This window comes from Eurypyga helias, unplaced genomic scaffold (genome assembly GCF_000690775.1).
Source record: "Eurypyga helias isolate BGI_N326 unplaced genomic scaffold, ASM69077v1 scaffold1542, whole genome shotgun sequence".
NCBI lineage: Eukaryota > Metazoa > Chordata > Aves > Eurypygiformes > Eurypygidae > Eurypyga > Eurypyga helias.
This window is the reverse complement of record NW_010236415.1, coordinates 14,486-130,991: the sequence shown is the minus strand read 5'-3', so window position 1 is coordinate 130,991 and position 116,506 is coordinate 14,486. Positions and strand designations below refer to the sequence as shown.

The following is a 116,506-nucleotide window of genomic DNA, read 5'->3' as shown; positions in this document are numbered from 1 at the left end:
TCCCTACATACTATTAAGTTTCCATTACATGTGATTTATATATTTAATTCCCTCTGGTCCTACTAATTATCACTGTATTGTCTTTTACTTAGATTTATTACATTTTTTCCTATTTTCTGGTAACATCAGTATATAATAATTAGTTCCAGTAAGTGAAGTTAATTGCCCCATGGAAAACCTGATGTTGGAAATCTCCCAGTCTCAAATAATTTGGAGTTGGAGACATCCCACCACGTACTTTTCCCACACAACTGATAGATGGAAAGATAGACAGCAACAGCAGAATCTTCTCTTCCCTGTCGTAATTTGTCCCTGGCACTGGAGTAACACCATGACAGATCCTGTCGTGGAGCCGTGCATGCGATGAGAAAAGTAGTTGTGGCCAAAGGGGTGGGGTAGGGATAAGTGTACATGTTACCTGCAAGATGCTGCCAGGTCAGAGCAAGCCGCAGAGAACCTCTGCTCAGCTTTTAGTTTTTCCTCTCCCATTCCAAAGCCATTCTCATTTTCTGTACAACTCAAAATATTTGTCTTGGTAAATTTGCCTATCCGACCTCCATCTTCTGCAGCACTGTCCCCACACACAGCGAGGTGCAACAATGACAACTGATCTGTATATTTTGGATTTGCTAATGCCTGTTCTTCCTCAACACATCCTAGGAACTGGGATTAGTGTGCTCTGCTGTATTCTCCCCCTTCCATGCCCAGCTCTCAAACTGTCACCAACACCCCAGGTACAAAGCTGAGACTCTCATTAGTAACTCTACATATTTTAGCATATTTTTAGCTGCACAGCAGGAAAAGACCTGGTCTCCTCAGCCTTAAGTAGTAATAATAATTAAAAAAAAAAAAATCAGACTATTTTCAACTGGAGAGGGATCACTCCTCAAAGAGGTTGCAAATACCATCATCAAGACTCGCTGGTCACAGAGCATTTGGCAGTGCTCATGCCATGCTACCCCAGCTGCCAGCACAAGTGCTTGCTGCCAAATAACCGCAGAGCAACGTAGCGCCCTGCCCCAACTCCTGCCTCCTGTTCTACATGAGAAAAACAAGACTGAGAAATAAAGGAACTGATGTAGAGAGCATCTTTAAAAATGGTGAAATGTGGTTTTGGGGGATGTTCCTCAGACAAACAAAATTCTGGATTTTCAAGATGTTGCCACAGGGCTGGAGAGAAACCCTCCAAGAACTTTGTATAATGGTCTGATTCTGCTCTGCGCCCACCTGCTTGACTGACCATTAAAATTCTTCATTACTATTATTCTCATTTTGAAGGCCTGGCTTCATAAATGGCAGGGTGTGGAATTTCTGTACTGTGGGAATAAATGAGATGTTGCAGATAAAATTGTCTTAGAAAACACTTATGAAGTATTCAGCCTAATTATCTGAAGTGGTACATGTGCAGTTCTAATATAAAACTACATTTCTCCTGCGGGTGCAAAACAGGCCCGAGGGAAGTCAGCATGAGCACAGGTGGATATCAGGTGCAGGTGTGGGGACCTATAAACACACAAAAGCTGCAGATAAGGTTTGGTTCCAGAAGTAGGGCAAAAATCTAACACTTCATTGAGCAAAATGAATGCAGTTTTGAAGGTACCACAGTAGGGAGGAAGGACAGCTAAGAAAACAGGGCTTTGGTGGCAGAGGTAGTTCAACGCTCACTCTTTTCCCAACTGGATATTTCTTTCCCATCTTCCTACCTTTATATTATGAAAAATCTGCTCTTATTTCATAAACATCTTAGGTTTGGATTCATTTTGCTATGAGGGCTCTACTAATCCATTCCAGACAATCAGAACTAGTAATAACAATTCTTCATTTGACCTTCCAGAAAAAAATGATGAGATTTTCTGGTGCAGGAGTCAGTATCTTGCTAGAGAGAGGTTTGGTTTGCAAATATATAATGTGTTATCATCATTAAGAGCATGAATACGTTTATCACAATTAATGTCTCTGAGATTCTTTGTAATATTGAGCCACAGATTCAGAAGCAGTGAATCAAGTCACGCTTTCTGTTTGGCACTGGAGCTCATGCTGCTAATCATCACAAATGATACTAGCTGGTGGAAGTTCCACCTAAACAAACTACCTCCCTCCTGCTAATGCTGCCTGGTTACTGCCAGAGGTAAAAATCTCTTTTACAGTCCCAGCTCATACTGTGTACCACCTTAATCCATGTCTGTTTAAAGCGACACAGGATTACTGGTGCTTTTTTAAAAAATTCCTGTTAAATATTTACTCTTGGTAACAAACCAGCTGTAGAGAAAACCAGCATCTGTGTCAGAGAAGCAATTACAGTTCAGGGTGGCACTAAGGTGCAGTACACCACAGCCACGGTTTTACTGGATAACTGAAGGAGTCAGAGCTGGATAGGAGAGAAGAGCAAACCTTCCCTTCAGTTTGTGTACCAGCTGGCACAGGGTTTGGTGGCTTCTGACTTTGCCTTCCCCTCTTTCCCCTTTTACACCAGTGTTTTAACTGGTGTAAAACACTGTTTTGTCTGTTGCGAAATCCTTTGAGACAGGATATAGCAAGAAACATGGAATTCTCCTGGCTGTAATACACAGGAAATTTTTTTTTAGCCTCCAAAATGAGTGAAATGATCTCATACAATTCACTACAAATGGGACCAAGAAGAGGTCCCAGAGGGTCCAAGTCCCATCAGAATATTTAGGGTGGAGATACCGCTATCACAAGTCCTGTCTTTTGAACCCTGAAGACAGTATTTTGATTGAAGGCAGGTTTCTTTTGGAAATATCTAATATAAAATTATGTCAGGCAAGATGATGTATGACTTTCCATCAGTGTGTGAAAAAAACATTGAATTAATGGACTGAAAATAGCTCGTCAATCTTGTATGTTAAATTTCACCTTTTTTGTTGTTTTTAATAAAACTTTGATAATGATGCAAAAAATCCCAATGCCAGCCCCCAGATACAGGCCCTGGAGGGCTGGGCTCTGGCTACATTAAGTCAAGAGAATTTTTAAACCTGCCGTGATGGAGCCTAGATTTTACCCTAGACCTTTTTCTTGCTTATAAAGAGCCCTGCACTGCAGTATACAAAGCCAAGATCACTTTAGATAAAGGTGACAGGACTTACAAATATATGATGTTAGAAAGCACTCAGTATGGGCGTTATTTTGGGTTTTTGTTTGTTTGTTTCCCTTAAGCCATAAGGTTGACAACTTCTGTTAGAGAAAATTAAATATGAAAACACATTACATTGTCCAAAACTCTGGTTTAGAAAACTCCATGTTTCTGAAGTCTTAGGCTACACTGCACTCCCAGATTACCAAAGGGGTCTGGTAGTAAATCAAAGGAATATGTTTCATCCAAACAAGAATTGGTGTTTAAAAATGACATCCTTTAAAGGACTGGTAATAGGTAAAAAACTAAACTAACTGCTATGAAAGAGTTAAAAATTTTTCTGTGAGCAGCATGTGGTAACAGCACAGCTTTTTTTTTTTTATTATTTTTTTCTTTGTTCCATCTACAGAAGTTTGCAAGTTATGAAGAAAATGTTCTGAACTGTTGATTTTCTGGAGAAACACCCACCCACACATTATGAGTACTTGCACATTGTAAATTTTATGATTTAATGAAAAATAGTCACTTAAATTCTGCCCACAGTAAGTAGTTATGGATTTTAGTAGTAAATCTGCATAAAAAGGCTACTATTTCAAATTTTTAGCATGGAAAATTATATACACATGGGATAAGTGCTGGAAGCTAGCAAAGTCCTATATGCACCACTGTTAAAGTCTACAGAAAAAAACACTTTTATAAAGAAATCAAACAACTTGCATCTTTTTATTCTGCTACTTTACAAAGGATCCCTCCATCCTCACCCAATGGCAAACTCAGTAAATTCTGTGCTAATCCTTACTAAAAGAAAGGGGTTTTTTTATTGCTGTCCAAATTCCCCAAGCTATAAGAACTCCAGTCAGATAAGAGGCTTAATTATGAACAGAATGAGCTGCAAACATTTCTGTGCAGTTGTCTCTATTATCTTTGATTAAATATTATGCTCCATGTCCAACTATTTCACTCCAATTCCTACTTACTACTTTGCAGAACCGCAGAATGTTTGAGGTTGGAAGACTCCTATACAGGTCACCTAGTCGACACACCACACCACACCCCCACCCCAGCTCATGCAGGGCCACCTAGAACAGTTTTCCCAGGACCATGACCAGATGGTTTTTGGGGCTATGTCCAAGGATGGAGAGTCCACAGCCTCTTGGCAACCTGTGCCAACACTTGGTCACCCCTCTCAGTAAAAAAAGTATTTCCTAATGGAAATACTTTGTGCTCATTAATCTTGTCCTGAACATTGGAGGATGAATTTCATGTATTTGACACAGTAGTTAGCTTGAAGTAACATTACTTTTATTGTCTTTTATTTACTCTTTTTATTGTATCCTTGTAAGACAAAGTAGGAATCTGGTCCTTAATTTAGTTTAACTTGTATTTGCAGATAATCAAAGGGGACCAAAGGGGAAGGGTGGGAAGACCTTGGAAATTACTTTCTGTGGCATCAACCAACGAAGAAAGGGTAGAAAACTAACCATATGGTCACATTTGGAAAGGCATGCTTCCCATGTTTATAGCCCTAACAATATTATTCCTTAGTAGAAAGCATCCTATCCAAGCATGGTGCTCAAGTGGAAAACGATCATTCTGCAGAATCAGTTATTACCATCCTCGTGAACATCAGAAGGGACATAATGAGCGAAAAACACGGGGGCTTTGCCAGTCTGCCCGGACGGGAGTGAAACGCTCGGAGGCAGGAGGGCAGGAAAAGGCAGCGAGGGACCAGTCCCGGCGCCGCTGTCCGCGGTGCTGTTTTTTTTCCGCCCGCCCCGCCGCTGTCCGTGCTGAAGAGCCCCCGCCGCCTCCCCCCAACCTCCCGGATGAGAGCAGACCCCAAGGGGACACGGGGAGGGGTGGGCGGCGACGTTTTGCCATTCTCTCCCTCTAAGCTATACCAGAGTGGGAGCTGGGAAACACATCCTGCTGGACACGTAATTTCAAATCATGCCCAGCAGAAGGCACTTCTGCCCAGAACAGAACAAATTCATTCTGTTCCCATGCCAATGTTTCAGATTAATGTAAAAAAGACAAAAAAAAAAAACCAAAAACCAAGATCCCACAGCAATTCTGTACAAACTCTGGATGCAGGTATGTCTTGTACCAGCTTTTACTTAGCCGTTGAGGATTATTTGGTTTTCTGGGTCTCAGACAGATGATGTCTCTGTGACTGAACCATTTAAAGAGAAACAATGATGTCATCACGAAAACAGGTCATAACCACAACCACACGCTAGTGGGACGTATCCAGCATCATCTTTTTTCTTAGTAACTATAGATACAGTTGCTCAGCAGAAACTCAGCCATGCGCCACACTGAAATGTGCCAAAACTCACCTTCCTACACAATAACAAGAAATAAAGAGTTTATAAAGAAGACCGTTATTTTCAAATCTATTATATGGCTTGCTTCTATTTTTTTAAATTAAAAATAAACATGGAAAAGGGAAACAAAAGCAACTAAAGATGGTACAGATACTGCTTGCGCGCTCCTAACACAATAAACTGATGAGTGATTGACAGTAGTTCTTTTCCAACAGTCAGGAATTGCCTGCATTACACACACAGAGCTGGCAAATCCTTTCTTCGCTAGCAGTAGCCAAACAAGAAAAGTCTGTCTCCCACCTCATCACACAAGCTACGTCCTTTCTCTGTCATTCTGCCCATTATATCAGTTTTCTACTGGGAGACAGGCCCAAAGGAACTTTGTACACTACAGCAAAAACAATCTGAGATAGCCTCATCACTTTTCCCCCACCCAGTGTCAAGAATGATTTATCTGTTTGTAAACAGAAAGCATAACCCATTACCTGACAACTTGATCTACCTGGAAGGTCCTTGGATTAAGAGGGTAGTAAGCATTCTGGCAGGAGCCGAGGGAACTAACAGTACTTTCACTGAGCGCACATACATGCCTAAAGACCTGGATAGTGGCAGCCTTTGTGAGAGTCCTTCTAGGACTGGCCAGTGTATGACAAGGAAGAAAGCCAAATGAAAAGCAAAGGGGATCTGTTCTTGTTTCAGGTGGGCCATTGTCCATATGTAACTGGTATAAATTGTGGATGAAATCAGTGCAGTCAAATCCACATAAGAACAGTGCAGCAGAGAAGACAGTTCGGCTTGACATTTTAAAGAAAATCAGTTTATTTAAAACATGAGATGAAGTCTCATGAACGTTCACAGATCATTATCCTCCTAAATTTACCTTCAAAATACTAAAAAGTGAAATCCTGGACTTCATCAACTCTACAATGTATATAATACTTTGGGGTTAGTATTGTTCTGTCTGGTTGTGAGATTGTTTGCTTCGTACACTGCTTTATTCCTTCCTTCTACATATGGGATAGGGAATTTTTATTGCTTTTCATTGTGGCCTATTTTATTCTGTGCCTTGTATTATGTCTCAGAGTCATGGCTGTTTTAACAGAAATCCATGTTGATTGGACGTGAATCTCAGAGAAGAGTATTTTCAGTGACAAATATTCAGATCAAACTGAGTGCACTTTATTAAGCATAAAAGTATGCCTAAAAACCAGAAAACTTTTCCAAGAGATGCATATGTTACTCCTTAAGTAATTTTCCAGAACAGTAATCATTCATCTTGCTATTTCAGTCACTTCATTCCAGAAAAGGCTTACTAATCTGTTTTTCTTAAACTATGTTGTCTGCAAATATGTTTATTTTGAATGTTTAGTAACAGAGCAGCTGATTTCCAACTACCTAAAAGCATTCAAATTACTTATGATCAATCACAAGTTTGAATCAGATTATCCATCTTCCTCAGTTGCCATTCTGACCAACCCTTGAGGCAGAAGGAGGAAGACAAAGGTGGGACCAAGTCAAAACAAACCAATTGTGACCTTGTTTACCACCTGGTACCTTTGCGCCAGCTAACAAAAGGACATGCACAACTGTCATGAAATGGTCTAGAGAGGAGAGGCTCAGGCTTCAAGGGCAAGAAGCATATAAGCAAAGCCTGAAAAAATCTTATCCTTTTAGTACCCACAAGGATTCAGTGTCTCACATTCCAGAAGACAGTGTTCCTCTGCCATAAAATTAAGACAAAACTTCACACAGGAGAGGTGCTGGAAATTATCAAGACCTGGAGGTAGCAGCAAAAATAAGGAATTGTTTCAATTGTGGGGTTTTTTTTTCCCCTTAATCTAGTAGTTCCTTTTCCATTTGACAAGTTTCTCATTAGTATTTCGAGAGCAACAGTTTTCTTTAGTCATGAAGACAGCTAGCTGATGCAAAACAAGTTCAAACACTTGATTCAAAGGTATCATAATTAATGATTTATCAAGCTTCTGAGTCTTAGAATCACACAATTAGGTTGTCTCTCTGAACTGAAATACGGTAACCACAGCCAGCAGGGCCAAGCTACAGCTTTTTGAAGCCAAATACATAAAAGACATGATCTTCAGCAAGTCAAGAACTCACACCACCTTTGATCAACAAACCAGTGATGAACTAATTGATTATACGGCCGACATCTCACACTGGCCAGAAGCAAAGCCCATTTGCCCAGCTAAACCCATCTCGTGAGAACCAAATGGCTTTTAAAAAGTCATATGAAGACTGCTAACCATGAAAGTTGTGGTAGAGCTGACCAGAAAGCAACCCTGCTGCTGCTGAGTGGAGTAAGAACTGTTCCTTCTCCTCACTTCTTTAAAGTTACTCTAAAATTGCTGCTTTGTGTTTCTGTATTTTCTTGGCTTGGACAACAAGAAAAGGTCCTAATTTGATGAATTTGTAAAGTTTTAATGGTTACAAATGAGTAAGTGTCTGCATATCAGAAATACACAGCTCCCACGCGCTACATCTAACAGGGCTCAGGCCCTCACTGCTACGTTCTCCCAAGGTTATTGCTTGTGCTGCTGCCCTGCCCTCCACCCTGCGCACAAGCTGTACAGGTGCGGACAAAAGGCCCCACCTTTGATTCTGAACATTTTTTACTTTGAACGTACAGGATTTTCCACTGGATTTCAGTTTCCTATGGGTTTAATGACTTTTTCTACTTCCCCTTTACACATTTTGTCTTAGTATTTAAGAATAGAAAAGTTTCAAGGGAAAGACAGGAAAAATGCTTTTGAAACTTTGCACTTTCCTCAGCTCTAACTCCCCCATCTTCCCTCATAAATCCTTTGGGAAGTTTGTAGTAATAGTGGAAATGAGATCAAAAACCTTCTCCTTCAGCTAGAAACGATCAAATGCTATTCCTCACTCTCCAGCTGCAGACCTGCACACGTTGACACTCTCTGTTGTCCTCCAACAGCCTGAATAAACCTTGGCTTTAGGTGTTATTCATCCAATGAAGAGTTTCAAAATTCTATTTCACCACAACTGCTGCTCCCACGTACTGGTGTAAGCAGATACTCAGCGTACACCATTTCAATGTCCATCCTGCTGCAATGGCAGCCATTTGTTACCCACAGGATCTCATTTACTTTTTGGGCATGAGATCTTTTCATTATTCAAGTAGCTAACTATATTTTTGCCCACAGGAGTGTGTAAGATCCAGCTGAGGATCCAGCAAAGCTGAACACTGTGAGGCTCATGCTGAGAAAGGAAATTGAAAACCAGGATTAGGTTTCAGCTGAATTAAGTGGCTGTGTTGTGACAGTGGTTTCTCAAAATACTCTATAAATTTCTCTTTCCCATCTGCATCAGGGCTTATTGCTAACATATTTTGACATGCTAGTTGCTTTCTACCTCTTTGAAAAAGAAACAGGAAAACCTTCAAAGAGTCCAAATTTCAGTCTTTCTCCTTCCTACAAATATTTCAGAGGACAACTGCCAGACAGCAAAAGAAATCTGGGAGACTCTTTTACGCAAAGTCTAGCAACAGACATATTTGTTAGGGCACCAGAAACACTGCTAATGTAAAAGAAATGGTGTTATAATGAATGTGTCCCATTTTTCAAAGTTCTTGTGGGCCATGGTCCAAATCAGCGACTTGGCAAATGGCTGTGTTTAACTGCTTGGTTATTCTCCAACTCCACTCCCTTGCTTCCAGCTTGGGTCTTATAAACATAAAACTTCATGAGGGTGTAAAATTACAGATGGGTCCCACAGCAGTTTCTCTGCTCTCATATGGTTTTTTTTCTCCTACATTTAATTTACCTAATACTACAGCAGAAGTCAAAACACTGCACTTAACTCTGCCCAAGTCTTTAGTCAAGACAATCAATTACTCTCTCATCCACATATCAACACTTCAAGGTTGATTGTCCACGTTTTTTTCTGGCCTCATCCTTGCCATGAACCTGACAGTTCTGGATATTTCCAGAGAAGGAGACTCCAGAACCCCTCTGGGCAACCGGTTCCAGTGCTCTGGCACCCTCAAAGCAAAGAAGTTTTTCCCTCATGTTAAGACACAACTTCCTGCGTTCCAGTTTGTGCCAAGGTCACACTAAGGAGATAGGAGTACCTTTGTCTTCAGAAACGTTCCCTGTTTTTTCAAAGGTCATTGACAGGCTTTGCACTAGAGAAGTCTAAGAAAACATTCCCATCTTCCTTTGCATTAAACAAATAGGATGCAGAGGAGAGATGCATGGGTGCTGCATTAATACAAACAAGCAGCAATTCTGGTGTCCAAGCTTCATTTTCCCACAAATATATAACTTCCAGACATACTCAGTTTACTCCAAAAGCACTGAAAAGGCATCGTTTCCGAACCAGGCTGCTGATGGAGAACCTGAGAGCAGGCAGGAGCCTCCCTGCGTGGGGTACGAGGGGCCTCTTGTGGCAGCCAGCTCAGCGCTCCCGTCCAGCAGGCGGATGAAAAATTTATATCCAAATTTTTCTCTCATTAGAGGAACCCAACTCGTTTAATACATGATACATTAGTGTATAACTCAATATTGCAACCCAGTTTATCATCCCAGTCTCCAGCTATGAACACAAGGCATCTAAAAATAGAACAGTGCGCTCTCAGTAATATTTTACTAAATGCTGTCAAATCTAATGCAGCCCACCTAACCACAGTGTCACAAAAATAGCAGGTACTAGAAACAGCTCACCTAGCTCCAGACTGAACCTGGTTCAATGGAGGGAAGAGTCAGATTGTCCCTGTAAGTCCAAGACGAGAGTTCTCAGCTCAGAGAAGCTACGTGGGACCTGTGAGCCTGCCTCGCGCGTTGCCCCAGCTGTGCAGTTGAAGGCAGAGTTAAACTCACAAACGTCACGTCCTTACACAGAGGCTCCATCCACTTTAAGAACCCCACTAGCAATGATTTCTAGATTTTTGTAGTGAAACCTGAAGCCACCAAGTGCTGTCCTGTGACTGGCAATAAAGCTTCACATAGCTGACCAACACACGCTACTAGCAAGGATCTGACCTGTTCCCTCCCATCCCACACACTTCAAACAGTGGGACACATCCTGCTTTTATTTAGCTGGACCGACACACGCTGTTGCAGCTTCTACCTCTCGTGTTGGTTCTTTTTTAAACTATTGAATTATTTCATACGCTCTAGTCTACAGTTTCCTCAAAACTGATGTATTCCGTCACAAAGATGAAAGTAATATTTAGAGGCCCTGTATCTATCTGCTGGTTTATTGACCTAAAAGACCCCACTCCAGAGACAGTCACAAAGCCATGTTTTCAAAAAAAAACACCAAAAAGAAAAAAGGGCTCTATGTTTGGCTTTCCAGCTTAGAGTCACTTTAGAAAGAGAACCACAGCCTCCAGCCACTCAGTCTGCAGGGTGGCATGAATATTTATTCCAAGAATTCAACTTTCATTTTTAATCCCTAGATCAACTTCTCTTTTAGGAGGGGGAAAAAAAACCAAAACAAAAAAAAAAAAACCCAAACCAAAATACCCTACAAACCACATTTATTTGTAGGAAAATCACCACCTTTTTTTTTTTTTTGAGAACACAGAGTGCTAAACACACATGAAGATCTCTGCTTTCTGCAGGAGAACACAACACCTTTTGGAAACACCTCTTCCCATCAAGAGCACTGTTATTACTTGCTGACATCCAGGTCCAACATGCACAGTCACACGTTCAACTCTACCTACAAGAAGCACAGCTGCTTGCAGGTTCCTTTGCAACACCACTACTCCCCTAAAAGTCCTTCTTTAATCATTAGCCCATAATTTATCTTTCATTTATCCGAAATCCTAGAAAGGCACCCAACAAAAAGCGGTAAGAAGGCAAATGGGCCCGATCGCCATACTCACGGGTGTGCTGCTGTCGGAAAAGGTGTTCATGCTGATGGACCTGCTCATCTTGTCCGAGGAGAGGGACGGCGGGGAGGGACTGCGCTTCTCCAGCTGCTCGTGGGGCAGCAGGTCCTGGCGCTGCTGGTACTCACGCCATGCTCGCTGGATGCTGCGGCGAACACCAAGGCACAGTGTTGGGGGGTTGCAGCAACAGAAAGTATTTAAAATGTATATTCTCAGATGAAGAGGTGGGATTTGGTGGTTTTCTATTTTTTTTGTGTGCTTTGTTTTCTCGTCTGGATAACGATCACACATAACTACGCTCTGTAGGTCTCGTCCACAACTAGAATAACTTGAGATATCTGTTACCTTGAAGCAATTCTTTAAATCAGATCCTTAAAACTTAGTGATTTAAATTTGAGACTGTACGTAACTCAGCAATTCTCTTATGTCTTGCAAACAAAGAATAAAAATTACAATTATCTGTTTAAAAAAATGAACAGCCCTCAAAACCTTATGTGGATAACCTACATGTGGTTGGAAGTTCAGAGCCAGACCAGTATCCTTTAAAATCTCCTCCACCCTGGGTAACTGGGGACCTAAACACTGCTCCAAAACAACGTGTAAGGATTGCAGTAGGAGCTCTGCTTCCAAACCCTAAACTCTGACCAAATTTCTACAATCTGATGTAAAATTTTGTTCTGCTGACTGTGCTGGTGGGTGCCCAGGGAGCTGGAGGCCAGGGGGGCTCTCACCAGGTGGCAGTGCCGGACCGCCTCTGCCTTTTCGAAGGTGGCAGGGAGAGATGCTGGGAATTAAAACTGCGTTTACAATAGCGGTGGCATTAACACAAAGCACGTGGCTGTTTGCACACAGGATAATCTGTGACCTCTACAGAAAAGCGGAGCTAAATTCTGAGCAGAGACTCAGCAGTGTTGCTGCAGTGCAATGAGCTCTTTTTAGGAATTTTAAGCGATCAGGATTTTATTCACTGGGATATGAAGTCAATAAAACCTTCAGTGCAGCTGTTCATCAGGCAGACTTCCCTGACCTTCGCTTAAGTTGTTCTCAGTGGAGCAAAGCTGTGTCCAGCTGTGCCGGGGTGAGGAGGGGGAGCTGGCACCCCTCCACCCTACCTGCTGCAGAAGGGTTTGACATGCTCAGCACCCAGCCTTGCTGCTGGGGTGCTCCCTGGGAAGGGTCCCACACCCAAATCCCACCCAGCCCTGCTCCTGCCAGCTGTGCCTGCACCACGGGACAGCATGGAATCCCATGCATCTTCCTGAAGGGACCTTACAGTGTGCTTTATGGCTCGAAACAAAGGGCCCAAGACTTTGGCATGGATTGACTTTGTCCTAGGAATACCAATTTTTTATTTTACATTGCCTATTTAACCATTAAGATGCCATTTCTGTTTCCACCTCCACAAGCCAGAAGAATATTTAGTGCCCAGACACCGCTGAAAAGGCATTTGATTACAGATTGGCACCTTCTTGGCTCTGCAGGAGGAGGACGAAGGTCAACACCAGGACACCTACAACTTCTCATTGACTGTCTACAGTGCTGGGAGCTCCAGAGAGTGGGAAGCACCTCTCTGTGTGTTTTTCCTGGTCAGGAAACAACGCTTCCTACACACATGGCATTTTGAACATCCAAGGATGATGAAATCAAGTATATGTGTATTTAGTTATTTTTTTAGAATACCAACAGGTCAGAAAGAAAACAGCATTCATTAGAGTCTCACCAGAACAGAGGCACTGTAGAGCTAGCCAGTTGGGTTAATTCCTGCGTTGTTCTCATACGGGAGCTTTAAAACGGGCAGCAAAGTTCCCAAACACAAGCGCCAACAGAGGAACTCTCAGTAAATGTATTTTGCTTTAAAAAAAAAAAAAATCCCCACATCTTCACACTTCAAGCATCTACACTTTGCATTGTTGCAGTTTCAAGATTCACTGCATAATATGTACAAGTGGTATTTGCATATTTACATTTACATGTACTTTCTGTCTTAAAGCTTGAGAATATACCAAGGTGAAGTCTTAACTACCCTTCTAGAAAGCTCTCCAAAAATTTATTCTTTCATCTGGCTTGTATTTGCATGACTAAAACATGCTGGCTGGATTTTAATTTGAAACTTCTTGTCCTCTTAATATTTTAATATAACATTAATATTTTAATGTCCTGCATAGCGAGTTAGCTGTAGCTTTTCAGCTGAAAGTGAAATTCAGTAGCAACACATACAACTCTGTGTAAAGCTGTGCCCAATGTCACAAAATTATGCCATGAAGTAGCTGGGGGCTTCAGCATAAAAACGTTCATATTTTTTGATGCAAGTGGAGCCCCATTAAACTCTCACTGTCTGCTGGGAAGTCCAGCGGCACCGTGTTAGAGCAGAGTTGGTTCCAGCTGGATGGAGCGAATGCCTGCACCAGGGCTGGAGGAACAACGCTGGAACAGGCACAAAGAGTCCACCGCTCTGATAGGCATGTGGGTGAGTTTTAAGTTATATCCCTGCTACTACCACATGTATTCCAGCACAGTCAAGCCTTTTAGAATAACTGACCCCACAGTAAACTATACAACATGTGGAAAATGTATTACAAAGGCTAAAATTGCTTTTGGAAGCTGGGGGGTTCATTACCAGAACATAGTGATGCTTATCTCTTCCTTCCAGGTGGTGCAGCTAGGTGTCATCTATGTGCCTTGGCTGAGTGCTAGCAACACCCTCGCTTTCCAACGAAAACAGTTTCCTTAGAGCCACAGAGCTGTGCTGCACCCCCCGCCCAGGCACCCCGGTCCCCTCAAACCCCGTGCAAAGCCAAGGACTGCTCCCTGCAGAGGAGACCCGTGAGCTTTAACCAAGCTTCACGTTAGATGTGAAAAATACCGCTGAAGAGAATTCTGCTTGCCCTGTACTATAGTTCACCCCACCAAGGTGTTCTCTGTATATATTGAAAATCTGGCAGATTTCACAGTTTCACAGAGGGAATGACAAAACCTGTGCAACATCAAAGTTTAACATGCAAAACTCATTTCAAAGAGAATGCTCACACATGAAGCTAGAGAAGAACTTAGCTATCTTGCAAAACTGAGGCTTTTTTGTACTTAAAGTTACACGGAAATCCACAATGGATACGGTCTGCGTTCTGCAGTTCAGGAATTGGAGAAACTCAGCTGCTTTTAAAGATAGAAAAAACATTTTTTTTACTTACATTTTCACTTTTGATTCCAAGGGCTGTAAGTTGATAGGATATTTTTCAATATTATTTTCTTCATCCATGGCAAGCTGATGGCTATGAAAAAGGAAAAATAATGTGTTTAAAGTGTCTCAGCATGACGTTTTTGCGATCAATTTCTCAATTAATTCATATTTTGACAGGAACGTAGAGGAGCTACTCATAATAAGGTATCACTGTCTTTGGAGGAAGGCACCCAGGTCTCCATCTCCAGCCCCATTTGACTGGCAATCAAAAGTACCAGTTTGGATCCAGTTTTCAGATTGGATCCTGTCTGAGTTCTTACACGAAATCTTCCAGATGCCACAGCTCCAGAGACAGGCACGCCCAGCAAAGAAGCCGCTTCAAATAAAAAAAAACCACTGGCAAATAAAATAGATGTTCTTGCTAAATTAACTTTCATCCCTGGGGCAACATTTGAGAAGCTGGAGAGGAAAATGGAAAGGAACAATGGGAATGCTGGTAGCAAATGAATTACATCAGCAAGAGCCATACAGGGATACGAAGAAAAAATTCTTGGCAATAAATGATGACCCAGGAATTGGTGCGGCAAACTGATTGCTTTGAGGAAGCAATTTGAAAACGCTAGAAGATAAAAACCAAACATCTCAGGATGCTGCTTTGGATGGGACTAGGAAGATGAATGAAACGTCTTTGCATGAAAGTTTGTAAGATTAGACCCCAACCTGTGGAGTTATTTTGAGACTTTACTGGCCACTTATTTCAATTCAGCAGCAGTTTTCAGAAATTATCCTCCTGTAACTAAAAATAAGAATAATTTATAGGAAAGATGCAAAAATCTTGAATATTTAGTATGTTACCAAGTGAGAAACAGTCTACAACAAGAAACTGTCCCTCAGAAAGGGCTTGTTGCCTTATAAAAGCTATTTCACTTTGTCACGTGTGAGATATCATGGAAATGGCACATTTACCTTTGAAGCAAATCTTTGCCATCATTGACCTGTTCCAAGGTGTGCTGGAGCCTTTTGAGTTCTTCCTACAAGAAGAGAAAAAACATTTCAATGTGCTTACGGGAAGCTCTTGGCTGACACTGCAGATTCCCCCTCAACCCCAAGACGTTGCGAGCCAACCACTAAACAAAGCAGTCCCTCAGAGAATATCTACGGGATTGCTTTCAAATTTAGATATAGATAAGAAACCAATATATTTATCAATATTAATCAATATTGATAAATTGTATATTTATCAATATGTCAGACCTTCAAAAATAATAGAACAAAAGAGTAAAGTATTCTTTAATGTCTTAGGTGTGTGGCTGCTTTGATTTCAGAGGAGAGGGTCTTGGTAAGAGGCAAGGGAGCATCAGCTCGTACTTTCAGGCACTTCTTTGTTCTGCAATCAAACAGTATTCAGTCTCATAATTAAGAGAATCACAAGCTGAGATTTACAGGCCAACGCCTTTAGCAGGATATTTGCATCAGATCCTTTTTCAATAGCAGAGATGTCACAAATTTAACTGCAGATGAATAGCTGGGGTGCCCTGCATCCATGCTAATGTCCTGGAAAAATCTACCCATGATGTTCAGCATAGAGATATGGCGTAAAATCCCAAATTGTATCTGGCTGGTGAGATCTATTGTTCAGAAGGGGTAGGAGTCACAGGGTGGAGGAAAACTTGGTTGCAATGAACCACATGCTCCAGGGGATGCAATTCCTGGCTGAAGTTTCCAACCCCTCGCAGGGCACATTTCCCCAAAGCACCCTGGCATTGATGGGACATGCACATGCAGAGGACACATGCCCAGTCTCCTTAAAAGCTGGGCTGCCAAGCAAATGCTGAACCCCCCCGACTGCATCCCTGTGATGCAATGGCAATAGCATCACCATCCTGAGATGCAGGGATATGCCTTCAGGTTTGTGTTTACACATCAACTGTTGGATAATTAAGCAACACCAGAGAATGAGAAGTCTATGCAAAACACAAAGATGTTAACTCATTACTTCTTTTAGCTCATTAAGTTGGGAACTAAATGTAAAAGCAAAAGCTACTCAGAGTAGGGGAGGAGGGTAATGTGCTTGGCACCCACCTTGCATACTGACACAGGATTCCCAGGAAGGCTGAGAACATTACAAATGTAAAACAAGGATATTTTCATCTTGAATATCTGACTTGGGGATGAATCAAAGATTTTTTGTTTCCAGTAAGACTGTTGCAATCTCCAGGAGCACAACAGATCAGCCAACTCTACCTCTGTTTCCTCAAATAAAGCCAATTTTGTGAAATAGAGAAATTTTACTTTTTAATCCTGTACAAGACTCTACCGTGTTTGACATGAACCAAGATCACAGTTGGTAGCTGATTTACTCCTAATACAGCTTTCATTTCCTCCCAGCCTTGGGAGGACTATTACTGCAAAGTATGTTTTATGCATAAACTAGGTTTGTCAAGACGACAAGTTAGATGGTTTCCCGTCTTTGCCCCTCTGGGTCTCTAATTGCAGCACCATTCTGTGGACACACTGCAGCTGATAAAGCACCATGCACGATTTGGGAGGCCTGGCTGCTGCCTCATCATCCACTGGAAATAATCCAGTTGTGATTGTGAAACTTCTTTTTATTTATTTTGCTTTATGGGTTTGGGTTTTTTGGGGTTTTGGTTTTTGGTTTTTTTTTTGGTTTGGGGTTTTGTTTTTTTTTTTGTCTGCTCTGAGGAACATCCTCTTCTGGCATATTAAAAACAATCAACTTTCAAAATTGTTTTCTTTGAAGCACAGTTCAGAAGATAACCTTTTCTTCTCCCATATTATTCCGCTGGTCATTTTTTTTCAGCGTATCCCAGAGCAATGTACAGTAATTTAGAATGGGAAAACAATTTGCAATTGACTTTATATATAGCTCTGGGTGACAAACCTGCATGACTTACATAAATCATTTCTTGTGTTTGACATCATTTTCTATTAACCTCAGGGTGAAGACTGAACAAAAAAAAAAAGTACAAACCAAAATTGGTTGTGACATTTTTGACTATTCAGTCTTTCAATTAAACATCACCGGACAGCCTTTATAAAAGCCGTAATACAAGGCAGCTACAGAAGGGGCATAGTAATGTTTGCATAATTGGGAAGAGGAGGAGACATAAAATCTATACTAATTTCAGTTTTGCGTCATTAACCATGAAATATTGATTATTGCTCCTTGCAACCAAATTTATGAAGCTAGCTACGCTGCTGCACCCACAGAAAGGGATTCGGATGCTCTGCCCTCAGCCCCCGGCGCGGTAACTGAGGGGTGGCAGTGACAGCCTTCCGACCCACAGCCTTAGGAGATGCATCTCCCAGATTACACCAGGAGCGACCCAGCTGCAGACTCAAACTTCAGAAAATTAAACTGGAAGAGATCCATACTTCTGTTGGAATACATGATGAATTACGATGCCTCTATAAACCTTGTTATAATGTAAACATATTGTAAAATTTACTGCTGTTTTCATCTTCCTACTTGAGTTGAATACAGACTTTAACAGCAATTGGGGAGCTACAGACACCAAAGGAAGAAAAAGCAATGAAAGCTTGGAGCACAAGATCGGTGTTAAGAGCAAACTAGAGAGTCTTTTTCTAGTGTTTATCATGTACATTCCATTTATGGATTAATTATTTTTCAGCCTGTAGACCTGCACTTTCAGGAAACCAGGCTATTGCAATGACTTAATTATTGCCAGGAAACGTGGTAACCTTGCAGGGCAGAAAAGTCCAAGAGGCTCAAGTCTATAGACTCTTGCCAGGGAGAGGCCTGTGTGTTTAAACTCCACTGAGATGGCTCCCAGGGCAATCCACACATTATGAAATCCTGATTTGGCTCTGCTGTTGGCATTTAGTTAGAGCAAAAAGATTCTGGGGTTCCTGTACCTTTTCCACTTGCAAATCAGCGGTGTTTGGCCCCAAGCAGCTCAAGGACAGGCTCTGTGTGTGCATGTCCAGTGCGAGGTTTTAGCAACCTCACCCAGCTGCCTTAAGCAGTTTTCACAGTCCTTTTTTAATGGAGGCATCCAGAGGTTGCCGTAGACTTTGGTCCTTGTTTGGGCATGCACAGAAATGTCACCTCTCGTTTGACCAGCCATGGAGATGGTGGCAGCCTGCCATGCAGGGCAGGTTCAGATGCAGAGGAGCAGAAATCCAAAACAGCCAAAATGAACCAATTATTGAATTACTTCTGACAAAGTCTGTTTCAAAAAACAGTTATTAGTGCAAATTCTAAGGAAAGAAAGCTGCGGACACTAAATCATGCCTAGATAAACATTTACCTCAACTATCAGGCAATGATTCTTTTTTGTGGCTATACCCAAAAATACCCATTCAGGTCAGCAGAGCTATTTATACCTGTGGGTTCAGACTAGCACAGAGAAATCCGGGCAGAGGCCACATATTAAAAATTAATTTTCAAAATCCTTTTTGGACAGGTGTACTGTTGTTTGAGTATCTCTGCCTAAGCGGTCTGTCGCTTGCTGCTGAATGAATGTACAGCAGTGCTCCCCGAAAGGTCAGAGATGGAGATGGGAAGAGAAAGCTTCTGTTTCAGTAGAACCACAGCCTAGAAATAGCAGTAAAAAAGGGTGTTTTTTTCCATTTTATAATGAAGACTGAGTATAGCAGTTATACAAACATGCCAGCTTTGGGTAGATCTCTATTTCATTGATGTTCTTCCAAGCTTCAATAGAAATTCTGTTGGATGGTAATTTTCTGTTATGCAGGAAGGCTTACGTGCCTTTCTTCCTCTCCTTACCTGCAAGGCACTTGATGAAAAACCACAGTGCCAGTTTGAGATTCTCCTGACACAGAAAGGCCACAGTGACCGGAGAAACCCTGCGTTGGAGTGGCACGGTTGCTCTTGCCCCGTTGGAGCGGGATGTGCCCTTTGTGTTGGGCTGAGGGGTGCTGGCGAGCACAGGGAGGATGCTGGAAAGGGGGCTGGAGCATCAGTGCTGCTCAGCAGCACCTTGGTGAAACTCAGCAGAGCACAGCCCAGCCACTGCCCCGATGGAGAACTACGTCTCATCAGGCTGCTGGTGCTACTCAGGGAGGAGTTAGTGCCAAGAGCTTTAATTTGGAAATATCAATAAAGTTCACTGGAGCTTTCACAGCTGCTCTTGCCAGCAAATGTGTTAACCCATCTTATCCTTCCAGAGCCGCTGCATTTAGAGACAAACAGATGAGTTCTTCTCCACAGCAGTGACATGGGTGTGTGCAAAACCGATCGTTCCTTTCCCAGCACCACCTCTGAAGCGATGGCACGGCGAGGGCAAGCACAGCTGAAGGCAGTCAGCGCCAGAAACACTGCAATGCCTGCTGCTGACAAGACCAGAAGCCATGCAGGATCCATCCTCTGATCAAAGCCACCTGATACCTCTTTCTGTCACCTATTAGGAAGCCAATTTATAGGCTTTAACATTCTCCCCTTCTGCTGTTTTTCAATCCTGTGGTCATGGGAGGTGGACACAAGATAATGAAATGCTCTCTGCTGCTGCTCACCTCTCCCAGTCTATCACACTGGTCTGGGGACAGCACGCACGGTGCTAAACCACCTTTTGCACCAGCTCTGATCCATGTCCATTTGTATTCCAGCACAGAAGCAGGAGCCTCAGCTGCTTTTCAAACACCCAGGCTGCTTTTGGTTCCTGAGAACAGTCCATTGCCAATGCTGTTCTGACCCAGGTCTGCTCTTATCCATGTTTTTAAGACTCTGGTTTCCATTTAACAAAGAATTCCCCCTCTGACTCTCTGTGTCCACAAAGTATCTTGTGTTTTATTAATTTTATATTTTTCCATTTTTCATGTTATTAATTTTTCATTTATATTTTGCCCAGTTTTGCTAGGGAAGATGACAGCCCCTGTATTAAATGGTGTAGAGTCCATGTTACAGCCTGACAAGGCCTGTCAAGCAGCGTGTTAATTAAGCTTCTTAGCAGGATACAATGAGTCTAAAGAGGATAGAAAGATCAGGATCCTTTGCAGTAAAGGCTTTTACTTGTTACTATTTTGGGCACCCATTCATGCTGGTGTGGAGGGGCTGCTCCCGTGGGAAACGTGCTGGATTACACAAGCAGCCCCCTAAAGCTGCTGTTCCCTCTTTGTAGGCAACAGGGAGGTTGTCCCCAAAGCAGCATCTCTGGCAGCACTGGTGTGCTTGGTATGGGGACATCCGTGACACAAGAAGCCCTGAAACCATCTGCATTAATTCCCATTTCGGAGATGCGTAGACCTTTCTGCATCCTATTTTGAGGGCTGGAACGCAAAAGCTGCTGCTAATCCCCAAATACGCTGAGCATCTGGTAACGTCGGTAATTAAATGTCAGATGGTGACAACTACTTCATATCTCAGAACAAAACCAGATCAGATGATAGTGGCTTTTGTATACAGGAGGTGGGAAGGGGAAGGTCCTATTTTATTTGCTCTGGCAATCCAACAGGGACCTGAAACACTTCAGCTATGAATGTTCAATAAAAATACGTTAACTGCACAAGATTAACATAGCTACAGGGGCTCTGCGATCCACAGCTGTCAGAACGATTTGCCAGACCAATTAAAAAAATTGTGCCATCAATAGAGTTACCTAAACCTACTTAAACAAGTTCCTCATTCAGATTTAGAAACAGAATATGAATTAGGCTCGCTGAAATGGGTTAGTTACTACAGGGAGACACAGCATGGATGTTCAGGACGGATCCTGTATTCCAGCCTGCCACTGGCCTCAAATCATAGAATGGTTTAGGTTGGAAGGGACCTTAAAATCCATCTCGCTCCAACCCCCCGGCCACGGGCAGGGACACCTTCCACCAGACCAGGTTGCTCCAAGCCTCATCCAGCCTGGCCTTGGGCACTCCCAGGGATGGGGCATCCACAACAACGGCACCGTAGGTTTTTCACCTCCTTTCTTGGGTGCATCTTGTCCATTTAGGTCACAATATCTTCAAGGAAGGGAACAGCTCTTGATTTCTGCTTGTGCATCAGGGCTCTGATCTTGATTAGTTAAAATAGAATATGGTTATCAATTACTAATTAACAGCAAACAATTTCAGACTCTTCCACCGCTCTTACATCAAATACTGCTTGTATTTTCCTTCCACGTCTCACCTTCACTGCAGAGGGACCCCAGCCCCCAACAAACCCCACAGACCACAACCCAACACACCCTGTGCTCACCTGGAGCAACATAAGTGTGTGCAGGCTCTGTCCGTGCACCCGTCTCTCCAAACACGCCGAAGAAGACGTCAACCAAAACCGGAGGACTGCTCAAGGAAAAGTGTCACACTGAACAGAAAATTAGGCCAAAAGTAGGAAACAAAGAGACAGCATCACTGAATTGGTTCAGGCTGGAAAGAGGTCACCACTATTTAGAGCGTCACTGGGATGAGCATTAAGCATCGCGGCTGTTCAGCACAAACGAGCATGTGCTGGTGCTGCAGCAAGTTTCCTGAGGATCTAGCTGAAAAATGGAACACATGGGGGAACAGTAGCCATTAGGAAATTAACTCCCACAGTTTCTTGCTTATGTTTGCATTATTCTAGATATTTAAGACATATTTTATTCAATCTGCATTTTCTTATTTTTTTGAGAATCAAGACATGCTTGTAGAGCCCAATTGCTACAGTTTAGGTTATGCTCCAGAAAGGACCACATTGCTTTCCACTGTTCTCCAGCACAGACCAACTATCAGGGAATTTTTTTCAAAAGCAAGTTTCCTGTAAGTTTACTAGCCAATATCTTTACAGAATATGGTCTCATTTTCCAAAGTTCCTCTTAGGTCCTCCTTACAACTTGACTTGGTTGACAAGTCTTTTGTGGCTTTTTACTTGCTCAGTTTGGTGTGTTTAGAAATCTGGTGTACTTGGCTGGTTTTTTGCTGTTGTACCATTGGGTTTTTCCCCCGGCCTTCACATGTAGTGCCCATCTATAATGTCCCCACGCATACAGCAGTGGAGCATTACCTACGATGCTAGCACTGAGAAGGGACTTGTGGCTAAGGTCTCTGAAATCTCTGTGCTGATTTGGGCTGCTTTCAGATTGACTTCTGAGATTTACCACGGGAGTTCAGGATGGAGCTAGGGGTCCAAGTTCAGGATCATTTGAATCAGGCTTTCCTGTATCACTGTCTCACAGAGAAAAAAAACATTGCAAGAGAAATACTCTAGCACTTCTGATTGCTTTCTGCTTTTTGCATCCTATCTAGAAACTGTGCTGTTCAGCACATGATGTGACCCAACACAACGACGGGAAGCTCAGTCCCGCACCCAGCTCCTGCCTGGCTGGCTTGGGTTTCAGAAGCTGGAACCCAGTGTTGGGTTGTAGGTACATCCCTCAGTCCCCTCACTGAAAACTTAATGAGCCAGAGAAGGAAAAGATTTATTAAAGGGACAAGTTTACTGTTCTGACAAAGGTAAACTTCTTGCTGCATCGCTGCTCAGTTTTACTCATTACAGTTTAAAATTCCCAGGGGATGCGTTTGCCTCCTATTTCAGAGGGCACTTTCATCACTTAATAGATGAATTGTTAATATTTTCATTTTCTTCATGTAAAGCCCTTCCTCCCTTTTTATACCCTATGGACATAATATCTAATTGTTTCTCTTCCCAGTCTTGTAAATTATGACATTGGTCTCTCCTCACTCATCATTTAATCAAAATAGGATTCAGTACAAAACTTATTGACTAAACACAGCATAACTAACAAACCCAGAAAGTCTTGCCCTTCACATATTTGAAGTGAGCTCGCATCTAATCCCTTTGCTACGATCTTGGCTACATAAGGATGCCCAGGACAGCTGATATATTAATTCCTCTCATAAGTGGGTGTAAACAGCCTGAAGGGAAATGCAGCAATGCTGGTGATATCTCTCAGGGGACGGGAGCACTCACAGGATGACCTGTTGAGCTCTTCTCCACTTCCCATGATATCAATAAATTTTTCTTCTCCTTCTTTCAGCTCTGCCCTCAGGAAGAGTAATCTATCGCACCATGGCTACAGAACATTATTTCATAGTTACAGCAGCTCTGGAAACCTTGCACAAGGATGAATACCATTAAAAAGCCAAGTTAGATTCCTTTTAAAAAGCCTCTTCTTTCTGATGCTGTCACTGTGGTCAGGGCTTTCAACAGCACCGCTCCTGCCTCAAAATACACAAGCTTTTAACTTTTGCCAAGGGAACCAACTAGAGAGAATGAAGCCTCTTGACATCTTGGCTTCTCTGTTGCCAAAGTGCTTCTGAAACTACAGCCAATCTGAACACCGAGGAAGAGGTCTGAAACAACATGAGTGCTACAGAAAACTCAGCAAAGAAAGCATTTCATAGATTACAGTTCAAGGGGAAAAGAAAAATCTATCTATCTATCTATCTATACACACACACTGGGATTCAAGCCCATGGCAAGAAAGCAAATTTCTCACTGAAGTCCAGAAATTTTTGGAGTCAGGTATGACAACCACCCTACAAATGGCAGCAGGCACTAAACGATTCACTTATGGGATGAGAAGATGCTCATGATGTAACCGTATCTAGGAATTTAATGACATTTGTATGGGTCCTGATATGACAGCGTAAAATGTGGTGCAAATCACCACAGCTCCACCAAAGCAGAGAATGTGTTCTACATGTTGTCTGCTATACGTTGTCTTTACTACCGCGACAACCTGCACCAGAGCTAGAGCTGGCCAAGACAGCAACCAACATGCTCTAAGAAAACACTGATTGTTTCAAAAGCAAGTTTCCATTTGGAACAAAACCCAACCATTTCAACATGCCAAATGCCACCACACTGACTTTTAGAGCAACCAGCCTTCCCTGCAAGTCCTGGATAGCAAGAGGCAGCCCCAAAATCCCAACAGGGCACATCCAGTGTTGGAAGAGCCACGGAGGCAACGGGGCCAAAGCTCACCAAGGCTGACCACCTACGAACACTGCTCTGCAGAGAGGGCAGCAAAGCCCAATAACACCGTGTTTCAGAAGAAATTAAGCTCTCCAAAGCAGTATTAGTTCATGTGGAATGGTGTTTTAATCTTTAAGAAATGAAAGTAAATGGCAACCCTAGTGTTGTATTTTGCTTTACAGCACAAAAGCTGCACCTCAGAGAGAACAGCACCAGACAGATTACGTGGGGAATGGTAGATGCATGTTTTTATGGGTATAGACATGTCCATCCTTAAGTGTCACCAACAGTCCAAATTTCTTTATTTCTTACCCTTTCTCTGAAGGGCTACAGAATTATGCCTGCTAAAAAGACACCAGTATTTTGGTCTAATGGTTACTTAATGAACAACACAAATCTGCACCCAACTCACTCTACTGGAAGAAACCCACACCATCCATCTCCCTCTAAGGTTTACATTGCAAATTACAGTTGAGTCCAGCTTAATTTTGAGAGAAATATGACAAGATTGCAACCATGCCAGGACGAGGAAGGCAGGGAGAAAATTTGACATGACAGATCCATCTTCTGAACGTCCAGTGGAGGTTTTTTTCCCCCCCAGAAAAAGTAAGCAGCTCTTTTTATAGCTCATGAGCCTATTACTTCTAATGACAACAACAGATGACTGTTTTAAAACTGAAAAGAAATATATTAATCCAATTTTCAGCTTTTCAGCATGTGGTACTGTCTACTAATTTTCACAAAAGAGAAGACTGATGAACTATTTTAGGAATCAGAAGGTTACTGTAAAAGAAAAATAACACATCTATTACAGCAACACTTTTCTACTCTTCTCATATTTCTGAAAACCCCATTTAGGCCAAGCAGTATGTATTTGGCCCATAACCTTTTAGAGTTGCTTTTCAGAAAGTGTGCACAGATATCTGTTACACTGCACTGTGCCAGCACTTACAAAACAGTCCCCAAGCCATCAACTTCACAGCAGCAGCCTTGGCTTAGACAATGGAAGGATTTAAGGCTGGGAAGCTTTGTCCTCCAACACCGCAGGCATGGGAACACCCATCCCTGGGCAGGGCAGGTGTCCCTCTGCCAGGACAGTGAGGAAAGAGGCGAGTCAGAAGCATTAAGCAGCTCAGAGCCACGAGGAGTGTGGATGGGCATGCATGGAGGGGGCTGCCAAGGAAGATTGCCCCAGCATGGCCTGGTCACGAAGCCTTTCCACACCATGTAGCACCTGTTTATATGGCAGGTTTGTTCTCAGCCACAGCATCAAGGAGCAACATTGGCTCTCAGAAGGGGCCAAGACTTTCCATCCAGCCCAAACACACAGACCACTGTGCTATGCACCTGATTTTGGGTGTTAGAGACAGTCACTAACACGGTCCCTCTCCCACAAAGCACACAAGTGAGAGATGCCAGCACAGTCTCCAGCCACCTGAAATCTCTAGCTGAGGACCCTAGAGAAGAGCAGTTCCATCTACAGACTTTAGATTCATGGAGAAATACGTGCATTCACAGAAATACTATTTTCTCCGTTATGACGAACCCCTTTTGATTAGGGTCTTAATCTTTACATATATTGTGATTTCCACCACACATTCTTGTGTTTGTCTTCAGCGTGAGAAATAGCTTTTCCATGCTGATGATAATGAAACTACTCACTCACTCTGATGCTTGGTATGCAAGCACACCAAGAAACCAGAAATCCACCTATTAATGTGCCAGCTGAGCCGTGCTTGCTGCAGTCAGTAAGCACAAGTTATTCCAGTCTCCATCCTTGTGCTACCTTCCTTTCCATCCTCATCCTCTCTGGATCGTACAATACAATGTTTTCTAATACAAGTGGAAAATATTTTATATTTAGCAGCCTGAAACCGCTCAGCCATAGAGATCATTACAGCTGCAGAAACAGAGAAGCAGCCCCCTAAAGATAAATCCCTACAGCAGGACAGCACCCTGTATCCAGCCCAGCCAATGTCCCTCATCATCCACTCCAGATGTTACATCCCAGGCATTAGGCAGTAACAAAAGACTTACAGTTAGATCTGTACAGAAAAAAGTAAGTTCCATAAAGCTTCCTCGTCACTCTCAAGAAGTAAATCTGCATCGTATCCGTTTTAAGGATGGGCATAATGCTGAGAGGCAGGCACAGGGCAATTAAATCAGCAGGGAGATGAGGAAAAGCACTACCTAGGGTAAAGCAAATGCCATGGTCCTCACTTGGATGCCAACACTGATCGCATTTTAGGGTGGAGATAAGAGCACCCTACACCCATATATCATTACCACCATGCCAGCACTGAGCTGTAAGCCAGAAGGCCAACACGGGATCCTGATCTGCTTCTGTTCTTTCACGAGCCAACGGCGCCAACTAATAATCTCTCACAAAACTCATTAGTTAAGCAGGGATTTTTTTTTTTTTTCTCTCTCTCTCTTCTCTTCAGTCTCCAGCTTGCTGTATGCAATCTGGATAACAGAATTATCAAGTTAGGTACCCTGTGCTGGCAGAATGTCACCACGTGTGTAAGACTTCATATACACAGGGCACGTTGCCAAGTGATTTTTTTTCAAGCTCCTTCAAAAAAGAGATTGTTTATGCTCCGGCATTTCACCCCAACGCAATTGGAAACAGCCACAGCGCAACTTAAGATGAGGATCACGGCAGAAATTCCTCTAACTTTTGTAGCACTGCTGGGGACCACTATAAAAATGGTACTGAGCTAATTAGACAAGTCATAAAGATGTTCCCCTGGCAATCTCACAGGTGAAATAATCTAATCTTCTACACCCTGCCTTCCTAGTTAATCTCTTGATAAGAGTCATTAACACAATTGTTCAGTCTACTGGAGTCCCTTTATAAAGTGCATATAATTTACAATCCCATTAAAAAGATGGCCACAGATTCGTCTCAGAGGCAAATTACAAAACTATTCAGTTGTGGTTTTAGCACATTAGCACTATGAATCCTGGAGAGAGGAAAAAAAAAACCCACACACATAGAACATAGCAGGTTTCAGAGCAAGTATACTCACCAAAACCCACCTAACTAATTTCCTGGATAAAAATTAAATATAATTTCAAATTGTGAGAGACTGTGTTTGGCAGCTGAGCAACCATGTGGACGTTTTCCTTTTTTTTAAGAAAAAAAACACAAGTGCAAAAAGAGCACAAAAGGTATATAAAGTTCTTTCATTAAAACAGCTAGGATTCAGTTATTTCACAGCTTATGCTAGATTTCTGCAGCTATTCAGTATTCAAGTTATTCCTGTGATGTAATTGAGGTGCTGGAACATTGGATGTTTCAAAAGAGTGGAAAAGGGGAAGGCACTGAACCTTGTAAAAATATAATGAAACAGATGTTTGCTGCTTTTCTGTATTTAGACTTTAAACGCACAAACACAGCGAAACATCTCCAAAAACAGAGCTGGGGCCCTGCCTGGGATCTTAGGACAGAACAGTTCAGGTGTGATTTTTTCATAGGATACAAGAAAAAGCACCCAGATCCTATTAATTGTCAACAAAATTTAGGCATCTGAGTACTTTAGATATTAGAAAGAAGGATTTTCAGCGTTTAACATCATTGAAACTTCCTAATGTAAAAGACCTTTCATTCTTATGTTTCCAGTCCCTCCTCATCCTTCAGCAGCACCTTACATCCCAAGTGCTCTCCATTTGGTGGTGGTTTTTTTTTTTTTTATTATTTTTTCACAAACCAGTCAGGGAATTTAGGACATCACAAAATCAGGCAGCAAATATTTCTAGTTTGTAAAAGAAACCCCCTCATATTTCTACTCCAGCTGTTGGGAGGCTTGAAAACAGCAGGCTAAAAAATGATAGCACTTCCAAATATCATTTTTCTGTTGCTTTTAGAAGGAAACCCGAGGAGCCTGTGACACGTAGGAAAAAGAGGCTGTGTTTCCAAGCTGTGCATCAGAGTCTGAACATGAAAACAGTCTGCCCATGCGGGAGTCCTTTGGAGCAAGAGGAAAGGACTAGCTATGAACTCCACGGAGCAGGGTAGATGAAGCAGAGGCAGGTGGCGGTGGTGGGCAGAGGTGGGAAAACTCCTTTCAAAATCTCAGCTTGAACCCATTTTAAAAACATTCATTTATTTAGAGCTTCTTTTAAAGGCGCACTTAGATCTGAGTTCTGGTTTGAGACTAACGTTGAGCCATTTTGAATTTCCACACTCCCCAAGCCACAAGTCCAAAATCCTAAGGTCAGAAGTTGGTTCAATCCTACCTCCCTCCTCAGAGTTGTCTGACAATAAGTATTTTTGGAGTTGCAGGCATCTTGCTAATGACAAGCAGATGCAGGAGACGTATCGCTATCCTGGAGAGAAAGAACCTTAACGCTCTCAAGCTTTATATTACAGGCAAAGTGACAGCAACCACTGATGTAAAGGAGGAGGGATCTATGGCAGTATCTTCTAGGTTCATAGGTTGCTCTTGTTTGAGCTCATGAGGAGTTAAATCTAATTTCTCGTATACTGCAGATATCTAAGAAGATGTTTTAATTGAAGGCGGTTGCTTAGCAACTGCATCCCGTGTGCTGCAGCGATGCTTTTCACCTGGAGCAGATAAACATCAGGATGGCACTTTACAAATCTGATTAGCAGCAATGAAATAGCTGGCTAAAACGAGCTGCAAGTGCTTTTCCAGAAGTTATGCTTCTAACCTGATACCCATCAGCAGGGAAAACCCAATGAAATTCATTTGCAAGTTAGAAGAGCTCTCTTCTCCTCTTGCCCAGCAAATGTTTCAGTCTGCTTCTCACAACCAGAGCTTATCAAGAGGGCGATAGCACTGGCAGGATTGTTAGTCGAAAGATTTTGCTGCAGTTGAACACATAATGATAAAATACAGACCACTCGCAACCATGCACAGATGTTTTTCTCAACAGGGCTATCATTCTTTGAAAAACATCAAAAAAGGGCACATATCCACACCACAGAGAAAAAGACATCCTCACAACTTTTGTAACTGGACATTACTGTTGAAGACTGCTCCTGTACTGGCCTTTACAAGCTGTTTAAGAGCTGGTTATTGGTGCTATTACTGCATTTCTAACAGACTATCAATTGCTTGAATAGCTCACTTTCAACATCTTTGCTTTTTAATATTAGTATAAATGTTAACATTTATACCTTACTTCTGTCCTGTGATCTGCCACGTCAGGGTCTGATACGCAGTGACCAATTAAGCGTTTAAGATTCAAAAAAGAATTGTATGCATTTTCCTCATCCACCACAAGTCAGGTGCATGTCCCAGCCATGACCGGAATGTGATTTGCCAAGTAAAGGCTGTTCTTGTTGCCTTTATTATGTTCCAAAAATCACCAAATGCAGAACAACAGGCTGTAAGTGCCCAGAGAACAGTCTGTTTGGATGCACAGGCACCCCTGAATGACACTCACTTCGCAGGTCTCCAGGTACCTTCAGAGGGTTGCTCACCAGCAGCACTCCAGCTTGTAAGGTGGGGAGCAGCCCGGTTTGGTACCACGGGGCCAAGAGATGGCAAAGGGGGCTTCGATGGAGTGCAAACATGTAATCCAGATGGCTGGTCCAGGGAGCGGGAGACGTTTTTCATCTGCCTTGACATGTCAAATACAAAACCAATTGCAGAAAGATCTCCCAGGGAGGTCAATGGTCCCTGGAAAGATAGAAAACTGTGCCCTGGGGAAGCTGCAGAAGAGGGTATGCTGGGAGCATTTTTAAGGCAAGTTTAACTTACCCAGCTTGGATCTGAACACCTAACAACCCCAGAGGTCCTAGTTCAACAAAAAACCTGCTGCTCCATCTGGCATTTGAGCATCGGCTTAGAATCTTGTGTTAAATAGGACTTGGAAAAACATATTTACTGTCCAGGATTAGGAGGAACTTCTGCATGTACTAGAAGTCCTTCTGTGTTACGTGCACCAAGCTTCAGCCTTCACCGTGAGAATTAGCCTTTGACATAGCGTCTCCATATCCCAGTGCATCTGTGAGGATACACAGCAGGTCTCTGTCACGTCTAATATCACTGCGAAGTGCCGAGCCAAGGACATCCCTATTGGAACTTGGCTGCAGTTACTGAGCTATTTGCTGAAGTCCAGATTCCGGAGGGCTGTTACTTTAATGAGATAAAGAACTAATTAGCCTGGACAAGAGAGAATTTTTCCCAAATGTATTCTTTATCTGCAGGATGAATCATGTTGAATCATTGGCTGTAAAACACACAAACTATAGGCAAGAGTTTATCTTTTCCATTTAATCTTCTGTAATCTTTTGGAGGTAGCTCTCCCATTCTTTGTATTATCCCTTGGTTTGCATCTTCATTCTCATCTCAACCACAGGCAGAGTTAGTAAACAGTTGAAATTAAAGACAGGACAATTTTCTATAAGCCTGACACCAGGCAAGTGAAGCACAGAAGAGTAGCTTAAGTTGGTTGCCAGTTTTGAATGCTGGTCGTTTCGTGACAATGCTTTCAATAAAGATGCTGCTACTCAATGGTTAAAAGGAAATTAAAGCAATATTTGGAAAATTCTCTCCTTGAGCTACTGAGGAGAAAAAAAAGCTAGCCAAAAGGAAATCCTTTCCCTCCTCAAAAATAAGATCTGCTTTCTTTTTGACCAAAATATTGCTAGCAAGATATTCAGACACTGACATTTTCAGTTTTATTTGGAAAACAAAACCGGAAGGAAGTCATCCGCCCAAGGTGAAAGCAAAATTTAAAGCCTTATATGGTCACCCAGCCCAGACAGCTACACCCAAAATATATCATTCTTGTTATAAAAAGAGCAATCAACACCTGTATTTCAGGATCCACAGCACTCCGACAGGGCCAAGATAACGGTCCTTTCCCTCTTTGCCATCTTCGGACTTGATTAGCCATGGCCAGGGGTAGGAAAGTTAAATCACTGCAGTTCATTGTAGCACCCCAGCTTTATTGTGTGGATGTTGAAGGAGTGGTGTCATGCTCTGGTTGGACTCATGGCAATGTCTATGTTAACAAGTAGTGGGATGGAAGAGGAGCAGATCTGCACGGCTAAACCAACGGTTGGATAAGAAGTTAGGGATATCAACAAGAAATAGGGGCAAAGACCCATCAGTAGCTCTCAGCTTAACTCCAGCCATGACAAATACAGTTTGTGCAATGCAAAGTGCGCTGTGTCCAAGTACAGTAAGGGAGGGAAACTGGGAAATTTGTTTCAAAGACACCCTCCTGATCTAAACTAAAATGCTAATATAGAGGCACTGGTGTCAATATAATGTCCTGCTAGTCTTACGTAGGCCTAGGGCATCAGGATGCAAAAGATTTGTAAAATCAACACATAGCATTTGGAGCTAAAAGAATAAATACTTTGGAGGATTACCACCAAGGAAAAAGTCAAAGCAGAATCACGATATTATTTCCAAGGTTTATTAGCTCTTAAAGTTCCCTTGTTTCCTTGGCTCACCCTCCCACCAGCTGCCTTATTTGCTGTGTGAAACCCTCAGTATTAACCACAAGACAGGTTCTTAATGTTTAATGTGTGGCTGATAGAATCCTGCAGCATCCAGCAGAGCCTTTGAATAAGGGGCACCCTATAAAAAAACCTTAAATGCAAACAAAAAAAGCAGCATGTGAAACCATATGATAGAAGCTGGTTGCATTCAATCTCTGAAAGCAAAGAGCTACAGTTTATATGAATAATTCAAAAACAGCCTCAGACAAATGATCCCAGGTCTATAAGGAAATGGCTAAAGCCTCTGGAGTCTGCAGCTCTTTTTATTACAGCCTGGTTCATGCTGAATGCTGTTTTCTCTGGGGTTATTTTTCACTCTTTTTTATATACATATATATATATATAAACAAACAGTCAGATAGCATGTTCAGATAACACATACAGCAGACCCCAGAGAAATATTTTAATTTTCTATTTGTTTCTGACTTGTAAATTATTCATTAACGTGGATCACGCAGTTGGGTAAAAATTAAAAAAATTGGCAAATTAGTTTTCATTTGTTTATGTTAATTATTTAGTGTTCTTCCTTTTTATTAGAAAAAACACAGAGGGAGATTAGTCTTGTTCTGACGATCTGTGCTCGCTCCCTAGACAACACATAAATTAGCATTGCTATGGCTACTTTTGTGCAATGTCTATAGAAATACAATTCCACTGCCCAGATCTGTTCCTGAAACGTTGTGGCATATGCTGGATTTCTAAATTGCAGATATGCCTTTGGATATTTTTCAACAACGCTTTGAAAAATAGGCTGTTGGGTCTTTATTTACAGACAAAGTCAATGGTTATTTCCATGACCCTTCCATGAATTCAGCTGCAGCTCCCCAGCCCTCACCAGCACCCGTAACCTCTTCCACTGCCCCAAGACAACTCCAGCCAGTGGGAGTTTCACCTCCAAATTAAGACACAGTCATTCCACTTTGATGCTAGGTTTCAAAGATAAGGGGTCATCTCCATTTAAATATCCACTGATGGATTTAACTACATAGAGAAAAACCTAAGCACTGAATGCCACCACAGCACACACAGTGGGAACCCACTGGATACGCTGCTGTGGGTTTCCTAGGCAATGCACATCAACGGTGTTTGTAGATGGAGAAACACTTATCCCTAATGTTTACAATGTTTGTTATTATTTTTTTTTCTTTAAGACATCTCTCCTTTGACAGCGAGGAGTGTGTCTACTCGCTACACAAGAGCGGTGGGATTGGTGTTTTGCACCTAGCTATGGGTCTGGCCCTGCTCAGGTTCAACTTCAGGTATCACTGCGACAAGGGGCTTGGGTTGCTCACCCCCCTCCATCCACAACCCCACACCACCATGGCTTGCCTTACCAAACAGGTTTATTGAGCCCATGAGCCACACTTGCCATCAATCCCACATCCTGGAGAAGAGAGCCAAGCACACTTTCCCCAAGACATTTTTCCACATTATGTTATTTACTCACACATGGGTGTGCTGAGGTTCATCATGCTCAGACACCACCTCCTCACTGGTGTCTCAGACACTTCCTACCCAACCCACAGAGCTTCCTACCACTGAACCCTTCGGCAGTTGCCAACCCGACTGCTCTGCTCAGCGCAGAGAGGGAGCACAAAGAGACAATGCATCTCCTTCAAAGCACTTTTGGATACCGAGGAACATCCTCCGTGGTCAGTCTTCAGCTTTGCTGTTTGCTGTATAGCAAGTTTTTTAACCACAGAGTTAAAACACCAAAAACATTAAAAACACCGTATCATCTGCCAAGGCAAGTGAGTAACCATGGACATGGTGCAATTCTGGTAGCTAAAAGGTCACAGAAGGAATCCAAAACATTCCAAAGCACATTCCTAATTACTCTGGATGTAAGAGGTCAGTGCTGTAGGCTGTATAACTACTACAGATGGCTGCAGATCAATTAATGACATCACCAAATTAAAAACAAAAAAATAGCAAATGGAAGTCCTGACATCTTTATAATGCCATTCTCTTCCCAATAGTCATAGCTCTTTGCAAGGTAGCTTTCTCCTGAAGACCTAGGATGAGAACAAATAAACAAGAGGAAAAAATCCCTAAGCCTAAAACACAACATGGAAAGTTACATCAAAAATCATCTCCAGCATTTAATTTAAACATGACATATTAGAATATCGATTTAAAAAAAAATTCTGAGCCTTTAATTCCATTATTTCTAGGAATTGTCCCTGACATCTGTACAAGCTCCATCTTAATCCAGTTACTGCGGGTGGAACCTCCAGGTAAACAACATTGCTGTTGCTTTTCAAAAGAAGAAATACAGCATGTTCCTTCCTCTGGCTGCATTAGCTGGGTTGGATTTGGAGAGAGGGTAAGGAAGACTACGTAAGTCACACAATAGCCCCTGCCACCTGAAGGGATGGGTTCCTGGGAGGAGAGGGCTCTGTGCTGCATGCATCATCGGAGGAGGCTTAGTAGAGCTGAGGTTCACTCCCCCAGGGTGAAAGAATTGGCCCTTGCATTAAGGATACTTAGGAGAAAATAAGACATTTAAATTTTGTCCATTTATCCCAGTTAGTTTTGCTGCATAGTAAGTATTAATATAAACAGCCCTGCAAAATGCGCTGCAATTCCAAATTAAACTTTTCTTCACAGTGAAAAGCAGGAGCCCATTTTTATTAAGCAATTCATTAAAAACAAGTTTCCTCCCCTGCCCTACACCTTACAAAAATACAGAAGATTTAAATTATCATCAGAAGCAACACTCGAACACAAGTTTAAACTAGTGATTTATGCTTCACTTTGCATAGAAAGTCAGAGTGATTAAGTTCTGCCTGTCCGTGGGACTCCAGGGCTCTCCTTGTGGCAAAAACTAGGGCTGCTCCTCATGCTCTCCCAAGAGGCTGGCAGTGCTCTGCCCAGAAGTAAATCCCAAATTTTACGTTATGCTTTCTATTATGAATTCTCCTCTGAACCCTTAAAGTGAAGGAAGAGTAAAGGGGTGGAAAAAAAACCCCATTCATTTTCAAGCACAGTTTTGTTGATAGCATGTATATATGTACAAATTCCATGTTTTTCTGTATGAAAAGCAACAGTTGTGCAATCCCTCATTTTAATGGAAATGCTAGCAGTCCTTCCAGGTCCTTCCTCCTGGTGGGGTGATAAAAGCAGTGGTTGCAGAGGAATTGGGATTTATATCAACCACACAGTAATTTTGTGTTGCACCAAGGCTTTGCACCAATTATCAACATAAAAGCTCTTTGAGGAGCAAAGTTGTTTTCATTATTTTAGTGATGTTCCCTAAAAAAAAATATCCTGTTGGCTATGTTGACGCACCCATGCATCAGCGCGCCCCACAGCCCCGAACCCCTGGGCCAAACACTAAGTGTTGGACTTGACGAAACTAGCAGCACTTCCAGACACAGCCCATCCCTGTCCTCTTTGAAACTAATCAAGTTCCAAGCCACTCCTAATAAAAAAAAAAAAAGGATTTCTCACGTACAACAAAAACAAACCCAGGAATATTTATGGCCAGGACACAGCAAAGGTCTTCAGAGCGGATATGAAAATAATTTGTCCTTCCCCTCCCTTTTTTGCACCATAATGAGGAAGGTGAACTTCAATCTAACTAGAAATATCTTTATACAAATTAAGTTTCATGCTAATTTAGATTGCTCCACCAGGAAGCAGATGCATTCAGAAGACAGACGGAACTTATGAACTCTAGCAGCCGTCATGCAAAGTGGAAAAAAAACCCCCAGATTTAAATACTTTCAAGCATCATTTTGGCAGTGCATGGCTTGCTTTCATTCTGGACCTGCCTGAATAGAATAGCTCACTGAAAATTAATGGGAAGGACTGTTCGCATGGACAAGAGTCCCAAATGCAGGTAACTTCTTAACAGACCTTCACCTTCAGAGAAATTAGTTAACCTCTGTTCTCTTTAATGCTATGGAAAAAGGAAGATTCCCCAACTGCTTTGTGGTTCTTGGATCAGATCTTTGCAAGTAAAATTTCTATTAATTGCACTAGCAATTTACCCTGCCAGGAGTGACACCTGGGCAATGCTAGCAGAAACCCCTCTCTTCGGCGAGGTGGCATTAACTTTGTAAGAACAAACAGCTTTAGCCTCATAACTCTGTAAAAACTATTTACATATTTAGGCCCCATACTCAAATTATTATAACCAACACTAATTCCCAAAATGAATTCACAGTTTCTTGTAACTCTAGAAACTGGGTTGTCATGGTGAATATTTATGAAGTTGATAAAACAACCTTATGGGATGTGTTCTCATTCAGATGCATATGATCCACGTTAGGAATTTCTGGGTTTTCATACAAACTGGTCTGTTGAAAAGAAAGGTTTCCCATAGGCCCAGCAGTTTCTGCACAGGTCGACACCCTCTATGTGTCCACAGCAAACATTCACCATAGTTTCAGCTCTTCTTTTCTGGGCATTGCTGCCTTTCCCAGAAGTCAGACCAGCTACTCACCCAGCTTCTTCCTTTAGGCTTATGCTCGAGGAGTGTCTGCACTCAGGAAGGATTAAATAAAGATATTCACAAGTATCTGCATACATCCCAGTAGTTAAATTCATTAACTGGGACGAGCACTCTCAGAGGGGACAGTTGCATATACCATGGCTTGTGAACTTAAAGGACCCTGGCTTCAAGAGTTTGGTTGACTTTACATATGCCTGAGACAGCATCACTGCAATGAAGGAGGTTTTACTAATGGATTTTCACCAGCACACTAGTATAACTCCAAATATTAGCTCGATGTTTTTAATGGGAATTTTAATAATTTATCATTTGGATTACCAGAGCTACCTTATCTATGCTTCCCTGTTAATAAGTCTTAATGCTGAGCAAACTGACACTGAACAGGTCATCTAAACAATTTAATTCTTTATATTTACAGTTATAATTGCCAACAGGAAAATCCTATTCTTAGAATGCTCTATTGAGTGACCTCACATATTTAAATTAACACTTTCACATGGACTCGGTGTCTCACCTATAAAAATCTGAACCTAATTCCTCGCCTAGAGAAGGAGTCATGTTGTGGTTATGGAACTGGCTGCCTCATTTCTTTAATTTCTAAGGCGAAATTAACCTAAAAAAAAATTATTCATATGCATACAATAACTTTGGTTGAAAACTATTCTTCATTAATTTGGAGGAATATTAATGTGCTTACCTTTACATTTTAAACACAGCTCTATCTGTACACATTCTGGTTTAATAACTCCATCTCTGACCCTTATGTTGAAAACTATTCTTCATTAATTTGAAGGAAGATTAATGTGCTTACCTTTATATTTTAAACACAGCTCTACCTGTACACATTCTGGTTTAATACCTCCATCTCTGACCCTCACTGGTTTCTGTTCCCTAAATGAGATGCCCAAGTTAACAACCAGATTTCAGAACAGAAAATATACAGTTTAAAAATATGCCCAGCTGATGGTCTGTGAGGCTGGTCCCTTCACATGGTTGTGAAACATCACCAGAAGCTGCTTGAGCCCAGCTTTATCTGAAGGGGAGATGGGCAGTTCTCCCTTGTGATCATTTGGACAAGTACAAACCAAAGGAAGAGCACCACCCATTCCTCATTTTCTACTGCCAGCTCCACTGGACATACCTTGAGTGTGTTAATGGAAGATGCAGTGAACAACTGATTCTGTTCAGCCCTTCCATTGCAATCATGGTTATAAATCATCTACCAAGCCCAGCCTCAGTTTGCTCCTTCTCAGGCTGAAGAGCCCTTGCTTATTCATCTCTGTACAGGGGCTGCTCTACAGCTGATTTTGTTTGCTGCCTTCCTTAGGAGGTTCCCAGCTCTGCTCTGTCCTGTTGAGATGCAGGGGTACCACTGCATAAAGTAACATCAGGACAACATCACGACATTCTCCTCTGTTATTTTCCTAATAATAACCAGGATTATATTTCCTTTTCTTACTCCTCCCAATCGTTGAGTTGACATTTTCATCAAGATATCTATTACAGTGTTAATACCTCATTCCCTTGTGACAACAATCTGCTCAGACCCATCATTTTATATGTGAAGTGCATATTTTCCTCCACATATGCATCAATTTACATTCCCTATAGTGAACTTCATGTACAAATGCCCGGTCACAGGCTCGTTCAGCCACTTGGTTCACTACCAACAATCTTCACTGACCCAAATAACGTAGCAGCCTCAGGAAACTCTGTCACTGCCCTAGTCACCTCTTTTTTCAGAAGGTCATGGAAGGACAAACATTTCAGACAAAATAAGCAGCACGTTGACAAGTGATTTGGCAGTAAATAGATCTTCAAATAACAGCAACTTAATTTTCAAAGCTTACTGCCACTGTATCACCCAAAGATGAAACTTCAAAGTGGTAATTAGGTGTACTTATTGACCTAATCTGGAAATAGAAGTCCTTTTCTCAGGATAGCTTGCAGAGAAATTAGATTCTAGAAAGATATCCACATTTTTATGAACATGGCTCAAAGGAAAGAAGAATATCTAGTTTGTCACTTAGTCCTTTTCATACACTGATACTTTCTAATGGCAAGCTTACAACTAAATAATCATGTTTATTCCAATTCCAAGCTCCAAAGGGAGAAAGGATATCTTGCTTCATTATTCATCAATTTGAGCAAAGGTATCTGTTTCACTCAGCATTTGAGAAAACTATTTTAATACTAATAAAAATGTAGACTTCAAACACCTGGCAAAAAGTATTTCTTAATCATCCAGACCTTAAACAGTAAACATATTCCAGTTCTCTATATTCCACTTCAAGCCTGGTAAAAAAACAAAAACAAACAAAAAAACAAAAAAAACCCCACCAACACACCACACCACCAAACAAACCTGTCACAACCTCCCCTGTTAGAATGGAGGGAATTTGATTTTCCTATGAAAACGGAAGTTCTGTGCAGTCAGAAGATGAGAGCTACGTAAAGCAAATGGAAAACCACACACTGGACCCCAGAATCCTAAATCAAGGTTTAAGACCAGTTTAAATGTGATGGGAAAATGCAGCCTGTCATTTATCACCAGATCTGTATCAATCTGGTTGACCCACTATCGCAATAAAATTCTTACTGGTATTATCCCCTAGTACTGCAGCGTTATTTTTCTCCCCTCCGAGAGGGAAAGGGTCCAATAAGAAATATTCTGTAATTGTCTTTTGATTCTTGGATTTTATGTCCAAAAGCAACACATTTGTACTTCATGTATGTATTGTGCATATACCCATAGTGCACACATGTCTACGTACAAGCCAAAAAGCTCACCAAAAATTCTTTGTTCAGGTCCGAATTCTCCTTTTTTCTACCCCACCTACAGATGAATTATTCCTTTTCATGTTGCAATAAACTATTCTAGAAACTTAAAAGCCTGTCTAAGGATTTGTATTTTTCTTTTAGTTCTACCATCAGAAATCAGATTTGCACCTACAGATTAGCCCCGGATGAAAGAAAGTAAGAACAAATATAGAGCTTAACCTTCCAGCTTGCTCGAGGCAGAAGTTGAAGTGCCATCAGAAGGTTTTGGCATCTTGCAGTGTGATTCTTCATCTTCCTCTTAATCTTTTATCCTGATTTATTAGGCCAACAATTATTTGTTTCACGTTCTTTATAACATCCTGCTTCACTACCGTGGTTACTGAGAGGAGTGGAGTAATAATATTGTAATATTCTGAATATTGCCAGAGAAATGGAGCCCGACCTCCCCGTGACCACATAAACAGAGCGGTCTCTGCGTGGCTCAGCTGGACAGGGACCAGTAAGAGGCACTGCAGGAGAGCTGGGGCAGAGACATAACCTTGGACATGGTGGGGACAGGCTAAGCCCAGGCACGGACTGAACGCGTAACTGCGTGGTCATGCTGGAGGATAAGCCAAGCTCAGAACGGGCTGCAGATGTTGTCATCCTCAGAGCTTGGAGAAATAAATCCACAGGCCACGTGCAATCATCCTGACTATGTTTTTTTATTATTATTTTCTACAGATATCTTCTTTTGTGCATTCCTACATCTCATTCTGGACAAGGCTCTCAAGATCTAAATAATCTAAAGCCCTGCATTGCTGAATCAGGGATGTGGCATGCAATTTATGCTCCATTACGTGTTTATTCCATATCGAATTGCAAGATGCTTTAAAGGTCCCTTCCAAACCAAATTATTCTATGATCCTACAATGCAGCATTTTACTTATTAAAACAGACAATTTACCATTTATTTGTCAACACATTTGGAAATAACAACAAAAGAGAACAAAACGGCTCAAGGAAGGCTACTATTTTTACTGCAATTACTTTTCTAGCTATATAGGTGCATACTACCAACAAAAAAAGTCCAGGTGAAATTTAACACATCTTGCATAAATCAACATGCTTAGACTAACCAGTACTAAGAACAGGGGAAAAAAAAAGTTCTCTTCTGTGATCTTCAAGTAAATCCACCCACACAGACCTCATTCGAGGTGAGAGCAACAGGCAGGAGGGGAAAAAAGCCCCTCCAGGACAAAGCAAGTCTGTAAACCCCCGTTTGGCAAGTGGAAGGCTTAGCACTCCTGCAGTGCTGAAATGCAGCTTGGGGGCCTGAAAAGCTGCAGGTGATGGAGCTATAGATATGTATGAGTTTAGACAATGTCAGTCAGGTAGAGCCACAGGGGGATTGTTGGTTTTGCTTTGCTTGATTAAAAAGAAAAACAGCAAAACACACTTGGCTTTCTGTTGCGCATTGTGCAAAGACATCTATTTTACCTCAGAGCTTCAGGTTTAAAAAAAAAAAGAAATTAAATAAGACTCACTAGGGCTGAGAAGACACCGAATCCTTTCTCAGTAGCCCTGACCAGCATGGGGCTCCAGCAGGTCCATCCCCCCTCAACCAAGCCTTCCCCCTCCACCACACACCCCAGTCTGCTGCAGGGCCTCCTCCCACAGCCTCCCGCCCTGCAGACTACTCCCTCCATGGTTTATTTTGGATAGGATCCACTGAGACTTTGGAATGACAGGGCTAGAGGTACTGTGGATTGACAAGGTTTGAAGAAGCCCCAGAACATCTCTTAAAGTCACACCAGTCACAGCATTAGTGCAAAGCTGATTCCTCTCAGGGGTGCAGTTCCCTAAAGCTCAGCCCCACACAAAGTGTTCACATCAGCCCTTAATTGTTAATGTGCTTTCAAGTAATAAGAAAATATATGTGTGCTGATGTTTAATGGACAGTGGAAATGGGATCGTCTCCAGAGCAATTTTGTTTTGATTTTTGACTTGCCGCTCTAAAGAACAAGTCAGGATAAGTTAATCACAAATGTTGTAGGCAGACTAAAATTGATCTTTTCTTCAAAAGTCTCTAGGTTCCCCTAACCCCGCTCCTCAGCTTGCAACAGTTTTATCTAGCTCGGCTGAGCTGACAGCAAAGCTTCTTCAACATCTCATAAAATTTTTGTTGCTTGTAATTTCTGTGGCTGCTCCATCCTGAAAAAGCTTTAAAAGCTCTTCCACCCAAGCAGACACACAACTCCCAGCCTCAACATTTCACAATACTGCGCAAGTGAAACCTGCCACAGGCCCACTCCTACACGTATATATTTGAGATACCAGTAGAGTCATGAACAAACCCCTTAACTTCGTGGGAGTCCCCAGACTGAGGAGACTATAACTATTTGTAGTTTTTAAACAGGGTACAGCTTTCCCAGAGAGATAAAAACTGCACTTGCTGCTGCTCAGCCGAGAACCGAATAGCAAATAATCCCAGCTGAGACATACCAGGGAAGTTTGACTCTGCAATCATGGAGCAAAAAGCCTGTTCTTCGGACCTGCTGGCTTTCTGCACCACCCTGCCTTGGCCCACTGAATTTTCTTACTGTGAAATCTAAAGGTGACTTCATGAACTGCAGCACCTTCAGCTAATTCAGTCAGATGCAGTCAGTCTGTAATGACTGCATTATACAGCATGGGTGTGATGTGGTTTGTTAATTCTGCCCTCGTTGTTTGAGTGAGATTTGCGACTGCATTGTTGGAAATGAAATGTGCAGAAAGGGCCTTTTCATACTTCCAATTTCCGGAAAGCATACGTTCATAGGAACCTTTAAAAGAAGGATCCAACAGGACAGGAAATTAAGGCCCTATCTCCCAAACATCACAAGATCAGATAAAAAAGGAAAAAAAAGAAACTGTAAAATCACAGCATTCACAAACAAAAGAACGACACGTACTGAGCAGCTCCAGACGGGTCAGTCAGGAAAGCCAAACCAGCCCATTCATTGTAATGCTGAGGTTTGTCACCATTTCAAGGATGTGGATTCAGACCTAACCCATAAGTCCCATTAAGATCCTGAGCAATGGCACAGGAGCTGGTATGGGAATAAAACTGCCCTGGACCACTCTTGATGTACCCACTGGAGCCATTGGTGGATGTGGAGGCCTCTCCTCTTTTCCCAAGCTACACCCCCCACTCCAAGCAATGTTTTCCTTGACAGGAAGCAGAAGACCACAGTGGACGTACAACGGCCAGAGCAGAGACAAAAACATGTCCCCAGTTTAATATATTCTTGTAAATACTTTCCACCTCTTTCTGCTGATCCCCATCACGTAGTGAAAGACACCTGAGGGTCATCAGTAAATCAGGCAGGCAGAACACGTAGCCTCCATTTCCACTAATGAGCCTATTAATTTGTGCTCTAAGAGCAGCAAGACTTAAGTCTTTGATACAGCGTGCAAAGCCAGATAGTCCGAGGGACATTTATGTGGACTTGCTTTGAGGAAGCCTGCGCAGCTGGGACCGTCGTTTCATTTGCTGCGCAAGATGTAACACGGCTGCAGCTTGCACACTGTGATAACGGTAATTTGAGGCTTTGGGTGGCTTCAGAGAAACAAACAAACAAGAGCAAACCCACACCACTCTTCACTCCCTGCAAACCCCCAGGGGTAGTTTCACCAATGCTGGCTCTTACTTAGCTGTACTAGAAAATGATAATGCAATCTTGTTCTGGAGCTCCGGCATCCGGCCTTTCTCCAAACTAAACAAAAACTCTGCAATAATTATTCCATGCAAAAGAAAACCCCGAATACACAGTGACAAGAAAACCTCTTTCCTCACTGTCCACTGTCGCTGCACAGGACTCTGCCATGAAGGACACGGTAGCCTCTACATCCGGTCCCCAAGAGCGAAACTGAGTATGACTGAACTCACCATCATGAAGTGCCAGAAAGAGCACAGCAAAACACCTTCTTTTAAAAGCCTGTGTCTATCCCTCATTTAAGTGGCAGAAAGGACAAAACCTCAATTCACCCGAAGTTTGAAATTTTCTGTCATCAAAAAGCAAGACAGAGCCCTTCGGTTCACACATGAAAGAACCTGCCTGATTATCTCTCTTCTTTTCAAGGTGCTTTTATAGTGCCTTCAATTTTTAAAGCTAGCCCATTACACCGGAGATCTTTCACAGCTGAGCTTACAAGTGAAACGTCCCGTTTTTGCCAAGTTTAATACTACAAGAATGTAAGAAATACCACTATCATAACACAGAACCACTGCCAAGCTACAATAAGGTCACAGGAGTGAACTTTATTGACTGAAAAGCTGAAGAAAAGGTCAAATGGTCACGAAGAGTCACATCCCTACAGACTCACTTTGTGTGTGCACATCTGGTGGGGTGAGGGTGGAAGCTATAGTGAAATGCTATATAAATGTTAGGCTGAAGATGCTGCCTTAATCTTATGGTTATATCTCTGGAAACTGCAGTATTAACAGGATATATCTGTCAAAATCTGGAGATTCAGGTTTAAAAAAAAGCAAATGTTGGCACTGGGTGTCCATCTGCTCCATTTATCATGGATTGCTGAAAGCGGTAAAGGTCAAATCACTACTTCTGCAGAAAACTCTTTACAAGTGGATAAAGTTTGGCCATGGGAAGGAAAGGTCAGATCAATAATGCTATGTAATCTCCCAGAGCCAGCCAATGCTCGTCATTTGAAAGATCGCAAAGATCGTTCCGCTGCTGGGGCAGTTTGGGGCATACCAGCAGCATCTCCTGAGCATCCAGGAATTACTGGGACTTGTGGTTTCTTAAGAGGTGAATAAGAATTGCTGTGCTCCTCTATGAGCACAGCCAAGCTCATCTCTGCACTAAAAAAAGCCAACCACAACTGTGATGAAATATTTTTCTAAATTTGCTTAGTGATAAAATACCATTTTAAGAGCAAACTACCAAAAGGAAGCCTTGCTCTCATCAGTCGAGTTCCAGTCCACATTTGTATGGATTCTTCATAATTTATTGCCTTCATAACAGAATAGAAGCTACACAAATATTGGAATCTCTGTTATAAGCAGAAGATTTTTCCTTTAGAGACTTCGAGGAAAATGAAGGTATTTTTCAAGGAGGTTTTCTTACCTATCCAAGGAACCCAAACCTTCTAACAGAGTGAAAGGTATTACTCAGATTGTTTCAGACTAACCCCTGTTCTACAATATAACGTGAACTATTGCTTGTTACAATGCTACTTGGTACTGGGAGACCCCTGTGTTCTGCAGAAGGATTGACCACTGGGAAAGAGCTACTGGGAGAAGGAAGCACATTGTTACAAGGGCAGAAAACTTAATTATCGCTAAATTTAGCACAGAGGCAGTAAAAGCTATTGAGAAAGTAAATGGATTTCTATTTAAATCTTATGTTTTCCCTTTCTAATTCCACCAGACAGAGAAGCAGCACAATACATTTGATCAATACTTATTGTCTCTATGGTAGAGTCATTACTTTTCTTGCCATCGCATATTAGGTTGCTGCACATTTTCAAAACCTGAATATTGGTAGTGTGGGCTTTGCGAGACACCCTGGAGTGACAGCCCTGTCTACAGCGCAGATGGAGCAGCTTTCTTTTGGGCCTGATCCTTCTCAAGGATAGAAGAAGCGTTTCTACTCTTATCCCATCAGATCCTTCTATTTCAATATTATAAAGTTTGAAAACATATTCAAAGCACATTAGAGACCATCGCCTGGCTAGAACCCAGAGACTGACCCACCTAGAAGAACTGGCTGCTCTTTCTTACACCAAGGCACCAAGCAGTTTCATACAATGGATTTTTAAGGACATAAAGCAGTTTTGATTTCCTAGCCTCATCTGCTGTTTGACACAGCACACAAAATTTCCCCTATCCATTCCAGCACTGAAGAACATAATCCCTGGCTGAGCAAAGATACCTCTGGTAAAAAACAGACCCCCAAACCTTAATGAGGTGATTCCAGGAAAGAGAGGACCCACCTCACCCATAGGTAGATGTCGCCGGTCACTGATTATCCTTACAGCTGACATTATTTTGGACTCATTTTCTATTTGCCTTCCTCTCTTTCTGGCAGCTGAGATGTAAGGGCTGTCTAGGTGAGCCAGAGCTGATGCTCTATGGGGAGACAGTGCAGAAAGCAAAGGGTGGTGAGCTGGGCTCGTGCACCCTGCAAAGGGGATGCGCTGCAGCAATTCCTCCCAGGTGATGTTTCCTAACGGAGCCTTGTGGCATCGAGAACGTGCAGAGTCACCCTTCCCCTAGGACTGTCTGCGAGGACTACAGATTTTATCCCTGTGAAGAAAGCTGGCTTTAAAAAAAAAAAAAAAAAATCAAAACAAACCCAAAACCCAGTAATCATGGAGAACAGAATGCATGCTCTGTGCTGCAGACAACAGCCCTGGCTGGGAAGAGCAGCTCCAGGACAGGATCCTGTAAGAAGCTACGAGCTATCACGGCATCTAATTAGCAGTGAAGTGCACTGCTGCTGGGCTTTTGAAAGCATCAAAGATGATGAACTGGGCAACCTAAGCTTGAATTACTACACAGACTCAGCCACAAGCACCAGTTTATTCCTTTAGTCCTCTCCTGCACGACTCCCACTGACCAGCTACGCTTTGCCCAGGCTCTTTGAGAAGGCAGGAGTGACTCGCAGCGTGCAGCACAGGGGTGATGTGTTTCCTCACTCATTATCCTTGCCACAACAGGCTTTACTGATACTCTCCTCAAAGCTTGCCACACATAGCCTGTCTCAAAAGAAAGACCAACTTTGCCACTCCATTAGCTGGGCAAAGCACAACCTAATCCTCAAAGAAGTGAGCGTGTGCTGTGAAGAACAAGCCTACTAAAGCACCAAGCTGAAGAGACTCTGCTCTTCAGAGCTCTGTAATCTTCAATTTAACCAGCATTATTGTCTCCAAACAAAAATGATGCTGCTCCTCCACTGTCCAGCAACTCGCTCACTGAAGCTATTAATACAGACTTTTCAGTCCAAGGTAAAAAGCTCAGTGTCTCAATATTGCCGACCCATTTCATTAAAGAGCAGTTTAATAAACAGTAATGGAAAGAGGCAAGGCACTCCGAGCTGCTCTGCAAGCTACGAGAGCGGTAGCAAAAAATAGCACTGTGAAGCGTTTATCCCTTCATCTCACAAATAATTAGAAATACATGAGATCGTGTTACGCTTTTTAAATAGGCTATAGTAATGGCTTGTGGGAATACAATTCAATGACAATAGTTTATCATGGTAAGTCAACTCTGTAGGGTTACAGTATGCCAAGTCTAAATGGGAACCATTTGTTTCCCTTCTGCATTGCAGCAGAAGCCGGCGTACTTTTTATGGGAGCATCATTGACAGTCTCCAACTGTTATTTTTTTAAATTAAACGCCATGCCTACCGAGTTAATAGGCGTGCAGTCAGGAAGGTTTCTCTATAAGTTCCTGTAATAGTGCACACAATACTTCGTAGTAACAGATAATAAAATCTGACAAAGCATTCTGTAATTACTGCTCTGCTTTACAGAATATTACTAATACACGTACTGTGCCGCCCTTGTAATGAATGACACCTCGCCGAGAGCCTGCTGCCTCCTTAAACCGAAGACACACACAAGTAGCAGAGTTGAAACCTGTAAGTGGGTTTGCTGAAATGCCAAGCGGCTTTGCTCTTTGCATGCATGTGAAGAATGAAATTCTGCCTTTCTAGACAGTCCTAAAATTCCTTATCCGCCTGTTAATACTGATTTCTGTAACATGCTCTGCAGAGGTTTTACCTTGGAAGCAGAAGGTAAGGCAACACCTGCTCATAAAAGAACATATTGCCCATATGTCATAGGGTGATGTAACTCCAAGTTGCACACTCCTCCAGCTCGCGGGAGCTCTTGCTCTGGGAGAGAAGAAAGCAGACATGCCTGCTCTGACCCAAGAGGCACCAGGACAGCTAACACTCTAGAGAGGCACTAAATAGCCTTCTACCCCTCTAATTCTCATTTACTGTGAGAAATGTTACACATGGGGTGGGTGCAGAGCTTATCCTCTGCCCCAGAATTTTCAAACCGGATCTCATCTCCTCTACACCTACCCTTACCTTGCTGACTGGTCCCAGCACACCTGCAGCTCCGGGCATACCAGCTTCCCCTCCTGCTCCTTCTTCACATCCAAACCAGCATTTATCTGGTCCCAATAACAAGAAGCCTTCAAACTCCAAAGTAGCTTTAAACAATTGTTTCAGTCCTACTAAATTAAACTGGCTGTTACAGAAGAGTAGCTTTACCACTGGACTGTAGCAGGTGAATAAATTTTCCCAGAGCAGGTTGGTTTTATTCCATCAACCCATCTCCCTTTTCAATGATGCTCTGTCCCTCGCATTGCCCCGACAGATTTTTGTATGCATAACTTTTTCCAGATGGCAGATTCAGTGCAGACAGTCATTTACATAATTTAAATCTGCTTACTAGCATAAATTATATCACAACACACCACGGGTTTTTCTTTCGGCTCCCTGTGCTGCTCTCAGCGAGGTCTCGGCAGTGCCCCTGCACCGTGATGGATCGCAGGTGGCCCCGGAGAGCCACAGGCTCAGCGATTGCACAGGGCAGCTCCGCAGGTGGAAGAGCTGAATCAGAAAGAGATTTCTTCATGGCCATAACTCATATCTGAATGTGCTCCAAACAGCAACATTACTGTATTAAAGTGAACTCCATTAGCAGACTTAGCTGGGCAGCTACTCTGGTGTGAGGAGGTCAAGGAGAGCTTCTGGCTACATGCTTAGATTTTCTCTCAAGGAAAAATACAAACCAGATTGTCTTTCAAGCAGGCTGAAATGAATACAGTCTCAGGGATTTTCTTCTTCCTTACCATCCCTATGCAAAATGTGTGTTCCATTCTTTAATTATTTTAAAAAAACCAGCTTTATTATTTAGCTAAATTTTCTTGGAATTTAACAAATTGAATATACATCCCTGCAAATATTTTGTCATTGAAACCCATTTATATCAAGTTTTGATTAGTGCATTGGTCTTAACTTGGCAAACCGTATTACTACAGCTGAAAATAAACATGAAGGAAAATCTCAGGATCTTCAAGAGATCTTCACAACCCCCATTGTGTCCCTGCCCATGGCAGGGGGGTTGGAACTAGATGACCTTTAAGGTCCCTTCCAACCCAAACCATTCTATGATTCTGTGATTGCAGACGGGGTTTGAAGGGGGATCTGTACGGAGACCAATGTATTTGTTCAGAATTGCCAATGCACCTGTATGTACGCACACAGGCACAGATGTGAAAGCACCCACATGATCAGCAAGTCAATACAATGAGAAAATCCCGGAGTCTTCCCATCCTTCTCTGCCCCACAGTGGCTTCCAGAGTGACTCAAAAGCAGAATAAATAAAAACAACACTATGTTTTGTTGAACAATAAAGAGGACCAGCCCAGCTCCAAGAAAACCCAGTTGCTGACTCTCCAAAAAACTGTGGACAAAGGCAATGCAATTATTCCCACTGAGCCTAAAACGAGCAGAAAGGAAGCGCTAAACACATAATTTAAGACTTTCAGTAAAAGCAACTCGAGCCGCCCAAGAACCAATATTAAACCAGTGTAGAGCAAAGTGGCTACGCTCTCACACCAGTGTGCTTTCCTTAAACTGTGGGTAGTAAAGAGGAGGAAACATTTTCAAAGAGCAGAGGCAGGGCTGTTTATAAGAAAATACAAACATCCAGTTTTCTACTGGTTTTACAAGGGAAGACCTTCATGTCATATGGTAGTCCCTACAGAAATTCTTCCTATATCTGGATATGGAAGAATTTATTTGCAATTTGATAGAGAAACTACTAAGAGCACACAGTTGAGAAAGCAAGGATAGAAAGTTATGCTGACCCCAAAAATCTGTCTGGTGCAATGCTTTCTTGACCCAGTGACCTCTGCCAACAAGGTTCGGAATAGACTGGGAATAAGCAGAGGTATCACCCCCGTGCCTACCTGGAAAGCTGGGACGAGCAAAAAGGTATTAAACCATGCATGTATAGCACAAAAAAATGAGGTCACATTAAATGTGATCACATTAAATGTCATTATTTAAGTTGCCAGAATTAAAGTAGCCTAACACAAACACTCAGCCCCCCTCATGCATTCCTGGTACTTTTTCTAACTATAAAACTCAACCCCAACTCCACCCTATTCCTTAGGGTGGAGCCTGTCAAAGTTAAAACTATTCCATAAAAAGCTGTTTCATTCTATAAATAATATTCTATTCTATATGGCTTGTTTTCTCCTCTCTGTTTGGTGAGGGAACAGATATCTTTGCACACACATTTCAAACCATGGTCTGAATCTCTACTTTTCTTTGTGGTCTGTCCTATAGAGTCATCACAATATCATCAGGGCATTTCATTATCCAGACCAGGGAAGAAATGGAAACACTTTCCATGTCACAGAGTGAATCAGAGGCACAGAGAAAACAAGAGCAAAGCTTTTCCTTCATTTTGGGTACACAGTCTGGAGTGGGGAGTTGGGAGGGAGAACTGGTAAATACGTGGATGCACTTCTAGACTTCAGATGTGGCTATGACTGCTCAGACCTCAAGGTCATTAGCTGAGCACCCAGAAGAGCAATGATCATGCCAGGATCTCTGAAACACGGCCTGAGTGACCCACATGAAAACGCTGTCATTAAGACAAGCTCAGAGCACAAAATACACGCCCAAGTATTCAAATCCATTAACTAGGATAATGCCCTTTATCTGTCTGCAGTCCTTTCCCCCAACTACACACTTTCCAAAACCCGCAACAAGCGACAGAGGGCTCGGCCAGCTATAACCTGCTGCATGCTAGAGCCATGCTTTATCCCCAGGACTCGTTCGTAGCCTGTCTCTCCAGTCACCAGAAGCCAGGCTGAGATCAGGGCAATCGCCTCTTTATGATTCAAAGCAACACACTGATCAGAAATGTGTGTCTGTGTGGCCAGTTGGGATGCAATCACTCAAAACAGAAACCTACTGCCAAGAATGAAGTTACTCGCTTTCTAGAGAGCTCCAGTTTATACTGAACATAAGTTTCTGTCCCGAAATATACCCAAGTAGCAACTGAAACATGAAAGCACTCACAACAGAAATGTGCTGGCAAACACGAAATGCAAATGTATTCATCTTCCAGAGAGACCCACTATGTGCAGAACATAAGTCTGAATCCCAAAATAATACCCAGTACCAACTAAAACACACACATTTCCCCACATCTTGTCTTGCTTCCATCAATTTAGCAGCACAATGAAGCAATTTCCATCGTTAACATATGCACCGTATTAAGGCTAGCCAAGATTTAACAATCTTTTGTTAATTTGGCGGAGGGGAAAGACACAATAGAAGAGCGCCCTACAATTTGCCGCCATCTGTGATACTGAAAACAGTAATAAACTTGAAAAGTGCTGTTGTTATACATGTTATCACTCCTAGCAAGCCAATGTCTTCAAACATTTATGCTTTTTATGTCTAAATTAATGCCTCTTAATTTCTGTATGAAGAAAGTGTTTTCAGACTTCTCTTCCCATTATATGACCATTAATCTTGCCCACTGGTTTGAGCTCCCCTCGTACAATACAATTTACACTGTCAGAGATCACTTGATAAGTCACACTCAATTACAAATGTAAGATGCTAAATTACTTAACGCTGTTATTTTTAGGGTTGTGACAGACACTGCTAGTACTCAGTGTCTTAGGCCACTTCCTCTTCACGCAGGGAAGACCACCTCCCAGCACATCCATCACCGAACTCATCGCTTTGCTTAACAAATGTAAGATGCTAAATTACTTAACGCTGTTATTTTTAGGGTTGTGACAGACACTGCTAGTACTCAGTGTCTTAGGCCACTTCCTCTTCACGCAGGGAAGACCACCTCCCAGTCTGATGGGGCACATCCATCACCAAACTCATCACTTTGCTTATGAAGTTCCCCAACAGACAATTAAACCAATATTTTAAATTAAAATTTGTGTAAGAATATTCATAGACTTCTCAGAGTGACAGGTCTGTATGTAACTGCTTCCCTCAACCCTGCTTGAGTATGTTTGCTGTCCTGATGATGAATCTCCCATTTACCTTCTGCTGGGGAAAAAAAAAATCACACAGCCTTCTCAGCGTGCGAGCGCCACGGGTCACATCCATCATCCTCAGGCCTCTGTTTTACTTTTAATTACAACACTTCACACGGGAATGTTACTTCAAATCATAAACCTAAGGAGAAAGTAGCTTTTAATTTGCAGAACAGCCATTAAATTCTCTGCTTCAGTGACATTAATTTGCTGGTGCTCTTTGTACGAAGGGGGAGATGATGTTACCTTCCTTTCAGACTTCATGAAAAGATAAGTTTGCCCAAAGTCACAATCACTTTAAAAGTAGTTGCACTTTGTGTCCACGTGCTTCCTGTGCCCTGCATTTAACTAAGCCTTCCACCAACAATCATTTTAAATTAGCTGCAGTGCTCTTAAACGATTAATTTCAGATCAAACCTTTTGCCTGGGACATATATTTTACTTTTAACACTCTGGCTTAATTTCACACAGCTTGTGTTTTTATTTTACAAGTAAGTGGATCCCATTTTTGCGAGACCATTGTGATGAAGAGTTTGGCACAACAATAGGTTGCTGAAACATTTACCGAAAACGGACCTGAGAGGGGTTTACACACACCCCCACCCACCCCCTTTGGCTCCCTGCTAGACTAAAACCCACCAGAGTTTCCAGCCAGCTTTTGCATCTCTTCCTTTGCGAGTGGACATTTTCCATCAGGATTTCCAAGCGAGCACGTCGCTGCCCATGTTTCAGATCAATAACCACCAGCACCACATTGCTCTTCAATGGAAAATGCCCCATCAGTCACTGCTGGCTTTATCGGGTTGCCTCTTGTGTTTCCCACAGAGAGGAGAAAAGAGAGGGGCCAGGAGCTTGAGACATTTTGACGAGTGGAAAAAGAACAAGGTAGACTATTTAAATATCACCCTACAATTTTAGGTACCTAGCTAAGAACTAACTTAGACAAACTGAATGCTACACTCTCTAGGTTTCCAATAGAATAGGAAGTTGTAGTCTCAAGGATCTTTTCTTTGTAAATTTAAAATAAAACAATAAAAATAATGAAAAAAAAGAAAAGTCCTCATTACAGCAGTGCCCGAAAGTACCCTCAGTGCTTAAAGTCTTGAAGACAGCATTTGCCCCAACCAACAATTTTCACCCAAGTCAAGAGAACAAAAATAAACACTGGAATAAAGTTGGATTGCTCTCTCCCAAGCAGAAGTGGGGAAACAAGAGTGATGGATGCACGATGGGAGGCCTGAAAGCCTTCCCCAGCCCAAGCAAGGGCTCCAAAGGTGCCCACTGATTCCAGAGGGTTGAGCTAAAAGGAAGACCCATTTCTCACCCAGCCAGGTTTTCCTCTCCATCACACCAAGAAAAGATGCAAAAACTACAACAAGCTCTCATCCAAACAAAGCAACACAGAAGATTATTATTTTTAACTACATATTTGGATTACATTTGAAAAATCACCTGCAGAACCTAAGGGAAAAATTCTACTCAGTCTACAAACACAGTAAGACCAACTTGTACATTTGGGAGACAAACCCAGCCAGCTGAAACACTTTCTACCTCCTCTTGGTAGTATGAAAACAGGTATGACATACCAGACTGACTCAATGTTGATATGTCTCTCTCAAAGTGAGACGATAACTCAGGTGCTGTGATTTATGACACTTTTTGTAGCAAATCTGAAATCCTAAGACCAAAAAAACCAAACTTCTTTGTGACACTAAGATCTTTCTCAGTACTATTTTAAATATACAGAAAGGAACTTTAAATAGTCTCAGCATTTGCCACAGCCTGTTCCTGGTACGGTTAACAGAAAAATCAGCATTACAGTTAATGAGAGTGTTACTTTGAAAGAGAACAGGCAGAACAAGCCTTTGGGTTTCTGCTGATCATTTGAGTTTTGAGTATTTTTTCCCTGCTCCCTCTCATACCGTGAAAAGATGGTGATATTCTTCATAACCTTGTGCCTCACGCATGTACATCACATCCAGATGAGCAACGTATGGACCCGACAGCAGCAACAACAATGCATTTCCCATGTGAAGCAAACCCAGCTCGAGCAAGTGAAACATTTGAGTTCAGTACAGATGCAGATACCATGGGACCAGCAACATGAAGGGGTTTGAGCACTTCAGTTTATGCAGTGTGAACCAGCAAGAGTGGACTTGTTCAGAATGTCAAGAGAACAGCAGGGGAGATGTTTCCTAAGGTCAGAAATACTATTGCTTTGCCACTTTTATTCCCAGAAAAATCAAAATTTGCCCATCTAGGAGCACTGCTGGGACCAAATTACCTTTGTGCAATGAGCTTTGGCTGAAGGAAAACAAATTCTTTAAGATATGCCTAAAATCCAGTAACCTTTTACCAGAATCAAGACTATTTGCCATGGAGCACAAATGCGGAGTCACCTAAAATGATTTTCAGCTGCAACGGTGCATTTCTACAGCAGATGTACAAGCTGCAGAAATGGTATCAAACAAAAGCTTGCTTAAAGAGCTGCTCATTTATTCAGTTATCAGCATCTAAAACACTTTAAGTACTTTAAAACAGGTCAGATTAAGTTGTTCACAGTATTAATAAGAAACTCATCTGAAGTGTCTGTGTATTTCTGAAAGCAGCTGGTTTTGACTGGGTTTTTTAAATCAACTCAGAAAAATATTGTTCAACTGTTTTTTAATAAATGTAAATAATATTCTGAAATGGGGACAAAATGGCAGGAGTTGAGGGGTAGCTGAGCTGTACATAGCATGCAAATGAATCCCCTGTTGGAACATCAGGACTTGCGTGTGCAGCATTCAGGAATACAACGAGCAAAACTTGCACAGTTTGAAAAGGCTTCACAGAGCTCCATTACTTTTTTTATTGATTCAGAAAATCAGATGAGCAGCAAGGGTGCAAGATTTGCAGATGCTACTAGCATTCAGTCAAACCTAACAAAGAGCATAAAGAACGCTAAAATTTGGTGAACTTGAGGGTGAATTAAAGTTACCATCAACAAGTAAAATGCAACAGACACCAAAGGATATAATTAGATTTACATGCAAACCTAAAGACAACATTCCTGCAGCTGGAATATTAGACCTTCATTGAGAAGCAGCAGCCTGTAGACAAGTCACCAGAGAAAGCTTCTCATTCCCAGAGAAAGCATTGGAGCTTCTCCTATCAGGAAGGGGATAGAGAGAAGCAGTTTCCATAAACCCTCCGGCACATCACAGGGACTGTGGGCCAGCAGCTCTCAGGACTGGATATTGGCATTCATTGGAAAATAATGGCCAGTACCTTCAGTAAAAGACAGTGTGTGTGGTTTGTTTGGTTTTTTTTAAAGGAAAAGGAAAAGAAGAACAGAAAGATATTTTGGTTTTCCTGCTTGAGACAGAACATTGCCAGAATAACACACATAATGGCTGGTAAATCTAGACAGTTAGACAATATAGGAATAGTTAAAAATAAGCCCACCATCCATTACCTTTTACACAAAGGACAAGGACTGCTGCCCTCAGTCACTGCTTGAAAGACTTGGAATGAGGAGGAGATAAAAAGTGAGGAGAAAGATAGAGAAAAACTGACATCAAAGTGTTCGATTTGACTTTCTATTTCTTCTTCCTTAAATAATTTCCAAGTAATTTGTGAGATGGGAGTAAATCTCTCATATAATTCTATGTTTAAAAAAAACCCAAGTTTTTCAAATGGCAGTTTATAACATTTATGATTAATTTACAATGTATGACACAGCTTTAGTAATGTACAAGATACTTCAAAACCAGTATATTATAATTCAAAAATCCATAAACCTAAACACCAAGTGTCATGAAACTTGGTTTAAAAAGAGTGACTTTAAACAGCTGTAAATATCGGTGCTTTATTTGCCTTCGGACTTCTCATCTGTAAGCCACCCTCTGCAAACACAGAAGGCCAGAAATATATTTTTCCATTGCAAAAGTGAAGCAAGAATATATCTGCGAAATGTAGAGCTGGAAAAACAAACAGCAAGCTCTTCTTAACACTGATGCATCAACAATACCTCATCCGACCCTGCCAACAGATCTGATGCAAAAAAAACCTCCAGGAATCTGCAAAGCGCAATTTTAGCCAATCTTCCCTCTTCAGGTTTGGCTCTTTCAGAACTTTTTTTGGTGGCAAGAAGCTATGCTAAAACTTGCCTTTGGGATTCACCCTAGAGTCTCAGAGGCAACCTACTGACTTGAAAACACAAGAGCTGAAGTCGCGTTTTTGACTGTAACATCTCCAAACTTGTTCAATTGCACTGTTCAGAGTTTTATTTTTATTGCTCATGGATGTTCTAACAGGAAGTGTCACAGGAAAGAAAGGGATGAATTAAGAATTTTGGGTCTGGCTTTAGAATATCCTGAAAGTACTCAGAAACAACACCAAACATTTATTGAGTTGTACCACTTCTGATAACAACAAAGCTTGTGCAAGAATTTATCTGGAGTGAGATAGGAACGGTTGAGAACATATGAAAGGGGAATGACCTGGTCACTCCTCCTCTTACAGGAGAAGATAAAAAAAGGCAATAAAACACAACCCACTGTCACCCCCCAAACAGACACCGATACAGCAGACAACTCCCCCAAACATCTCTGCTTCCCCACGGCTTCAAAGTGCATCCCAAAGGTTTTATTGCTCTCCACAAAGCTGACAAATGGAAGGGAGGATGCTTTGGCCAGCAGCTCACATGGGCTCACCCTTCCACAGCCGAGATGAAATCAGGAGCAGAGAGGAGCTCACCCTCCCAGGGATGGACGTCGGTAACTCTGAGCACTAACGGGCTACTGTGCAAACCTCCTTAGTGAAAGGCCAGATGAATGAGGACCAGATTTTTTTGTGGAAAGGTCATTCCTGTACAGCCATTATTCAACGACACTTAATTGTGTTTTAGGAAGTAGGTTAACTAAATCGCATTGCTCAAAAAGCCTTAGGAATGACTTTGCTTTCAAAGCTGTGCACTCCATGTTCCTAGAGAGCCCAGGTATGTAATTTTTCAGAGGAGAAATGCCATTTGGTAATTAGCTTAAGTGATGCAATTTTCTTCCAGGGATAACAACACTGACTTGCAGCATCTGACGTCTGGTGACCTTTGCAGCTGCAGCTTCATCCTGCAGAAGGATGGGAAAACAAGAAAGGAAAGAGAAGTCCTACAGCTGGTGACAGAGGCATGGCCACTGCGACCCACTCCTGTCGACAGTGTGTACCAAGAGGTCAGCAATGGGAGCCAAGGGCATCCTTGGTCGCTCTTGACTGTTTTACAGGTTGTGATGCCCTGCTGATTTCCACATGCCTTAAGCTTGCATTAAAGATATTTTTCTACTCCCTGTGCTTTCATAAGAGTAATTTATTTTCTAGTTTAAAATGAAAGTCTGCAATATCTTATGTTACATAAGCTGGGCTGTCAGCAGAGCAGGGCACATCACATCATACCAGGAGCAAAGGCCACCCGTGATCAGCCCTTGAGCTCCTCCAGTGACACCAGCATCTGACCAGAGCTCAAGTATCCACACCAAAATAGCTGTTTATTCAAAACTGGTCTACCAAGAGCAAGAAAACAGAATCTTAAGATGGGTCTAACAGGAAATACAAGGAGCTGTTGGGTTTGCTTTGCACTCATGAATAACCTGTTTCCAAATGGACATGAATTCAGCTCGTTAGGCCATTTGTTGAGGTGTGGACATTATTCATGCTGCTTCCTGGCAAGGGACACATTGGCAGGCAGCTAGCATAATCACCAGCCATTTCTGCTGAAAGATTTCCAAACCTAATATTTCTGGGATTCTGCCCAGGATGGCAAAAGAAAGATCAAGCTCAGCTACTTCCGGTGCTGCAGAACTGATGTGAGGATCTCTGCCAAGAGGCAATCTGAGACAGGACTGCAGTGGGTGTTAACAAGCCCTAATTTGTTCCATGCTTATCATATGCACCTATTTCCACACGAGGAAAGGCTGGGAGAGCTGGGGCTGTTCAGCTGGAGAAGAGGAGACTGAGGGGGGACCTCATCAAAGCTTATCAATACCTAAGGGATGGGTGTCAAGAAGACAGGGCCAGGCTCTTCTCGGGGTGCCCAGTGACGGGACGAGGGGCAGTGGCCATCAACCGGAAACAGAAGGTTCAGCCTGACCATGAGGACACCCTTCTTCCCTGTGAGGGTGACAGAGCCCTGAGCAGGCTGCCTGGAGAGGTGGGGAGCCTCCTTCCCTGGAGACTTCCCAAAGCCCCTGGACTTGTTCCTGTGGGATCTGCTCTAGGGGGTCCTGCTCTGGTGGGGGTTGGACTAGAGGATCTCTAGAGATCCCTTCCAACCTCTTCCACTTTGTGAATCGGTGAATAAGCAAGATGCACTAAATTAACAGTTAGGACTCGCTAACATGGATGAAGGTATGGTAGGATTTGTGATAAGGGGGGGAAAAAAAGTTCCTTCCAAAGGATTTTCCTCCTTTTTGATCATTCTCAAAGTGAGCAGAGTTATAAGTTGTAGGAAATCGTATTTTTTGATGTATTCTAGCATTGTAGAAAGATGTTTCTGTTCTAGTAAACAAAGCAAGTACAGAAAAGCATACAAAACAGCCTGTTGGTTTTTCTTAAAAAAAAAAAAAAAGTATCCAAGTTTCTTATGAATTGATTTACCTTTTCCTCAGGAGCTTCTCAAAACACTCCTATCAGTCTAGGAATGACTTATATTTTCTATAACCAAAAGCTTATGTCCTAAGCAGTTGCAGCCAGACATGCATCTGAATGGGAGACACACAGTCCTTGCCATTTCCTTCTGAACAAGTAGAAGTTGATTGTGAGTCCCTGGAAACAGGTATTTGCTACTGTACAATTTATCCAGCAGGAAAGCTGGAGCTTTGAAGGGCAGGGACTAATATCATATGGAGGGTTTCCACTGAAAGGGTATCTGAAGATTATTAAAAATTAATATCACGCTTTACAGTGCCATACCATATCACATCTCATGCAAGTGTTATTGTGGAGCAGCTTGCAAACAATATTTGTCTATCTGCAATTAAACTGGCTGCAAGCAACCCCTGCAACTCTCCCACCAGGCGCAGCGCTGCCCAACATCTCTTCTGTACAGGAAATGAAAAATATTTTGCCCTAAAAACTGCAGAGAGAGAGAGAAAAAAAATCACCTGTTTCAGCTTCCCAGTTTGTTTGTTTGTTTTCTGTCTTGTGAGTGAGAGCAGGTTTGTGGGCAGAGTTAATATCTTTCATTACACCAGCTGATGCCGCTGGAAACACTAGCCAAGATCCCCGACTCGGGAGCCATCTCCAGCACTGAGATAGCAAACAGCAGGTACGAGACAGCAAACTGAGATGTGAGACATGCTGCTGGGACTCTAGATATGCAAACCAAGATGATCATGGCTTGGAGCACAACACCACTAGATGGTAAAACAAGGACAGGAAGGACGCTATGACACTGCCAACAGGAGAGTTTGGCATGGCCAAAACCCACCCACGCATGGGTACACCCACCTTTCTCACCAAGAACTTTCTAGCCACAGCCCTACCCACATTAAAAGTTTCAACCGGCCTAGAGATGATGCACCCTCTCTCACTCATCTTTGACAGTGTATTCTGTAAAAGTATCAGTTTTCTGACTCTGCCCATCATTTGGAAATAGCAGTACCACAGATCTTTCACTACAGTAACACCAAGCAGGTTTGCGATGTCTCCAGGTACCAAAATGCTACACAGCTTCTAGAGAGAGGGGCAGGAACTTTCTGCCCCTTCCAGATCTGCCCGGCAAGACCTGGTGGGTCTTGCTCCACTGGGGAGCACCTGTGGGGGGACCTTCCTCAGCCCCACCTACGTGCAGGAGACCCTGGAAGGCTGCCTTCCAGATGCTGTAGCAGACAGAGAGCATGGCCACAGCAGCATTCCCAGCATCAGCACACACTAACAGAATAGCTTCTGTGTGTTTGGTACAGTTAAGAACAAAAGGCATTTTAATTTTTTAATTTTTTTCAGTTTGTGATCAGAGGAAAACTCTTTCCTCTCAAATCTGGAGTTCAGCAAATATCTATCCCCAAAGAAAATATTACACTGTGTTCTTCAGGGAGACAAATATACCACGTGCACATTACAAAGTACAGTCCGTTCCCTCATATAAAAATTTGATCAGATGCAGTCATTAAATTTGGAAGCTGTAATGCAAGCGAGGCCAGGTCAGGTACATCCCACCAACATCTAATCCAAGAAAATGCACTGCCTGTAGGGTCTGTAGAGATCATTCAGCTTTAGATCACAGTCACAAAATCCAGTACAGAGAGTCACAGAAGCTTTGCCTGAGACAATGAGGCTGTAACCTATTTGCTCAGAAAAGCAGGTTCTGGCCAACAGCATCTCAACAGACTTCCCCATTCCCACCTCCCCACAGCCCAGGGTGACCAGGGAGACACAGGATGAACGCAGTAGCACACCAGACCCATCTGGGACCTGTGCAAGCAGGGAGAGCCTAGGAAAAGCAGTTATCTCTCTCCAGAGTCTGCAAGATGTTTCTATATGGAAAGTTAGGCATTTTTCCGGCCCCACCATGCCTTAAGATTCCTTCTTTTAAGGAGCAAATATGAAACCATAGGAGATCCCTCTCCTGCAAGCAGGCGCAGCACTCGCATCCCCAGCCCTTCCAAGAAGGGAAGGGAAATAACTCTTACCTGTTTTCACCCACCACCCCTCAAGCGCAACAGCAAAATCCAAGGTAGATGGGTCTAACATCTGGCAATGGAAAAGCAAACCTGCCCTCTCCCTGCTCCAGTGGCACTGGCTCTTACCCAAGGGGCCAGGAAGGGAAGGGAACAGCACCGGCTCCCACCCCATGAGGGTAGAAGTGCTGGCACCTCAGTAATTGCCTTCCTACACCCTCAACCAGCCCAGCTGGGGCTAATTACAGGTATTTCAGGTGCATCAATAAGTAATTACAACAGCAAACCCTGCAGCTGAAGCCTCTCTCGGTTTCAGCTGGTTGCACTGAGCTAGTACTCAGTGCACTAAGATGAGAGCCCTTCATAAAACCCCAGAACCGCTGCAAAAAACTAAACCTCCCAGGAGAAAAACATGCTCACAGACCACCAACGCGTTTGACGACTTCTTGCTCTGGGTGGAGAAAGTTCAGCAAAATCTATTGTTGATGGAGCAGTGGGTTTGTGCCGCTGAGCATCATCCCAATGCTACAAAGTGTTTTGACAAATACTTTTGGGTAATTCCATAAAGTGACTGGCAGCCGTGCTGCCACTCCTCGGAGAGGCAAAGGGCTCAGGAGCACATTCCTGCAAACGCCTTTGCATTTAAGTAGCTTAGCTGGTTTGGGATATGTCAGTTAAAATTGGGCATGGTGGGCTGATTGCAACGATCTCGGCATCCTGCTGGCTCGCACAGAGCGTCAGATATAGTATTCTCAGTCCTGGGCAAGAATTATTGGAGAAGTTTACCATGTTCTCCTGGTTTTATTGTTCTAATTTCTTGCCAGAAAGGTTGAACGGTGTTGCGGATGTTGAAATGCACCTCAGCTACGCTTTGCATTTAATAGTCCTGTTGAACACCTACATTTTATAGGTGTTTTAAACACTTATAATTTAATAGTCCTATTTAAACACCTCATTGAATTCTGGAAATAAGTTCAGGTTTTACTACAAATTTCTTTTGCCACAGAATGGTAATAGAAATTTTTTTTTAAGTGAATCCAGTTGCCCGATCCAGTATGTGTCATATTCATTTGGGCACAAAGCTTGTCACACCTCTTTTTCAGAGCTTAAGTAATAAAATTTCATTTGGATCCCAGCAGAGGTTATAAAAATATATAAAAATGACTTTACAACAGGAAAATTTTCCTATTTTCAGCATAACTCTGTCTTTATCCTCCTATCCATTATACCTCTTCCTACCACAATGAATAATTCCTTGCAATTCCCTGGAAAACTACAGAGTTTCAAACTGATGAGTGGTTTATGTTCCATATCCTTTCCTATTTTTCCAAATGATAGGCATTTCACTTTTAGTATCTTCCCAGGAATCAGCTCCTCTGAGCAATGGTGGCCGGCCAGATGACTGACCGCCGCTGAGATGCATCACAACAGTCGATGCTCGGGGTGGAACACTGTCTCCAAAGGCAGCTTCCTCCCTTTGAAGCTTCTTGCTTCAAGGAGTTTCTGCATCCATCACGCAGACTGCCTGGGAAATGCACCCAGCTATATGGGCTGGGAGCGTCTTTCCACTTTGTCTCCCAACAGCTCAGTCTGGATTGTCTAGTCCAACTTAATGGCCCATTCCAGTGTCTACATACAAACCATCTCAGCCTGGTTCTACCAACACTCTTTTATCACAGCTCACAGTTTTCCTAAGGACAATTTTAAGCTACGTCTATCTTCACTTATTTGACAACCTTTAAATGAAGAACTGTCCAAGTTCAATTGAGCCTCTTGTTCTTGTAGAGATGTTGAAGATGAGACCTGACTGTTACTCTTCCCAAGTAGAGATTTTCCCAAGCACTGGTGGGTTTTTTTTCCCGTCTCAGAAACACATTATATACTCTTTGAAGGATCTGACCTTGCTAAATGAAAATGTCCCCACATCTAGCTTCTGCCAAATCCAGGGAGCTGACTTCATCTGTCTCATGACCAAACTCCAGTTAAACTCCTGACAACATTGTCGTTTCATGGGAAATTGTCACGTTACCCCTGGTGCTGCTGTGGGTGATTTTGCACCCTGTATTTCCTCATCCAACCTGTCGTAGAGGAGTGTATTTGAATTCGGGTAACAGTCCCCTTGCTCAGTGGACAGCACAGTGACCTGGGACAACATCTAGAGGCCACACTTCCCCCATCCACCTGAATTACTGCCTTTCTAGTGCTCTGGGATGCTACAGTGTAGGTTTTTCAGGTGTAAAAATTGTTAAATGTTGGTTTTACTGTGAAGCTGACCTACAGCTACAAGTCTGTACAGTAGTTACAGGTATTCTGAAACAACAAAACTCCACCTTCAGAGAGCATACTACCAAAACACGCCATTTATTAGTGTATTTTCTTTGGCATCCAGGGAAATTACTGTAAGCACAAACATTTTCCTTGGATTTGATCTCATTTCTGTATTTCAAGTCTATACAAGCTTTTTAATCACAAAACAGACATCTAGCCCTTGGGCACATGAATAGTCTCCTTGGTTTTATTGAGATTACATGAGTCTACAAACTGCAAGAGTAAGAACCTGCAGGACCCTTAAGTAACACAAAATCAGAGTTTTAAGAGGCCAGAGATTTAAAGCAAGTGAAGGTCTTGTACAGTATCTGTTCTTTGAAATGCATGGTGCAAGCAGGTGGGAAAAGTATTTGACACAATGCACAAGGCTTTACAGTGCTGCACTGTGAACATTAACAGAATTTCAGCATCTCACTACTAAGGTAAATTCTTTATGTATTTTATTTATTTGTAAGGCTACCTATAGAGCTTATCTAGCCTAGTGGAAAGCTGAAAAACTTGAAGCAGGCAATAAAGGAAATCAAAATATATTCAGCTCTAGGTAAATTAGATATTCTTAACGCATTCTTTTTTTTTCCTGTGCAATTTAGCAAATTAGTTTACATTGTCTGACAAGTTGCCCTGGAAAACATAAAAGCTCAGATTAATTTTAGCTTTGTAGAAATGATAATTCACTATTTGCTTATTTACATCCACCCACGCTAGAGCTAAGAGCCGTATCTTCTATGCCATGTCAGATACATCAATACCAACACGTTAAACCTCCTCCTCCTTTCCCACTGAATTATGAGAAGGTGCGGATGCCGCGCGGTGAGGAATTGCCTGTGCAGGATGGATCCTCACCTGCTGCGTCAGAAACCTTGCCGTGGAATGCCCGAGCTACCACTCACAATTAGATTTAACTCCCATGTGTTGGCTCAGAAGCATGTTAGCCTGCTCTCTCTTCAGAGTTCACAGCACCTAGGTGCATTTATTACCCCGTGGTGCTTACAGATAGGCATCTCAGTACGCTGCCGTCTGATGGAGAGCTTTGTGGTGATGCACACAACACTGAAGCGGTCTGTTTGTAAGCAGAAAAAAATGAAAAAGCCTCCTGGGCTATTTCTGCCCTGTACTGAGATGATGTACAGTTTTGCATCAGGTGTAAAGATAACACACTGCATAAGCTGTTCTCGAGGAAAGCATTGCTAAGGAAAGGATTTGCTCTTAAAAGGGCTTTGATGCTAAATACATACAACCAGCCTCCCCGCACTAAATCTCTGCCTGTTACAACTACAGGAATAGTGGAAATAGTAGGAATGGGAAAAAAAAAAAAATCAACCTGAGATTAATTACTTCAGTCCTTCAACTGCTGCCAGAGCCAGGATTGGTCCCCGCAGCGTTTCCTTGGATGACTTCATATGATTCTAGCAAGCTGCCTGTGCTGCGCCCGACAAAAGCTGTGGGGTTTTACATGTTGACAAACAGCCGAACTCTTGGCTACAGGAGCCCTACATTGATCTGCTGACTATTCAAGGGCTTGTACTTAGGGGAGCTGAAATGCCTGCTGAATACCGAAGCTGAAAAGCCCTGTAGGGTTACCCCATGAACCATAGCCACGGGGTTTGTACCCCAACCCCCCTCCAATAACTGCAGAGCAAAAAGAAAAGGGCAGTTAAACCTCGAGAAATTCTGCCACCGCAGCACGACCACTGCTCAGCAAAGCCCTCCGAATCCTCAGGCATCTTTTCCAAACCCTGTTTTAAATTGTTGGCACACGAAGATGATTCTCTCCTTTTCTGAGCCTACAATATAACACAGCCTTGAATTTCGGTTTCCCTAATAAACTTACTGCAGCTCTGTGCATGTCAGGAATCGCATCAGCTAATCTGTATTTGTTCAAGCCTCCTTATCCAAAGGAAAAAGTGCTGCTTGATTTAAGATTCCTTGAGGAAATCTGCCTGTACATCTCTGTCTGGCGAGTAAAACAAACAGCATCCATGTCCCAGTAGGCATCCGCCACCCCCCCGACATCCCTTCATTTAATTAGTTCTAAGAAAGCCGGTCTGGCCAAAAGCTGACAAAGCTGCACGAGAGAAATGCTCAAGTATTTATTTAGGAAAAAAAGAAAAGAAATACATTACCAGCCGCATTGTGAAGTTTCTGAGTCACCTGCAGGGAAAGAAGGCAGAAATCCGACGTCCGCACACTACTCCCGACTGTGCCGGCGCCCAGGCTGGCTCGTGCAGAACAGCAGACGAGAGCGAAGCTGCAAACCTTTGAGTTGAGCTCACTCTATAGGCATCAGAAAAACCTCAAAGAAAAAAAAAAAAAGAGCCAGAGCGGGAGCGAGCAGCCCACAGACAGCGAGATGAGAAACTTCTGGCAAGTCTCCAGCGCAGGAATGAATTCGCTGTCATTCAGAGACGTATAGCAATGGAAATGAAGGGAAACTTGAATTTACTGGCGGATTTGGATCCTGCTCTAATCGTTCTGCAAAGACGTGCAGGTTGCGGCTCAGCTCGTTTTACAAGGCTCATCTAGGAACAATGCTGGATCAAAAATTAAATAGCTTGGTAAGTATGTATACACACACACACATATATATATATAACCCAAGGTGCCAGCACAAACTTCACACAGCTCATTCCATCAGCTATTTGCCGTGAATTTTATTAAAGCCAGCACAGAGGTGCAGTGGCAACTCAAATTCCTGTTATGTATCAAAGTGCATTCACAGGGTTTTATGTGCTCTTTAGGCACATAAACACATTTGTTTAGGTTTTTTTCTAGTACTGCCAGGAAGCTAAACTATGTCTCACAGACATAATTCAGGTGTTTTCAAGCATGTGGTGAAAGTGCCAGCGCGCTAAGACTAAACTTGTCCAAACGTTTATGAATTTTCTGCCAATAAAAGGAAAACGAACAAGTCCATCGTTGAAATAATAAGCAAGAAATATTGCTAGTTGCAAATTTTTCATAGGTCAAAAGACTCCATAAGGCGGAAGCGAGCATGAGCACTAAGAAAGCACTTAAACCTGAATTTGTGGAAATTGCAAAAAATCAGTATTTTTAAATGCTGGTAGTGAAAACGGTTAATTTTGGTGTTCCCCACTGAACCCTGGCTCCAGCACGTCTCAGGGATGTGCAGTCTGCTGTGTTTAGATATTTTGCAGTCGTGTATGCAAAGCGAATGTCAACTCATGAAAAATTTGTAAATAAACACTTTCTTGGCATGAAAAGGGAAAAGAGGCTCCAAACAGTGTGGGTTAAACTGCGTGACTGAATTCAGCTTCTTTTATTCTCTACCCTGATAATGCACTCGTTTAAAATCTGGTTGCAAGTTCAGACAGTGTCTTGGTAAATATAGCTCCTAATAATTACAGCTCTCCAAATTAGAAGTAAGGTTCCTGTAGATTTGGATTGCTTTTAATTTAGCTAACAAAGAAGAGTAAGAAGTCAAGCTAAGCTAAATAACTGGAGGGATTCTTTATTGCTTGTTTTCTTCCTATTAATAAATCAGTCCTCTGTGGGAAGAAAAATCAAACAGTAACAAACAAACAAGAATTCATTAGTGACACAGAAGGCGACACGAAGGAAGGCAGAAGAGCTCCATGACAAAGAGCAACATATTTGACGCCTATTTTTGGATATACAGAAGCAGAAATGTCCTTAATGTCAGCGATACTGCCACATTTGGTTCAGCTCCAGTTTTCAGTTCCAGCCCTGCAGACGGAGCGGCCAAGAGGCGCCAGCTGTGCCCAGCTGTGTGGATGTCAAGTTCAGTGTGGCACCATATGGCTGCCAGAGCCCAGGCTGTCCCCATCGCCCCAGCGCTGGGAACGTGGCTGCGGTTGGTAATCACCGGCCACATCCCTCTGCCATAGAACCATAGGATCATGGAACAGTTTGGGTTGGGAGGGACCTTAAAGCCCACCCAGTGCCACCCCCTGCCACGGGCAGGGACACCTTCCACCAGCCCAGGTTGCTCCAAGCCTCATCCAGCCTGGCCTGGGACACTCCCAGGGATGGGGCATCCACAGCTTCTCTGGGCAACCTGTCCCAGTGCTCCCATCCTCTGTGGGAAGAATTCCTTCCTGACGTCCAATCTCAATCTACCTGCTTTCCCCTTAAACCCGTTACCCCTTGTCCTGTCAGTCCTTGTCCATAAAGTGGTCCCCCTCCAGCATTCCATCCGGACAAGCACAAAGGCATTTTTATATAATCCCATTCCTCTTCTCTTGCACACACCCCCTAAGCCGGTGGCACGCTGCAGCTGGATGGGAGCTCTGGGCCAAGGTATCCTGGCTGGAAAGGTCCACGGACACCCTCCAGCCCCGCTGCAGGGTGCAGATCCCGGCGCTGACTGGATGTCTGCTCAGGATCCCAGATCATTTCTTCCCCACGGACACCCACACCAAAGCCACGCCGACACCACGGAGGGACTGGCAAGGAGGTTTCCTGGTGCTGGCTGAGCACCAAACCCACCACAGCACAGCTCCTGACACACAAGCTGAAATCCCTGTCCAAAACTCACTATCCGGTTTGCACTGCAAATCTGTGTTTCTCACCAGGGAATATGGGGATTTATATTGGTGGATAACCTGGGTTTTGATAGCATCATTAGTACAAGCTGGAGGGGGTATGTGTAATGAAGTAGGGAAGATCAGGCATTCCAGGGCGTGAGGAAACTGGCCCAGACACTACTGCTGTTGAAGGCAAAAGCAGTGATTTGCAGACTGCACGTACCATCGTGTCCAGGTTGATACTGGACATTTTTGTCTAAAACTGCTGCAAATCCCACTTTCAGCATGGGGCTGATGGCTTTTTTTGCCTCCAGGTTGGACTGAAGTTACCAAGCAAAGCACAGGCTGGTAACACAGGGAATTGAAGAGAGATGCAGAGGCAGAGCATCGGCGGGATGGCTGAAACCTGGAAACCTGCTTAAGAACTGTTTCATCTCCCAGCAGAATCCTGGGCTGGGTGGGTGAATCCATGCTGACCTTCTAACAATTCCTCTATGCTCTCATTTACACCCACATTTCCCTAAGTTTCTCCTCCTAAGGTCCTTCCTAAGGATCGAGATTAAAAAGCATCTCCTACCACCTGCAGGACTTAACCTGAGTAATTGCGTCCCAGAAAATATTCCTGGGTTTTGTGCAAGAATCCATCAATTTTAAAGCATCCCCCCAAAATGACAGCTCCACACCTGGGGGAGAGCCAGAGGCAAGAGCTGTCCCAGCGCAAACAACTCTGGATTTTGCAAAGCTAACTCTTCTTCTCTCCGCGAGACTTTTCCACGCGCAGCCCCCGACATCCGAGATCCACCCAGCACCGCCTCGCGCTGAACGCGAGTAAATATTTGGAAAGCATCCTGTCCTCAGCCACATGCCCTGTTGCTACATTTGTGCATTCAGACTACCCACTTCTATCAAATATTTTGGCATCTGAAAAGGAGCACGTGCTTTTTTTGACTGGGAAGATGCTGGAGCTGTCGTAACCTGTTAAGAGTTACAGGCTCCGAGGGGCTGGGCAGAGGAAGGAGCGGGAGCAGAGAGCCAGCGTGTGAATATTAGCTGTACAAGGGGTTTTCCTGAGCTGGATTCTGTCTAAAATACATATTGCACTGCAAGTCTGAAATGTATAACATGCCTAGTAGATATTTTTTTTTAATTTGTCCTCTCCCTGTGACTGAAGAGAGATCATTACCAATAGGTAATGAAAGCTGCCGAGCTGATGAAGCATGTTTCGCTCGGAGCTAATGTCATTTGAGGTTGGGGTTGGGGTTTTTTTGCTGGTTTTCTATTTGCTGTCTGACAGCCTGCTGTGCACATCACTTCTCTGAGCCAGCGTGTCCCAACGACCACGCCAGCACAGCCCTAACTTCCAGCCCCAGCACTTCTTCATTTAGCTTGACGTGCAATTGTTTTTCTCACAGCGAAGACAGGACTCGAAACACCTTGGCCTGAAATGGCTTTAAGGTTTCTGTTACACATCCTTTATGTGTGCCCGAGGTTTTGTTCTCAGAGCATTGGATTTCTGCCTTTAGACACTCCACAAAGTCCTTTTCCATTTACAATAGCAGATGATTGACTGAAAACATCCATCTTCCTTCTTTGAGTCATTTGGCAGAGAGCAATGTCATTTATATAAATGTATATCATATAATTTATATAAATAATAAATGAAATCAAATCGTTTGCACTTCTCCCATGCTGTCAAAACCCATTTCCAGTCCCAAAAAGTTATGGTTGACTGATGCCAGGGGTTCAGGGGAGCACCATGGAGGGGACAACCAGACCCCTTTCCCCAGGGACACTGGACACACATTCCCTGCAGCTCCCTTAGCACCAGTGACAGCATTTCCAAATTCAGCCTTGGGTTTATATTTTGATTTCCAGGCATGCTTGTTTTTTATAACAACACTGAAGTTATGTCCATAAAAAGGTGTGTATCTAGTCGAGATAACATTAGAGAAAAATCTAACTTTTCCCTCAAATAAAAAGATTACTAGAAAGCTGCTCTTTGAGCCAAGCTTTATCAAGATCCCAGATCTTATTTCTATCACTTTCCCATTCAAAAAAAGAGAAGAAACAAGGTCTTTGGCAGAGCTGCAGCTGCCCTGACCCCCCCAGTACTTGCCAGACTACAGCCAGCTCAGTTTTATAGAGAAGGATTTGGGCTTAACCAGGTTTCTGAGGTTTTGTTCATAATCATTTTTTCTCCATACTAAAATAAAACAATTTAGAAGAGGAAAGAAATATCAAAGTAAACAGCAATCTTGCAACCATCTGCCTACCATGGATGAGCCATCTCATGCATGAATCCATGTGCAGAGAAGGAAAGGGACTTTCCTCTGGCCTCACGGTGATAAAACTGGGTGGCTCCTTCCCGAAGCAAGTTTTGGCGTGGGTATCAGCCCAAAATTCCTTTTAGGCAGCTGCTGTTGCTTGTTGCTTCTTCCTCCTGACACAGGAGCTGAACCGGATGCATTGGCACCTGCCTGTGGCTTGGACCAGCAGGGCTGATGGGTCCTCCCTTCCCCAGGGTGGGCTGTTGTGACCCCACTGCAGCATCTGTGTCCTGAAAGATCCTGCACATCCCATGCCCTCAAGCTGTTGACCCCCTCTGCAAGAGGGATCCCAAACTGGGCTTTGCAACAAGATGCAGTTACACAAGACCTAAAATGACAACTTTTACTAATCCTAGAGAAGATTACGGAGCAAAAGAAATGTGGATTTTCTTCTTAAAGAAAAGAAGCCTGGGGTATCTTGGAATAATTAATAAGCTGAATTACTCTATCTGTAAGATAATAATGCACCATTAAAAAAAGATCCGATTTTTATTATCCAATTTTTATCAGAAATTAAAATTAACTGCAGTTTAATATAATTCAAAGTCAGCTAATTATAGATCAGGCAAGGAGGATCTATTTTCTACGAACACACCAGCTCCATCAGGCGTGGAATGAACTGCCTCCCCTCCCCATGCCCTCCCTCTGCCCTGCCTGGGTGTGCTAGGGACTGTCACATGCTGAGCCCCTCGCAACTCAGGTGAGCACTGTCCATGCAGGGCAGTGATAGATCTCCCTTCCATCTGCAGCAAACCTAGTTTTTAAGAGCATTTTTGATTTTGTAATCAATGTGTGAATTAGGAAATAAATATTCACTTATTCCTGTACATGAAGCCTGAGCGCTGCTGTTTGACTGCAAAAATGCCCATTTTTTTTTAACACACAGTTTGTTTAAAGGAGGAAAGAATAGAATTACTGAGAAACTTGGATTTTCCAAAGGTTGCATGCTGTTTTTCTCTGCCTTGCACTCACTGCAAGAGTTAGACATTGTACAGAGGCTGCAGATGATGCCTTGCAAGAGTCAGGCTTGCAACATTACACCCCAAGTAAAAAAAAAAAAACAAAAACCCCAAAACAACCAAACACCAAAAAAAAACCCCAAAACCCATCTCAAACAGTACATCCATAAGATAAGCCTTTTTCAAGAAGGTTTGCAAGTTTGCAAGGAAGCACTGGTCCCTGCTCAGTGCCTGGTAGAGCAGGAAAGATGCAAACAGTTACAGCTACGGAAGAGAGGGTCTGCCTGAATCCAATCTGCTTCATTCCCATTTGCTTCTTTAAAAAATGAGGGCTAACTACCAGATTTTAAGACATCTAGTCAGCCAAAACCCAGGAGCTCCTACATTCCTGTGTCTCTCCCAATGCTGCCTGTGAACCCTCTGGTAAATAGCCTTAAACCCAGGAATTAACAAAGGAAAAGGAGTATTTTTCTGTATTGGGTTTGTGTGGCAAGGTTTTGGTAGCGGGGGGAGCTGGTGGAGGACTGTCTCCTGTGGGAGGGACCCCACACCAGAGCAGGGGCAGAGGGTGAGGACCCTCTCGTGAGAAGGAAGGAGCTGCAGAAACAACGTATGACGGTCTGACCACATCCCCCATTCCCTGTCCCCCCACACTGCTTGGGGGGAGAGGGAGAGAAATGGGGAGCAAAGCTGAGCCCAGGAAGAAGGGAGGGGTAGGGGGAATGGAGTTTTAAGATCTGGTTTTATCTCTCATTGTCCTACTCTGACTTGACTGGTAATAAATTAAATTAATATTCCCCAAGTTGAGCCTGGTTTGCCATAATTGCAGTGTCATCCCACCCTGTCCCTATCTCAGCCCAGGAGCCTTTCCTTATATTCTCTCTCCCCTGCCCAGCTGAGGAGGGGAGTGATGGAGCAGGTTTGGTGAGCACCTGGCCCCCAGCCGGGGTCAACCCACCACATTTTCTCACCCAACTAATTAGTCGGATAAGAGACATGCAATGTGGTCTGCAGAGCTAGCACTAAATATATATACATTCATGCACACATATACATATGATGTAACTAGGGACAATATGGTTTAACCACCTTTTTCTGAAGAAGCAGTTCCCATCTGCTGAAGTCAACGGTATTTCTGCTGTGTTTTACGAGCTGTGGTGCTGTGGTCCTCACTGCCCAGGCAGGGCTGGAGCAGGGTGGTCCAGCCAGAGCAGGATGCTCCTCGGCATCCCCAGGTCTCCCGGAAAGAGCTGGGCACATCTCGCTCCTCATCTCCGGCACGAATCTATGGTACAGGCAACTCCTCCTGAGCCACAGGCAGGGCAATCCGTCACCTATCAAAGAAAAAGGATTTGTAAGCTCTGTCCTTGACATCATCAAAGAGGACGTATGTCATATATGCTTTGTCAATACATCTTCACAAGACTGCAAGGCTACGTGTTGAATTGTTTTAGGCTTTTAACCAGCGCCGGACCTAACAAGCAGTCTTTCACTGTAATCTGGTTTGAAGGGCCTTGAAAGGCTGAGTAAAAGCACCTATTGTATACTGAAGAAATTGTATCCTATAAATAGCATATTAATCATTTATGGCGATCAGCTATGGCTTGAGATTTTAAGCTCTACACTCCCTGAATGCCAATGGAAAAGAAGAGCAAAGCTGGTTCCCTCTGCTCAAATCTCATACCTCTGGGGAGCTAATTAGCGTGGAAACACTTGCTGGAAATGTTCAGCAATCTCTTAGTACTGTATCTGTTTGGGATTTCAGCTCTTAGATACCACAGCCAAACAAAAGCTACTGGACAGCTCTAACGGCCTTCACCAAATTTCAAGAAACAGACTTTAATATATTTAAGAATGCAATTATTGAACTGCCTAATTCAAATATTGTACTAAGCAGAAGTTGCCTCATCCCGCCAGCTCTCAGTTGCTTCCAGACATATTTATCCAACAGAAAGCGAGTCCTGGATGCGACGCTCTGCGGCGTTATCACACAGGGATATCTCTATGAACCTCTAACTCCTTTCAAAATGGCTGGGTTTAAGCCTGGAAAACACAGTTTCCAAGCATCCATGAAAACACTGGTATCATCTCCCGTTTTGCCAGGGGAAGGGGACTGAGGGGGACGGGAGGTACATACAAAAACCCCACCTTTTCTGATGTGATGTGCCCAGGCTGCAGAGCCCCAGTCCCAGCTACCCCAGCACTCACCGCTTTCAGACCTCAGATTTTGCTCCACATTTCCTTGTCTGGATGAAACCAGAGAGTTCACCTATTTCGTGCATGAGGTAGAAGCATTTGTGTATTTCAATAAGATTTTTATGATTAAACAATTATTTTCAAATAAAACCATTCCACATAGAAACACCCAGCAAATACTGGATTTAGATGGCAAAGCCCCCGGAGATGACTTTGCACGCTCCCGTCTACATCAGCAGGTAACGTCGGTGCCTGCATTTTGGTGGTGTGAAATTCCCCCTTCGGTCCTACCTGGCAGGACTAAAGCCCAATGTTCAAAAAATACTTTAATGGCTTAAGTGGGAAGGAGTTTTGTCTTCTTGAAAGACACAGAGCTAGAATTTACCATATAAAACCAGAGGTAAGTGGCTTCAGCCACAGTTTGCAGCTCCCCACTGGCTCTGTTCGGGAGCTCAGACTGATTGATGTGCATGTAAAGATTTACAATGCAAAGTAAAGAATAACTGATTAAAGTGGAATCCACAGCATTTCAGGACCTTAATGAGTTGTTGGAGAAAATTAATTTCCATGTTTAATATATGCAGAGACTATGAGGAAATCTTAGAATTTAATTAATCACAGCATAAAAAAGTTATTTGCTATAATTGTAAGTAAATACTACTTAATTATTATTCTAATACCATGGTTAATTCCCCCCAATACTGTTCCTGGTTTAGTCTGCTATACACTTATTGGTCACCCTACAGCCGCCACATTTTTTAGAATAATGGTACATTTTCAACATCTTCATTCTAAAACAAACAGATTTGTAGCACAAAACCCCCCTTACAACTCCAGAGTAGAAATATATGGTGCAAAGCCCAGCCTGGCTAGGAAAACCAGCAGAAATAATGCAGACCCACATTAATTTAAACTCAGTGCTGTCATTCCTATCCCTTTTATTAGCTGTCATCTGGAACTAACCAGCCCGCCCAAGACCTATTTCAGCTCTACCTCTCCCCTTCTGACGTTATTGTGAATCCTGCTCTACTTAAACCTTCACACTGCTTATTTTTTTCATTCAAGAGGCTTCCCAGAGCAATGATCAACAGTACTTTGAGTGAATGATACAGTTTAGAAACTCCTTTATCACAAAAATGTTTATTTTGAATGGCCTTGGCCTGTGCAAGACAAGTGGAAGCACTTGGAAAGCATGACATCCATCTTTCCATAGGCTACTCAGCGTGAAGCCCTTCCTCGCTTGAAGCACAATCCCAACTGACTCCCGTAGAGCTTAGATCAAATCGAGACATCACATGCATCAGTCTAAAGCAGGAGTTAATGGAAAAGCTTCAAAATACCATCCTGTTTCCTACCAACACGATTGAAGTTCTATAAAACACCCTTTCCATCCTGTACCTTCAGGAATAGCAGGATTACAGCCAGGCGAAACACCAAAGCTTGGCATGGAACATAAAGCCTAATGTGTGGGTAAATGGTAGTGTTGCATTAATACAAGGGTTTGGGGTTTTGGCTGCTGTCGAGAGACAAAGCCCTTGAATAACTCAGTATATACATCATCATACACATGCGTATACCGCTGTTCAGGCTCACTGCCTCTATTATTTTAGTACTACCATCCTTTCTGAATTTTGAGCCAAAATTCATCTGGAAAAATTAATAATCCTATTTATATACTAAACGTTCATGTTTGAGTGCAAACAGTAGGAAAAAAGGTCATTATGCTGCCTATGTCAGCCCCTTTCTCATGCCAGCCCTTGGGGCGCAAGTATCGGGGGAGGCTCTTCCAGGTGGTTGGGAGCTGCGTTTCTGCTGCCTTGCAATTTCTCACGGTCTTGCTCCAGTTAATTATGGTTTTTAATTAGTCATTAGTTGTGCCTGGGGAATAAGATAAATGGTCTCTTCTGATTTATAAAATTTAAAAGATTGCATCAGTCTAAACAAAGTAAAACCTTGGATTATCACTAATTACGCCTGGACCTGACTGATGAGCTGCTGCGGGAGCCTGGATGGCATCGGGGGGACCTGCATCCAAAGGGTGCCCCATGGAAAGGATACCTGCTGCCAGCATGGTATTCAAGACATATAGGAAACCCCCAAAATAAGGAGCAGGGGACATTTATCTGCATTCCCTGGGAGCACATGCCAAATGGGAGAGTGTGTACCCTGCAAACACGACTTGGTGCGCTGCGGGAATCGGCACCAGCTTCACAGTGCAGCGAAAATCTGGGCACAGCAGCAGGCACCCGCTTTGCAAACAAATTGTTCTGGTGGCAACATGTAACTTAAACCATAAAAGGGTCACCGGAGGCTGTCACAGAAACCCACCCGGCAGGAAAGGCAACGACAGCAAAGTCCCTCTTTGCAGCAGGATGTTGCTGTATTTTCTTTTCATACAGACATCACCATCTGCCAAAGCCAATTTAACATGGTTCACGAGACGCCTGTGATCAATACCAGCCCTTAATATATAGGATTGTTACACTAGAAATAAAACAATTTGGAATAGGAAAAATAAAATAAATCAATGCTCTCCTTTGAAATACCAGGATGAAACTTCTTTGTGTAGAACTTTTCCCAAATGGATACATCCAACCAAAATTCATAGGAATTCATAAAGTATTTCCCTTGATCCCTTGACATTATTAATTCTTTTTTTTTTTTTACTAAATTCAATGTTAGCTACTTCAGGTAGAAAATTCAAAAGAGTGTGCCACCTTTAGATCATTTTGTCTCTGCCAAGAACCACCTGAAAAAAAGTCCTGTAAGGATGCAAAGCCCCCTCCTCTTGCAAACAGGGTGGCAACTGCCTTAATATTTCTTTTCTTCACATATAAAAGGCAAATTCCTCCACATGTTTCTATAGACAGCTGCAAGAAACACAGGGCCTGCACCTGGATATCAGAACAAACCCCCATTCTTTGTATTCTAAGTACAGAGAGTTAAGGCTGTATCAGCAATGGCTGGTTCTCATAGCAGACGTGGGGCTGGTTCAGGGTCCGACTTTGGGTTCACACTGTGATCATTGCACTGAACTCCTAGAAAATATTCCAGCCTGCAAAGCACAAACCCCAGCTCCAACTGCCATGGGTAGAAATCCACTAGAGAAAAGCAAGTTTTCTTCCTCCCAACACCAAAGAGCCACTGCAGACTTCCACTGGTCAGACAGGGATAAGAGGAATATTTTAATTTGATTTACAACTTTTGCTATTAAAATCAGCACGCCTGCAGAGCAGATGCTCCTCTTACACATGAAACGGTGCAAAACCCTACAGAGGACTTTGTGGGCTCATTCCTTTTATTCTAGCTGGCTTTTCTACCTACTGCTACCCTGCCTAAAGAGAAAGGACAGGTTTACCCACTGTGCTCACGTGTTTTTTCATCCCTAGTCAGAAAGTTATGTTCACAGAAGTCAAACCGGTTGAAGGGGAGAGAAGCCCTGCATCATCCCCTTATTTTCACCAGTTAAAGTATTTCACACATCAACTGTGGGATTTCACAGGACTATGTAATAGGCTGCCCACAGCAAGCCCAAAATTAAAACAATTTAACTTTCAAAGTCGTCAGCCTGAAGAAAGACATAATCTTATTTGTATTGAATTAATTTATTTTTTGAAATTAACTTTGTTGAAAGAAGCTTTTTTACAAGACTTCTCTGATAAAGGACAACGACCACTATATAAATATAAATTATCCAATTTAAAAAGTCTGTCTTTCAGCTCAAAGAAGCGCCATGACTACTCGGTAATTCCCCAAGGTGAGGCCAGGAATATAATGCTCTGGCTGATATATAATAGCTGTCTTGCATGTGAAGAGTAAAGAGCCATTTATGGAATTTAAGCATGCAGGAAGACTAACATGTCTATTAAAAGAAAAATGTGAACTCTGGGTCTCTCATCAGGGACTCATTTAAATGCAATTTTGCTAAATTAGCTGCACTAAGGAGCCAGTGGAGGAAGGCTAACTGTAAACCCAGATAAAATAGTACTACTTTGGTAATAGCAATTCATATTAAAGGACTCCAGTGGATAATAAGTCATTAATAGGTAAACATTTTTTTAATCCAATATATCGCAAAACAAACCCAGAACTCATACTGTTAACCTGGTAAACTGAGGTTTTTCACATATTTCACTGAAGAATTCCTAACGCATCATTTATATTTAAGCCATGGAGGGAGAGTGGGACCTGTTAGTCTGACCTCAAACGTAAGCGAGACTTCAAAAGGGATTTTAAAAGGCAAGAACACCTGGAAAACGGGATATAAGGCAACATGGGTTTACCAAATGATATTAGATTAGCACAGTACTTTCCTTTGATAAATTATTGCTTATACAGAAGTGTCTGTCCTGATTGATAGGAGTAAGTGGGACGTAACAGAAAACCTTTTCCTTACAGTACTTAATTTGCCAAAACCCACCTGTTTGTGGAGGACCCAACATAAAAAAATTCCTCTATCACCCAGGCGGTCCCAGGGTCTGCAGTGATGGTTATCAGCTCATATCCATGTGGCTTCCAAAATGATGGCAGCAGCGAGAAGGCGTGTGCTAAGAAATAACCAATACTGGAAATATTCCACGTAAAACAATGCCACAGGAAGGTGTCCATGCAAGACAGGCAGAGAAATTCCCCAAGGAGGAAGGAGCTCCCACTAGCAAGCTGTGTGGAAAATGAAAGTGATATGCCCTAATGCCCACTGGAATGTAATTTATTTTAATTGGTTTACACTCAAGAAAGTTGTCATACTATCCATAATTAATAGTAAGATGATGGAAGAACTCTTTGCGGGATGCAAGGGCAGGATGGGAAATCATCAGAGCCAAAGGAGAAAAAAGGGGGATGGAGTTTGACAGGGGGTGTTCCAGAAAGGAAACGCTGTCTCTGGGTGACTGATGGGGACAGGTTGGACTCAGCCTGCCCAAAGCCAAAACCCTCCGTAGTGGCCCAGGAACACTGCCTGGATGGATACGTGGGACAGGCAGGGAGACTCACGCCTGGGTTCTCCCCAGGCATGTGCTGCATTTGATGCCCATGTTTAGGCTACAGCCAAAGGGGTGTTTGGAGCTCACAGACATAACCCAGATCAAGGAACAGAAGGGTGTCCCAGAACACCCTTCCAGCATCCCTGGGCTGTTGCTCCAGCAGAACAGACAGGCTGGGCATCTCCCAGCCATCACTTAAAATTCAGAATACTTTGAATTTCCATTCATACGTCACATAGAGATTCATTATTCCCAATCCATTATTCTGCCACTGCCCACATGGCCAGTGCTGCTCAGCGCACCAGGGACTTGGCAGCTACAGGGAAGCACCGGCAGCACGCAGACATGCAACAAAACCAAGATGACAACCACAGTCCAAGAGTATTTTTCCCAAAAACACCAGTCTACAAGTTTGGCTCATTTCCAGCCTGCGGACACCTGCAGGACCTGGGACATGCTCTGCGTGAAGAAGGGACACTGAGAGGTGAAGGACACGGGACATCGCCGTCTGTCCAAGCACAGAAATTACAACCCCAAACCCCACAGTCTCATGGTATTTTTATGGGAAAGGGCATACATATTCAAGCCCTTCCATGTGTTTACTGAATTAGGGCTCTAAAAACATGCTTTTGCATTTCCTGACGGCTGCGCATTTCAATTATATTTATAATATATTGGATTTCACTCTTAAGAGAACATTTCCTCTAATGTTATAAAAACACTCCCCTCATTACTTTCTGAAATTTAAAGATGGCAACACTTGGAGACAAAAAGGGTATTTCAAAGCACGGGCAGTCACTAATGATAATCATAAAAGATTAAATTTTCAACATAATTAGCCAGTGACAGGTCAATAAAATCCCCAGGCCAGATGGCTTCTTAATTGAGTTTTCAAAGAAATTCAGTAATTATAGGAACCACCCTTAGATATATTCAACTTTTCTTCTTAATGAAATTGCATAATACCAGATTATGCAAGACTCACTGTAACGAGTTTTAGCAAACTGAACAAAGACCTTTGCATCACCAGCGTCTGTACGCCTCTTCATCCCCATCACCCCGCAAGAAACTCTCCCGTTATCTAAGGCTAAAATCAATACATTAATCCGTATAGATCAGTCTGGATTAATGCGAGAGCCTGCTTTCCCATCACAGCACTGAGCTTTTCCTAGAGGCAATCTGCTACTACATACGACGCGATGGGCTAAAAACAGAAAACCCTCATTTCAGCTGGGTGAAAACAGGGCATTTGGAATTGCACATAAACCTCTAAAGACATAGCACCTCTGCACAGGGGTTCAGCCCTTCAGCCGTGAAGGGCTCACAGTGGGGTCCCCTTCCAAGCAAAGCCCCCTGCCCCAGGGCTGCAGCTCCGCGCAGCGCAGGGAAAGTTTCTGGCCGCTCGTGAGCGGGTTTACGTCACACGAGGAACAAGTTCAGTCATACAGTCAGAGCAAAGCCCAACGCCAGCAATGCACTGCACCTTCTTTTGCGGAATAATAGATGAGCAAACTTTTAATTTATTACTTTTTATGTAAATTAAATGTCACCTGGGGAGAATTTGCAATTTCTGTTCCAATTTAGAAAAATACTGATAAGCCATTTTTTTTCAGCTGTGGTAACATCTTTTCTAATCCAAGTCTGGCTCCACGTTCAACAACATGTAATAATCTCACGTTACGACATCGCCCTGAGCCTCTTTTGATTTCTTGAACTAACCTCCAGATCCCCAGTTGTAACCCGCCGTTAAGCAGCTTCCGCCAGGCAAAGCAGCGGGCTGCACGATGCACGCGCTCCTCCGCGCTCCGGTGCTGCGCTGCCAAAACCCACTGCGTTTTGCTAAGACGTATCATCGCCGCAGATCTCAGCTGGACACCAGCCCTGCGCCCAGTACGACCGGTGACCATGCTGAGGGTCCCCCAGCAGACAAGCCCCTCAGCAAGGCTCGCTGTTGCCCTCGCGCCCCCCGGGCTGGGACATCAGGCAGGCTGTGGATCACGCTCTCGCTCCTTGGTGCCACGGGGAGAATGAAGTAGGATAAGCCACAGCACTAAACGTGGAAATTAATACACCCCCACAAATTAACAGGAGTTCACAGCCAGTGTCTCTAATTGTCTTTCCTGTCCATCTTAATGGAACTTACTCCTTGGCTCCCTTTGCCAAGTGAATTTCAGTAAGTCACGCACCGAGGAGGACGCGCGGTGGGTTGTGCCTCACAATGTAGCGTGAAACGTCCTGGGACAAAAGCTGTTGTGCAGCCCTGCAGCTGCACTGCACCAAGATACTTCTCCATCCCCGGGAGTATACAGCAAACCCCCAGATAAACTCATCATTCATCCGACTGCTATTTTAAATGGTAATAAACCTCCAGCAGCACTTAACAGCAGTAGTCCAAAATGCAAGCGTAGCTTTGCTGCACACATCGCACGTTATCGCAGCACGGTATGGACGATGCAGCCAGCTCAGCTTCCAAACTACGGGAAAAGACATCACAACTCACTCGAGGTGAGGCCGCTGCTGCCAACATGGATGTGGATCTGCAGCTGAGCTTTCTTCAGGCTCATCCTCACCAGGATTTTGGCCACTTTATCGAACAAATTCTCTACTCAGCAGCAGTTTGAATCAAAACAGACCCCTAAAGCCTAACTGAAGTTATAGCCACAGATTTTCATGTTTATTCTAAAATGCTAACTTTTTACAGCACATGCCCCCATGACTACCCCAAAAATTAGTTCCTGAGCAGACAGGAACCTCCCAGGCCAGCCACCTTGGCCCCCAGCCCCTGGCCTGGCAGGGACCTGCTCCAAGCCATACTCAGCCTCTCCTTCAACCTCCACCACTTCTGTACACTGAGCAGACACTGAGAGTGAATGCCAACTAGTTAAAGCCCTGTTTAAAATTCACAGTTGGCATATTACTCACTATATTCTTGATTTTCTACCAGCTCCAATATTTACAGTGAGGAATCTGCCCTTTCTCTGTACAACCACTTCTTTATGGAGTCCCGGGTTATTTTTTTTATTGTTATTATTTTCATTCTGAGGACTGTTTTATCATTTCACCATCAGTCCAGCCTGCTGTGCCTGTACTGTTGAACAATCCCTCACAAAACTATATATGAAATCATCTATTGTGAGGATGTGGATGAGAGCCACAGACGATGTGACAAAGTCCCTCCAAAGTCAAACACGAAGACCGACATCGTCTAGCATCTACGGCAATACTGAATTGTTTTCAAAATCTACTACGTGATTCAAGTACCCCAGAGAACAGGCTGAAGATTATATACCAAATAAAGGGTAATCTATAGTTACACCAGATATTGATAGAATTTAAGTGGAAGGCTACATCTGAAAATAGTCACTTCATTCCATAGAAGCAGACAGCTGGGAATTGGGTCGCATTAACACGCTTGTGGGTGCCTCGGAACAGAAATCACCATGGATGATAACGTACGGAAACAAAGTTAAATAACAAGTTCATGCATGTATCAAAGACAATTGTGATAGCTTCTTCGTTACCTTTCTATGTTAACTCATTAAGGAAATGACCTCTCCTCCACTGCAAAGCAAGTGCTGTATTTATCGCTACTGACATTTCATCAATGCCAAGGTGAACTCGATCTCACTTTTGCAAATCCCCACAACCCTCATTAACGAACGATAAAGGTTCATATACAAACCTAGAAGTGTCTGGGAAGAAATAAGGCACGTGATGAACAGCAGCCTGAACAATAAATCTCTGGCTGACTGATGACAGTTTGACTGTTGTATGTTAAATAGGGCTTTACAAGCAGAAATGCAAAAGACCTGTAATGACAGTATGTATCGCTAATAGATTGAGGTATAATCAAATCTGTTTAAATTCACATGATTCGTAAGCCAGCGGTGAAGATCAAAAGAGACTTATGTTCACACTACTCCATCCTGACACATCATTTATTAATTTTTTCCTGCAAACAGACACAACCTGCCCCTAGACTCCTTATTCTGCTGTTCTCAGTGCCACTTACCGTCTCCCAGAAAATTATCTGCTTTCCAGACACGAAATGCAAGGAATGAGAGCAAAACATGCAAATGGTCTCCTGCTGTCAGCTGAGGATGCTATAACTGCAGGTGCCAGTCAGGGCATTTGAGTCAAGCACAGCACAGAAACCGTGGGTAGGAAACCCATTTCTACCCCAAAAAGTGAACTCAACCCCCTACTAAAAATACATACGCATGTGGCAACATTTTTCTCAATTTTAAATGTTTGTAATGCAGCCCTGGTCTTGCTGCTGTGCAGGAATTAAATCCAAAGGGATGGAGGAAGGCAGGTGACATAGTGCCCTGTGCACGTTGAGGTGTGCCAGGACACGTACGGCAGCTCCTCGCTCCGAGCACTGTCTCCCCTCCAGTACAGGGAGGTCTTGGGGCAACAGTTTGGGAAGTGCCCGCTGCCTACCCTGACCTGTTCCCAAAACACCAATCACTCGGGGGTTGAGCACCGGCTTGTCCACTCTGCCACAGCAGAAGAAATGCAAGTAAGATCTGGTTAAGCATTACAGGCCTTTTGGAAAGGGGTGTGCCGGAGCTAAAAAAGCGAGTGATATAGCTTCTTATTAGCAGTCTTGTGCTTTATCCTCTGCAGAAGGGAACAGATGCAGATGTAGCCACGACCCTCCAGCTCTGTACCAGGACTGCAGACAACCACTGCTTCTGATACAACATTAAAAAAAAAAAAAAAAGAAAAGTAGTGCCCAGAGTCAAGCCATGATCTCAAATCCCACCATCACACACAATCTACTGATCTGTCTTTGTCTTCCAAACAATGTGCATAAATTCTTTCCTGGGAAATGAAAAGCTACATATTCCTTTGATTGTCACATCCAGAAGGAGTCCTACACAAGACTCTCACTGCCCTCCCACCCAGCCCAAAGTGCAATGCTCATCTCCAAAAGAACTCACGGCGTGGTGGCTGCTTTGGGAAAAAAGACTGAACAGAGAAAAAAGTGGAACAGAAGCCCTGCCAAGAGGGAACACAAGTGATTTTCAAGGATGACTTCTGATTTATATTTGTGTATATATATATATAGGCATATACACACACATCTACATACATACCAGGCTCTTATCGTGAATTCTCTGTGTAGGTGTATGTCTACACATATATAGGATGCAGGGCATATCTCACTGACTTTCTCACTGCTGTCAGAAAACTGTTCAGGAAACCCTACAGTCAGAGTTGGGCAGAGACATGGCAGAAGACTGAGTGATCTGATGCCATCTCTGCTCCTCAGCACACAGAAATAGGAGTGCAGTCCACGGTGGTGCAAACCTATGGAGTTGAAGACGTGCCATCAGTCAGGAAGGCATGACAAAGACAAGGAGTTCAAAGACAGCAAGTTCTTTGCTGTCTGAAATGTCCCTCTGGTCAGTTTGGGTCAGCTGTCCTGGCTGTGCCTCCTCCCAGCTTCTTGTAGAGAAGCTGGGGAAACGGCAGTATGAGAAACTGAAAAAGTCATTGGCTTACTGTAAGCATCGCTTGGCAACAACTAAAATGTCACTGTTATCAACATTCTTCTCAGCACAAATCCAAAACATAGCCTCATACTAGCTACCATGAAGAAAATTAACACTATCCCAGCCAAAACCAGCACACCGTCACACACTCCGTACCAGTCACGGGGCTTTTACATTTGGACAGCTAGTGTGAAACCATTATTCTGCAAGCCTCTGATCTAATTTGTCTTATAAGGGAGTCAGTGATACATTCTGCCCTAGTGAAAATGAATCCTTAAACCTCTCCTGAGTTATAAGTAACACCAAAGCCATTGGTAAAGGACAGAAACACAATACCGCCTGAATTTACATAAACAGCCTTGCTGTTTTCTGATACTTCTCCTCAGTAAAGCAGGATTACTCCTCAAGTGAGTCACTGAAACCAGGGATTTTAAGTACCTCAAGGAGTAAAATACCATGAACATAGATTAGTACACTAAAATCAACAGGATCAAAGTGCTTACTCAACATAAGCAAGCACGTCAGTCTTTAGACTTTAATTTAGCATATGTTGCTCTCACGGGGCAGTTCCACAGCTCAAAAATGTCAACAAGAGTTTTCATCCCCCTGTATCACCCTTTCCAACCTTTCTCTCTCCCACCTTTTTATAATGCTGGTTTTTTTATCTTCAAAACTACCCAATTCTATAATTTTGGTCCATTAAGTATTGGGGTAGAACTACTAATTTAGTAGTTTGCATGTCGTTTGCCATGGTCTCTCATAAGCTGATGCAACATGAAACGTGGTTTGCTCCTCTGCCAAAGAGCAAGCAGCCCGAGCGCCCTACATCAAATTCTCATGTATGACTGGAGGGATGATGAATTACCTTTCTATAGGATAAAGTATAGAAGGCTTTTAGACCAGCTCAATGTCTAAATGACTTCTTCCAGCTACAAAACAGACAATTTTTTTTTCCCCTTATTAATTACCTTTTCTGAAGTCTCTTCATAATTCCTCCCACTGTTTTAAGTCAAGCATTCGTGTCAAGTTCTTTTGATCTTCCTCCTCAATTATAGTGAGCAATTACCCCCTCCACTGGGCTGCTCAGCCATCTAATCGTTCTTATCTCTTCTCTCTCCCTCAATCTAATCCTTTCAGGTTTTTTGGAAGCTCACTATTAAGACAGTGCTACATATTTTCCAGGAATTCAGAAACAATACAACTCCACAGATATTAGCCTTCCCTCTCATTTGCTCTTCAATTAACTTCAGAGACGAGGTGCACCCTATCATGACTTGGATCTCTCACCTCTAAGGGGTCTTAAAGCCACTGTCATCAAAAATGTGTTTGTTCTGATATCTCTATTTAGAATTTTCCCTCCCAGCTGAAGAGTATTCACTCTTCCCTCCCGAAGCGATTAGCGCTGTAAAGCCTTCATTCAGAGCACCCCCTGCAGAGCCGAGGCATTTTTAGTCGACTGCTTGACGTGCGGCAAAACCAGCCCTCCCCTTCCCCATGGCAGCTCAATAGCAGCTGACAAGGTGATGAAGCAGAAATCTAAAAAGTATGCATTTTTAATGTGCATTAAAGCTTGTGGAGTCCTAGGGAGCTTCAAATGGAAACTTCTGTCCTTACTAGTGAAGGAGAAAATGCCAGAGACTGTTTGCACGGGGACAGACCTCCTGAAACTGATGCCAAAACAGGCACATTGTTCCTACCAAGAGCATCCTGTTGATCAGCGCTATATCCCACATGACATTTATTGGTTCATGGCACTGAAGACACCTCTTCAAAGGTGTCACAGAATCACAGAATGGTTTGGGTTGGGAGGGACCTTAAAGCCCCCTCAGCCCCACCCCCTGCCATGGACAGGGACACCTTCCACCAGCCCAGGTTGCTCCAAGCCTCATCCAGCCCAGCCTTGGACACTCCCAGGGATGGGGCATCCACAGCTTCTCTGGGCAGCCTGTCCCAGTGCCTCCCCACCCTCTCTGGGAAGAATTTCTTCTGGATGTCCAATCTCAAACTCCCACTTTCAGTTTAAACCTGTTGTCCCTTGTCCTGTCACTCCCTGCCCTTGTAAAAAGCCATTCCCCATCCCCTGGCTTTGTTTTAAGGCCTCCCCCTCAGGCACTGAAAGGTGCAATAACGTCTCCCCAGAGCCTTCTCTTCTCCAGGCTGAACAAGCTCAATTCTCTCAGCCTTTCTTTGCAGGAGAGGGGCTCCATCCCTTGGATCACCTCTGTGACCTCCTCTGTACTCACTCCAACTGGTCAATACTCTTCTTATGTTGAGGGCTCCAGAACTGGATGCAGTACTCCAGGTGGGATCTCACCAGAGCAGAGAGGGAGAATCCCCTCCCTCGACCAGCTGGCCACACTTCTCCTGATACAGCCCAGGATACAGTTGGCTTTCTGGGCTGCCAGCGCACACAGCTGGCTCATGACCAGCTTCTCACCCCCAGCACCCCCAAGTCCTTCTCCTCAGGGCTGCTCTCCATCCATTCTCCACCCAGCCTGTCCCTGTGCTTGGGATCGCCCTGACCCGTGTGCAGGCCCTTGCACTTGGCCTTGTTGAACTCCATGAGGCTGGCACAGTCCCACCTCTCCAGCCTGCCCAGGTCCCTCTGGATGTCTTTTAATTGATGGCAGACAAACTACTTGTCTCAACAAGTGCTGGGTTCAACAAGTGCTGGGTTCAGAGACAAGGCGGAGCACACAGAGCAGCATTGCTTGGTGCAAAGAGCATGGATGCCATGCTTCAACCACATACCGGATCGTTTCCTGCATGCCCACAAGCCTTTCTCACATGCATGAGCACGGTCTTGTTGGAGCCAATGGTTTGGATGAACCTCTGGCTTCTCGAGTGACTTCCCAGGATCCCATCACACCTGGCACAACCTGCAGAGATCACGCCTCTCACCAACCCAGCTCATCTTTCCTAACCAATGGGATAAAGAAGACACCAGTAACACATCTGTGCAAAGCATGGACCACGTTAAAGTAGCTGTTTAACGGCAGCAGCTCCCAACTTTAAATAGAGACGACAGTTGGCTGCACTCCTCTAATGCAAAGGATGGGCTGCCCTGTGGTGACAAAAAGCAAGTCTTCCATGAAGTGTTAAAGTCATGGTGAAAATTAAAACCATTAAGCTTTTACATTTCCACAGGTTTCTTCTTTAAAGACAGGACATGCAATGGGATTTTTTTTATATATATATAATTAATGACCTAATCTTCGTAACAAGAAATTTTGCAGTAAGTCAAGAATTAGGGAGGGAAACGGAAAAATATTTATTCAAAACCAGTACTGTTCATCCATCATTTCTTGTTTTCAACCACTTTATGAGTAAGCACCTAAAAAAAACAGCATTCTGCCTCATTGCACGCATCAAGTTCATAACTTTCTGTATCCACAAAATTCAGGTTTATTTCGGCTGGAAAAAACAGTTGTGAGCATGTTAGCTTCTTCTGACTGTTATTATGCAGAAGCACAGTATCTTCTTGGACTGTATTTAATACACTTGAATTGAGATGACTGGAAAAAATATTACTTACAGAAAAAAATCTGCAGTATCTAAAAAGAGGAATTTTTCATTTCAATATTGTGACATTCATGTTCCTGTAGGCACACAACTCAGAAGCTGGCAGCTCTGACACTGTAAAGCAAACACTGTTGATCCCAAATACCCAAGTCCTGGAATTATGATCAGCAAAAAAAATAACTTCTTTTCTTCTTCAGGCAATAATTCTTCATTCAAAATAATAATTCATTGAATTATGTACGAATGCTGGATCCGGCAATGTAAGAATTTATATTCACAGTTAATAAACCAGTTAGTTTCCTAATTGTAAGAAGAATTTCTGCTAAATAAAATGTGCAAAGCCAATAAAATGCAGGTTATTCAAATATACACTAGTTAATGATCCATTCTGTTTCTGTCCTATATCTCATCAAAAGCATTCCGTTTGCTGTATTCATCTGTCAGTTGCTGGGGTTTGGTCATCCCTCTCCAGCCCAAGCCCCCCTCCCGCAGCCACGGCCATCCAGCCCTGGGAAGGGATTTCCAGAGCAGGGTGTATTTCTACATGCACCAGCAGTGGGGAAAAGGTGGTTTACAACAACTCTGCCATTCCCAAGCTGATTCCCAGGGTGCAAGGGTAAACAGGAGCCATGGCAGCAGGCAGCACTGGGGACCCAGCTGCTGCTCCTTCCTGGTCACTCACCGAACTGCTGCAGTGACCTCCATCCCTTCTTTGCACTGAAAAAGGGGTTTATTTAACATTGTTTCTATAGATTTCCTTTTTTCTTCTTCTTTTAAACCCAGGAACCGGGCAGTCACCTGATCCAAGTCTTTCACACTCAGATACAGATTAGATTTTACACCACACAGATGTACTCCAGTTGAGTCAGTGCCAGATTCTAATGATAATCTCTCTTAAGAGCGATATAGCAAGGCAGAGGTGAAGTCTTGTGCTGCAGCAGAAAGCAAACCAGATGCTGTGCTCACCTTTTTTTTCCAATTCCACAGTTCTGACCTTCACCGCTTACTTGATGTCACCCTTCTGAAACAGGCTGCAACAGTCCTGGATTCAGAAAGCCACATAAACACCTGAGGGATTTCCATCATTTAGTCCCTTCCCACCCAAACCATTCCATGGTTCTTTGCATCTTAAACACACTAAAACCCTCCTGGTGCTGCTCCACATCACAGCCATCAGAGGGAAGCCAGAAGTAGCTAACAAATGAGGTACGTGTGCATATACACACACACTTTATACATATGTTATATATATAGCATATTGTGCAATGCCCTATGGATAAACACTAGATTTTCAGGGAAAGCACAGAAGGAAAAACTAACTTTAACTAAAGCAAATCCATTTCTGCTGTAATGCCTCCTCTTGCAATCAGTCAACAGCCCCACAGCTGTATCCTGAATTAGGTCCTTTCCTCGAGCCACTCACCTACTGCAGGAACCAGGCTTCTGGGGGGAGATGAAGTTCAGATAACGTTGTGTTTACGGTTTTTCTTGGCACGTGAATATCTCCTCTTTCTTAGAACCTCACACTGCCAAATTAATTTAATACTTACAAACCCTTGCAGGGAAATAACAGAGCAAACACAGGAATTTACAGAAGATGTAAAAGGCAGCTATAATCAGAGATATCTCAGCAGTAACACCTCATAATTTTTATGTCATCTTTCAATCACAGTTCCCTTAATGCATCCTTGAAAAATAAGGACCGCATCAGTCATGGCAGATTTAATAGCCAGGTAGATTTATACTGGAACAAAGCCAGAGGCAACTCCATATGTAAAATAGCAGTGTTTGGATTATTTTAAATACTACTACCCAGCTCAGTTTTGTCTTTACACTGTATTAACAACCCCAGGAGATTCTGCAGTATCACAGAGGCGGATCTGCAGTATCACAGACCCTTATAAGAAAAAAAGCAATTATATATCTCAGTGTTACCAAAAGCAGTTACTCAAGTGCATTTATTAAAATACAGCTGGCATTTTCCTTCTTGGGTGTGCTTATTTAACGGCAGCAAGTTAATTGATAGCTCTTGCCTGCAGGCAGGAGCCAGGGACCGCTGTGCCGGGCTGATAGGGTGGCTGGCACCAGGGCAAAGGTGATATCCACAGATTTGGGGAGAGGTGGATGCTATTTAGCCTCTTCTTTAATGGTACCAAGGAGTGGAAGGGGAGTGAATGGCAGAAGAAAAGTGTCAGTAAGTAAGCCCTGGTTAAAACTGATGATCAAATTTATTTCTGCAGAGCATGCAGACCAAGCAAAAGAACAGTTTTTCTATCACAAACATGTCTCACTGCACAAAAACGATGCTTGCTTCCCAGCGTGTCAAAACGTTGCTTTACTAGGTTGGGGCTAATTAGGCCACGCCGGTGGTTTGCAATGAAACTCGTCAGTGCCCTTTGCAGCTAGCAAAGCGAACCACGAGGCTGGCTCACATGTGACCACCTTATGGGCTCGTCCAGAGGGGAGTGGGGGGCTGAAGAGAGCAGAAAACCACACACACTACAGAAAGAAAGGGTGAGTAAATAAAAAACATCTTGCAGGTGCCTTCTAGCCGTGCAGGGAGGGCTCATGGGCTCCACCATGCTCCCCAGCTCCAAGATTTTGGTGGCTTCTTGCAGAATTCACCTTGAATGGTTCATGTCCCTTCCCTGCGTATTCATAACCACCAGGTTTTCCCTTGTACTGCAATCCCAGAAAGTACAAACTTGCAAGCATAACTTTATACCAAGTTTTCAAATAAAAATGCACAAATAGAAGAAAGTTATCCCAAAAACGCAGCATTTGGCTGCCCCCTTGGGATGGGAAAAATGAGGCGGTGGGTGCAGGAGAAGCAGGTTGGTACCACCCCTTCCCTGTCTCAGGGACAAACTGCAAAATGGTCTCTCCAGCCAACTGCAGAAAGGACCCAGCAGCTCAGTAAACACTCTGACGTATTCTGTTTGATGAGCTGCCTGCACGCAGCGCAGAGGGGGCCTTCAGGGCAGGAGATGTTCAGATATACCCACCCAGCTCATTTGTCGCTCAGGAAAACTCAACACTGAGCCCCTCACCTGAGCCTGACCTCCCCGTGGAAGCTTGCAGTAGGTACAATCTACTTACATGCTCTGGGGGGACATGATGGTGCCGGTTAACTCAAGGGCACGTCGTATTTGGATGTTCTTTTAACAGAGTTAAGATGTGGAATTCAAGTCCCATAAGAGAAAAAAAAAACAAACGAGTTGCAGAGAAATACACGTAGCAGCAGCCAAAGCAAAAATTTTGCTTACGAGCTCAATTTTCTTACTGTAACTTTCTGGACTGAGATTTTAATACTTTGACATTTGAGTTGAGAAGCTTAAATGAACAAAAAAAGACAATTAGTCACAACATCTGTTCCCTTTTCCATTACAGTCTTCCTAAAAGCACGGCTATGACAAGCCTACATCAACTTCCAGCCCTTGCGCAGGGGGAAACCACACGCGCCACGTTGCTGCTGCCAACAGACGTGGCAGAGCCTCTCGACACCGACAAATTAATGACTCTTCCACTGATGCTTTCTCATTAAAATCAGGTTATGTGCTAGGGCTTCCTACAGCCACAGTCAGTCCACCAGCTCTACGGCACCTTACTACCAGGAGGTAAAACTCCTCCTATCATTTGGAGGACGTGCAATAGAATATTTCCACCTTCAAAGCATCGTAGCCGCAACGAGGGGAGACAAGAAGCAGCAGTCTTTTCCAGTGCTTTTGTGGTCATAGTAACACATATATCGAATCCTGCTCTCTAAAGAGAGCAGGGAACAAGCAAGTCATTATCCCATTGACAGCTGAGCAACAGATTTATCCACAGCCTGCTGAAGATGCAATTATACGACACTTGCCTCATACACGGGTTCAAGTACCTACGATAGCACAGATTTCCTATAGAACCCTGGACCAATTAGTTAGCTGTGATGTCCCATCTTGCCCTTCGCTCTGGGGAGCCGGAAAGTGTTTAATCACCTTTAAATTATCTTACATCACCACAGCTGTACGCAGACCTGGCTGATCTGCTAGAGCAACCAAAAGAAATGGTTAACTCCAGAGCAGGCTCTTGAAATACTGTCTCCAGCTTTGGGAAGTGTTGGAGATGCAGAGTGAGTAGGGTTCAGCACAGCCTCAGCAGAAACAGAAAGAGCCCACAGTTCTCTCGCAGATGTAAAGATCATTTGCTAGAAAAATGTATGAAAAATTGTGTTTGCAACATTTGTGAGTGGCTAAATGAATTAAATACCAGGGGAAAAAAATAATAAAGAAAAAACAGCAGGAGCTGTAGGCAGCCCTATATTCCAGTGCAAGATCCAGGCCAAAACTGAGTATCTGCTCCCAGCTGGAAAGCAATCCGGCACCCAACAGGAACCTAAACAAACCCTCTCACTAATCTCAGATACTGACTTCTGTTACAAAAGTCTCTCCCAAGACCATTAGTGGATAAATTTAAGTGGCAACTCACCTGCTGAGTCCAAACATGTCAGGGGCTTTGAGAAAAATATTTGTTGGGTCGAGAAAAATCCATCTTCATGACTGTCCCTGATAGAAATCCACTGAAGAGGACACACATTCGTGTTTGTTGACATCTGGGGGCATACCGGGTTGTCACAAATGTCACAGACATGCCGAGGAGAATTCCTCTGCACCTCCAGCTCCAAACCCTAAATCCAACATGCACATTAATACTGATGCAGTAAATGGTTTTTAGCCACTCTGCAAATGTCTTTTCAAAGCTGAAGTTTCCAAAAGCCTCAAGTACCTTCCTATTGAAATAAAGTATGATGAGGACACTTCACGACTTCACTAGTGATGTTTTCAGATGGAAAGTTAAAATTAGCATGCATTCCCTGTATGTCACTTAAGCCACTAATATGAGACCAGTTGTATTGAATTTCAACACCCACATGGAAGGAAATAAAATTTTTTTTATCCTGTCCTATGGTTTGTAAAGTTTATTTCAGAATTTTAGCTGTGTTGGGTTATTTTCAGGTTTGGTACATGGCTTCTGTGACAGCATGACAGATGCCATTTGTATGTTTGGGGTGGGTTTTTAGCTGGGTTTGTTTGTTTTTGTTGTTGTTGTTTTTTTGGCAGACAGAGATTTCTCTGTCCTCTTCACACACTGCTTTGGTGTAACACAGTTACAGGACCGGTGTGCAAAGACATCCCAGGTCTTTTAATGCACTGCCTCCTTCTTTACAACTACAACGGGTTTATCGTGCTGAACAAAGGGAACTACCAGTACCTTGGAGTCGTGACAGACAGCAGAGGCAGCAACTTGTCTTCAGACAAGAAGACGAGTCTCCAGACACACTCTGGGTTTTGCAGGATAACAAATGAGATGTGGTCAGGAGCTCATTCCCACTCAGACAAAGATCAGTGTGCAACCCATTTGCATCGTTTCTACTTAAAGCAAATGAATGACTATATGCCCCTCCAAAAAAATCCAAACCGAATATAACGCATGTCACCTGCAATCTGAAAGATGACAGCTACTTTATTTATTTTTCCCTCCTGATTTATATTCGTTTAAATCAATGGCCTGTAATTACAGCCTTCCCACAGGCACACAGATCCCGTAAATTCCTGACTTTTAATACTACTTTATTTCAAGACTGACAAAGAGTAAGCCTCGTCAGAGAGTAATTAAGAAAGTTATGCTTGGTGTCACCTGGTAGTACAGTACAGGGGTTTCTGGTGCCTGTGCCCACAGCTCCATCAGGCACAGGTCTCCAAGGAAGCCCAGGCTGGATTTCATAGAATCACAGAATGGTTTGGGTTGGAAGGGACCTTGAAGCCCCCCCAGCCCCACCCCCTGCCATGGGCAGGGACACCTTCCACCAGACCAGGTTGCTCCAAGCCTCATCCAGCCTGGCCTTGGCCACTCCCAGGGATGGGGCATCCACAGCTTCTCTGGGCAACCTGTCCCAGTGCTCCCCACCCTCTGTGGGAAGGATTTCTTCCTGATGTCCAATCTCAATCTCCCTCTTGCCATTTAAGCCCGTTTCCCCTTGTCCTGGCACTCCCTGCCCTTGGAAAAGTCCCCCCCAGCTTTCTTTTAGGCCCAACGTAGGCTTAAATCTTGTAGGATTTGGGGTGTACCCCTACAGCCAAGACAGAGAAAATTCTGAGCTGGACCATAACCCTCTCCCTTCCCACCACCTGCAGCTACTTCATGCACAAGACCCCCTCACTTGGGTCGCACCCTGCGTACCCCGCACACAGACCCCTCTCCTTCCCCATCCTCCTCCTCTTTGCATTTAGGTCAGGTGTTGAACCTAAAACTACAGTACAAACCCAGTTTTGAAAAATCAACCGTATCCATCAGGCTCTTTAATTCTGATTATTGCAGAGCCAAGGGCTGCGCATGCACTACATTTTTATTACACATAGAAAGACTTTGTATTCGGGCAAGGAGCCTTCACCCTGAATTATTACTCTGCATCTTCTCCCCTCGTGAAAGTCCTGACCTCTAGAAGTCAAACCCTGGGTAGGAGAGCTTTAGTCTTTATTACCATGCTCCTTGTAGGGGAATGAATTACCTTGCGATACCTGAAGCGAGTAGTCTGGTTTAAGGCTTCTCCTTAAATCTGCTTCATTTTCTGCAGCATTTGAATGGACCGTTGTAGTTGTTCCATATGTATTTTCTTCAGGAGTTTCATGCCAGCCGTTGGAGAGATGCTATGCAAAATAAGATTGAATTTATGAAGTGCTTTATAACAGAGAGATCCCACTGCCTGACTCGTTACAACTCTCACGCTGGAGCAGTGCCTCCACCCTCAGAGATGCTACAACCTTTGGGAGGGGCTACTCGGACATCCAGACACCCCCCTGCCCAAGAAGCCAGCACATGTCAGGGGAAAGCATTTCTGTGTTGGGTTTGGGGTGGTTTGGTTCTGGTTTGCTGGTGGGAAACTCAGTATAGTTAATCTACCACCTGATGGCACGCCCACAGCAAGGCTCACGGGCTGAATGACCCAAGCCCCTGCAGGAGAAACCCCCTGCAAGCTGACAGTAACATAGGGTCATCCTCCCCCCCATTCCTGGGATACGTTTTTTTTAATTATTTGATGTGATACTGGAAATTTTTGGCCAGATGAAGTTGGAGCAAGGGAATGGTAAGAAGACATTAAAGCTCAGGTGCCGTTGCCCTTTTTCTGGGGACACGGGGGTGCTCCAACACCCACCCATAACCCACGGGTGGGATTTCTTGGAGGATTTCCCACTTTTTTCCACAGAAACAAGCATCAGTGGGCAGCCACAAAGCTTAGCTATCAGCTTGCACTTTGCCAAAAGCCGGGAAAGCTCAGCTCACACAGCAACTGGGGCTTTCTTTAAATGTCATTTTTAATATTTAATCACCCTGGATGGCCTCAATATTTACAGCATAAGCCATTTCATTGGGAAGTTAAATATATAGCCCAGATATTTAAGGAAACTGATTCAGAGCCACATAAATGTAATTGCACTTAACGTGACCTGGGAATAAAATTGCGTACGGTACATTTTTTTTTTTCTGCAGGATATTAAACCTCATTTTGAATATACTGTGCTAAAGGAACCTCTTTCATTGTGTTGCCTGGATAGATTTCACTAATGTTAACTCATGCAGGCAACCCAAAAAACGGAACTAATGAGAAGTAGGTATACTGTACTATATATATAGTTTACTACATATACATACATATAGGTAGGTAGTAGAGGATTTCTAAATTGACACCTGTTTGCTGAAGCAGCCTATTAAAACTGCATTTCCCAAACAACAAAGCAAAACACATAAAGAAAGGTAATAATAATAATTGAAAGAAAGGCAATAAGGAGTAATACCTAATACCAGTTTTGTAACTGAAAAGATGCGTAAATATCCTGTTAAGCACTTAGGAACTGAGTAGATTTCTATTATTTATCTATATATTCAGCTATTTCAACACAAACTACAAACTCACAGAGATACTTGCTTTGACAGGAGCTGCATCACCCCTGCATCCCCGACACCCAGCATCCAGGTCCCGTCCCACACTTGCCTCCTTGACCTTGGTCACACCACCAAGCAAGCTACTCCAAGAGGAGAGGTTTTGCTTCAAGCACCAAAACAAGCTTTACTGCTCTCCACGGGACAGTTTTTCTTCGTAAGGAGCAGGGAAACACATACTTCTGTCTCTGATTAATCAAGAACTGAAGCAAAACGCCCATCTGTGCCAACGTACAGCCGGCAGATGGTTTTGATAATGACTTTGGACCCTTATCTTCCAATAACATTTTTCTGTAGAAGGACAAGGAAAAATCAAGCCAAATGTAGCTCAGAGTGGCCCATTTTTGTCCCCTTTCTGAATTTCTATGAGGAATATTCCCTGCCAATATCCTAGCCTTCTCCCTCAAACACATGGGGTCCATTTTCTCACGTAAATACCTCAAAAATGGCAAGCAAGCAGCTGGAAGAGGCCAGAAACCAGGGAGGTTTAGACTGGACATTAGGGGAAATGTCTTCCCAGAAAGGGCTGTCCGGCGTTGGAATGTGCTGCCCAGGGAGGGGGGAGTCCCCATCCTGGCGGGGTTTCAGAGCCGTGTAGATGAGGTGCCCAGGGACATGGGTCAGTGCTGGGCTGGGCAGTGCTGGGGTAACGGCTGGGCTGGGTGGGCTTAAAGGGCTTTTCCAACCTAAACATTCTGTGATTCGATGATTCATCTTGCATTTTGTGCTAAGTGAAACCATAATTTACAGAAGCATTTAGGAGGGGAGCAGAGATCCCAGCACACAGCCAGCCCTCCCCATGTGCTTTGGGGTTACACATCGAGGTGAATCAAGACAAGAACAAGGAGAGCAACTGGGACCCTTTCTCCAGGTATAATAAATGAAAGCAGAGGGGTATTTTTTCTTTCAAGTTGACAACCCAATAACGCAGCAACACGGTCACAAATCATCAAGCCAAAGAGGGATTTCTAACCCCTGCCAAAGCTCTGCTCTGTCTGTGGAAGCTGTATGTATGACACCTCTCAGCATATACCCCAGAGAGTAATCTTTTTTTTTTCGGATCAGAAACAAAAATACCATCATGTTTTTGACCCACTATTCAGCCATAGTCCAAGGAACACATTTAACACATTCTTCTCCATATCAAAGCAAAATAACTCAAGTAGATTAGATGATTTCTATTTGCCGGGGGGGTTGGGAAGGAATTAAGGTTTGTGGAGGAGCCTCCCACCACACTCGGCTGGTTGCCCACACAGTTGGGCTTCCCTGGAAAAAATCACTGCAGGAGGATCCTGCTCCCTTAGGAGCTACAACAGCCCCTGAAAGGGCTTTAGAAACCATCCCTGGTACGTCTGAGGGAGGGGGTAATGCTGCACAGGGCTGGGAAACACACATTATCACCTCTCACATCTCAGCGAGGTTCAGGCTGAAAAACAACGTGCTCTGTACCCAGCCAAGGGACGTTCCTGCGGATGATTTACTGGGTTTTATTTAACGGGGATGCAGAAAACTGTCAAACGTTTTATCAGCCGTGGCAGTTAAGGCATGATACATGCTGATATCAGCCAAAGATTATAAGGCAATAGTATAAAGTCTTATTGGAAAGAGAATGGGAGCTGGAAATCTTGGCTAGCGATCACTCCTACCTTTGTAATGAGTTTCTGGACCAGTAGGGGTGAAATTGCATGCCAAAACCACGTATAATTTATCCCTTGTTTAAACACACACTGGCAACCCAATTCTTATTTTCAGAATCACAAAGTTTAACTTATCAATGTACTATGGAACAAAGCTTTCTCTTGTTTCACATAACAGAACGGATCGTGCTTTAATGAGCAGGGAAACCCCCGCCGAAGCCCCACAGCTGCAGCACGGGGAAAAGGCAGGCAGCACCCACGGGCACCAGCCATTGCAGCACCGGGACACGCTAACTGATCCCAGGCCCTGCTCCTCCCACGGACAAGGATGCTCTTGGTCATCGGGTGCCGCGTTGGATGCAATCGAATGGTTTGTGCTGCTTATGCTTTTGAACCTGAAGGTGACAGAGCTCGGCAATCGTTGCCAAAACCACAGTCATATTCCCATCCAAGTGCACAGATCTGCTGGGGAACTGAATTCCTCAGTTGTCTTGAAAGAAAAGGGGAAAATAAGTTTACCCTCATAAACACCCATCAAAGCACACAAATGCCTCTTGAACATAGAGATTAATCAATGAACCCGAAGAGCAGAGACCTTCTGCAGGAAGCAAAGCCCCAGGGCAGCACAACACAACCCCAATACTCCACCCAATACCCTGAAATAGCTTCATCCTGCAGCTTCTCAACTGCCTGTGCGTAAAACAGAGTTTGGGCCATTTGATCACCAGTTGTTGTTAGAAGCAAGGACGATCTTTCATCTTGCTAGTATCCCAAGGGACGGAGAGCAGCGTGGTGTGAGGAGCAGGTACACAACACGCGCCCGCGCTCCACGAGCATCACAACATCTTGCATGGAGCACTTGTAACCACATCCTCAGGAGAAACTGCAACCATCTTGAAGCCAAAGGTACAACTTCCTCCAACAAGCGTTAAAGATGAAACATGGACAAAAGTAAGAAAAATATTAGCCAGTCCTGATATTTCAGCATAGGATAAAAATATAAGCCACACTGTTTTCCCTGCAACGTTACTATGGTGATTTCACTAAGGCCAAAATAGCACGATGTTTAGTAGAGCCGTGGTTATGAACCAAAGCTCACAAGCAAGATACTAATCTGCCCATTAAACAATACCAGGGTTGGTGAATAATAATCAAAAAGTAATTACACAACAGATAGGCCATCAGAGCTCACCCCGCTAAGCGTGAAGGTCAAACACATTACATTAACTAGGGATCCGCTCGCTGAAAACCTGCAACTTGGTATACAGAATCATTACTTCTAGCAGTATTAATAATGAAAAGGATTGCCAGCACTACTTCATTTACTTAGACCAACATGAAATGCCTGGGATAAATATTGCACTAAATCACAGGCAAATGGCCTGTATGCAGTAGATCGAACCATATGAAACTACTGTGCTGTAGAAAATACATATATATACTTTAACTATACTTTCCACACTTTATAAAGATGTGGTGAATTTTGCTAACTGTTCAGAGCTTCACATTACGGAGAATTTATGGCCCAAGTGTACACATTTTGCCAGTTAATGCTATATTGCAAATCACTCTTTCAACTAAAAGGCGTTCGTTATATGCAGAGACATTGTGACTGCTGCGGCTTTGTAACAGTTCCCCTTTTGGGCTGTTCATGAGTTATTTCTTGTGCTAGAATCTTCTTCGCTTGCTTTCTGCCCAAGGCAAAATATCTCTACGGAACTCTCGGACAAACTTTCAGGTGTCACAAATGCGTTTCTCACGCGAAGCAATGCACTCGCACACAGGCAGGGCTGAAGCCCAGGCCCCATGCTGGGCCATGCAACGCGTTCCGTGTGTGTTTAAAAATACAAAGAACGAAAAAGAAACTAAGCTCTGGCAGAGCAAAGTCCCACCTTGCTGAGCTGGGATGACACGTTTCTTATTCCCGAACTTGGACCTTTCATAAACTCCTTCTTATCCCACGTTACAAATTCCGTTAGCGTCACACCTGCTGGAAATTGAGAAATGTAAACCAATGCAAATAAACAGAAGTTTGGCATGGGAAGAGCAAGCAGTAGTCTGTATTTGGTCACAAACTAGACCAAGACATGGTCCCTGGGATGGGGAGGGAAAAGAAAGATGCTGCTGACCTTCTAATCCAAACTCACACGACTTTTATACGGTTGAATGGAGAAAGAGCATCACCTGAAGCTGGAGAACAGCTATTCCATAAAAGAGGAAATCACATGGGTGTTACTGAAGGAGCCTAAACAATGGGAAACATAAGACGTTTTGTTGAAATTACAGCCTACAACACCCCTTATTTTCTTGTCTTACAGAAGTAACGCCCCTGATACCTCAAATAATTTGTTTCCCCAAACCTCTGCCCTCCCCCCATCTTTTCCCCTAATTTGTTTTTCCTGGGAGATGTGGTCTCATGTCACCTGGGCTCAGAGCAAGGAGCTTTCTTAGGCTGGGGAGCCAACAGTGACCTACAGGATATATTCCATCGCAGCAAAAATACATGTAATTTCATTACTTGAGTGACAGCAACCTACTCACTGTTTACATCAGGACTGCTATTAAAAGCAATTATTCGGGATCAATGCAAAACGGCAGCAGGATTTAAATCTTGCCTAGCAGCAAGGCAAAGGAACAGCTTCTCCAGACAGGTCACACTCATAACACTTTGTTCCCTTTGAGCAAAGACTGATGCGCAATCTCTTTGAAGTCCTTGGTAATGGATCTCTATAAAAACGCTTTTAGAATTTCCCAGTTAGACTCGATTGCTGCCACACATATTCCTCCCGGTACCATACCATAGGTTACACGCAGCTTTCAAGCTGATGCCCTGTAAATGCCAGGTTCACTCGCTGCAGACTTTGCCAGCGAGCGATTTCTGACCCCATGACATTGAGCCATGTCCTTGTACTGTACAAAATGGTCAGCGGTCTCCAAATTAGCATGGAGGACAGGAATTACTTTTTTTTTTAATAAGAACTGTCAGATTTAAGGTATTTCCAGAAAACTCAGGGTGAAAACAGGCTACATTACAATTATATTTAAAATTCATTGGGTTTTACACATGCTCCAGCTGGTTTGCCTCACATCCCCACACATTGCAGATGCTGCAAAGTCCACATGAGCTGCTGCAACTCAGTCATAAAATTATAGAATGGTTTGGGTGGGAAGGGACCTTAAAGATCATCAAGTTCCAACCCCCCTGCCATGGGCAGGGACACCTTCCACTAGACCAGGTTGCTCCAAGCCTCATCCAGCCTGGCCTTGGGCACTCCCAGGGATGGGGCATCCACAGCTTCTCTGGGCAACCTGTCCCAGTGCTCCCCACCCTCTGCAGGAAGAATTCCTTCCTGATGTCCCATCTCAATCTCCCTCTTTCTGTTTAAACCCGTTAATCCTTGTCCTGTCACTACAGTCTGTGCTCCCACACTCCCCATCTTAAAAAAAGCCCCAATGCCATACATTTAATTAATGCTTTAAGCTACAATGAAGCATCCTCTAAAGGCACTAGTAAATGCATAAGCTTCCAGTCTTACAAACCCACCTTTTTGTCTACTCTCCCCGTTTCCTCCTTGTTTTTATATCTCTGGCTATCACTGACAGCAGCTTGTGGTGGCACACAGTGGCTGTGGGGCTGCTGCAAGGGCACGCGGGCTGGCACCACCGTTGCCTCCTGTGCCACGGGTGCTCCAAAATATGCACAAAACATTGCAACCCGAGCAAGGAAAACGAAACCTTCCCCTGGGGAGGAGGTCTGCAGAGACAGCATCCGCTGGTATCGGTCCAAAGCCCAACAAAGCTTTGTCCATGCCTGGACTCCACAGATGTTAATACTGACTTTCTCCTCCTTCCCCACAAATGCAACATCTGCTGGTTGGGGAAATATATTACATAAATTGGAAAAAAATTCAGGTTTGGCAAAAACGTGTACCTGTCACTGCTCAAATTTGTCCTTTAGGATGACAAATGCTAAACGACACCATTGCAGGCTCTAAGGGGAAGGGAAACCAGCCCATAGATGATCTGCTCCTTCTGTTATCTTTTCATGCAATGTTTTCATTTAGCAAGCCCATTTGTGTACAAAAAGGGCATTTTCCTAGACTCTCACAAAAGGTACTAACCCAAAGAATCTCTGTAAGACCTGCCAGGAATTAGCAAAATATCCATAAGTAGAAATACATAAACCCATCAAATTCAAACAAACATTAAAGCAATCACGGTATTTTCAAGTTCTTCATAATACCTGTTATATTAGTTTAAGCCTGGCCTGCTGATACCAGGGCAGTTCTCACTCCTTGCTGAAGTTCAGGTCTCACATTTCCAGTTAAGAATTCCCTTCTCGTGTAAAGGGTCCCTGAAAACTTTTATTAAGTAATAAAAAATTGGTTGCAGAAGCCCAGTTTTTAAACTGGAGCAAATATTGCTGTATTTTTTCTCTCTCTAACACTGAGGACAGCATGAAATCTGATTGCTAATGCTTCTTGAATTTTGCTGCAAGTAGAGAAGATACTTATTTGGTATTTAAGGTGTAGGTGAAAGCAAGACAGACATCTGCTAATTGCTGGTTTCTGGGGAAATGACAACTATTTGGATTTGGGAGTCAATAGGTTTTTTAATTAGCTCGTAACCCTTCTTACATGCAGTAGATGTTGAAGATCTTTTTACTTACCGAGACTGACAACACGGGCCAAGATAAAGCATAAAAAATCTTGTACAATTCCCAAACAGTAATGTTTTTATCCTGTATGAGAACACATACAACCCTTGCACGCATACGAGGTGTCTCTCCATATCCCCGGAGCACAGGACTACCATGTCAGCTGGGGTTCCAGCAGCTTTTTGGATTCCCAGGTCCCAGGATACTGCAGGCAAACAAACCCCAGGGAGATGAGTGACAGATCCCCGGTGCTCTTCATCCATTCTCTCTTGACATGTTCTCCTTTACACCCTTCACTTGCATGCTGCAGTCCATGGGCAGCTGCTCCATGTGTGTTTCACGTTTCACACCTGAAACAAGCCCCTGGCCCCACTCGCAGAGACACAAGGAAGAATTTCTCCTTTCCTCCTCCCTCCAATCTCCTTCTCCCTTATCTATAAATTCCAAGGACACCAGTAGCCTCCAAACACTTTTAAATACAGTATCTGCAGATCTCAGGCAAGGTACAACAGCAGCGAATCGCTTCCATGTTAAAAGATCAAGGCAGCTTTGAAATGGGGGCCAAAGCCTGCAGCAGATACCATCGTAAGCTTTTCCTAGGCCACGGTTTATTTTACAATGCATCTTAAAACATCCTTGTCGCTTTTTACAGCCGGTGACCTTCATTTAACTCTGCCAGGCTTTACAACTTCAACCAAGATGCAAACCGCCATCCCCGGGAACCTGCTGGTCATGATGACCCTGCTCTGGGCTCTTCCTTCCAACACACAAACCCAGTTTTACCCAGCAATTGCCCGCAGGAGCATCACTCATGCCATACCAAACCCCGCATCCCACAGCAGCACCCCGCCGCAGCCCCAGCGTGACTTTACATCTCCAAACACCCCAGTTATCCCCCCCCCAGCTCGTTGTACACTCTGGCACACAGCGTACGTTCACAAGATCCACACCCCTGCTCGTAGAGGCAAAATGCATTTGCCCAAGCCACGCACAGACAAAGGCAGCAGGGGAAATTTCCATTCAGGAGCTCCCAGTGCAGTCCACCACTGAGGAAAGCTTTTTGCCGAAGAAAGGCTTGGCCTTCGGAGAACAGCGATAATGGGAGGGAATGAAGGATATCATCCAAACACAACAGTAATGCGGCGAGGTGAGAGGATGAAGGATGGAGCTCCCCTAGAGCAGATGGTGCAGATGTTCTCTCTCATCCATCTTCCATATGTTCCCACTCAAAACTGAACAGGTCTTCAGTTTCGCTCCGGTTGAAATCCCCACCCTCCGCACACGCAAGGCACAGCGCAACAGGCACCGGAGCATCGCACCGACACCCGGGACGGTGTCTTGCCCTACCCAATATGTCACCATGGCCCGAGGTTTTGCCAGGTGAGAGAGTTTTTCTCCGATATTTATCCCTGCAGAAGTCAGGAGGCAAGACTCCTGATTCTCAGCTCCATGGATTTGTGTTCAGGCGGGATGGAGGACGTGCCGTGGCATGGGGATGCTGGCTGCCAGCACCAGGTACCACTTCGATGGCCAAGCACCACCTGTGGTTTCCTTCTTCCTCACAGGGACACCCATCCCAGCCAGCAAGAAGCCATCCATCCACCCCAGCCAGGAAACAAGGGATACAAAATTGAATATAAACCGCAACCGCCCAGCACCCGTTTTAAAGCTTCTCATCACCAGGCAGCCAGTGACAGAGTCGAGCAGCAGTGTAATCCGACTTTAATTGATGATGAGAATATTCATCTGGGCTCTGTCCAATTTGGTATACTTAATACCTTGTGCCTCCTCCACACAGATCGATTTTTGCATTGGGTTTATGAGGAGTAATTAATATTCATTCAGAATTAAGCAGAATGATTCCCAATGCATGAGGATGTTTATTATTTATTCGTATTTAAGGCTTGTTAGATTAATCTATTTTAAATTACCGCATGCTGCCAGGCAGAATTATTGTAATTTATTAGGGTAATTTTGGTGGTTTATTTTCCTGATGCAACCTTGCAGAAGGTGTATGCTGCTTCTCGAATGCTCCCATAAAGCAGCTCGTGCTGCTGCTAACGGAGCTGCAGCCCAGTGACAAGCACCCCCTTCTCCGAAGGGGACAACCTCCAGTCAGGTGCGTAGTCGATGCTAATTTAAAGCGGATATTCCAAGATACAGAAATTCTGGCATCACGTCTGAGAACGGTGGGGGGAGGGGGGTGTCATTCATTTTTGGCAAGACACTATGGAAAAATATCTATGGTGATATATTCCTAAAGATGCTAAATGATGAATTGCAATAGGGGCTTGGGCAGTTTAAGGTTACGGCGTATGGCATATCCCAGCTACACAAGGTAAAATGAGGGACGGCATTTGGTACCTCCAGGACCTGCCTCTGGCCACCATAAAAACCCCTCAAGATCTTCCTTCCTCTGTTTCCTGGGTGTAAACAGCTCCTCCTGAGACTTTACAGGAGCGGTACTTACAGCGAGGGGGTAGGAACATGGAAATTGAGAACTCAGCTCCATGCTGTGCAAAAAGACTTCACCTCATTTCTTTAAAAAAAAAAAGCCCTATGTATTTGCTTAAAAGCTGCAGTTACCATTATTACATTTAATTGATCCCCCCAGGGGCTCAAAACAAGACAGGCTTTTAGGAAATTTAATTATTTTCCACCAGGGCTTGCAAGGTAGAGGTGCGATCCCAGCGGCAAGGGCTGTGTCTCGCACCGGCGAGCCCCAGCTCCCTTGAGAGCCCACGGCAGCGCCCGGCCACTGAGCGCAGGTCTCTGCTGCATGTCAGTTTGCCCCCACCGCAGCAGATCACCTCTGCTCGTTTTAGCCTCTAAAATATAACTGAAAAAAAATAAACCGGACCAATTTCATTCGACAACAGACCAAATCACTCCGTGTATGAACCTGCCACTACAGCAAGCGTTAACTCCATTCGGTTGTGTCCTTCCAGCCATGCCAAGGCGAGCACACACCAAGCAGGGTGTAGAAGTGGGGTTCCCCCATGCCCAAGGCGAGCTTTGGGCAAGTCCTTCCCATATCAGTATCATGAGGGAATAACACCTGCATGACTGGCTGCAAAACACAGACTGGTTTGAACTGGAAGGGACCTTAGAGCCCACCCAGTCCCACCCCCTGCCATGGGCAGGGACACCTTCCACCAGACCAGGTTGCTCCAAGCCTCATCCAGCCTGGCCTTGAACACTTCCAGAGATGGGGCATCCACAGCTTCTCTGGGCAACCTGTCCCAGTGCTCCCCACCCTCTGCGGGAAGAATGTCCAATCTCAATATCCCCTCTCCCAGTTTAAACCCGTTACCCCTTCAATCAATCAATACTTGTACATCACTTTAAATATTTTCTCACCTTTGATAAGGCTCCTCATTTATCCTGATGCCCAGGGAAAAGCATCCAAAATGCTGACGCAGGAGGAATGGAGGAGAGCCTGCTTTGAACCTCCCCACCCCCCAGGCTGAGCAGCTGCAATACCCACAGCACACCTAATGATTTCTCCCCTCCCCCCCAAAAAAAATGACTGTACAGTGCAAACTCTTTTGAACTGAGCTGCTTAATCAGAATCTCCTGAGAGTAAATGCAGCCACAAGGAAAAAAAAAAAGACCCAACTTTTTAATATAAAAAGAAAAAAGACCTCCTGTGAGTAAAACAAATGATTTCCTAACAAAGAATGTCCTGGGGACAGGAAGACAATGTCATGCTTTTGATGCTACAATGCTGTACTTGAGATTAATGCTTTCACAGTTTTTACCCCAATTATAAGTCCTCCACAGCAAGTAACAAAACATAATTTAGTCTTCTCTAATAGCAGATGAAATTTTATCTCTACTTTGGTAGTTTTCAGATAGAGAGTTTAAGAGGAATCTAACAAGATTATTTCAATATTCCTTTCATCAAATGTTATTATTTGAATACTATGCTTCTGATATTTAGGGCAAGCCCTATCAGCTATAAGCAAACAATATTAGGGTGTTTACATTTTTCTGCTATTTAGAGAAACCTCCAGTTTCTTCTCCTTCGACAAAGAGTGGGGGAAAATGCTGGTGTCACCAGGGCCAGTGTCCCAAGAGGGACAAGGCTGACCATTCAACCATGACCCAACCCATACTGCACTAACACTGGAGTTTCTCCATGAAACTCAGGAAGGAAACGTTTAACTTCCGTGAATAACCAGGTTATGGCTCCCCTTTGCAGCAAGCCAGGGCGGCCCTAGGGAAAGCCCAAGAGCATCTGCATTTGCTACACGTATAGTGAAACGACCAAAAACCAGAAGCTGCAAAAATTACACCAGTGTAGAGCCAGAGGATGGCATCCCGTGTGCTCCTTCCAAGAGTCTGCTTGGGAATCAACATCCCCAGTTTAGGGCTTGCACTAAATATCAAAAGCATAACTTTCTTTTTACCTGCGGGATGTTTGACCAAGCAAATATAAACCACATATCAATATTTTTGACACCCAATAAGCTGTTATTTTAAACACAGTTTCAATAAACTACAGAAGTTGATACTGTTAGAGGCTCAAAAATATACGATCTCATTAAAAAACGCTGGCACTTCGAAAGATCTCTGGTGGCCAATCACAGCTCGGGGAGGGCTGTAATTTATAACTTTGATCCCCACAGCTAAACCATTTAATCTGATAATAAACATCAATCACTGATTTTTATTGCACCGTTTTGCAGCCTGAGCAGAAAAACCTTGCTCTCGCGGACAAATTAGGCACCCCAAAGTGACTCTTGCAAATAAATACCGACTTTAATATTCAGCAATATAATTCCACAGGATCAATTTTTTATTTAAGCAGTACTGGCACTAGGAAAAAGTTTATAATTACAAAAATATCTACAAAGGCAACTCGGTGCAGAGTAACAGCATTTGGCGAGCAGGAGCTGCCTCTCCAGCAGCTCAGTGACAACACGTACCTCTACATCTGTTACGGCTGCCGTCAGAAAGTTATTAAGTGTGTCCAGACATTCCGTGTGACGGTCCATAGCTCACCGTTAAAAACGATGCGAGATCCCATTATGTCTCCATGCAGCCTCCTGCGTTGGCTGGAGGTCCTAATCCGCCATCCACCACTCAATAGCAAGGGGAAATGGAATGGTCAGGCATAATACATCGTGCAAGTGGATAACTGCCAGAAAAAATAAATCAGATGAAGCCCATTAATATATAATGATGCCAAACTACCATTAATTCAGATACTCTTTCCAATCCAGCGAGCTATTTAAGAAGTAACTGAAATAATGATTTTCCTTGGGACACATCGTCATCGCTTAATGCTGGATTTTTGGACTCGGTGGAACAAGGCAGTTTGTCAGTGGGCTTTCCGAAATGTTCTCCTATAAACTAGTATTTTTCCAATAAAAATATATTTAAAATAACTTAAATTATTTATAAAAGCCCCAGTCCAATTGTAAATGAAAGATTAAGAACGTAAAGTCTGTGCCAGTCTTCTTCACAAATACCTGCAAGAATCAAGCAGGTAGGCAGCAGCGAGAACATTGAAATTTGCTGGTTACGCTCTTTTTAACAGGATTAGCTAGGTTTCTGCTTCAGAGAAGGCAAGCTAAGTCTAAATCTTTTTGTCCAAGAATTCACTTAATAGAATGATCTTTCCTTCCATGAAGGAAAAAAAAAAAAAAATCTTTTTCCCCCCAAACTATTTCTGTTTCTCCCAAAAAAAAAGACAAATTAATGAGCAGAGCAAGCAATGTTTGCCTTAAGACAAGTTCCAGGAAGGGCTGAAAGGGGCTTTTGCATCAGGTTTTTCAGCCATCACTCACACAAAAGCCAGAGTAGCCTGACCAAATGCAAACTCTTCCCCAGGTCAACCCAACGCTGAGATCCCAGATGACTCCAGCAGCAGCCAAGCCAGCCCAGGGATCCAGCCACCAGGCACGCACCCTAAAGCTTGGCCATCGCAGCACGTGGATGGACAGACAGTATTGCTCAGGTCAAAACTCAATCAATCAGTATATTCTATTGATCTTTCTTACCTCCCCAGAGCATACTCAACTCCAACAGTCTTTGCTTATGTGAAAAATATATCACCTTTGTTCCAAGAAAGGAAAATATATGAAGGCACTTCAATTCATGCCTTTTAGCCTTGCAGCTCCATGAATACATTTAGTTCCTGATTACAAGTATTGGAGCTGCTCAAAGTGAACTTTCCAGTTGTCTCCTGTAAACTCTCCAGTGTGTATATAAAATAGCTTTAACAGAGACTCACATCAGCAATTTTGTAAGTGTTGCATTAAATCCAGACGGTGTTTTTCATCTCAAGACAGAAAAATGCATATTAATCCACCAGCAAAGCAATGCATGGAGAATTTTAAACATTTCTGTCAGTATCAGTAAAACCATAACACATTCTTTGCGAGATGAGATACTGAATCATTTTGGTTCATTTGGAGGCCATTTGCTAACTTTATTAGGCAATATTCAGATGATGGATATCAAAAGGATATTCACTGTAGAAACAGGCTTTGTTTCTGAAGACAGTAATTAGGTTAACCTCATGAATAAACCCTTTATATCAGCAGCCTGTACAAAGTGAAAGTAAAAAAATGCAGGAGAAAATGAGGAAGGGAAAAGAATAATACCATGCCAAGGGAAAACACATACAGCTGTGTATAGCACTCTCCGTCTGACACTTTTAAAACCATTCATATGTGAACAGAAACGTCACAGTCACCGATGTACCAAAACGTGCAGGTAGAAGTGACCACAATGCCATAACAGTCGCGTGCTCTGATGCAAGTATGAAACGATTAACGCATCGTTCAGTGGTTAAGGCAGAGCCAGCCCCAGATGGAAGCATCGCTCACGAGCATCCCCACTCTCCCGGGCAGCCAGCAGTGCCCTGGTCACGCTGCAAGGGCTTCCTACGCAGCCCTGCTGAACCCCTGCTCCTGACAACTTCCCTGCCGCGGGGCTGGAGCCAACCTAAATCCAGCGCAGACAGCAGTGGTGGGTGCTGGATGAAGTTACCCAGCAGAGATTTGCAGAGGTCATTATCAGATGGAGCTTTTACCGGCTGCTCCTGGAGCTGCAGGTGCTCAGCACATCTGCAACCTGAGGCCACCTCAGTCAAGAAGCTCAGCATTAGCAGTCTAAGGGGTTTGCCCAAGTGGTACCCCAACAGCAGACCCCAGGAAAAACTGCCAGAGAGACTTGCCTCCTGGCTACAACACACTTACACGTTATACACACTAAGAGTTGGTTACTAGAGAGATGCTAAGGGTAAAAAGGGATGAAAGCTTGTAAAATTTGCAAAGGTAGACTTAAGCTAATCTGACACAGTTTGGCATAATTTAAGCAGAGTAAATGCAAGCTAAGAAGCAGCAAACTCAGAAGATGAGTCTTCAGTTAACCCAACCTCCCTCTGCCATTATGGTTCGCGGGTGCAGCAAGCCCACACCACAGCCAGGCGCGCAGCAGCCACCCTTCTGCCAGCATCACCTCTACTTGCACAGCCAAGCTCTCCCGCCTACACCGAGCAAATGCAGAGTTGTCTGAAGTCAACCGGATGCTGCAAAGTGCTTTCAATGGAAAAGAAACTTTGCAGGGATTTTTTTGGCTTGGGGTGTTGGTTTGGTTTTTGGGGGGCTTTTTTGTGCTTTGCATTTGTTGGTTGGTTGTTTTAAACAAAGCAAATACAAAAGGATGTGCAAAAAGTAGATCTAATTCAGAAGTGAGCTGGAAGATTCCTCCTGGGGACTAACAGGAGCATGGATGGAGAAAGGCAGACCCACCATGAGCCTGCAGTTTCCACTGGCTTCCAATGGCTACAGCCAACACCAATTAACCTGGTCCTGAAGGTCACGTTGCCTCAATATGCAGAGATTTGATCTGGAAAATTCAGAATGGAAGGTAAAATGCAGAGTCATTAAAGAAAAAGAGTGAATCCCCTTTGCATCAGACTCTTCATTCAATGACTAGCTCTTCTTTCACCCCAAAACATCTAGTAGTTTCTCCACCCCTAGCAAGGGTAGCTCCAAAACAAGTCAAAAAAATAAAAGACCTCAAAGCAAAACTCCAAGTCATTTGACACCTTAGCGTGGGCTGTGGGTTATACCACCTTGTCCACTGACTTGTAATCTGTTCGTTTAGTTTAAGTACAAGGATAGGGCTCAGTACAAAACTGTGATTAGCCTTAAAAACTAACGGCCAACCTTCTCCGCAGTGTGGATGCAAGTTTATGATACTTCAGAATCAGAGGGCAAAGGCATGAGCGGCGGGGCTGAGCTCTCTGAGCACAGCCATCCTCACCTCCCGCACAGCTATGGGATGTGCTTCTCCTGTTCATAGTCTACTACTGCCCTGAACATCCCCAGAAAAATCCAGGACACAGAGTGCCCCAAGACGGGTCACCTCTGCTGTTACTCACCCATTTTAAGAGCCATTACAAGGGTCTTAAGAAAAAGGTTACGTGATCGTAGGCTTTCCCCTTCAGCAGAACAAAGCATTATATTTCAGCACTAACAATGCGATATTTTCCTCGAGTCAGCTTTAAAATAATGTTGACATTATAGTCAATACATTATATATCACTACATTTATGTCAGAACCTATTGGCATAAAAATACATCAATCTAAATGCATAGCTCTTGTATTTAAATGAAGGCTGGTAATGTCATATCTTTCCTTCAATTTTCACTCAGCTTCTCATATGTGTATCAATCATCTCTGACAGAATTAATACATTGGGATATCACCTCCAGTCTCACTAAGAACTAATTTAAGTTACTTTTATATACAAAGACTGGAAAAATCTGCTTTTGGGACCTCTTTTCATAAGCATTATAGCTTCTGATAGCCTAAGCATCGCACAAGTGAGGTTTTACTCTTAACCTCCTATTCAAGGTAGGTCTGAGTCACAGGACAGTGAATGAGGGTCACCCTGAGTCAGCCTCCTCACATTAAAGCAACGGCAAAGCCAAACGAGCTTGTTTTAATCTCGGGTTAGCAGGTTGATTTACCCAGAAATACTGACTGGAAAAGATCGCCCAACTGCCATGCAAAACCATCCAGCATGGAAGAGGCCAATAGGGATCACCGTGAAGGTGTTTTTCCAGACGGTTCCCCAACAGACCTCATCTTGGCCAACACACCCACGTTGGTTTGTTCCCACTGCTACCTTATAAAATAAAACCAAATATATGTACATAAAAAATAATAGAAGTAAAACCGCAACAATCACCTGTAAGACATTCACTGGTGCTGTGAAGTAGAATTAAAAAAAAAAAAAAGTCCTTAAGTCTTTAGTATTAAGTAGGTTAACCAATTTCTCACAAGTATTTAAGCGATATCTGAGATGTTTTCATCCATTGCAGCAGCCTTAAGTGAGCCATTTCACCCCAGCTGCTCTAAGGCAGTTATTCCACTTGCTTTAATTTGAAGTGGGCAGTTACGTTCCATCATCATCTCAGCTGACAAGAGAAATGCAGGATGCTAACTCCACTGTTTCTGAGGTACTGACATTAACAGCTGGCTTATATCTACAGACAGAGCTTTGTAAACATGTAAACAAGTCAATTAATTAAGATACTATCGTAACATAAATTTTAATAATTTGAGGAACAGCCTGATGTTTGCAGATCCACAGATGCTATATAAAAATACCAGAAAGGGTAAAATTTTCTTCTTCAGAAGAAACAGCACAGGAACTATTTCCTTCCCTTGGTTTGCTGGAAAGCCCCACATTTGCTGGCAGAACACAGATTTCAGCCCTAAATCCACAGACACTCTAGGACGGATACGTAGGCTTTCCTCCAAGGGTGAGGTCCAGTTACAGGTCCCAGCTGAACCCTCTCCAGTGGCCCCTTTCCAGCTGGATCAGACAAACCCGCCCCACACCATGCACGCCAAAACCGCTCAGTAACACACCGAGTAACACGCCAGTCTCCAACACTATTCCCAGGCCAGCGATCCAAATGACATGGACCAAGGAAATGTCCGCTTCCAAGGAAATGGAGACCAAGAATTGACCCAGCCTGGGAATAAATTCAGTTTAAGAGAAATGAGGGGTTTGGGGGACATAACTCCCTGGTTGGACCAAGACTCCATGCAGCCTAAACTTCTCTATCCTGCTGCAACTCACCAAGATTTTACCAACAGAATGAGCTCTTGATAGACATGAAATTACAGAAAACAAGGGTTTTGTGGTGGGAACACCAAGCCCTGACCATGAAAGGGGCTACGTGGCTATATAAGAAACCACCAAGCACATGTAACACTTCACGATTTAGGTTTTAGACTGCAAAATCTGGGGCCTTTTTTGACCTCTCCTTCCTCTTCCATCCAACCCAGAGGGTTGGGTTTTTTTGAGAGCGTGTTGTGTCAAATAACTTTGCTTCATATATATATTGGCTGACAGCAGGGATCACTCCAGCTAGAATTTAAACATATGTCAGTTTATGCAACTTCAGGCTTCACAGAACGTGTCCAATTGGGGTCAAAAGGATTTTTGCTGAGGATGCCAACGCTGCCAGTTGATAGCTCCGGTTCAGGGAGGAGGCTGCAGTGCCACTAGTCCCGTTGCGTCAACCAGGGTGATTCAGCTTTAAAAAATAGCAAGTTTGGTCACTTTATTACCCTACCCTGTTCTATTTGCATGAGAAGAAATGAAAGTGACCTCTTCATGCTGAAGACTGTTGGTATGAGTACGTGTCTTTGGAAACCAACCTCCAAAGTCACGTAAATAAGTGACAGAAATGAATGACAGCAGTTGCAGTCTTGAAAACAAGACTTTCTGTCCCAATACAGAAAACATGCCTCGTATATTAACGTCGCAGCGCTGACCTCTAGCGAGAGACAACCCAGAAAACAGGAGTATTTGTTGGGATAAACCTCACTTACCTCCTCCCTACTGACCTCATCCATCAGTCCAGATCCACATCCGCTCCCTTCAGAGGGCAAGCAGCCCCCAGCAGCGCTGGGCACTGGCTCCCAGTTTACACCACGGATGCGGTATCCTCACTGCACAAAACAGGTTTTCAAAGGATCAAAATATTGAAAGACACCCAAGAAGAAGTTCGCTGCTCAAACTACATAAAGCAGATTATGAAGAAATTGGTACAATCAATCAAAGGCCAAGCAGTAAGTTACTGATTTTGAGATATTTAAGTTATTTAAATCGTTACCTAGCGAGGGCTAAAACCCTTTTGGACACTCAGGGGCTAGTGCGTGCATGGAGCGGTCTTGCACTAAGGACGATGACGGGGCAGAGGCAGCGCAGAGAGGAGCTAGCCAGGACCCCCATGGCCGGATTCTCTGCGGGACATGTGGCGAGGTAGAGTCTCGGGAGCGATGTAATGACCCCGGAGTCCACAGCTCAGAGAGGGGTGCTGCAAGGGGGGGGGTCATGGTTTTGATTTACAATAGCAGACAAACCCAAATAGGGCCCGACATGAGAGTGTAAAATGAGCATCCTAGGTAGGTAAAATCCGCGAGGCTCACCAGAACACGCACATCATCATCACTGCCAGGAGAAAACTGATCATAGATTCACAGAATCATTTAGGTTGGAAAAACCTTTTCAGCCCATCGAGTCCAACCGTTACCCCAGCACTGCCCAGCCCAGCACTGACCCATGTCCCTGAGCACCTCATCCACACAGGTCCCAAATCTCTCCTGGAATGGTGACTCCCCCCTCTCTGGGCAGCCTGTTCCAATGCTTGACACCCCTTCTGGGAAGACATTTTCCCTAATGTCCCTTCATTATGTCCCTTATTAGGTTCAATAAACCTTCCCTTCTTCAACAGTTCTGGCTTAGGTGACCACACGCAGAAGTTACCAAGCTTTCCCCTAAGTTAAGAACGAAAAGACACCCAGTCACTTCTCAATTTCATCCTTGTGCTCTTTAGAACAGGATGCCTGCTAATGACCTCATCCTGGTTCCCTCACTTTTCTAGGAGATTCTAGATGCATACTGGGTACAAACCTCAAAAAAATAAATTTAGCCTATCAAATCCTATAAATATTTTCTAAATGGGGCTAAAAGGACACCAGAAAGCAGAAAACAATCTCTTCCTCACTCCTCTGGGAAAAGGGAAGTGACATCCGTATCTTCTGGGATTGCAACAAGCACACATTTTGGGCAAACCCCTCCTCAGCCCAGCTCTGCCTCTGCCCGGGCGAGGCCGCCTGCAGCTATCCATCAACTTTGGTTTCTTGTTGCTGCTACGGGCAAGCTGTAAATTCGCCTTTCTCAACCGACCTGCATGCAAAGCCAAACTAGCAGCAGTCCCAGGCACCGCCTCCTGCAAAACGTGTGCTTACTTGAGCCTGCCCCTCAACTGCCCCCCATCAAGTAACCGAAGCGCAGAGGAATTTCAGTGTATGGCAGAGCCTGCGTCTGCAATAAACTTCATTTCACTGCCCGTGCAACAGAGTGCTGGTCCCCGAGGGCACAGCACCAAGCCCTCGCAGCCGTCGCTGCTTTAGCTGCCTTCAAGTGGAAACGGGTGACGCATGAATTCCATTGCGGCTTCATCTCTTCAGAGTTCTGTGCGTGCTTTAATTAGGATTTTACAGATTTCTTTGAGGTGGCAAGAGGCAAAGGCCAAGAGCGACGAATGACTGTCAGGTGCTCGTGTTTCTATTTCTGGCAGGGAGAGCTTTAAAGCAACGGAAAAGCAGCACACGGCGCCTAAAGCTGCAGCCAGCAATGGAGGGGCTGAAGGAAACAGAGAATGGCACCTCCGGGAAGGCTCTGTGTCCTCTCGTGGAAAGCTATAAATACATCTTGCTGCCCCTCGCTTACAGCTCCGTCTTCATACTGGGGCTGCTCCTCAACGGAGCCATGCTATGGCTCAGCTGCCGCTGCGCCAGGGACTGGACCTGCACCACCGTCTACCTGGTGAACCTGGCTTTGGCGGACCTGCTCTACCTCTTCTCTTTGCCCTTGCTCATCATCAACTACAGCCTGCGGGACACGTGGCCTTTCGGAGAGCTGCTCTGCAAACTGGTACGGTGGTTCTTTTATGCCAACCTGTACGGCAGCATCCTGCTGCTGACTTGCATCAGCGTCCATCGCTTCCTTGGTGTTTGCTACCCCATCCGCTCCCTACCCTACCGCACCCGGCGCCTGGCTGCCGTCGGCACAGCTACGTCCTGGGCTCTGGTGTTCCTCCAGCTCCTGCCCACCTTCGTCTACGCTCGCACTGGCGTTATCAATAACCACACCGTCTGCTATGACATGACGAGCCCCGAGAACCTCAGCAGCTACTACCCCTATGGCATGGCCCTAACCGCATCGGGTTTCCTCCTTCCTTTCCTCATCATCTCGGTCTGCTACTGTCTGATGATCAGAACCCTCACCCAGCGCCCTGGAGACACCAACCCCACCGGCAGTGCCGCCCGAGCCAAGTCGATCCGAACCATTCTCCTCGTCTGTGGGCTTTTTGCTGTCTGTTTATTGCCCTTTCACATCACCCGCAGCATTTACCTCTTCATCCGCGTCTACCGGGCAGCTGACTGCCAACTCCTACAGCGCTGGAGTTTGCTTTACAAGATCTGGAGGCCACTGGTGAGCCTCAACAGCTGCATCAACCCCCTCCTCTACTTTCTTTCTGGTCAAACCAACAGAGCCAGGCTCGCTTTACAGCTCAGACTGCCCAAGGCAGGTCCTTTTGCCAGGCCTGCCATGAACACAGCGGGGATGGAGGCCCCAGCAAGACTTGCCCCTCACTCAGGAAGCACATCCCTCTCCTAGCACTGCAGACTTGATCCCCTTTGTTGGGTATGAGACTTGAAGAGACATAAAACTCACCTGCATAATAAATAAAAAAGGTGTAAATACAATTCCTCCAGAGCGAAGGCAAACTGACGTGGGTGAAGGACAAAGGAAGTATTTTTATGAAGGACTGAGGGGCAACTTGCCACCATCTCCTGGGCCAGCTGTCACTAACCAAAGCTGAAATGCTTTCCGAGAAGGCACATCTACTCTTTCTAGTTGTAAAGTGGGCTGTGAAGAGAAATGGTAGTGAATAACTGAGGAAGACACCAGAGCAGAGCCAGCAGTTGTCTCCAGTCATTAGGCAGGTAAGGAATTTTTGAAATCCTGTGAGCGTATTTCAGAAAGCTACTTCAAGGAGGATTACCACCCAGCCACTCTTTCGTTGGCGGGGTCCATCACATCAGCACCTGCGCTAAATGGCAGCAACCCCTTCTCTTGCTGGCCCTTCCCCTCGCCAAGGCAGGCAGCCTGCTCGCCGCTCTAGCCACTGGCCATATCCCTCCCACAACGATCACAACCAGATTTTCACTATCAAAAAGAAACTGCATTTCAAAATTCAAAATTCCATTTTCCTCTTGATGATCAGCCTGAACCTGTGAGGTACGTGCCAGAAGTCTGAGGCACAAACACAGCAGCGAGACTTCCTAACGCAGGGCTGGAAGTAAAACGGCTGGAAATAGCCTAAGGAAGGATCTGTCCTAGCAGAAATTTACTGGTGGATAAGAGAACAAAAGCCAGACGGTTCCTATGCCACACGTCCACAAATGAGAAAGCAAAGTAAAGGGAATCAATGGGCTGAAATCCCTCAGAAAGGACAGGCTAGGGCGTTTGGAGCTGAGCTGACGTGGAAGTTTTCCATTTATGAAAGTCGGCCACAGGACTTCAGCAACATACCCAAGGGTACAGACAATTTAGGAACTGAAAATAAAGTTCAACAAGACATTAAGTTCAGTCACTGCCTGTCATGTCAGATGGGAAATGCCAACCTGGGGTACACAGCAGAATCGTTATCTCCTACCATAACATCAGAATTTTACAAGGGCCTGTAGTGACAGGACAAGGGGTAATGGGTTTAAATTGAAAGTGGGGAGGTTTAGATTAGATATCAGGAAGAAATCCTTCCTGGAGAGGGTGGGGAGGCACTGGGACAGGTTGCCCAGAGAAGCTGTGGATGCCCCATCCCTGGGAGTGTCCAAGGCCAGGCTGGATGAGGCTTGGAGCAACCTGGGCTGGTGGAAGGTGTCCCTGCCCATGGCAGGGGGGTTGGAACTGGATGATCTTTAAGGTCCCTTCCAACCCAAACCATTCTATGAATTAGAGAAGCGGGTAGCTGAAGGAGACGAAGAGCAACAGAATAATCTAACTGCATCCCTCCCCAAGAAAGAAAAATCCATCAACCCATCAGTGGGAGGAACAGGGGGAAACTTTGGATCCTCAATGATACACTTCCCCAGAAACTCTTCATCTTTCTCAGGGGAAAGCAGAAGTCATGCTTGTCTGGAAAAAAAAATAAAGCGTGTGTAAGTTAAAAACTACAAAGAGCAACAACACACCACTAAAGAGTCAGGTAAAGAAGAGTACAGGTGTCAGCATCCACTTAAAGCTTTTATTAAAAAAAGACCCAGAATTCACCACTCCACAAGGAAAAATAAACCAACTTACATCAACCACTCTCAGAGCTGAGAGTGCTGGGTTCTCAACGGGAGCGCAGAAAGCGCCGACAAAAGTCATCGCGGGTCAGCGCGCTCCTCTTCAGCGGGAAGCTTGGCATGATCTTTAAGGTCCCTTCCAACCCAAACCATTCTATGAATTAGAGAAGCGGGTAGCTGAAGGAGACGAAGAGCAACAGAATAATCTAACTGCATCCCTCCTCAAGAAAGAAAAATTCATCAACCCATCAGTGGGAGGAACAGGGGGAAACTTTGGATCCTCAATGATACACTTCCCCAGAAACTCTTCATCTTTCTCAGGGGAAAGCAGAAGTCATGCTTGTCTGGAAAAAAAAATAAAGCGTGTGTAAGTTAAAAACTACCAAGAGCAACAACACACCACACTAAAGTCAGGTAAAGAAGAGTACAGGTGTCAGCATCCACTTAAAGCTTTTATTAAAAAAAGACCCAGAATTCACCACTCCACAAGGAAAAAATAAACCAACTTACATCAACCACTCTCAGAGCTGAGAGTGCTGGGTTCTCAACGGGAGCGCAGAAAGCGCCGACAAAAGTCATCGCGGGTCAGCGCGCTCCTCTTCAGCGGGAAGCTTGGCGTGGTTCACAGCCCGCTGCTTTATCCTCCTAGATTGTCCTTCAGAATGCAGAA

General features: G+C 43.7%; 2 protein-coding genes across 2 annotated transcripts; one reads left to right on the top strand and one right to left on the bottom strand.

Moving 5' to 3' along the window:
- Positions 1-11,280: 11,280 nt before the first annotated feature.
- Positions 11,281-78,990, bottom strand: IQCJ (IQ motif containing J; the record flags this gene model as incomplete). Its single annotated transcript, XM_010147054.1, has 4 exons — positions 78,814-78,990; positions 15,435-15,499; positions 14,479-14,559; positions 11,281-11,435 (listed from the first exon to the last, which is right to left on the bottom strand). Coding segments are annotated over exons 1-4 (478 nt in total), but the record flags the coding sequence as incomplete, so codon positions are not given.
- Positions 78,991-111,637: 32,647 nt separating this feature from the next.
- LOC104506185 (P2Y purinoceptor 3-like) lies at positions 111,638-114,163 on the top strand. The gene is made up of 2 exons (XM_010147053.1): positions 111,638-111,758; positions 113,061-114,163. The coding sequence occupies exons 1-2, from the start codon at positions 111,638-111,640 to the stop codon at positions 114,161-114,163; spliced, it is 1,224 nt and encodes a 407-aa protein (XP_010145355.1).
- Positions 114,164-116,506: the final 2,343 nt, after the last annotated feature.

Excerpts from the sequence above, each read along its gene's own strand:
- LOC104506185 (XM_010147053.1), top strand. The coding sequence starts at position 111,638 with ATGGAGCGGTCTTGCACTAAGGACGATGACGGGGCAGAGGCAGCGCAG. Across the intron at positions 111,759-113,060 it reads GGTAGAGTCTCGGGAGCGAT|GGAGAGCTTTAAAGCAACGG; the intron begins GTAATGACCCCG and ends TATTTCTGGCAG.